The sequence below is a fragment of the Dermacentor andersoni genome, chromosome 2, assembly GCF_023375885.2.
Source record: "Dermacentor andersoni chromosome 2, qqDerAnde1_hic_scaffold, whole genome shotgun sequence".
Classification (NCBI taxonomy): domain Eukaryota; kingdom Metazoa; phylum Arthropoda; class Arachnida; order Ixodida; family Ixodidae; genus Dermacentor; species Dermacentor andersoni.
Window position 1 is genome coordinate 236,865,494 of NC_092815.1, and position 144,179 is coordinate 237,009,672.

At 47.7% G+C, this 144,179-nt stretch overlaps 1 protein-coding gene across 3 annotated transcripts; it reads left to right on the forward strand.

The window, feature by feature from the left end:
* Window positions 1–53,138: 53,138 nt before the first annotated feature.
* On the forward strand, window positions 53,139–116,348 carry LOC126539909 (uncharacterized). 3 transcript variants are annotated; one of them, XM_055075711.2, is made up of 6 exons: window positions 53,143–53,337; window positions 53,877–54,011; window positions 72,358–72,610; window positions 90,806–91,024; window positions 107,906–108,115; window positions 115,803–116,348. In XM_055075711.2, exons 2-6 carry the CDS (start codon window positions 54,004–54,006, stop codon window positions 116,196–116,198), a joined length of 1,086 nt encoding a protein of 361 aa, XP_054931686.1. In that variant the 5' UTR covers window positions 53,143–53,337; window positions 53,877–54,003; the 3' UTR covers window positions 116,199–116,348. The 3 variants fall into 3 exon arrangements, with proteins under 3 accessions (XP_054931687.1, XP_054931686.1, XP_050042684.1); XM_055075712.2 differs by lacking the exon at window positions 107,906–108,115 and having other exon boundaries at window positions 53,139–53,337; XM_050186727.3 differs by lacking the exon at window positions 53,877–54,011 and having other exon boundaries at window positions 53,144–53,337.
* Window positions 116,349–144,179: the final 27,831 nt, after the last annotated feature.

The following is a 144,179-nucleotide window of genomic DNA, read 5'->3' on the forward strand; positions in this document are numbered from 1 at the left end:
GCATGAGAGTGCAATTATCGGCGCAGAAACGGGAGCCGTGCTGTATTTCAACTGCCGCCCGAACTCCCTGGCGTTTATCTCGAAAACAAGCACAACGCGAAGCTCTGTCGTGGGCAGCACGAAAGGCGCGAAGCGAGCGGTGTTTGTTACAAAGCACGGTTGAGAGCGCTGTAATCGTAGCGAATTCGTGCGCACAGAGCGGCCTGTCACATGGTAACTCCGCGGGCTTTCGTTTTTCCCGAATAAAAACAGCCACGCTAAGCCTATTCTAAGTCAGCCGAACGAAGGTCTCGGCCGAACGAAGGCTAAGTCTCGTTGTAAGCGCCTGGGTTGGGCAATATTTGTGGAGCTCTACAACTTTCCTATTGACACCTGAACGTTTCAAGGTATATTTAAAAAGTTAATTAATTTATCTTGGCTAATTACTCAAAAAGGACGTGCAAGAAAATTGTGCTGTAAGTTTAGATAAAAGCTAACAACATCCACGCGATTTCTGTTCTGAAGAACGCATAGGTATTTATCAAAATCTTGGTACAAGTTAGCTGTGACACCCTGCATATATATCGTTATATATAGGTTTACATCGGTCAAACCGGACGGTGTTACAATGAAAGGGCGCGTGAGCACAACCGTAAATAACAATACGGGGGGCCATCTGGCTGAACATTGTAAACGTTACAAATGCCGTCCGTATCTTCGTGGCACCAGTTTCTGGCACGTTCTAGAGATAGACTAGAAAGAGAGATATTAGAAGCTTTGTACATTGGAGAGGCTGAAGGCACGTGCATTAGCTGCACGTCAGTGGCACTTACCGAAAAAGAGATTGCTTTTCTCATGCAATAGAGAGGTCATGAAGTCACAGCTGTGCTTTTCTTGTTTCTATCTATATAAATCTTGTTTCTTCAAATAAATGTTTAGTTGGTAGTTAGCGCCTGTCCGTCGTACATGTTCTTTTAATCCGCGTCATTGTAGCGTTCATTTCTTCAAGTTGTCTTCACGCCTTCGATGTCACACCGTCCTCGTGATGCCGCCGCGGTCGATCCATCCTCGTCAATCTAATTTCGACATCCCGCTTTCGTCATGCCGTCCCGCCATCGTTGTCACACATTCATCGTCATCCCATTGTCCTCATCTCGTCGTCGTCAGGTTGGTTACCCATTGTCGTCATTGTCATGTCGTAGTCGTCATACTGCCTCTGTGGTACCATCAACGTCATTGCTTCTTTGCTATTCCATTGTCCTTATTGCGTCGGCGCCATACAGTCGTCGTCATGCCACCACGATCATGGGTGACACTGACGAGCAAGTGTCATGGTGAAATGAGGCGAGACAGAGGTATGTGGCATATAACCGAAGCAACGGAAGTCTAAGAATGACCATGCAAATGTTAAATAAGCATCACTTCAGTAACACACTGTGTCGCTATACATTGCTCGAATGCTAAACGCATTACTATCGGCAGTCATTGCGAGATGAGTTGTGCCGCAATTTCAAAGTGTCTGCAACGTTCTTGCTACAGAGAAGTTATCGAAACTTGCTAGGATTAGTCCTTGGTACCTTAGGATGCGATGTATAGTCCTTTACCAAAAAAGAATTAGGGTCATATAGGATTAGTCTTTGGTACCTTAGGATGCGATGTATAGTTCTTTACCAAAAAGAATTAGGGTCATATAGACGCAGTGCAAATCCATCAAGACCCGATGAGCCAGTGCGCAGATTTCAATGCGGCATCGCTATTCGTCTTTTGTTTTAATGTTTGAGTGCTAGAACACTCATACGAAGGAAAAACTATGCGTGAATTCGTATCCGTGAATTCGTCTACGGCAGAAGATCGGAGAGGAATGACGAGGCGACGCAGGTGGAAAGAGGGACGGCACCTGACGCCGCAAGAGAGGAAGCGCGCGTCGTTCGCAACCCACTATGCAGTTTCGGGGCGCTTAACTCCTCAAATGTTAATCTCGAAAAAGCTGTCTCTTGTACTTTTCTTTTTCTAATGTGGTAATCATACAGGCTATGCTTCTTTCGTCATCTTAGCGCTTCACTTATATTCATTCGCAAAATTCTTCTTACGTGTTATTGCATACGCGTTCGTCCTATATCAAAGTTCAATAGCAACTCTTTAGTGCCCTTTAAATCGGGCTAGATTTTGCCTTCAATTTTCTTTAGTGATCATGGGCGCTATAACGTAAAACTATTCCAAACTTTTCTATTCCAATTCTGCTATCAGCCCTCCACGATTGGTCAAAAGCTTTTTTTAACCACCCCCACTTCACGTGTATGTCACGCTACGTCACGAAAACTCGATACCTCCCCATCTGATATGATGTGTACACATTGATTTTGCATGATTTGACAGAAAAAAGAAAAACAGTTATTTCTGATTCGACCCCTTTTCGCCGTTAGCCCTCGGCTATTGGTAAAAAGTTTTCCGGCTGTACCCACTTCACCTGCCTGTCACGCGACGTCACAAAACCGCAAGAACTCACCGCGTCAAAATGACGTGTACGCGATAAAGATGCATTAATATGCCGAACAAAACTGAATTTTCTTCGGGATAGCCGCAGGCTGCCCCGTTCCGAAAGGAATAAAAGATGGCTGCCGCCGATCGCTCAGACGCTGGCTACTCGCACCTGCCGGAGAGCATCGGTATATTTGCGTATAATAAAACTTCTTGCGTGGCCGTGTAACGTTTTCGAGCACTTTCGGCACGTTTACCCCTCATTCTGCCAACTCTTCTTTGCTGAGGGTCCGTTTAAGCGTCATTCTTGAGCTTCCGTTGCATGCCGCCGCGATTTTCGACGAGCCACCGCATACTAAGTGAGGGAAAGCCGACCAATCGTAGACGCCGGCACCACCCTCTTCATCCGGTTATCAACTTTCAGTGCAGTGGCTTGGCCCATCGAATCTCTCTCCACTCGAGCGTTCTCCTCGCCTCTTGTCAGCCAATTAGATACGACAAGCCGCTCAGTGTAGGCAATGTTATTCGTTTTTCAAGCAAACAAAAGTGACATCCTATGAACGAGGAGAGCGTTCGATTGGTCTGTTCAGACAACCCTGCGGGTGACCGCCCGGTGCTTGCGTTGGTAGTTACGCAAATTTGACGTCAGGAAATTGGAATAGAAACATATTGGAATAGTTTTACGTTATAGGGCCCCAAGTCTTGGTAAAGGAGCCCGCACCATGCAAATCCCATCGAACCCTGTGGGCACCACAAACCTTATATAATTTCCCACGTTGCATCAACGCAGCAACAAAGTGGCGGCGCCTTCGGGTTAAGGAGAAACACGACTTGCCAAGCGCTGATGTACCGTAATGACCGAGTACTAGGCCGGGAGTGCGCCTACACCTAGTTTAATGGTAGGCCCACAGTGTTGGCGGGATTTGCATAGCGTTGGCTCCTTCCCAAAGACTGTTCATCCTTCCAGAAAGCCAAGTGTCGGGCTGTGAATTCTTTCGAATGGGCTAGAAATCGAGGCAACTTGCCCAAGAAAGAATTCTTGTGAGCTGTACACAATCTTTCGGACTGACGTTTTCCCGTGTACCAGTACTATTGCCGTTATGATGCAGAGGGCAACACAAAATGTATGCTCAGGCACTGAGGGGTACAAACGTACAAATGAACATTTAATTGAGACATCTGCACATTGGATTCGCTGACAGCGGTGATAGCATGACTGCATTGTGGACTGGCCTCAATGCAGGCCCTATGACGCCAGCAAAATTTTAAAACAATATATTTGCGCTTGAAAGACGGAAGGCCGTGGCTACAGTACTTACCCTGAATTCGCGAGCTTCTTTTCTTCTTCCTCAATATTCTAGAGTGATGTGAAAAAAACAAAAACAAACTAAACTGAGATCATTTGATTGAGAACGGCAATAAAAGAGTAGGCAACGCACAGGCAGTATTGACTTCTGGATATCGAGGTCTTCCACATATGCCGTCTCGCCCCTCGCGTACTGTTGTTTGCTTCCATAAAAAAGGCGAGTCGTTGTAATATTCTGTGCGGTATCCAGTTTCGGTTTCGAATGGTTATGACCGCTGGCTCCACTCCGCGTCTAATGCTGTAAGTGTTTCCTGAGGTATTTCCTTTCTCCTCACCGGAATAAACGCATTCTTTGGTCCCCGAAGAGTTTTGTCTGAGCCGCCGTTGGACGCGGTCACGCCGTATGGTCACGCCGGAACGCGCTCTGCTGTTTCACGTCCCTCTCCGCGACGCCAGTCGCGTCCACGCTCTCTCTGTGCGCGGTGTTTCCACAGCACCCTCCGAACTGCCAGCTGGTGGAACACAGTGGACCACACGTGGACTGTTGTTTTTGACCGACGTCAGCGCATAGCGCCACCCCTTCGGTAACAGCGATGGAGCCGGACACGTTTGCCCCCACGGTATCAAATGCGGAAGGAACACGGCGGTCAGGTACGCGTTCATCGCAGCACAAGCGCTCGGAGAGCGTTCCGTGCCTGCGATCTCTTCGGCACATGATTGCCCAGTGCGAGGAGACCCTTCTACGCCAGGAGCAGGCACGGCGGCTTTGCGCGGCCGCCAACTGGCCCAAACGTTTGTGCGGATCACCCGCTGCCGACGCGATTACCAGGGCGATGCCGCAGTCTGCTCCGAGAGCGTCGGCGGCTCATGACACCGGGGCACGAGGGACGCCAGCCGCGACCGAGTGTCTAGCTTCACCACTGGATGCCAACTCTCACAATGCGGCCGCGGACGCCGGTGCAGACGCTGCCTTGCTGATCCTGCCTGCTGCTGCGTCGGTTCTCGCACCACGTGAGACGCCGAACACTCCAGTTCTTCTGCCGAACTCTGTGACTTCCACCGCCATCGTGAGTGCTACCGTTAGCGATTACCCAGCTGCGGAAGCCAGCGAGCTATCAACCGCTCCACTCCCCGATTCGGGTGACAATAATGACGCAATGAACACATTGTCCTCGCGGTCGTCCAGTGTACGAACCGTTTTTGAATGGAAATGTTTCCGCGGTCCATTTCGACCGCCCCAATTTCCGTCCTCGTCGTTCAGCTTTCTACGGGTTGCGTGCTCTTCGGCTAATTCAGCCGCCCTTTCAAGAGTGTTAACGTTTCCTCCGTCTTGCACCCACATTCACAGATGGTGGGATGCTTCTGTAAAACTGCCCTATACACATGCATTAAATAATCATGTCTCTGCTCTCGTACGCATCCGCGCTTTTCAACCACTCGAATAGGTTGGCATTTAGGCCATATGCAAACTCCGGATATCCCTTGCTATCCTTCTTGCCTGTGCTTCTAAACCTTTGCCGAAAAGCTTCGGCTCAAAGGCAGTACTTCTTCAAAAGACTAGCCTTAACCTTCGCATAATCATATGCATCTTGCGCACTGAGTCTGGCGATTACTTCCGCAGCCTCACACGGCAACATAGGCAGCAACCGCTGTGGCCATGCACTCGGACCGAAGTTCATCTTCTCGCAAGTCCTTTCGAAATTTCCTAGGAACAAGCCTATGTCGTTCCCGACCTCAAATGATTTTAACAGCCTGTCCATGCGGTATGATTCTGCCGCACTTGATCGTCCCTTCGTCCCACTTGATCGTCCTGAGCCCCTTCACTTCCTTGAGACAATTCTGAACGTTTGCTTTCCAGTTCAAGCTGCATTTTTTTTTAACTCGCGATCTTTCTCACGTTCCTCTCTCTCTCTCTGTCCTGTTTCTCTCTTTCCCTAATAAGTTTCAACCCAATTTCAATGTCCTCCTCACTGGCATGTTCGGAAATCAGCTGCAATACCGATCTTAGCCTTTCCTTGTGTACCTCTAGGCCCATTTCCTCACCAACAATCAACAATTCGTCTCTCAGCAGTGTCCTTACCTTCATGATTGCTGCTTTACTGCCTTGGTCCTGCTCGCTAAACATAGCTGGGTAAGCACAACCTTGCTAACAATCAACAATCCTGCTTCCCTACTGTTCTAAACAGAACAACCACAAAATGAAGCCTAGATAGCCAAAGCAAGAACCAAGCACTCACCGCAGACACAGCACCACGTCGCAAAGTACGTCTCACCGCTGTGAGCCAGTTGTAATGGTTGGGGTCGGGCATGAAATACATGATAGCTGGCCTATTCCGTCGTCCAACTCATCCAGCCTGAGGACGTTGTTGAATGGAGAGACTTGTTCTCATCGAGAACGAGGAATATGTGATTTATTTACAGTAACTACAGTGCAGCGGTGGCGTAGAGGTAGAGTATCCGCCTCGCGTGCAAGAAGACCGCGGTTTGAATCCCGGTGCCGTGCAATTTTCCACCGGATTAAAAAAAAAAGAAAAAATCCGCGTGTTTATAAAATTTCATAAACAGGCCTTGAGTGCGGCCTGATCCCGGTGATCAGAACCTGTAACGCACTCCCTCACCAGAGCAAGATTAGCCACCCTAGTGCACTACTTGCCCACAACCTCCTGTATGAATACAATACAATATACTACAATCAAACCCCGGCCTTAAGTCCCCAGCAGCTACAAAGCAACTGGGGACAACTGGGGCGGTCAGAACTGTGACGCAGCAGAATGTGCTAAGAATACCTGGGTCCGTAAAGGCCGCCATTGGAATCTGATCCTGGCAACGTTTAACGCTAGAACCTTATCTAGTGAGGCGAGTCTAGCAATGCTAATAGAGGAATTAGAGGGCAATAAATGGGATATAATAGGGCTCATTGAAGCTAGGAGGACAAAAGAAGCATGTACAGTGCTGACAAGCGGTCACGTCCTGTGCTACCGGGGCTTAGCGGAGAGACGAGAACTAGGAGTCGGATTCCTGATTAATAAGAATATAGCTGGTAACATACAGGAACTCTATAGCATTAACGACAGGGTGGCAGGCCTTGTGAAACTTAATAAGAGGTACAAATTGAAGGTCGTACAGGTCTACGCCCCTACATCCAGTCATGATGACCAGGAAGTCGAAAGCTTGTATGAAGACGAGGAATCGACGATGAGTGAAGTCAAAACAAACTACAGTATACTGATGGGCGACTTCAATACCAGGGTAGGCAAGAAGCAAGGGGGAGAGTTATTAGTAGAGTTTGCAGAACAGAATAATATGCGGATAATGAATACCTTCCGCAAGCGGGACAGCCGGAAGTGGACGTGGAGGAGCCCGAATGGCGAGACTAGAAATTAAATAGACCTTATACTCAGCGGTAACCATGGCACCATACAAGATGTGGACGTGCTTGGCAAGATGCGCTGCAGTGACCATAGGATGGTAAGAACTCGAATTAGCCTAGACTTGAGGGAACGGAAGAAACTGGTACATAAGAAGCCGATCAATGAGTTGGCGGCAAGAGGGAAAATAGAGGAATTCCGGATCAAGCTACAGAACAGGCATTCGGCCTTAACTCAGGAAGGGAACCTTAGTGTTGGATCAATGAACGACAATCTTATGGGCATGGGCATCATTAAGGAGTGTGCAATAGAAGTCGGTGGTAACTCCGTTAGGCAGGATACCAGTAAGCTATCGCAGGAGACGAAAGATCTGATCAAGAAACGCCAATGTATGAAAGCCTCTAACCCTACAGCTAGAATAGAACTGGCAGAACTTTCGAAGTTAATCAACAAGCGTAAGACAGCTGACATCAGGAAGAATAATACGGAAAGAATTGAACGTGCTCTCAGGAATGGAGGAAGCCTAAAAGCAGTGAAGAAGGAACTAGGAATAGGCAAGAATCGGGTGTATGCGTTAAGAGACAGAGCCGGCAATATCATTACTGATATGGATGAGATAGTTCAAGTGGCTGAGGAGTTCTATAGAGATTTATACAGTACCAGTGGCACCCAGGACGACAATGGAAGAGAGAATAATCTAGAGTAATTTGAAATCCCACAAGTAATGCCGGAAGAAGTAAAGAAAGCCTCGGGAGCTATACAAAGGGGGAAGGCAGCTGGGGAAGATCAGGTAACAGCAGATTTGTTGAAAGATGGTGGGCAGATTGTTTTGGAAAAACTGGCCACCCTGTATACGCAATGCCTCATGTCCTCGAGCGTGCCAGAATCTTGGAAGAATGCTAACATAATCCTAATCCATAAGAAAGGGGACGCTAAAGGCTTGAAAAATTATAGAATCATCAGCTTACTGTCCGTTGCCTACAAAGTATTTACTAAGGTAATCGCAAATAGAATCAGGAACACCTTAGACTTCTGTAAACCAAAGGACCAGGCAGGATTCCGAGCACCGAATCTGATACTGAACGGCAAGCTGCGATAAGGCTCAGCAGATTAAGGGACGTTCCCATATCTGTCGCCACTGAAGAAAATGAGTCGTTGAAATAATTAGCCACCGTTTGCGACGGGGCACCGAAACCTTTCAGTATCGGATCTAGTTAGGAGCTCGACATGGTTACCCTAAGATCATTCACTAGAGAGCACATCTTTGCTGGTCTATCGCGTGAAAAAGAAAATTGACCATTAAAGTACCTTCTCTTGGAACAGCGCATCATTGCTGTAACTGTTTCGTGCGCTTTGGTAAAGACTCTCCAAAGCTTCATCTTCTGAGTGCTTTTGACAACGTTTCCAAAGTTCGTCTTTCTCTTGAATAGCTTTAAATATTCGATTATTTACGTACTGTAGATGTGCTTTTCGCTTACGTACCAAAACAGATTTTTTACACCCTTGCTTCAGTTCGGCGAAAGCATTTACAAACTTATTGTACGCACTGGTCGAACAACTATGTGCTAAGAATGTATCCCAGTCATGTTGGGAGACAAGTCTGTCAAATCTAACGTAATCAAATATTTCTGAATATTGGGCCTCCTTGCTTTCGACTGCATAACTTCCAGGAGAAGAGATCTGGCAGCCGATATAGTAATGATCAGCCAGCTTCTTTGTTATTCGAATTAATTTAATGGTGGAAAAATCTCTTGGATGAACTAAGACGTGACGGAGCAGACACGTCTCTCACATCGGCTCCGTATTTTTTGATGTTCCGCTGGCCAATTTTTCGAGGTACGACAATTTCAAGCACATCATCAGATTCGTGAAGTTGCCCAGACTCGACTGATACCAAGTTTCGAGCTTGGAACCAATTTTTGACAATATTATTGGACTTTCTCTTTTCATCCCACTACGTTCGGAGCTAACCCTTTCGAGGAGCAGGGCCCATTAGGCCTTGTCAGCCTACGTGCCAGGCGGACATGGCGGACTCCCGTATGGAAGAGGACAACAACGAGGAAGATTTCGTTTGGCAATTGGCAACCGGACGACGATCCCCTGCTGGAAAAAAGAGCAACAACGCGGCCAACGCGACGCCAAGTACCTCGCAAGCATCCGGTGGAGATGCCGCTACCGGCGGCAGCAAGGGACCCGCCACCAACACCGGCTCGATCAAGAATCGTATAGTCAAGGCTTCAAGGATGCCCCAACTGCCCGAGGAGCATCGGAAAATTATAATGAGGCCACGAGGAGGACTAAATTTGAGCAAAGTAAGTACCATCGCTATTGGAACTGCAGTGAACGAGGCTTCAGGCCTAACGGCAAAGCAAGCAAGTGAAGACATGGAGTGCCCCAACTTCACACAAAATATCGTGGTAGTCAGCACGCCTGAACCAGACCATGCGGCAAGGTACGTGAGAATCAAGTCCTTCAATATCGTGGAAACGGAGTACGAAGTCAATGCGTACGAGATGGCCCCGTACGCCGCCTGCAAAGGGGTGATTAGACGAGTCGACATCAGGGACTCCGAGTCCACTATCACAAGGAATATCGTGCATGAGTGCAATCCACTCGCTTTGGCCGCCAAGCGCATCAAGACGTCGGGCTCAGTCATTGTCATCTTCGATGGACTGAGAGTGCCAAACTTTGTGTGCTACGGGCCGACCTTGTTGAGATATCTCTACAGGAAACAATTTGATGTGTGCTTCACTTGTGGTAGGGTAGGACACCGCGCGGACGTGGGCCCCACACCGGACTCTGTTCAGTGTAGAAGGTGTGGGGTCCTCAACCCACGAGCGGACCACGTTTGCACGCCCAAATGCAAGTTCTGTGGAGGAGACCATCCCACCGGAGACAAGGCGTGCAAGCAGAGATTTCAAACGCCCTATGTCGTACGGGCTCGCCGAAGGGAACGCGCCCGGTCGCGATATGCCACGAGGGAGAGAAGCCGCTCCAAGTCGGGAAGAACGCAGGTGCGCTTAGAAGACAGAACACCTGGTGCCAAGCCGACAGTTGCGACCGCCTGGGCGGATAAAGTCAAAAGTACGGTGAGAATCGTCCGTGGCGCCACCACGCCGGCGGTGACTGAAAGCAATGATGCCAGAACAGAACAGTTGATTAGGGAGGTAAACTCTTTGCGTAAAGCTAACGAAGAGCTGACAAAACAGGCACAGTCTAGCCCGGTTATAACGAAGCCACTTATAGCGAAATAGCGGTTATAACGAAGGGATTTCAATTTCCCATTCCCATTTTTGCATTTTCAATACATTTGGGTCCGGTTTTAACGAAGTAAATAAGAGCGCGTCAGCGGATATAACGAAGAGATTTAATACCAACCAAAAACAATCTGTCAATCGACACATTTTTGCGTCCTTGAGGCGATTTTTTCCGCGAAGGTAAGAGCAAAATTCGGCTGACGGCGTCCTTTCGTGGTGTCGTCTGCTCTCCCGCAAAGCGAAAGGTTGCTTCACTGCACCGCATGGCACGCCGGTCTCGTGTTGCGCCGTCCTTGAACGGCGTCACGGCGTAGAGCGGTAGAGCACGGCGCGCAGGGGAAAAATGTACAAAAGAAAAGAGACGACTTTTTTTTTTGATGACGTCGCGGAAAGCGGCCGTCTTGGCCAATCGCGGCCAAGACGGCCGCGGCCAATAAATCTTTCATTTATAGCGATTCCAAAGCAGCAATTAAGAGCTTTGACAAAGGCTGTGCTGCTGGGACTGCGGCTAAAATTATCGACAAGGTCTAAACTATCAAAACTGAAATCCGATGGTTTCCTGAACATATGGCACAAGTGGACGAGACTCGGCTCAACCTCAACGAGGTGACGAACGACCTGACACGAAAACTTGCTTGCCGTGCCGGTCAGAACCGAACCGACGCCCACTACCATTTCGGGGAGCATAACGGTACTTTACTAACTAACAACGACATCACTAAATATTACTACTTGGGGCGTAGGCAATTCCCACTGCCACACATAAAGTTGAACAGGGCTCAGGCAGTTACGCTACGTTTACTGCAAACCGGGACGTACCCCACTCCGTATTTTATAAATAAAATTCACCCCGAAAGAGAAATTAGGAAAGAATGCAGCGTGTGCGATGGCATCATTGACATCAGACACATGCAGGCGGGCTGTCCCGCGACTCTCGCCGACCCCGAAGAAAAATGGCTGTGCTGGCACAAGGTGATATCAAGCTCTTCATATCAAGAAGAACTACGGGCTGTCCAGAGGGTCCACTATGGCGCCATAAGGCTCGGCCTGACGGTGCCAACGTGGACGCGGCCCGCCTCGGTCTGAAAAGACCGGGCTTCAGGACTCTAATAAAGTTTTGTGAATGAATGAATGAATGAATGAATGAATGAATGAATGAATGAATGAACTAAGATGTGGTTGAGGCACGAGGATACCAGGCGTCCTGAGAGCACTTCTTGTCTAGTGGCTTCGTTAATGGCAGATTTGATGCCATAGTCTGCTAGTATGTTTAAGTAATTTAACACGAATGTTTTCTCCGAGCTTCGGATATCCATATTAATATTCCCGATAATGCACATGTTATTATGAGAAGGTAAAACAGCTAAATTTTGTTTCAGTTCATTGAGAAATGTCTGCACGTGTTCTGGCGTTGGACGATACGTAGCGATTGAAGAGAAAGCAGTGCTAGAATTTTCCAGGCGGAATGGAAGGCTTTCAGCAACCGCAATTGAAAACGCCATTGGTGTAAATAACCATTTACTCTTAATGAAGACCGCTATTCTTCCGCCTCGTTTACCTGTTGTGGTTATAAAACACTCTTGAAAGTTGGGTAGGCAGGATTGCAACAGCATATCATCCTGAATGTCAATTTCTGCAGGTACGAAAGCATCTACTAAGCCCAAACTGTTAGTGGCATCCACAAGAAACTGATTCCAATGTTTCCTTTTACTTCTCACGTTAAGATGAACAACTGCGAAGGGCAGGTGACCAGTGACGTCAAAGACTGTTCGAAGAGGAAAAAAGAAATCTGGGAGGCTGTGAAAGTCTACTGTCATTGTCTAAGCCCTTTCATCAATGTCCACGACCGCATCGATTCGAAGCGCGCCGACTCCGTCCTCTTTTTGAGCAAGAACCTTGCCATTGTTAGCCCACATATATTTATAGAGGCTTTCCTTGCCTTTGGAATCGAGCTTTCCGGAATAATTCTTTGTTAGTCGGAGTAAAATTTCCGTTTCGGTACATCAAGGGGTTCAGTTTTCTTTCTGTGCCCAGTCAACGCAGTTTGCGACGTGCTGCCAGCCAAGTGTCCCGTACCAACGGGTCAGAGAAGCCAATTAATACAATCGGTACTTTATCCTTTCTGGCTGGCAGTCGGTGAACCGCAACAACATCCCGAGGGTTGAATTCAGTCAAGGCTAGCTTCTGTGCAAGTTCTACCATGACAGCACGCAGGTTTTCCCCTGAATAAAATAGAATTCCGTGGAGTTCCAAATTCGAAAGCCTGCTGTACTGCTCGCCCTTGCTGCGCTCTGCAATAAATTGAGCTATTTCGTGACTGTATTCTTAACCTTTCTGTTAGAGAGCCTACTTGAATTTCAAGACCTTTTATGTCTGAATACAATTACTTAGTCTGAGTCAGGACAGTGTCGCGCCCTTTTGCCAGACACTGCACAGAGATTTGCAACTCCAGTACTGTTTCTTTCAACGCTAACGCCTCAACAATTCTTAGCTTTAGTGGAAGTAACTGATCCATCTTTTCTTTAAGGGGCAGAAGAGTAGTAACCATGTCATTGATTCCCTGTAATTGTTCCCGAAAAGGACCTAATTGAGAACCAGGGTCATCGGCTTCTGCAGATGCAGCCAAGTTGCAAAGTTGCCTAGAACTGGAGTCACCGGTAGATACTCTACAGTGCCTGCATTTCCAAGCGTTCCTTTTTGAGGATCTGTAGCCAAAAACGTACTTTCAACAACACCCGAGCATGCTTTTCCCAAGTGAAGGCTATTCCGGCATTCCACACAAGACAAGAATCCCCCATCGCTTGGAAGCAGATTTCAACGCACTGGACCGATCAATGTCATGGCGAGGCACAAAACAAGTATCAATGATTAGCATCAATCATGACAGCAGTCGGCGGCAACGGCGAACAAAAGAGCTTTACGGAAGCAAAGCTCAACATTTAAAAAGAAAGTAGTTTTGATAAGTGTCCAGCAAGTGTTTGCCGCTGACTGCGAAGCGCTTATGCTAAGCGGGCATCTTTTATCCTTGGACGGATGATCCCAGGCGCCGCGCTTCGGTAGATTCCAGATACAGCAGCTACTTCAACGAGGAGGAAGAAAACTAAAGGAAGGAAGGAAAGGTACTTCAATGAATGACGCATCCTGCTAACAGGGGCCACTTTCGCTCTTCGCCGGTTGGTCCTGGGGCCGTAATTCGATGCAGTAGTTGCAGATTCCTCTTGTTAGCTGATCTGTAGCGATACAATCTAAATGAAAGCAGTTCTGGTAAGTGTCCAGCAAGAGTTTGCGGCTGACTGCGAAGCGCTTATGCTAAGGGGGCATCTTTTTTCCTTGGACGGACGATCCCAGGCGCCGCGCATCGGTAGAATCCAGAGACAGCAGCTACTTCAATGAGGAGGAAGAGGACCAAAAGGAAAGAAGGAAAGATACTTCAATGAATGACGCATCCTGCTAACAGGGGCCACTTTCGTTCATTGCCGGTTGGTCCTGGGGCCGTAATTCGATGCAGTAGTCCAGATTCCTCTTGTTAGCTGATCGGTAGCGATGCAATCTAAAGGAAAGCAGTTCTGATAGGTGTTCAGCAAGTTTGCCGCTGACTGCAATCATTCAAGGTTGTTTGAAGTCTCTCGTAACCCGTCATACTGTGCCGAGCGTTCGAAGTGCACGCTGCCTCGTCCGTTGAGCTTGGGGCGAGACACTCGGAGAACTATAGAAGTACTGTCCAAGGTCCTTCGTTCCCTGCGCTCTTGGCAGGAGAACATCTTTGACGTTATAGGGAAATAAAGTCATGTTATTATTCCGCGTGACGCTTACAACTTTCGTTTTTGATGCATTTATGACCAGGTTGTTTTCCGCGTACCATGACGCAAAATTCGCACTGTCCTTCTGAAGAGCTGCGCAATCATTAACATTATTTGCCGCTTTGAAATGTTTTGCCTCATCAGCATGTAACATAATTGAAGAGCTTTGAATGATTGTCGAAACCTCGGTAATAAACAGAGCAAAAGGAAGAGGGCCCGGGAGGGACCCTTGAGGAACTCCTTTATAAGCCGCATAAAGTTCTGATGACTGACCATTTACGGTAACGTAGCAGTAGGGTCGCGTAGGTCGCTTCTCATCAGCGCTGTGACAGAGTTTTGCAGATCAAGTTGTGACAACTTTTAAAAGAGTATTTTGTGGCATACGACATCAAACGACTTACTGAGGTGAAAATAAATGACATCCAGCTGTCCTTTCTTATACACTGCTTGAGAGGCATGCATCATGAAGCTAACGAGGTTGGTAGTTGTGGAGCGTCCCGATATGAATCCATGCTGCTGAGGAATAATAGCATTTTTAACATAGGATGATGTTATTGAGCGCAGAGTTGACTCGAATAATTTAGATGATGCGCATAGGAGAGAAATAGGCCTGTAGTTACTTGCAGCAGTTTTTACCCCTGACCTAAATAGGAAAATGACCCGCGCTGTTTTCTGAGCCTTTGGGAATGTGTTCGTCTTTAAATCAGAATTAAAAATACAAGTAAGCACTGGAACAAGCAAGGACCAGTACGTCTTAATCAAAGCAGCTGGAATGTCATCAGGACCACACACAAAAAAAAATGGTTTTAAGTGTTTGATGCCCTGAAAGACAAGTTCCTTTGAGATAGACTTGAATCCAGGGAAGAGTGATTGGAAAGCTCACTAGCACCATTACTGCTCCCTTCAACGTGCACAGACCCGAAGTGTAGGGCGAAGGCGCCTACGACATCTGGGACGGGTTGGCCGTGAGCGTTCGTAACGCTGGAACTTTCGACGTTTCCGAGATAAGGTCGAACAGAGATGCAGTCCAGGGATCATTACGCTTTGCAGCAGCGATAGTGTCAAAGTCCACAGAGGACAATGTGCACTCGCAGGAGGAGTCGTAACTGGCCTTCAGGGGAAGTGGTGATCGGGGTAGCGCGTTAGCGTCGGAGTTCTTTCGCCACGCGGTTGTCATACTCTTGAATTCGAATTGCCCAGTGGGCAAGGCGGACGAAGGGTCTTTTAGCATCGACAGCCAACATAGTGCGTGGTGGTCGGTCACCACGGCGAAAGATCAGCCGTATCATCATCATCATCATCATCATCATCATCATCATCATCAACCTGGTTACGCCCACTGCAGGGCAAAGGCCTCTCCCATACTTCTCCAACTACCCCAGTATTGTACTAATTGTGGCCATGTTGTCCCTGCAACCTTCTTAATCTCATCCGCCCACCTAACTTACTGCCGCCCTCTGCTACGCTTCCCTTCCCTTAGAATCCAGTCCGTAACCCTTAATGACCATCGGTTATCTTCCCTCCTCATTTCATGTCCTGCGCATGCCCATTTCTTTTTCTTGATTTCAACTAAGATATCGTTAACTGGAGTTTCCTTACCCAATCTGCTCTTATCCCTTAACGTTACCCCATCATTCTTCTTTCCATAGCTCGTTGCGTCGTCCTCAATTTAAGTAGAACCTTTTTCGTAAGCCTCCAGGTTTCTGCCCCGTACGTGAGCACTAGTAAGACACAGCTGTTATATACTTTTCTCTTGAGGGATAATGGCAACCTTCTGTTCATGATCTGAGAATTCCTGCCAAACGCACCCCAGCCCATTCTTATTCTTCTGATTATTTCAGTCTCATGATCCGGATCCGCAGTCACTACCTGTCCTAAGTAGATGTATTCCCTTAACACATCCAGTGCCACAGCTATTCGGTGGTCAACATTTCGCTGCCTTTTCCACTCCTTTTGCATGGCGGTAGTTATCGGCCTCTCCTGGGATGTGAAGGCCAGTTTCCCCATCAATGAGGTGACCGCGCGATTAACTCAAGATGCATTCAGTTGTCACCGTCTATTCAATGGTCACACGCATCGTTGTTGCTTCAACCTTCTTCATTTAGACTGATCCAGAGCCCAGGAAAGGGATTCAATTCGTGGTCAGCTAGTCTATATGCATGTGGAACGAGTTTCGGCCAGAGAAAGTGCTAATTGGGTTTAAGTTTTCTTTTTGTCTCATTATTTCCTCGAGTGACGGTTCGCCGCGACGCTGACAGATCCTCGGAACCATATACCCGCGATACGGTTTAGATAAGGTGGAAAATAAAATAATGCGAGACAGCGTCCATCATCAAACCCTGCAATAACCCTTAAACTCATAGGCAATATGACTCACCCGTTAACTCGTCTGGTTTGTCCTTAATTGTACAGCTCTTTTCGTGCAAAATTGCCAACTGGAAACAAGAGTCGCAAGGATTTGAGAAATTAAGCGATCTACTAAGGGAGAGTGCCAAGGCAGCAGCCAAACAGGAAGGAAAAGCGAAAATTAACAATTTTAACCGTTGTTTATGAAAATATTTATGGATCAACATCTTTTTATTTAAAAAGGAAGTAGAGAAAACGTTGCCGGAAGTGGAGGACAATTCCGTGTGTTCTGAATGACGCTTCTACAGTTCTAATTCAAGCCGCCTAACATAGCCACGTCTCTGCTGTGCTTATGTAGGTGTTTTTCTAACCTTTCGCGGTGGGCGCAATACGCGACTGACGGCCACGCATCGTTACGTAAATTTCCAAATAACAATACGAGTCGGTTGTGCCACTTAACTGGTTAGAGCATTCGGCGTTCGTGTTGTCCACTTCTCTACTCTGGGCCCTGTCAGCACGCCTCCCCTCTTTTTTGCATAATGGTCAGAGCAGTAAACGAGGGAACCAAAAGAACTGTGATTGTTCCGCAAATATATATTTCTGTATAATTCTTCCGGAGCTAATTCAAAGAACGCTACTGTAGTTGGATACAACTTAACTGTGCAATGAAGCCCCGCCCACGCCCTCATAACAGCCAGCCACTGTTGCTCAGCAAGGCAGCAAATATTTCGTACTTTAAATTTTCCTGCTACCCAAATAAGGCAGTAACGACAAAAACAAAGTTATTAGTGCGTAATTTTATACCTTTTCCCTCGCCTATTATAGTGGAATGGCGAAAGCCTAATTCTTTATTGAATTGAAATAACATGCTTGCTTCGCTACAACTCTTTGTTGCGAAGTTTCACTTCAGTTGGCAGTGAAGTTTCATGAGCGAAACGGTTTCAGCAGTGAAATGAACTGCACCGCAGACTTTTGAAGAGTGAAATGCTCAGACTCCATATATTTTGTCCATGTCTGTTGCACACCTCATTGCTGCCGCCGATGAAAAGTCTCTTCAAGAAAAGCAGACGCTCCGGAGGTATCAAGTTCGACGCCATATTGAATAGGCTGCATGACGACGGTTTTGTTTGCTTCTGTGATTGGCGGGCGGAGTAACACAACTCCGCGCGGTCCGTGTGCCTTTGCTGCCAACTGCTGTTTCTTTTAAGTTCTATTCTACTAAAGTAATCTTTATTTTACACTTTCGCTTCTTTACTTGTTCTTGTCAGTGTTCTTCCTGCGCGAGTCCATTAGACATGGTTCTTTGTTTGCCAAGTAAAGGAGAGGTGCATCGCACAGGCATACCTCTAAAATACACTTTATTTCATTTCTCTTTTGTGGGTTTGCGCGTTTTTATGGCGAAGGGTGGGCGTTATGCACATTTGTGCTAGTAAAGGTACCCCCCCGCATTTGCATACAATAGTTACCTGTGACCTCGTGGTAGGTCGCGAGCGTCTCGACCTTAAAGTTAGGTTGAGGCTGCCGTCCCCCCCGGATAATGAGCGCTCGGGCGAGGGCGTTGGCGGCTTCCTTTCCTGGTATGTTGGAGTGAGCGGGGGCCCAGGTTATGGTGATCCCTCTGTCTATGTTACCTTTCGATATTATGCTGTACGCGTAGTCTGATATTTTGCCTTTGCAGAAATTCCTTACTGCCGATTTGCTGTCGCTAACGATCACCCTCGCGTCCGTACTAACGCACGCTAGGGCGATGGCTGCTTCCTCCGCTGCCGTGGCGTCTACTCCGCTCGTATATATCGCGCCCTGTTCTGCGCCGGACCCGTCGACTACCACTGAGACGGAGCTTCCATCTCCGCCAAAGGCGGCGTCTGTGAAGGCAACCGTCTCGGGTGGCATTCTGCTTAGCTTTGTTGCCAAGTGTTTGGCTCTGTGCTGGCGTCTTTCCTGATCGTGTTGTGGGTGCATGTTCTTAGGCATCGGTGCGACCGTGAGGGCTTTCCTAATTTTCGACTCAATGTGGAACGTCTGGTATTTCGTTCCTCTGTTTGCTTGTAGCCCTACCCAGTTTAGAATCTGCTGTCCTGTCTCGGTTAGACTCAGGCGTTCGAGTTGTGCCGTTCTCGTCGCTTCCGCTAACTCCTGCCATGTGTTATGCACTCCCATTCCCTCTAGTGCTTCAGTTGAGGTCGAGATTGGTAGTCCCAGTGCCCGTTTTGTGCATTTCCTTATTATGACGTCTAACTTGTTTCTTTCTACTTTTTTGATGTTAAGGAATGGGGTTGAGTAACAGATCCGACTGAAGATGAAGGCCTGGACTAGCCTTAACTTGTTCTTCTCCTTTAGCCCTCTGCCTCTGGCCGAGATTCTTCTAATGATGCTTACCACTTGGTTCGCGTGCGTGTCTAGCTTAGCTATAGTCGTGTGATTGTTTCCTGTTTTGCTTATGAGCATGCCCAGAATTCGGATCTCATCTACTTGTGGAATTTCTTTCCCGTCTAAGTCTATCGAGATTTTGGGAGGAGATACGTTGTTTGTCCTCGTCCTGGGCCTGATGATTAGTAGTTCCGACTTCGTCGGGGAGCAGCTCAGCCCTTTACTTTTGGCATGTGAGTCTATGATGTCGGCTGCCCGCTGGAGCCTTTCTTCGATAGACGCATCGCTGCCCTCATCGCGCCCTTGAAATGGGGCAACGCATGTTCTCAATCGTGCTCAGCACTAGCACGCTATCCGTGACTGCATGTACTTTTATTGTGGACTTTACGGCAATTATCGCGTAGTTCTGTGAACCTAACGGACCTTTAGTGACATCACATGGTCTGCCCGAATCCCACGAACTAATATGCAGAGTAGATGTTTAAGATTATTGGTACTAAGGGCGCGATAAACAGTGATACTGAGCTTGATACCGTGCCCTGTGATGTTCAGCTGCATCTCTGCCCGTTTTTCACGCTCTTAGTTTTAGCAGTGGGACGCAGTTCAGTGTTCTGTGCAGTGTTCGGACGAATGAATATATATATATATATATATATATATATATATATATATATATATATATATATATATATATATATATATATTTTACAATACTGCCGCTCTCAGCCGAGAGCCTAGCAGACGGGCATGAACACTTTCTTTTCTGTACACAAACACACGTGCGAGCTACACAAAGATTGAAAAAGCAACGATATTCAACAAAATACAAAAGATAAGGTAGGTAAGGTATACAAAAAGAACACTAAACAACGCAGAATAAAATGAACGACAACTGGGGCACATCATAGGCAAAGCAAAATCGTGAAATATTTGGTAACAAACAAGTGTATACAATTTTTCTCTAAGTACTGTCAGTTTAACATAAAGAGAATAGGGAACAAACATTAGAAGTCGTTAATAATCTCTTGTGATGAGCTCCAGCTGTGAAACGAACAGGGATAAAGAGTTTGTTGCTATTAATGACGAGTTAAGTTCATTCCATTCTCTGATTACCTGAGGAAATGAATGAGTACCTGAATGCGTCATTAGAAAAGGAATACTCGGTTAGCGTATGCTCGTGTTGATGCCGTGTTATTCTATATTGCGAGTATGAAATGTACTGGGTGATATCAATTTTATACTGACGATGCAGAATTTGAAACAGGAATTGTAGTCGACCTTGTTTTGCTCTCGTCGATAATATGTTGATAAGAGGATAAGAGGCCTGAGGAAGCTAAGATACGTGAAGGTGAGTCAGTAGAACGATATTTGCTAGAACCTTGCGGCTTTTCTTTGTACGGCTTCAAGCAAGTCTAGCTTTGTTAGTTGCTTATATATATATATATACATATATATATATATATATATATATATATATATATATATATATATATATATATATATATATATATATATCCACAATAACTTCACCGCGACACATTTGTGTAATGTGATGAAGCAAACAGTGTATTGCGAAGACGGGTAGTGTGGCAGCCCTCGTTCCAGCTTTGATGTCCCCGTTACCCTGAAGATACTGCCCTGCCCGCTTTTTATAATCTCAGGTGCTCTCGAACTCTCTATTTGCCGGTATTTTTATTTTCACATGCTGAATGGTCCCACCGCAATACATATATGTAATGAGGTGAAGCTTATTAAAGATGTCAAATGCTTTGACAGTGTCAGACCTAACAGATTTAGAATGACATGGCCAATACAACAGCCCAGACGTTCACTTTAACAATTTTGTTAGGACTGTCAAACTAATCTTGCAGCACAAAAAAAGAATGTAAACACTTCAAGAGTTGATTAGCAAGCAATACTGGAAAGCACAAGTCTAGCGGCCAAGGGTGTGGTGAACGCCCAACCGACACACCTTAAGTGCTTAAAAATTTCTAGCATATTGATGCAGGTTGATCAGACTTACTGCGATATTGGTTGCTTTACAATGAAAATAATAGTATTGGATAAGAGGATGCAAGCGACTCGTGTGCTGCTTGGTCGTGCAAACTAGAGCTGTGCACGGGCTCGGGCCGGCCCGAAAGCCCGGACCCGGCCCGTCCCGCGGGCCGGGCTCGGGCCATTTGGAGATTCTCTTACTCGGGCTTGGGCCGGGCCCGGGCCAGGCTTTCTATGTCTCGGACGGACCGGTCGGGCTTCCCGATCTCGACTACGTGCCTTATGCGAAAGTATGCTTGTCGTCTTGTAGCCCGACCTGCCTTGTTGCAGGTCGGCCGGGCCTTTACCCGGCCTAAGGCCGAGCCGGGCTGGGCGAACTCGGGCTTCTTTAGCGTCGGGCCGGACAGGGCCGCCTGTGGTAGTGTAGGGCCCGGGCCGGGCGTGAGTTCAGAATTGCGGCCCGTGCACAGCTCTAATGCAAACCACATGGGTCTGAGAAATACACAAACAGTGTTCTTGTTTACACATGCTGCTTGCGTCCACTAATCTAAAGCTCTTTAATGTCAGCAGTATAAAGAGAGGCTATAAAAATAGGGCTTTGAACTTCACAGCTCCAATTTTGTTTCTTCTATACTCATACAACCTAAACACTACGCTGCCGTGACCGCATCTGCCTAGCTCTATGCCACATTTTGCGACAAAAGCAGTGAGCACTCAGTAAGACTTGCCTGCCCTAATATTACTCCAAGAATTCCTTAAACAGTTAATTTTTTAAGCACGAAGCGTGTCATTCCCAACTAAAAAATTAACCAAACAATAAGCTACTAGAAGTAGCTAAACATCGCCAGTCTTCCGAAGTCAGCTTAATTTGCAGCTCCTAAAATTGGCTGTTATTGAATTAGGGCAAGGAAAGAACAAGTTGAAGAAACATATATTTCATCAGAAAGTTGGGGTGGTGTGCGGCAGGCTAAGGCAGTCAAAGGAACCCGTTTTGGCATTGGTCTACCTGTGTCCCGAAACCAGGCACCGCAGCCGAGGCAACTTGACTTGGCTTTGACATCTTCAAGTTTGCTTTCCCGAGCACAGAATACTCAGTCGAGTTGAGCTCAATGCACATCACCCACATTGGGGATGCATTGGGGATGCAAGCCAAGAGGGTGCCACCTTGACGAAGCAGACACCACAGACCTCAAATTAACGAATGACACCAACTATCCCAACTGCCACACCCTCTATTAAAGCCAGAAGGGCAGTACTCTTACCTAGCATGGACAACTGGGGCCTTCATCCAAAGTGTCAATGCGACTCTGCCCCAAGAGGCAGCAACCATTATCCGATATAACACTTGATGTAGGGGTGAAAATGTGCCACATTCACAAAATCAGGGTTTCAGGCATTTCGCTGATGCACTTGAGTCTGCAGAATGTGAAGGTGTTGAAGAATCGATAGCAATACGCATCCTTTACAGATTGCAAAGAGCGACATGCGAACTAGAGCTTACTGGGGCAACATCCTGCCCTCACAAGCACCTGCTGTAACTTTGGGGTGAGCAAGCCAAGCTGCATACTGCATACCTAAACTGTGGCTGCACGCAACAAAGCCCAATCAGTGTTCTGCACAAGACTGAGCAGGCAACATATCATGCCAAGAAACTTGCCAGAGACTAGTGGATGGACCACTGCGCGTCATTTGAACATATAGGTCTTGGTAAGCTGTGACACATTCTCGGCTATTACAGGATGAACCAAATGCTGTAATGCTATTGAAAACACGCTGCTCGATCTTCAGTGCACATCTGAGAAATTCGAGGAACAAGCTGCAGATGCTTTCCCTGACCACCTCACAGTGACAGACCGTCACCAGAGTTGTACGCACCTTAATGACCACTTGCCAAAGAAGGAATGGAAAGCCTCTTTACGTTGGCAAAACCTGTTGTTGCTCTCGAGCATGTCAACACTTAAAGCGCACGTGGCAAGGATGGAGTCATCTTGCAGATGTTGAGGAATCTTGCCGAAACGAGGAAGCACTATTGCTTGTAATCAATCAAATCTGGAATATTGGAATTCCCCACAGAGTGGAAACACTGGGTCATGATGCCACTACCGAAACCAGACAAGAAACTTCACACCATAGCCAACCTTTGATAAGACTCACTCACATTGACAGTGTGCAAATTGACTGAAGGAATGTGCCTAGCAAGGCTGAACCATCTGAGAAAGACACTATTTCCACCTGTGCCAGATCGGTTTCTGGCCTAAGGTTGACATGTGCCACAACAGCCTCTTTCTGCATCAAAGCATCACCAACACCAGCCGCTTCGGAAGAAAGATATATGGGTTCTTAGTCACAGTCGAACCAAGAAGGATCTTGAACACAGTCTGCAATGAGGTAGTGGTGGCCTTTCGTGATGCCTGCCCAGGCATTAGGGCTGCCAGTGCTGCCAAAGCCGCTTATGCAACCGAACTTTTGAAATATGAAGTTACAGTAAACAGCCAAAGAACTTCTAACAACTGCACAAGTGGAAATGCAGGTAAAACCCAGACCAGCACGCTTGGTTGCAGGAGTGATTCGCTCATGAGGCAATTAGGTGACTTAACAGTTGGTGATAAGGTATACCGTTACGCAGGTATGTGCAGTGTGTATATATACTGTTAGGCCGAAACAGACGAATTTTCTCCAAAGCAATATCAAAAGCTCATTTTTTTCAGGATGCGACTCATGTACTTTAGGTCAGTGTGGACAGGGTTATATAAAGATGCACAGGCAAAATGGTACAACTAGATACAGCTGTTAAGCGTAATATTTTTTCCGGGCTAAATTCTTGCTCCTTGAACTCATTCGAGATCATTAGCTGTAGCACTAAAGTAGTGGACCACTACCAGAACAAAGGTATGTAGTGTGCCCATGTCAGTTGTTGTGCTTATGCCAGTCTTCTTTTTTAAAGCAATAGCTGCTATGGGCTCACTCCCCTGGTTGTTCTGATGTCTACTGGTGTTGTCAATGGAATTCCCAAATTTCTTGCTAGAATGTTGCAAATAATGTTCTCATAGTGCTGCGAGCATTCAAACATACAATCAAAAGATTGGCAGTCCACAATTCTACATTTCAGCCACTCTTCTGAAGGTACAGTCGTGGTGAATACTGATCCTGGAGAGTGCGATCTAGCCAACAGCTGCCATGATTGGCTAACACCTGCTCAATGTCTGCGTACTGCATATAGAGCTGGCGTCCACGCTTTCAAGTTCTGACACATCACCTTCCCACTTATGAAGGCATTCCTATGTTAAATTTTCTTCTTACATGTAATGAGAGTGATTAGGTGCATCTGCTTCATTAATGTTATTCTACTGCTTGGCTTCTCAGATTACTGGATGGGGCTGTTGGTGTCTTGTTTTCCCCAAGCACAGCTTTAGACCTAGCAATGGTTAGCCCAAATATATGTTTGAGAAAACCAAAACGAAATCAGCAGCAAGAAGCTAAAGGGTTGTTTTGGTAGGCACCAGTGGCTAAGTCCGGATATGAAAGAGGAGGAAGAAAAGCCGAGTCTTTCCACTTCAACAGAGGGAGGCACAACTCCCACGAACAAATAAGACTTGTAATCATTTTACTTGTCTAAAGGAGATTCCTGACTTGCATTGGCAAGTGTTCACTTCAACAAACACCACATAAAGCAAGCTTACTGCACATATTTCACCAGCTATTGCATCATTGTTTCGCATTATTAGTGAAATTGCAATTTTCTTTATGCCACAACTTGCCCAATTTTGTGTTTTGCAGTAGGATGTTCGCAGTGCTACTAAAACACTTAAATACTCATGCATAGTAGTAGAGAAAAAGAACAAAAGTAAGAAAGCAGTGGCTTTTTGTGCATAAACTATGCATACACCTGGTGCTTTTATGGTTATTTTTCCCTATCTACTAAACCATTCTGAACAAGAACAGCTTATACACAATTATTGTGCAAAGTCAGACCACATATAAACCAGAGGTATCCTTGGTAAGCAAAGTATATTTATTTGGTGACGTTTTCTGCAGCCCTGCTATGGGCTTTCTTTTCTTTCTTTTCAGCTGTGCAGGTTCATTAAGAAGCGACAAGACAGTTTGACAATTTTAATCATTGAAAGACTTAAAGAAACTTTTTTGGGTTGTTTTTCCTTAGGTTCAGACTCTGAACATTGTATATTAAGGCGTGTTTTCAGTGTTTTTTGCTTTTCTTAATGCGTAGGGCATGTGAAAATTTTTTACACCATGTCAAGTATGGGGTGCCGTAGTTTTCTTGGGTTGAGTCTTGCCCTTTCATTCTATACAATACGATGCCGGTTTTTTGTGTCCAAGGTCGTTTTAAATTTGAGTGTGATTTTATCATTTTTCTAAGTTTTGCCTCTGTCACCCAAGCTTGAAAGATTGCTTTCCACTGCTGGTGGCATGACAAATGTGACATTTCTTTTTTTCAATAAAAGGAAGTCTGTCACTTATCCTGTGCACTGGTTGTCTTTGTCTTTTTTAATTACAATTTGTTGCCTATATTTGCTCTTTTGTTGCATTTCAGATTAGGAATGGCTATCATAGTTGACATCATTTAGCCATATTGCACACAATGTGGATATGTACTTGCAATATATGGCCGCCATAAATATAATAAATAGAACTTAATAATTCAAGAATTGTGCCTTTGCATGGTGGTGCAGCCATGAATTTTGACTATAAGGTACCAGCGCTGCAGGTAGCGCTGCTTGTGCAGAATATAGTTTCTCTACTACTTTCAAACATTGTTTTTATCTGCATTTGTGCAGCTCCAGTACATGTGAACAACACACATCTGGTGGAAGAGTGGCTTGCACCTACAGTTGGGACCAATGAATAGCCGAATTTCTGCTAGTTTTCATGTTTATAGCATATTAGTAAAGGCAGTAGTTTTTATAGTAGCCCGTTTGCCCTGTGTAGGAGCCGCTGCGGGGTGCCAGGATCTCGTACATATCTTCAGCTTTGCAGGGATCTCAACATCTGGCACATAGTTTGTCACAGGTCATGTCTTCGGGGCAAGTTGAGTTTACTCAGCAATCTTCTACATTTTGTGTGACATGTGGTTATTGCGACCCTTGCTTTATGCACTTCTTGCCCGGCAGCAGTCTTTTGCTTTTGAAATACTCAGGATAGCTTTCGGGAATCTCGACAGGAATAAGACTGAAAAACACTAGATGTAAATTGTCGCACTTTGCGAAGCTTCATATGGCATGATGAGGGCCTAAATAAATGAGAGTGTTCCTAAAGGCCTTGTAGCACATGACATGAGTTGGGAGCAACATGATGTATAGCACTTTTTTGATTGCGTGCTATAGGTTCAGCAGGTGTGGCCATGGTTGAAGTGCAGCGCAACGTCAAGAAAACAGATATCTATGAGCAGCACCCTGGTAAAGGAGACGCTGGGATAACTAGTGGGAAGCTTGTTTACCATCTGGTTGACCCAGTTGCTGGCTTCATCAGGCAAAGTGTGATAAAGAGAAGGAAGTCATCAACACATCAGAAGGTTTTTACATATAGACACTGTGCTAAGGTTCTCAGGCAGGTCTCTGTCCTAACATGCCAACAAATCTTAGTGCGCAGGCTATGCACGACCTTATGCTTTCGGCTCAGACAAAGAACTGGTCATTGTAGCTAACGAGGGTGGAGTGTACAAAAAAAAGGGCAGCTCCATTGATCTGGCTTCATTCGTATTAACAGTGTATTGTAAGTGTGCATCGCCAAGCTCCCCAATGCCTTCTTGGGTGACATCAGCAAGGACCAGCTTGAGGCAAAGGGTAATAGATGTCTTTACATGCATGCACGGAGAGCACATTGCGTCCAAAAAGTAGGCACTTCACAGGGGCACTGGAGAAGGAACAGATTATTGACAGAAGGCAAATACAAGCTTCTCTGCTACTAAACACCCAGCACTGTTGCCATGTAACGACCTCTGAAACAATCCCTCTCAAAGACGAGATCATCTTTGTGTATCCATAAAGAGGGCAGACAGGCAAGGCCCCTTCAGCAATGCTGCCAGCTTCAAAAGCCCCACTTTGCACATCCTGAATGCTTCCTTCTTAAACTTTGCCGGGTGCAAGCATTATACTGTCCAAAATTTGTCATTGAGAGCAATGTTGGTTTGGTGGCAATACAGTTCAGAAGTGATTGCAACAAACCTCCCTTCCTAGTTGGTCTGGAGGCTCATGGTGCTCATGAAGCGACACCATGAGACAAGCAAGGTGACTGGATGCCTCCAAACCCTTGTTCGTTTATTACAGTGTTCTGTTAGTAACAACAATGAGGCCTGAAACCAACAAGCTCAAGCTCGGCACTCGCGTGGTTTCTGTGGAGGATTTATAATAAAAAGCACAAAACCAGAAATCTCAAAGAAAGGGATTTTGGGGCCTATCCTTTTCCTCTTTTATATCAGTGATATAGTACAAATACATAAAACTTGCAAATTTGTTATCTACGCAGATGATTGCCCCGTATTTTTTGCAAGAAAAGATCTAGTGCACGTTACTGTCGAGGCAGATTCGTTTTGTTCTAGAGCGAACGAATGTTGCAAGACAAATTGTTTTACACTGAACGAATCGAAAACAAAGTGTATGTTGTTTCCTGCGTTAGGAACATTGGTTAAGGTACCTGATTCCCTTATGCTTGGCCCGTTCAATGTTTTGATTGAAAAACGTGTAAAAACACTTGGCATTATATTTAATGAACGTATGTCCTGGAATCAGCGCATTCAGTCATTATTGCTTAAATTAAGCAAAACAGTGGGCATAATGAATAGGCGCCGACAAGATCTCCCGGTGGCAATTAGAAGATTGCTTTATGATGCCCTGTTTAGTTCTTATTTGTGTTATTGTGTGCTAATTTGGGGTAACGCTACAGCTGAGAAACTACACAAACTCGTTTTAGTACAAAAAAGGGCAGTTGGCGCGGTATCAAGTGCTTCTTATTTAGAACACACCGCCCCTCTTTTTGAAAAACATAAAAACCTTAAAGTTCCAGATTTGTACACTTACACTCTACTGTGTTCCTATAAGAAAGCAGTTCAGGGCAGATTAGATGCGTTTCTCGATATTGCACAACTTGAGCACACCCCGACAAGATATCCTTTTCGGGATCAACAACCATGGCACGTTCGTCTTTCGCGCACACAGTACGGCCGACAGAGAATTCGGCGTACATTGCCAACGACATTAAATCACTATGACACACGAAATATTGACATCACAACGTTAACGAAGAAAGACATAAGAAGTTTATTCACGCAATAAAATAATATTTTGTTGTGTCTAGCCATTGTATTATGTATGTATATTATGAGTAATCAGCCTTTCTATTTCATTATTACTTCCTACATGTACTTAGAGAGGCGTGTTTGATTGTAATGTAATCTCGGATTCATTGTATGTCGTGTACAGTGCTTTTTATGAAGGTTTAGTAATGCTAAATGTGGTTTGTCTCCATTGCTGATGAGTGGCTGGAGCCTAGTCAAGCTGCAGTGTGGCAGCTTTTTCTTCGTCCACCTTTTCGCCTTGTAAAGTTGCGGGATAAAGTTGCTTTGATAAATAAATTGAATGACAGGTGACAACACGTTTCCTTGGGGAACACCTGCTGTAATATACTTCCTAGTGCTAACAATTTCTTTACTACCCATGACTACCTGTGACCTGCCCTGCAAATAATTAGAGAAGATCAAAAAAGGGTCCCCTGAAACCACAACGAAACTGTTCCAATAAAATGTAATGATTTACAGTTTCAAACGATTTTGCTCAATCCAAAAAACAAAGCACAGCTATAGAGGTTCTTATGTAGAGCAGAACATAATTGATGGGTAAACTCTTCTAAAAATGTTATAGTACTTCGCTCAGCAATAAATCCGAAGTGTCTTCGTGTTAGGACTGAAAATGTTTTGAAGAAGGAAGTCATATACAATCAAACAGAAACTTTTTTCATTATTTGGGAAAGTATAGGCAAAATGGAGATAAGTCTATAATTTTCAACATCATCTTTCTTGCCTGATTTATACAACGGCTTAACAATTGTTGTTTTTTATGTCTCCGGAATTGATCCGGGGCTTATGAAACAATTTATCATAAAAATCAGTGTGTCTGCTAATGTGTCAAAATTTCTTCTTAGTGTGGCAACAGCCAATTTATCAATACTTGGTTCTTTATTAGGTTGAAAACTGAAAATTCTTCTCCCCAGGTCTTCTTTCGACAAAGTTGGCAAAAAGCAGACGCGTAAAAAATAAAATTATGGAATTGTACGTACCAAAACCGCTTTCTGAATATGAGACACGCCGTAGTGAGGGACTCCGAAAATTTGGATCACCTGGGGTTCTTAAACGTGCACCTATATTTAAGTACACGGGTGTTTTAGCCTTTCGCCCCCATCGAAATTCGGGCGCTGTGGCTGGGAAAAGCAGCTGCTTGAACAGTTTCTTTGAGCGAGCAATTAAGTGTGTCGCTGCGACTGTGCTGTATTAGAAAAGCGTGTGAAAAAGTGATTGGACTTATTTACCACAATATCTGGCTTCTCTGAAAAAGGGTCCAAGAAATTCTAGGTGCGACGCTATTGCCTTGGAGGTGCTTTATTAAAGCCCAAGTTTTTGCTGAGTTCTTGTATGCTTGAATAATAGGGAGTACCGTACTCGTCGGGGAAATTTTTCTGAACGGAGAACTCAATGGGTAGGCACCACATCAACCTATGTCATTGCAGCGGCAGCACTTCGCTAAAGGGCACTGGCGTGTAACTAAGGGGTGCTAGAATAGGAAATAATTCTTTATTGACGGGATGAAATTAGCTTCAGTGACATGCCCGAGTGCATAAGTATTCACGACGCTAATTCATGAAGCAGGAAAGCAGCGTACGATATATTGTCACGGCTCACTTGAGACAAGAACGGAGAGCGGTATTTTATCTAGACAATTAGAACAAGCGTTCAGTTTTGGCTTCTTCTTCTCTAGCACCCTCACTTGCACGCACGAGGTTGTCGTCATCGTCGTCAGCGTGGTTGGGCACAGATGGCGTCGCGGCATTTGCCCCCCCCCCCCCCCCCCCTTCAAAGGAGCATCGTCCCGATGCTCGGCGGGTAGCACCCGATGTCCAGCCGACCAGCAAGTGCCCATGTCATTAAGCAAAATAAGGTTTCATGCGCACCACGTGCACAGTCTCAGGCAGGTCCTGACGGCGCCTCGAGCAGGATTGGCTGTCAGGAATGACTTCATAGTTGACGTCGCTAAGGCGTCGTAGAACCTTGTACGGTCCGAAGTATCGGCGCAGAAGTTTCTCCGCGAGGCCTCGGCGGCGTACTGGAGCCCAAACCCAGACTCTTTGGCCGGGCTGGTAGACGACGCATCGATGGCGTTGATTGTAACGTCGCGCATCACGGTCTTGCTGGCTAGTTATGCGAACGCGCGCAAGCTGTCTTGCTTCTTCGGCGCGCTCTGTAAAATCTGCGGCGTCAGTCTCGGAATCGCTGGAATCATGAGGAAGCATAGCATCCAGCATTGTAGTCACTTCTCGACCGTGGAGGAGACGGAATGGCGTCATTCTTGTTGTTTCTTGCCGAGCCGTATTATAAGCAAAGGTTACGTAGGGTAATATTTGGTCCCAGTTCTTGTGTTCCACATTGACATACATGCACAGCATGTCTGCGAGAGTCTTGTTGAGGCGCTCCGTAAGTCCATTGCTTTGCGGGTGATAAGCTGTCGTCCTTCTTTGTGCCGTGCCACTGAGCGTGAGTACAGTTCGCAAAAGTTCAGCCGTGAACGCGGTTCCCCTGTCGGTTACGATGACCGCTGGAGCCCCGTGCCTGAGGACGACCTTTTCGATGAAGAACTGCGCGGCTTCGGCTGCTGTGCTGCTCGGAAGTGCCTTGGTTTCTGCATAACGCGTAAGGTGATCTGTTGCAACTATGATCCACTTATTTCCTGCAGTTGATATTGGGAATGGGCCCAAAAGGTCCATCCCAATTTGTGCAAACGGTGTTTCCGGCACTTGAACGGGATTTAATAGTCCGGCAGGTTTCGTAGGTGGCACTTTTCGTCGCTGACAGTCAAGGCACGTTCGAACGTAGTGCTTCACCTTTGTTGCGAGCCATGGCCAGTAGTATTTCTCTTTGATCCGTGCTAGTTTTCTTGTGTAGCCTAGGTGGCCCGAGGTAGCTTCATCGTGACAGGCCTGCAAGATTTCACTGCGGAGAGTTTGAGGGATGACCAGTAGATATCGCTTCCCTGTTGAATTGAAGTTCCTCTTAAAAAGAACACTGTTGCGTATGCAGAATGATGACAAGTTCCTTGAGAACAATCTGCGCTTGTTTGTGGTGCGACCCTGTAAGAAATCAATTCGTGAAGCGAGCTCCTGGTCCTCTTGCTGTTCTTGAGAGATGGTAGCCGCACCAACAACTCCTAAAAAGCCTGCGGATTCGTCATCATCTCGGCCTGACAACTCGATCGATGATCTGGAGAGGCAGTCAGCGTCTAAGTGCTGCCTTCCCGATTTATAGACCACTGTCATGTCATACTCTTGAAGCCGTAGGCTCCAGCGTGCCAAACGTGCAGATGGATCTTTCATGTTGGTCAACCAACAGAGAGAATGGTGGTCACTTATGACTTGAAATGGGCGGCCATATATGTACGGACGGAACTTGGTAACGGCCCATACTACAGCCAAGCATTCCTTCTCTGTGGTAGAATAGTTCGACTCGGCACGTGACAGTGTTCTACTCGCGTAAGCGATGACTCGCTCAGCGCCGTCTTGCCGCTGAACAAGGACGGCACCTAGACCGATATTGCTGGCGTCGGTGTGGATCATTGTCGGCGCATCCACGTCAAAGTGGGCAAGAACAGGCTGGCTTTGTAGACGGTGCTGCAACTCGTTAAATGCCGCCTCCTGCTCCTCGCCCCACACAACCGTGACATCTTCTCTGGTTAAGCAGGTGAGCGGTGAGGCGATGCGTGCAAAACCCGCAATAAATCGCCGGTAATATGAGCATAGGCTGTAGGGGTTGAGGGACGGACTTCGGGACGAAAACAAAACTTGGGGGATTTATTTTACATTATATACAGAGAGGTGAGAGTCAAGTAACAGTCGTACAGTCATTACGGGCCGGCAGCAACTCGGACGCTGCGGCCCGCGGCAAGAAGTTCGAGAGAGGTGAATCCGGGAATGCTCTCGGATCTCTCTAGAATGCTTCTTTTAAACCCTTCGAGGACTGGAAGTCGCGTCATGTTCGGCCAATGGGAGAGCCCGCTCCGATGACGCCACCTTCGGCCAATTGTAGGCACCCGTGCGGTGATGTCACACCCGGCGGCTCCCCGCGGTCTTGCCTTGCTGTGGTGCAATGCTCTCTTCAAAGGCGGCCGGTGAGGCGCTACCAGGCCTTCCCGGTACATCACAGCCGTCTTGTTGTCACGGTGCATTACAGCCGTCTTGTTGTCACGGCGCATTACCGCCGTCAGGCCGACCCGGTACAATAGCGCCGTCTTGGTCCGGGACCCACTTCCAACAGTGCCGGGCTATCCCCTCGCTTTTCTGGAAGAGTCAAGCAGTGAATAGCGACCGCGGAGCACACAAAGTGGGGGCCGCCAACTTGTTTGCACGTGTCTTGCCTCAGGAATGTGTCATCCGTGTTTCTGCATCCCTTACTTAGAAGTGGCGCGATTCGAAGTGGTCTGGGGAATTTGAAGTAGGCGCAGGAAACAGCTCCATATCTAACAGCTCGTCCTCGCCCCGGTTGTTCTGAATGGCCGGTGAACTCAATTCGCTGGCCATGAGGAACGCTGAAAGAACCTGCAGGGTATTGGTGTCGAGCCTCGTTTGACGAACTTCGGGATCCTGGGCCCTGGAGAACATACGTCAAACAAACAAAACAACACAGCGCTGCACCACGCGTAAGCGCAGGCTCTTCACCCCTGACTCGCCAGGCTATTACTGAGTCAAAATGAACCCTGATCTTTTATTTCCCCAATTTTGACTAAACAGTTCCAACCACCCTTCCAAACCGCTATCCATTTCTCCCCGAATGCCGACAAGACCAGAGTACCATTGCTGTTGCAAAACAAAGGGTCGTTGACGTTGCAAACAACAAATGAAAACAGCCGAACATAACTTAAGTGGCCTAACTACACGAACAGCATGTTTCCAATCTATCGCAGTGGCGTACTTATCGCACGTATTGGTGCCACTGAACAATCTGGTCAACCTCACAAGTACGTAATCACAAGCGCACTAGCCTTGTGGTCACTAAACAGAACGCGTACTGGCGTTGTAGGCAAACTTTTCATTTACGCTTACTCACGTTTCTTCCCTGAAAGTCCTACAGGACACGTGACTTAAACGAACAATTAAACTTGCGGGACTTACACACTCCGCAGAACCCTTAAAATAATGCGTCTTCTATTAACTCGTTCTACACACGCTCACTAAAGAAGTCAGAATACGGCTGCCCTCAACACACACCAGCAACCCAGTCATAAATCTGCTTCCTTCCGTCCACACAGGACACGCGCTAATGGAACTAAGAACGCTTCTCCGTGCAAATCATGCACTCACTGAAAACTACGCGGTTAACCTTAGAAAATAAAAAAACGCTTATAAAAAAAAAGGTTAACTAAAACACACGCGCGTTACGATAGGCCTCTCAACAATAACCTTGACCCTCAGGTTACTCACCCACATAAAAAGAAAGCCTATTTACTCATTAACTAACACTCGCGAGACTACATGTTTACACAAACCTCATCTTTCAAATCTCGGAGCTTCTCAAACGAAAACACAAACAAAGCTCAATCCTTACACATTGAAAGAAATCCTAGTCTCAATTCGCGAAAACTTTCCGATGCTCAAAATAAAAAACAACACACTTCATTTCTACGGAAGGGCTCTCGGCCTCCCTTTCCAAACGCTTACGTCTGACTCATATTTTGAGTCGTACCCGAGGTGGTCGCGGTTTGAAAGCTACTCTGGCTGCCGAGGAACAACAAAAGGGCTGACTCACTATCAGATCCCCCAAGACGTTACGGTCTCCTGCCAATTTGCGTCCTGGCGCCCCGCTTTCCTCACAAACTCGGTTGACCGCGTCGCTACTCCCCACCTGGTCTCGTCTTGCCACCTTGCGCTTCTTCGAACTGCACGCTGAGCTTTGAAAAGAACTACGGAACGACGAGGAGATTAACTGCCCCGTGCCCTTTGTCCGCGTCCGTGCAGAACATGTTTCGCGGTCCCCCTTTGACCGGTGGCTCAAACGTTTTGGATGCGTCAACATCGTCTGTGACGACCGCACCTTTTCCCTCGCGCCCTGCCCATTTGGGTTTCTCGCCATCTTTGGCGGCGCTACATTAGTTACCGACTTTCGGTCTTTACCGCGCTTCTTTTTACGGCGCTTTCTCTTTGCACTCGCTTTCATGTCGCCTTCTCGTGCCTCGTGCTGGCCGGTACACATTTCGTCGGCCCGGATCGGTCTCTTACCCGCACAGTCTGAGTGATTTACATTTAAATCAACACTCTCTCTGCCTCGACTGGCGGACAGCTCAACCGACTCTGGAACAATGCAGCAGGCTTTACTCGAGTTAGACAACTCGCACTCTTGCGAACTGCCCTCTACTACATTGCCCAGCTCACGCTGTGCATCGGCACACAGCCCGTCGGTATCGATCGCTGTCTCACGCGCACAGTCCGAATGATTAACAACTGAATCATCCCTATCTAGGCTATCTAGACTGGCGGAGAGCCGCACCGATCCCTGAACAATGCAGTTGTTCTCTCGTGAACTACGGAGCTCGCCATCCCGAGAACTACTCTCAACTACATCGTCCAGTTCGCACTTCACTTCTGCACGCACATCTGGCTCTACATGGGTGCTCGCGTCTGTCGGCTCAGCAGTACCCTTTTCTTCGCTAGCAACCTCGCTAACATTACCAGCGACGCACACGCGCGGTAACTGTGCCAATTTCTTCGCAGCTGGCCTAGCTGTCTCTACATTCATCTGTTGGCACAGCACCTCGTCGCTCTCCTTGCGGCCTTTAACGGCCTCTGTTGCCACTAAGGCATCGTTAGCGGCTAGCCTTTTCCCTTCACTTATCAATCTGCAGCCAATCTCACAGGCACTACTCTTCTCGTCGGCGTTTGGTGAAAATCCGCTCGATGCTGCCTCATTCTTTCGCTCGGTACTACCTACAGAATTCTCAGACAGCCGTTGTCTCTGTGCCATTAACTGATCACAATACTGTATCTCTTTGATCAGTGCTGCCTTCTCTCTCTCGTACTTTTGCTTACGTTCGTGATACTCGCGTTCGCGTTCATTCTCGCGTTCTTGACGCTCACGCCAAAGAGTAAGTTCTTGAAGCTCACGCTTCTGTTCATTCTCGCGCTCTTCACGCTTACGCTTACTCTTACTTTCACGACGCTCACGCACACGTTCACGACGCTCACGCTCCCGTGGCTCCTGTATCACCTCCCAAGCAAGCTCAATGCTTTTGCCGTCATTGCCACTATCGTTAATCGCCTTTATGATAGCTGGCGTTTTCATCCGTTTGTCCGCCTCAACTCCCAAATCGTCGCACACCAACAACAAGTCTAACCTCGTCAACCTTCTAAGATCCATGGCAGCTGCCCCGACAGGTGGTTAGAACTGTTTTCCTTAATTAATTTGTGCAAATACACAATGCATCAAATTCCCGATTCCCAGAACTATCAAAATGAACACACAACATTTGAGTCTGGCGAATCAAAAGGAAAAAAACCACGCGCTCACTTACGGTTGCAGCACCGTGCCATCCGGTTCATCTGTCCGCTGTTCCCGGTTCCTCCGGACTCCCTGGGTCGAAGGCTCGCTCTTCTTCGGCACTCCCAGTTTCTTCGGACCTCTTTCGACGAAGGCTCTCTCTTCTTCGCTCTTCCCGGTTCCTTAGGATCTCTCCCGACGAAGGTTGATCCGTAGCGCTGCCACCAGCTGTTGCATTCGGAGGCGATCTCACCGCTGCCAACCAGATGTAGGGGTTGAGGGACGGACTTCGGGACGAAAACAAAACTTGGGGGATTTATTTTACATTATATACAGAGAGGTGAGAGTCAAGTAACAGTCGTACAGTCATTACGGGCCGGCAGCAACTCGGACGCTGCGGCCCGCGGCAAGAAGTTCGAGAAAGGTGAATCCGGGAATGCTCTCGGATCTCTCTAGAATGCTTCTTTTAAACCCTTCAAGGACTGGAAGTCGCGTCATGTTCGGCCAATGGGAGAGCCCGCTCCGATGACGCCACCTTCGGCCAATGGTAGGCACCCGTGCGGTGATGTCACACCCGGCGGCTCCCCGCGGTCTTGCCTTGCTGTGGTGCAATGCTCTCTTCAAAGGCTGCCGGTGAGGCGCTGCCAGGCCTTCCCGGTACATCACAGCCGTCTTGTTGTCACGGTGCATTACAGCCGTCTTGTTGTCACGGCGCATTACCGCCGTCAGGCCGACCCGGTACAATAGCGCCGTCTTGGTCCGGGACCCACTTCCAACAGTGCCGGGCTATCCCCTCGCTTTTCTGGAAGAGTCAAGCAGTGAATAGCGACCGCGGAGCACACAAAGTGGGGGCCGCCAACTTGTTTGCACGTGTCTTGCCTCAGGAATGTGTCATCCGTGTTTCTACATCCCTTACTTAGAAGTGGCGCGATTCGAAGTGGTCTGGGGAATTTGAAGTAGGCGCAGGAAACAGCTCCATATCTAACAAGGCCCAGGAAGCGTCTGACTGCCTTCTTGTCCGTAGGCCTTGAAAACTTTGCGACGGCTGCGATTTTCTCAGGATCAGGTCTGACACCTGTGTGACTTACAATGTGGCCCAAAAACTGTAGTTCTTCATAGCCAAAGTGGCACTCTTCAAGTTTTAAGGTAAGCCCAGCGGACCGTATGGCTTGAAGAACTGACCGTAGCCGACTGAGATGTTCATCAAATGTGGCAGAATAAACAATCACACCGTCTAGGTACACTAAGCAAGTCTTCCACTTAAGGTCTGAGAGAACAGTATCCATTAGCCTTTGGAACGTGGCTGGGGCAGAGCACAAACCATAAGGGAGAACTTTGAATTCATTGAGCCCATCAGGCGTCACAAACGCAGTCTTTTCGCGATCCCGTTCATCGACCTCTATTTGCGAGTATCCACTTTTTAAGTCCATCGATGAGAAGTAACGTGCATGCCGTAGCCTGTCGAGGGAATCGTCGAAGCGTGGTAAGGGATACACATCTTTTTTCGTAAGCCGATTGAGCTTGCGATAATCGATAGAAAACCTCAGGCTGCCATCCTTCTTAACGAGTACCACGGGCGATGCCCAAGGACTTTTCGACGGCTGGATGACATCATCTTCTAGCATTTTCTTGACTTGTTGCTGTATTGCTTCACGCTCTTTCTCAGCTACGCGATACGGATGCTGTCGGATGGGTATTGCTGTTTCCTCCGTAATGATGCGGTGTTTCGTCAGTGGTGTTTGACGCACTCGGGACGTTGTGGAGAAGCAGTCCTTAAAATGGTCAATCAGTTCTCTGAGCCTTTGATTCTGCTGCGGCGCTAAACCTGGGTCAACGTCGACGACGGGTGTAGATGGCATCGTATCGGTGGTTGATTCCTCTTTTACAGCAAAGCAGTGTTGGACGTGGTCAATTTCGTCAAAGTGCGCCACAGCGGTGCCTTTACTGATGTGCCGGCGTTCATTGGAAAAATTTGTCAGTAGTACCTCTGTGCGACCGCCGATTAGGCTGACGATGCCCCGAGCGATGGCAATACCTTGATGGAACAGAAGTGCAGTTAGTTCTTCAGCTACACCGTCCTTGTCAAACTGTTCTCCGCAACTTACGGAGACAAGACTGCATGATAGTGGTGGTATGCAGACGTCGTCGTCGGCTACACGTAACGATGTACGTCGGCGCTCTTCGTCTTGGCTCGTGTCTGTACTAGTTGACAAGGTTATCTCGCCGTCCCGTATGTTAACCACGGCGCCGTACTCCCGCAAGAAATCCATTCCAAGGATGAGTGATCTGCAGCACTCCTTTAAAATCATAAATGTGGCGACAAAAGCTGTATTTCCTATCTGGAGCCGGGCAGTACATTTTCCTGTAGCTATCATTATCTGGCCCCCGGCATTTCGAATATAAGGGCCCGTCCATTGCATTTTGACTTTCTTAAGCCGGTCTGCCAATTGCTCACTCATTATCGAAAAGTCTGCGCCAGTATCGACTAAAGCTGTCACGTCGTGCCCATCAATTATTAAGGGTAGGTCGGCACTTACAAATTCGTCGGCGTCCCGTTTCTCCGGGTTGCTCTGCTCGTTTCTCAGTAATAATGGGGGATTTTCGGCGGTTCGACGACTTGCAACCTTCCCCCCGGAGGTCGCTGATTTCAGTTTCCCCGCCGTGGGCTTGGAGAGCGGCCTCGTACCACGTCGGCGAAACTGCGACGGTTCGGCGAAGAATTACGTAATGGAGACGGCGAGCGCGACCGAAGATTAGCTGAGCTGCCTTGTTCCCGAGTGACACTGTCGTCGAAGCGTGGATGTCTCTCTTGAAACTGGCGCGGAGTGGCAGGTGACATTTCCTGGATGCCACCCTGGCGATGAGGGCAAAACGATAAATGTGCCCTGGTTCGCCACAGTGAAAACACAATGGTCGGCGATCAGCAGTGCGCCATACGTCGGTCCTGCAAAGCTGTGGTCTTCTGAAATGCTCCCTCTGTATCCAGGCAGCAACAGGTGGTCGCTGGTGGTACTGCTGTACCGGCATGGTAGAAAGCGGGCGATGGACAGCGTCTGCGTAGCTATATGCGCGTGGCTCGAAGCGCGGCCCGGGACTCGGTTCAGGGAGTGGCTCAGGAGGTGCTAATGCTTGCCGAATTTCTTGGCGAACAACTTCAGCGACCGAAGCAACAGTAAACTCCTTCGGTGTCACATTTTGCTTCGCAATCTCCTCGCGCACAATGTCCCTTATCAGTTGACGCAGCGAGGTCTCGTCTGTCACTGTGAGTACTGCGGCTCCTGCAGGCGCATCGTTAGTCAGGCGTTCGTATTGCCGACAACGCTGCTGGAGCGCCCGCTCGATTGATGTGGCTTCCTTAATGAACTCTTCTACAGTTGTAGGCGGGTTACGCACGAGACCAGCGAATAGCTGTTCTTTGACGCCGCGCATGAGATGGCTCAGCTTCTTCGAATCCGGCATGTTGGGATCCGCGCGGCGAAACAAACGAGACATGTCCTCGGCAAACATGGAGACACTTTCATTGGGCTTCTGAATGCGCAACTCGAGAAGGCGTTGTGCTTTATCTCGGCGATCAGTGCTTCCGAAGGTGTCAAGTAGCCGACGGCAAATTCGTCCCACGTTGTCAAATGTGCCTCGCGGTTTTGGAACCACGTCCTTGCGCTACCTTCAAGAGCGAAGTACATATTGGAAAGCTTCTGGTCCGGACGCCACTGATTGACCTTAGCTACGCGTTCGTACTGGTCCAGCTAGTCTTCGGCGTCTTCGTACGTGTCACCGTGGAAGCTTGTGGGGACTAGATTGTTTTGGATAGTCACCTGTGTTGGACTCGCAATCGCCATTTCCTGAGTCGGTGAGGTCGCAGACGAAGTTCGTTGCAAGAGACCGAATTCCGGGCACAGACCTTGTAGGCGGCGGCTTGCGCGGTGCACAGGTGTCTCGACGCGTGGATGATGTCTTGAAGGGCTGGACGGAGGGCCACTCGCAGGAGTTGTCCCTATCATTAGGCGATGATGCGGTACCCAGCACCTCCACCAGTGTCACGGCTCACTTGAGACAAGAGCGGAGAGCGGTATTTTATCTAGACAATTAGAACAAGCGTTCAGTTTTGGCTTCTTCTTCTCTAGCACCCTCACTTGCACGCACGAGGTCGTCGTTCTCGTCGTCAGCGTGGTTGGGCACAGATGGCGTCGCGGCAATATTTATGATAAATATTTTCCTTCACATTAACGCAGTATTTCATGTGCTTGTCCTCGTCCATATAAAACGAACGTTCGTTTTGAAAGGAGTAGTAGGTGCAGTCGGCTCCACCATGGAATTCACGCAAGCAAAGCTTCACTCTAAATGTTATGCAGACCTAGCGCACATGTTGGAATCTATGGGAAGCGAAGCTTTAGTAAAGCAATTATTGAAATGTCTTGCAACTAACGTTGGTGCGTACAATTTTGTTTACTTTAACCCTATGCAACGAGTAATTGCATTGAATGTTTTCGTTTATCCACCCCCACCGCCATAAGCTTAGCGCGATGCAATTTTTATGTTTATGCGGCGCATTGCTCACAAGCTATGCCGAAGCACCAAACTACAACCTAGGCTGAAGCGCAGTGTGAGACGCAGCGATGTCACGGAGGCGACGCATGTGCCGCTTGTTGAGGGAAGAATCGGGATGCGCAGAAATGTGCGAATAATTAGGTGAGACTTCTGCAGAACGGGCACATTGCCAGTGGCCAAGTATATACTTTGGGGCTAACTGAAAGAGAAAAAAAAAAGTAAATCCAAGGATCCGGTAAATATAATTCACCATTCCACTAACAGATCGGTGTCCTTTAGAGATTGTCTGTAAGCCGATATTATAAATGTGCAGGTTTGATGTATTTAGTTAATATAGTAATTATCATAATTATTCTCTACATCCTTGATCAGCCTAAAAAGATTGTTTAAGTCACTTCGCCTGGTAGTTTCATAAAACCTTCACCTATAGCAGGTGTTTTCTTTAGCTGCACGAAATTTTTAAAAATCGCCTATGGCAGATAACATAATTTTACCCGTTGAACTAAATTACTCCATGAGGCGGTCATTACTTCTACAAGAAATCTGAATTTCTAAAATATATTATTGCTATTATAATAATTACCTTTTTAATAATTTATATTACGGCACATATTGTAATTTACGAATTGTAGCCGATGAGTTCGCAAGGCGTATGCACTTCGACAAATTCCGAGGATGATACCAGTTTAGAGAGAATGATTTACAACGTGTACGATGAAATACATTGGCGTCGAAGTTATTTTTCTGCTTCAATGCAGAACACAGCCTTTTCTTATAACAGTAAGTGGAACAGCGCATTTTTACCGCAAGTTTCACGGCGCATAGCCCGAAAGTCGTGCCGTCCTCAGAATTCCTTTTAAGTCGATATGCTTTTCAAGTTCACTAGCTAGAGTTCGTGAATTGCAATATATGCTGAGCAATAATTAGTAAAATATTAACCGTAAGATATTGTTAATTAGTCAATTAAGCGTTTGACTGCTCCAGGATCTAACGTCCGCCTCATCGAGTAATTCAGTTTGAGGGTTATAGGTGCCATCCGCCAAAGTTGATATTCAAAAATTTGGTGCAGCTAAAAAACAATAACAGAAATACGCTCTTTGTCCCAAAATATATCCACCGAGATAGCAACCGACCCATCAACAGCCTGGCAACCACGCGAAACAGGGGAAAGTAGGCGAAAAGATTCGCTTTAAATGATATAGTTGTTAACGTAACACATGATTTGCGTCATGAGCAATACAAAGGGGAATGGCAAAAAAGCGTTGAAAAGCAACATGCAGGATCACAGTAGGTAAATTTATCCGTAGTTGGGCTTGTATTCTTTTTGTAATTTAGCTACATCAGCAGCTGCTGGTACTTGTCTGTCTATTGTAATATACTCTTAACGACACGCATAAACCACTATGATATAATCACTCAAGTCTTACTCATATAGGAATCTAGCTGTTTGATGTTGTTTGACCATCTAGCGATGGTCAAACAACATCGTTTCGCGGTCGGGAGGGCCTTCACGATTTTCCTGCATGCATTGCCTATGCGCTGGCCAACGCATTGCTGGATACCTCTTGCGCTGGGTCTCGCGTTTCTGTGCTAGGATGCGCTTTCGCTCCGAACCTTGCTTCGTGACACACGTGCATATTGAGTCGTTTCCCCTGCGTCTCTTTCTCAGGTGCCTCGTCTCGGAGCCACGAGGCAGACTGGTGCGCAAGCAGCTGCTTTCGCTTCAAAGAGAGAATCGTTGCGCGACATAAAGCGCTGGCTGCCGCAGCGAAGGAGATTTCATATTCACTCGTTCTACGCCCGCGTCTACGACCTGGTAGGAAGATTGTCCGAATGTTGCGCTAGTGGACCTCGGTGAGGGACTGTAGTTGCAATCCCCCACCATAGCGTGCACTTTCCTTTGATCGACGACCGCGCGGAGGTACAGCAGCCTGCCGACCGCAAAATGTCTCGAAAGATGTAAAGAATTGTTTATTTAAAGAAAATTGCAGTGTTGCGAGGGTGAAACATTGGTAGCGATAGCAAGTTGTACCATTCGGGCTCAACTCCTTGGACGGTGTTGTATGCGCGGGTGCCACACGATGGCGCGACGCCGCACGCAAGAAAACTGCTGCTGGGCGGAATGAAGGAAGATCCTCTCGGCAGCCTGACAACCCCGGCGCGATGTTGTCAGGTGGCGTTGCAGGCGTCGCACCTCAATGGTGCACGCGATGAGAACGACGGGAAACGGTCGGAGTCCGCGTCCAGTGAAATACCAGGTCGCGTTTGCCTGGCGCGTACTACCCGTTCCACCGAGACCAGTGCACAACGCCCGTGCCAGCAGCTGCTGGCAGAACGCTGTCCTGACTGCACCGCTGAGCCGATAGAGCGGAGCCTTCACGGTGCGCCCATTTCACCGTGTCGGTTTTTGCAGCCAAACGCACTTTCAAAAGGCAAATGTTCTTTCGGGAAAATTAAGCAAACAACTTGTGTTAAGCTGCATCGTGTTTAGATGAATCGTGCTTTCTTGCGGGTGCATCAGGCCAAGAAGTCCGCACCGGAGAGAGAATTGCTATGCTGTACCGAGCTCGCGACAATAATTTGTGGAGCCGAATCCTTTGTTCGTTGCCAACTGTCGTAGTAGTTTTCCAACGTAGCTCCGAGTAAGCCCGTGCTATGATCAGCGACCTGGCATTAGCTAAGCTTTCGATAAACCAGTTTCCTTATCTGACGCCATTCATAAGCAGGAAATGATTTTGCGGCACGGTGGAAGCTGTACGCCCACCATGCGGTTTATTTTCCTTGGAAGCTGTGTTCCAGTGGCTGCGGATTGCGATTATAGACAGTGTGTGCTGAGATTTCGGCGCACGTTCAAACCTCAGCTGGTCAACCTAATATAGAGGTATTGCACTCTGCCTCACTCCTTGGGCGTCACATATAGCTTTGCAACGTGAACTGGCATCAGTCAATCAATAAACAATAAAGTGCATTCCACACGTTCCTTTCCTCAGAGTCATCTACTCAGCAATTGTGTCTCGCGTTTTCCCCCGAATGGATTTCAGCCGACTGTCTGCACCAGGGCGTTTTCTTTTTTCTTTTTCGTGGAAGCAGAAGTTCTGAGATTCCAATAGAAGTAATTTCAATAGAATTATTCGAGCTGATGGACGCGTTCTGTACAAACAAGATAAAAAAAAAAGCAGGCAGACTGAACTCTAGTTGACGCCAACGTAAAGCGAAGTATTCTTTGTGTGATTGGCTGATGAAACATGTCTTAATAAAGTGTGGTTTTCGGGGCATATATATTGGTAGTAAAGAGCAGCATGTCACAGACAAAAGCATTTTATTTGCAGTGAACTATAGAGGTTGGATATTATATAGACACATTTGCATGTAGTGCATACCATATACATATATTATTTGAAAGCACTGGTTTAACCCACGAGGATAACCACGATTCGAGGCTGAAGAACACGTGGAATGGTCAGGATAGGATAGGATAGCATAGTTTATTTAGCAGCGACTGCTATCTAGATTGCATAGCACAAAACCTGCACTTGCCATAGCTGGACGACCTCATTCCACCCTGGGGATGAAATAAGGTTTACGGAACCCGACTTATGCTCACGAACACCAATGACGAAGGCAGGGCACACCGATAATAAAGAGTAATAGACGCGCAACAAATGCACCAAGGAACAAAAAGATACACTTACGCTGCCTTACCACACGATGGAGACTCAGGCAAAATGCATGCCGCTGCCGCTTATTACACAGAAAACGGGCAAGCACACGCGTGAGCCTCAGCGGCTCTGCTCACTGCATGGACCACGACAGAGTCATCGAAGTCACAAAGCCATTAAAGAAGCCATTCAACTATTCAATTGATTCCTGTTGTTTTACGTGCCAAAACCACGATTTGATTATGAGGCACACTGCAGTAGAGATTTCGTATTGATTCTGACCACCAGGGAACCTTTAACGTGCCCCCAATGCACGGGACACGGGCGGTTTTCCATTTCGTCCCCATCGCAATGCGGCCGCCGCGGCCGAGATTCGATCCCGCGACCTCGTGCTTAGCAGCGCAGCACCACCACACCCGCCAAGCCACCCTGGCGCCTAAGCCATTAAACTATGTATGTGGACACAGAAGCCACGGTTCACATCTGCACTGACAGTCAAGTAGTCCTCAAGCAATTGAACTCCCGATCCTACACCACGGATCATAGCGCTCCGCGTAATACTAGGCTGCCGCCACCTGCGGAATAATAGACGGGCGTGCATTCTCGTACAGTGTAGCACCACGTCACAACTCTATGCACGTAACGGTAAACTACGTCTTCGCTGTACCGGTCCTAGACGCCGCCATCCCATTAAACGCGTTCGGCCTTAGAGGCCATATACGCATGAAAAAGTGCCTGGAGCTGGGCAAAAAAGCTTCGCTTTAAAAGGAAATTGGCAGTTTCATCGGAAGGGCAACGCATTAACATCGATAGCAAGGTTTAGCGCTGCGATTGAACTCGTCGGATGGATGCGGACGCGACATGCACGGCGTGACAGAATTTCCGGCACCCTTAAGAGCTTGAACAAGTCGTGTATGACTTGTAATGCCACTGCTGTGCGGTTTCCCACTGACTGTGTGCACCCATATTTTTTTCAGTTGTTGAACAGTCTGAAAGTAGTTCTAATAAAAATTACCGCTGAACTCATGTCACGATGACTGCTAATACCAATAGGGCAATGTAGCGACAGACCATGTCCCCGAAATCCCGTTTATTTAACTCGTGTAGCGGTAATTCTGAGATTTTCGTTGCTTCGGCTATATTCGCATACTCCGATATCGTCCAACTTTGCTAGGGTGCTCGCTTGCCAAGCTAGTCCCTGAGCATGGAGGCATGACGGCGATTGTAGGATGCGGATGCAGTGACGATGGAATTTAAGGAGGAATCATATCGATGATACGACAGTCGGGTATACCAACTGAAGTTTTTGCATTTTGCCCTCACCAGAACGCGGCCGCCGCGGCTGGGATTCGATCCCGCGACCTCCTGCTTAGCAGCGCAGCGCCATAACCGCTAAGTCTGAGTGGCGGGTTGTGTTGTGAGGCGTTGATGAAAATGAAATTAACCCTATTTACAGAGATAGAATCAAAAACACTGTTCGCGATTTAGGTAAGAATTATAATTTTAAATCAGCAAGGAGAGAGAGAGAGAGAAACTTTATTGCAATGGAAAAGATTTGAAGGAGGGGTGGTCGGAGCCTCTCAGTCCAGGGCCCCATTGGCCTCTGCCGCCTGCCCTACCTGGCTAATTAAGGACTTTTGTCCTGCCAGGTCGGAGCGGGCGAGCTGTGCCTCCCACTGCTCCATTGTCCTACTGGTATTTGGCCTATGAGGGTGCTTAGTGCACTCCCAGGTTATGTGTATTAGGGTAGGTATGCCACCGCACCAAGGACAGTTGGCCCTATAACGAGTGGGATACATGGCGTTTAGCAATTTTAAATGGGGGAATACCCCGGTCTGTATTTTACGCCAATCGGCGGCCTCTTCCCCGTTAAGTTGTGGGTGAGGCGGCGGGTATATTCTGCGGACTCCACGCTGATGAGCAAGGATGTCTTTGGCAATGAAATTGGTGGAATTTTGTGAGGGATAGTGCGGGTGGTTGGGGTTGGAAGAGGACGCCGTCGCTCGGTTAGTGAACCCTCGAGCTAACGCGTTAGCCTTTTCGTTCCCCTGTACCCCCGCGTGTCCCGGGCACCAGAGTAGGCGATGATGGTGGTTGAAGGATTTGGGGATTATCGTGAGGCTAGCCGCAGTCACGTGCCCCTTGAGAAAGATGCGACATGTCTCCTGGGAGTCCGTGACCACGACCGAGTCCCTTTGCGAACGCTCCGCGTGAGTGAGTGCGATCGCCACTGCTAATATTTCAGCCGAGGTGGGGGATCCCACCGTGGCCGACGCGGTAATTTGCTGTTGGCTGATCGCGTTCATGACCGCCAGGGCGTACCTCCTTTGGTAGCGCTGCCCGGTAACCTCTGCTTACACAGCTGCGTCCGTGTAGTACGTGTTGTACCTATGGTTATTAGAGCACGCTGATTGAATGTGTTGTGCGCGTGCTTTGCGCCTTCCTTTGTTGTACTCGGGATACATATTCTTTGGAATTGGAGCTACTGTAATTTTGGATCTCATCGAAGGAGGGAGAGGTACGGCCTGCTCTGTGAGATAAATGGGGTATGCTGGGATATTGAGTCTAGCCAATATTGCCCTACCAGTTTTTGTGAAGCTGAGGCGCTCCCTCGTCGCATCAGTGTGGCTGGCCTCAGTTCGTCGAAAGTATTGTGCACTCGCAAAGCTAACATGCGCTCCGTTGAAGTACACTTAAGCAGGTCCAGAGCAGCTTTGAAAGCGGTTCGGATTATTGTGTTAGCCTGCTTTTCCTCCTTCCTGTTCAGGATTTGGTACGGTAAGCCATACGTGATTCGACTAACCACTAAGGCCTGTACGAGCCTTAGGGTATCGTCTTGTCGCATTCCCACTTTTCGATACGTCACGCGACGTATCATTTGGGCTGTGTTGTGGGCTGTGGTTTTGAGGGTCTTGAGTGTCTGTACTGCTCTCCCGTCGCTCTGAAGCCACAAACCCAGGACTCGCATCGTGGGTACCTCTCGGATTGATTGGCCCTCAACCACGCTGTTAATCGATCCTCTGGATTTGTAGCCTTTCGCGTGTATCCGGATGACCTCAGATTTTTCGGGGGCGCACTTCAGGCCACTCCATGTAGAAAATTTCTCCACCGCTAATACTGCGCTTTGGAGCGTATATTCCTTATCCCCTAGTGAACCTCTGCTCGTCCACAGCGTGATGTCGTCCGCGTACAGCGTGTAACCTAGGTCGGGTATCCGATCCAGATCGCGCGCGAGGCGACACATCGCCATGTTGAACAGAAGAGGAAATTATATAGCTCCTTGAGGTGTTCCTTTGTCAGGCATTTTAATAAATCCGAAGTGATTTGGCCAATACTGATGCTCGCCTCGCGGTTGGAAAGAAACGCTCTTAAGTAATTGTATGTGCGCTCACCACAACCCGCGAGTTCGAGTTCCTCCAATATAGCGGCGTGAGAGACGTTGTCGAAGGCTCCTTTGAGGTCTAGTGCTAGGACTAGTCTCTCGTCCCCGTACGGTATATTAGTTACAATTTCGTTTCTAAATAGGAGGGACGCGTCCTGGCAAGATAAACCCGTGCGATATCCTATCATGGAGTCCGGGAACCAGCTCCGCTCTTCCAGGTATCGCTGCAATCTGCTATGGATAACCCTTTCATAGAGCTTACCTAGGCAGGACGTGAGCGACACCGGTCGTAGTGTGTCAGTCGAGGGATTCTTTTTTGGCCTGGGGATCATGATTATTTTAGCCAATTTACACTCTTGTGGCAAGTCTCCCTTGGCCCAGCACTCGCTATTGAAAATATTTGTTATTTTCGCAATGGCTGCCGAATCCATGTTTCTAATTATTGCATTTGTGATCGAGTCTGTGCCCGGTGCCGAGTTTTTAGCTGCGGATTGTGCCGCCTCATACACTTCCGCGTGCGTTATTTCTTCGTCTAATTTAGGGTTCGCCTCCCCCTCGTATTGTCTCCTCGCGTACGACGATACCGTGGCAGGTGAGGGTCCTATGTACTTTTTCTGAAGAGCATGGACTAGATCTTGGTGTGTACCCTCTTAGTTGTCTGCTATAATTTGGAGCTTCTTGTTATTCTCAGTACGCGTGTTCATCGGGTCTAGCATGCTTCGTAGTATTCGCCACGTACTGTTTGTTCACAGAGTTCCTGATAGGGTTCCACAGAACGTCACCCACTCGTTTTTAGCGAACTCGTTGGCGTGGCCTTGGGCTTGCTCTGCCAAGAGAGCCATGCGTTGTCTCAGATGTTTGTTTAGACGTTGTCTTTTCCACCTCTTGGCCAGTTTCCGCCTCTCTTCCCATAGGCTGACCAGGTGAGAGTCTATCACCGGCACCTCCGCTGTACGCTCAATGACTTTAGTGGTGTCCCTGTGTGCTCATCGAAGGAATTCAGTCCATTCTCGCATGTTGGTCGGGGCTGTATCCGGTCCTCCAGCGCTCTCTGGAGTCCTCTATAACGAGGCCAGCCAGTTAATTTAGTCATTCCTGTTGTTCTCCGTACGTTGGGCGTGGAGAGCGCTACTCAGATTATGTCGTGATCGCTTCCCAGGTTTTCGTCAAAGGAAACCCATTGTGCGTCTCTGATGTTAATTGTAAAGGCACGGTCGGGCGCCGTGTCTCTGCTGACGCTGTTACCCGCGCGCGTCGGTTTGCCGATCTGATTGATTGCCTGTAAGCCCAAGGCCGTTGCGGTGCGCTCGAGTAGGAACCCTATGGGCGACGTTTTCGCGTATCCCCATAGTATGTGGTGGTGATAGTGGGTGACTTTAATGCACCCCACTTCAGCAAGGAGTCTCAAGAACCAGTAACTGGCGCGGCCTGGCGCTGAAATCTTGGTAGTCCGGATCTAGCGTATGAGAGTAAGTCGTGCGGGGGGGGGGGGGGGGGGGCTGTTATTAAGCACACCGTGTTTGTTGCTTAAGTATTGCAGTTCGTATTTTATTACACGCTTATTATATGCGTGTTACTAAGTAGAGGAAGTCCTCGCTAACGAGTGGCACACGCTTCCCACAATGCATGCACATGCTGCTGTACGCGCGCCAGTTGACCAATGACTGTGCAGAGTTGGGCGGTCTCCCTGAGAGATACAGAATGCCATCGACTAGATGTGCCCTAAATGGGTACCAGCACTACTAGCACAATATTAGCCCACGCGTGGCCACTACAACACGCTGAACTGCTTACCACGCGTAAAAGTGTCGTTTCGCGGTTGGCCTAAAAAAAAAAAAAAAACGCTCTTGTCTGGTTAAAGGCTAAACCCCGTGGGCACGATATTGTGCGCGACAGCGACGAGCGACGGCTTCGAGCGACGGATCGGGCCGTCGCTTGAACAGATCGCTCGGTCTTGTCGCGCGATCGCTCGGTTCTGCAAATCTAGAATTCGTCGCTCGTCGCCCGGAAGTGCTATGAGCGACTAGCCATTAGCGCGAAACCGGATGTACATAACTCAAGCACTTCCGACTGTCACACGGAACGAGCAAACGATTGAATTTTTATATGTGCAAGGATGAGAACCTACTGCAAAACCTTCAGAAAGATTTTATGCTGCTTTTTACAGTAAAAGACATCAATTTCATCAACGTTGGTTGACATGTTGTGTTCATAAGTTATGTAACCCACCTCTGCTATGTCTCTAAATGAGACAGCAGTATTTGTAAATAAATAAATAAATAAAATAAAGTTAAGTTAATAAAACATGCGTCACGCTAGTTTCGGCGCCTATATTGCTGCCCTCATACCGGCAACACTGGGGAGACGTCGCTCGAACTCATCGCTCGCATGGGGTACGACTTTTAGGCGGCGAGTGAACGCGACAGCCATCTCCATCGCGTCGCTTGTCGCTGTCGCGCGCAAGATCGCTTGCATGGGGTTTATACTTAATGACTAACGCAGGTGGACAGTGAACCACGAAAATATGTAGCTATTAGTATAGAAATAACTTAACACTTCGGAAACATGAATCGTAGCAACAGCGGTCTGACAAAAAAAAAAAAAAAAAAACGAATACCTCGCTGATCAACTGTTGGCTGTCCGGCATGCCGAGGAAGCTGCCCGTGTCCAAGGACTCGAGGCCGTCACCTAGGCTGGGGTGCTTATGGCCTCACCCCGCCCAAATCGCCGGACATTTAGAATAAAGTTTTCACTCACTTAATACTTTCTCACAGCTACGTACGGCTGCACTTGTCGTCTGCCTCCCACCAATGGCGGCGTATAATCGCTATCGCGCTCACTTATCACTGACTTCAGCGTGCTTCCAGTGAAGGGCTATACGCCGTCATTGCAGATCTAAAAATACAGTTAAAAATGTTCCACGACGTTTTACGCGTTACCTTTTCATGATTGGACACTCTCACCAGTATTCTTTCCATTGGCCTAAAAAATATGGGCACAATGAAAATTGTTTGTCGGTGCGTTTGAGAGACAACGTTAGCAGAACGAAAGTGAGTTCTAGTAATGTTAACAAAGTTGACTCCCATTTACAACCCCTAGACTTCGCTAGACTTGCAGTTGCGAACCGAACTACAATAATACATGCATGTCATATGAAGCCAATAAAGACACCAAGCACAACATAGGCTAAATTCCTTGTACTTACTAATTGAAATAAAGAAACGATAAATATAATGGAAATTAAAGTGAATGAAAAAAAAATCGAAGTTCCGCCCGAAAGGTGAAGCACCGATTGCGATAGCAAATTAATATATAGCTGTACGAAGTAAGGTAGTAGTTTTATCGGCCGTATGAAATTGTAAACATTAGCTTATTAACTAAATTAACTATGATAGAATATGTAAGCGTGACTCCACGAGGACTTAGAAGGAAACAGGAACACAGAGACAGCGCTGTCGTTGCGTGTCTGCTTCTTTCTACGTCTTTGTTCACTCGCGCTTACCCATTCTATCACGAATTCAAACCAGCTAGCCCGTCAACATGTTTTAACTAAATTAACCAGCAAGGTGTCACGCGCGCACAGGTAGACATGAACAGATCTCTCTCGATGACAGCGCAAACTGTCCGTGAAAACGCTGGAGTTAGAAATCGCGGCAGCAGCCGCGAGCCACTTCACGTCCGTGCATCTGTCGCTTCAACGCGAACGAAACGTTGAAAACACAGCGCACACGCAGCTACCGGCACTACGCGCACTATGCAAAAATTGCAGATCGGTTTTAAGACGAGGCGCGCGCGGGCGCGCACTTTAGCCACGCCCGAGACCGCTTCCAAGACACGGGCGCCGGCAACGCGTCCTTGCGGCGTCCGCCAAAGACGTTTACTACGACGCCCGCGATTCGCGTGGCCAACGCCGTAGTGGACGCTGCGGTTCACTCTACTGTGTTCGGAGGGGCGGGTGAGGAGGACGTCGCGGCACCCTGGCAGCCGCCGGAGAAGGACGCTCCTCCTCCATCACTTGACACCCTTGCCTCGCGCGCCACAGGAGGGAGCACGCATACGGGTCGCGTTCCTCTCTCGCGCACGCGAGATTGCCTTGCTCTTGCCCGTCGAAGCCGCCACAGCGCATATCGCGAGAGGGGCACCTCGCGGCTACATTAGCATATCGCCGGCACGGAAGGCGGTGGCGCGGAAACGTGCACGCTTGCAGCGTCGGAGGGACGCGCATGCGTGCAGGCGCCGGTCTCGACACCAGGGGTGCGCCGCTAGAAGGGCAGGAGGGCCGTTTCGCCACGCGCTCGCGCACAATGAAATATTTTGTGGGCGAGTGTACATGCACAGTACGTACCTACATGTATGTCACATGATGTTATAAGCCCCTTTTAATTTGATTACCATTCTTAGAATACTACGTGCCCCTTTTTGGTGTCTGTCTATGTCTCTGTTTTCGCGGCATCTGCAATAGAAAATAAAACGTTTAAAATTTTGTGGGGGAATCGAAATGGCGCCACAAGCATTCCTCGTTACAGCAGCCACACGCATTAGCGTCTCGATCGGTTATCGAATCTCAGAAGCCACGCGCGAATTTCGCGCTGGCACCGCTAGATGACACAGCGTCTCGAGATGGAAAAATTATCCGTAAGCAACGAGGATGTTGATAGGACCGGATCCGTTACATGCACATGCAACTGTACAACCTAGATGTATTTGTTTTAAGGAAGAGAAAAATTATTCAAGGACAGATAGGCAAAATGCTAGACAGCTATGCATATACCCGATGCCCAATTATATCGAACAGGCACTGTTTTCAGCCACCGAGTTTCGAAGAGGATGCCAGCAATTCTTCATCGTCGTCATCGAAACGAGATAGAGGAGCCCGGCGGCACTACGCGCCATATACATTACGCGTGTCTCAGCGTTCGCACGCACCCGCGAACCACGCGACTCGGTGGCCACATGTGGACTTCACGGCGGCGCCGCCCGAGGGCGCAACGTGTGCAAAGTGCGAGAAGTGAGCCCGGCTGTAGTACACGCCAAATACATGGTGCGCTTTGGCTGTGGCACGGTTTATCGTACATTGCTTGCTTGCTAATAGCGTTAACGTCGACTCTTACCGTATGATGGGCTCCGCGGATTTTTTGGCGTCTCACGTATTTCACACCAACGTTATATTTCACTTTAAGAACCAGTAAAGATTCGATGTTCTATTCCACATTTGAATATAACTTTTTTTGATCGCATATGTATTCCGCTTAATTCTAATATTTCACTATTCGAACACGCACAATTCTGGACCATGATTTTTGTAGCAGGTACGCGAACACGATTTTCACGAATGTACAAAGAAGCGTAATCTGAGCATTGAATCTCAGTGAGGACTTGTGTGACACTGTGAATGGCGTTTATGTGGGCACACATAAGGCCCGCAAGAGCTGTTTATCGCCCGCAATTGTGTCGACCTTCTTCAACACTTAAAGATTTCCATGTGTGATAAGGATGTAATGCTGACGCTAGCGCCTCTCTCTTCCCTTATCATCCTGGCGTCGATGTCCAACGTGGTCTTACCGGTGTTCAGACCCAAGTAGGGCGGTAATGCGCCGGCGTACTTTTGTGTTTAAATTTATAACTCTAGAGAGCATTAGCGCGAAATTGATATTTCATATCAATGTTCGTATCTGTCTTCCGGCAGTACGTTTTCCGATGTTGTATGTGTGCAAACATGGCTCCCCTCTCCCTTTACCATTGCCATCGCGAAGTCACTGGAAGTATTTGTGTGATCCTGTCAAAGAGAGAACACTCTGTAATCATAAACGTGTTCTGTCTGCGCAATACATTGATTACGCCAGCTCGTATACTGCTGCCACGGAGAGCTTTAGTTTTTTTTAGCGAGTTCTTCCCTGCGCAGCCGTGCGTGTGCTCGAGGCGTCCCCAGTTGCGCTGTGCGTGGGGCTCAAAGAGGGCTGATAGCGGCGGTGTGCGAGCAGTTGTTATCGTGCCTGTGTGTACGTTATCCTATCGTCGCGGCCGTGGTCTGCGCCGCCGAAGGGCAGCCAACGCTCGCGTGTCGGACCGCCACTGCTGCCAGGAGGAACCGGGTCCCCGAAATCTAAAGGTATCTTCCGTTTACTACGCGACAAGTTCGCATGCCGAGCTTTGCTCAGACGCGAGAATCAGGTGCAGGGTGCTGCGTGGCGAGCTGCTTGCTCTTATGTGGGTTCACGAGCACATATGCAAGAAAGAAAAGCTGCATGCTTGAGCGTTTCAGTTCGAGTCTTTGAGCGACAGAAAGAATCCACGAGTGACACTAAAAGCGTTTGGAGCATATGAAACTAGCGCAAGGACTAATATCTTCGCTTCACAAGTGTCCACTGCGCTTTTCATTGGCTGATATATTGGCAGCAAAGAAATTTAGCTTCTCGAATTCCACATTCTAGAAATTTTTGCGGTTTAAGCATTGCTTTGAGTTAGTGTTAATAATTTAGTTATATACTGGGCATAGTTTCCTGTTTAAATGGTGTAGTTTGCCTGTAGGTTATGTGGGCACAATATACTAACGACGCCACTGTGGTTGCCCAGGTGTAGCTACTAAGGTGTTCTTATCAAGTAATAAATCAATAAATAATATGAAAATGGGGTTTATTCGGGTCATAGAGCAGCAGCGACAAATGCAGCAGCAACCAAGGTACGAGCCACGCGATGACAACGGGGCTTTTCAGCGTGGCGATCTTCACCCCCCCCCCCCTCCCCCCGAATTGAAAAGTAGCCATCCTGGTGACCTATGAACAGGTGAGCGGATACGGCTTGAGCCGGTCAATGTGCACAGTCTCTCGCCCGCGACGACGGAGATTGCAAGATGGTGATATGGGTTCGACCACGTAATTAGCAGGTGACGGTTGCGCAACCATGCTGTAGGGTCTGTGGTACTTTGAAAGGAGAGAGAGAGAGAGAGAGAGAATATATTTGAAAGAAGGCAGTGAGGTCGGCCTGATCTAACGCGCTCTAGCCTGCTACTCTGCACAGGGAGAGGGAGAACGGGGACATAAAGGTGTGATGAGCGATGACGATGACTTAGAAAGAGGGATGCACAACGGTGAAAGTAAATTCAACATTCTGATGATAAACATTCAGAAATATCATCCATGAAGCCATTATCGGGTTCCGTATCTTGTCTGTACTCACTAGTTCAAGTGAACCTTTTTGGAAGGACCTTGGCAGAAAGGCCAGGAGCAACAACAGGGCGGTACCAAAGCCGCTCGAGGGAGTCGATGGGGAAGGGGTGAGGGGGTGGGTTGAGGCCTTGACGCTCTTTTTGACTACACTGTTTAGCAGACGTCAAAGAACGGGCCAGTTGTCGGTATTTCTCGGGTGTGAGCGACCGTCGAAAGAGGTGAGCATCCAGCAGGGTCCGGCCGGTACGGGACAACCGTATCAATGGTGCTGGAGGGATGGCGGCCGTAAAGCAGGAGTAATGTTGATAATTCGCTAGTGGCTTGAGAGGCAGTGTTATATACGTATGTGACGAATGGAAGTACAAGATCCCAATTAGAGTGCCCATGCGAACATACATTGATAACATGTCACCAAGAGTTCTGTTGGATGGTTCTGTTAAGTCATTGGTCTGTGGACGATAAGCAGTAGTGGTGCGGTGAATAATTTGGCATTAAGTTAGGAGTGACTGCAGGACGTCCGAGAGGAATACGCGACCCAGATCTCTCAGCAGTTCACGAGGTGCGCCACGGCGAAGAACAAAGTTGTTTAGAATGAACGAGGGGACGTTATTGCTGATGCGGCAGGCAAGGCGGCAGTTTGAGCATATCGTGTCAAATGATCTACGGCGACAACTATCCATCGGTTGCCAGCGCCAGTGGATGGAAGGGGCCCGTATGAATCAATGCCGACACGGTCAAATGGGTGAGCTGGGCAGCAAAGCGGCTGGAGAGGTGCGGTGAGGAGATGCGGGACACATTTGCGTAGTTGGCAGGCAATCCAGGAGCGTATGTATTTGTGGACGAAGTTTTACATCCCACGCCAATAATATCGTAGGCGAAGCCGTGTGTAGGTCTTTGGCACTCCGCCGTGACCGCACTGCGGGTCAGAGCGAAATGCGGAGCAGAAATCTTTTCGAAGGTGGCGGGGCACTACTGATTGCCATGTGCGGCCATCATTGTGGTAATTGCAGCGGTATAAAAGTCCGTCGCGGATGGTGTAAAGCTGCGCCTGTCGGCGTAACGCTTGAGGTGCCGAAGCTGCCGGAGGATTTATGACGATCCATTTGTCTTTTCGTTGCTCGGAGACCATGTCCAGGATGCCAAGTGGTGAGATATCACGACTGTGTGTACAAGTACTGGCGTCCGAAGTAACCGGGAAGCGCGAGAGGGCATCGGCGTCTAGGGCGATAGACGACACGTCCAGTGTCCAGTGTCTGCGTCCAGGGCGATAGACGACATGGATATCATATTCCTTGATTTGGAGGGCCCACCGAGAGAGGCGGCCTGACGGGTCTTTGAGGTTAGACAACCAGCGAAGAACGTGATGATCGGTCACCACGTCAAAGGGTCGACCGTAGAGATATGGGCGAAATCACTAAAGAGCCCATACGATGGCCAGGCACTCTCTTTTTGCTACTGATCAGTAAGGTCACAGGTTTTGTGAGGGCACGACTGGCATAAGCAACCACGTATTAGGCATTAGTATTGTTACGTTGTGCGAGCACGGCACCCAGGCCGACACCACTGGCGACAGTGTGAAGTTCTGTAGGTGCGCTTGGATCAAAATGGCGCAAAATTGGCGAAGACGTAAGTAGGTGGCGAAGAGTCGTAAAGGCATCATCAGAAGCTTCCGACCACGTAGAAAGTTCATTGTCGCCTTGGAGAAGATCGATAATGCGCCTTTCGGTCGCCGATACTCGGTAGGGACGCTGTCGAATGGAGGCATGGCTCCCAGTCTCGATAATGTGAGAAACAGTCGTAGTGCGGGCGACTGTCGTTACTTGGCAGTCAATAGAAGAGAAGCCTTGGAGCAAGTGAAGAAGTTCGTCGCGCTGCGTCGTGGTTAGGTCACTGGCAATTGGGGTGTAAAAGAAGGTGGCAGTGACTGAGGAAGTGATGCCTCGAGAGTGGCAAGATAAGTGGAGTCGTCCATCGTCTCAAATATTGAAGACGAGGCCAGTGGCTCTGCTCTGCGAAGGCTTCTTTCACGGCGGCGTAAAGTAATTGGTTCTGCCCATGGGTTTGACACGCACATGAGAGAGGCATCAGTTTCGAACTCGAACTAAGAGTTCGGACGGTGCGACGAGTACTGTGCCATCATCTACAGAGTATATACTGACAAGAGCAGAAGAGCAGGTAGGTATAACGGTGTCGTCTGAAACGGCGATCTTGCGACAAGGGTTGCTGTGGTCAGTGATAATATCTGTCGAAAACGAAAACAGCTCGATTTTGGCTCGGGCGCAGTCAATGATCGCATGATGTGTGGAGAGAAAGTCCCAACCTAATATGACGTCATGTGAACAAGATGGCAACACGATGAATTCTATGATATGAAGGACCTCCTGAATGACGACACGAGCGGTGTAGGCGCCGGATGGCTCGACGTGCTGCGCGTTGGCAGTTCGAAGAGACAGTCCAGAAAGCGTCGTCGTCACTTTTCCTATCTTGCGGCAAATACGGGCATCTATCGCTGAAAGTGCAGCGCCGGTGTCGACAAGTGCTAGCCTAAATATTGTTTCTATTGCGACTTTATTAACATTTTACAGGAAATACGAAATGTATTTGAGGCATCATACATTTCGCTACCTAACGCAGTTCTCACCTCCTGAACTGCGATTTTCACTTTTCCTAGCGCGGAGAGCCCCGCCGACGGTGCATGGGAGAAATGGAGCGGCGGCGAGGAGAAGGTCAACGGCGAGCGGAGAATGCGGTCTCGACAGCAGGAGCACATTCAAAGCTGTCCGAATAGTTGCGGCCTTGTTGGAAACGTGGCGCATATGAACACACATTGTCGGATACGCTTGGCGTAAGTCGGCGACAGTGACCTGCCACGTGTCCAGCACGGCCGCAATAAAAACAAATTGGACGGTTGTCTTCCGTGCGCCAATGGCCTTGAGGTCGTGCATACTGCATCACTGGCCGGGCGGGAGGCTATACGGGCGGGCGCAAAGGCGGCGTACGTCAGCGGAGCGGCAGTCGGAACCTACTGGAGAGAAGGCGGAACGTGGTTGGCTACCTGCTGCTTGATGACATATTGAAGAGCGCGCGCCAATGGAGAACTCGACTGGCCGTGTGTAAGCGGTATCAGAGAAAGCTGACGAGCAACCTCTTCACGGACGAACTCCTTGATCTGTAGCAGCAGCGAAGTGTTATCCGGAGCAACAGCCAAGCTCGACATTGAAGTGGCTTGATGAGGAGATTGGCGGGTGGCTACGCGTTGTTTGCGTAGTTCATAGAAGCTTTGAGAGAGACTGACGAGTTCAGACACTGTTGTCGGATTTTTCGCCAACAGCATCTGGAAGGTGCCGTCTTGAATGCCTTTTAAGATATGCCTGATCTTCTCGGCATCAGCCATTGTGACGTCTTCGTGGTTACAGAGGTCGACGACATCTTTTGCATAACTCCCCGCTCTGTTGCGCGCGACTACGCAAATGTGGCGCGGGGCGAAGCTTGCGAACGGCGGGGCGCCCAAATACCTCCGTCCCGTTAGTTTTGAAGACCGCCCACGTCGTGAGATCACGTTCGTGGTTGAGGTGCCGCACGCTGGCGACAGCGCTCAAATAAATCGACATGTAATTACAAGTAATTAAGTATTTTAGTTTCGTCCCAGTGGTTGTGGATGCTTACCCGGTCGTAGTCAGCGAGCCACTCTTCTACAGCATGATCTTCTGTACCTCCGAAGACGCGTTGGTCGCGTTGACACAACGGGCCAGGGCAGAAGGCCACGGTAGTCACCGGAGCAGCGGGTTGGGGTTGTGGTGTTCCTTCCAGCATAATGAAGACGTGCTGCAGTGTCCGATTGCGAAGTTCCAGATTTCATCCTAAAACTGGTACAGCGCAACACATAAAGGAAGAAATAAGCCGATCCGGCCAGATAAAGGAACAGAGCGCTGTGCCCGATGTACAAGAAATGAAGTTCACTAGGGTTGAGGATTGGGCAAGTAGGTACTGCATTCTCAGCGCTCTGTTCCTTTATCTGGCCCGATCGGCTTGTTTCTTCCTTTGTATGTGGTCAGCGCTCTGTTCCTTTATCTGGCCGGATCGGCTTGTTTCTTCCTTTGTATGTTGCGCTGTGCCAGTTCTAGAATGCAATACCAACTTGCCCAATCCTCAACCCCAGATTTCCTGTTCTACCCAGCGTCTCCACCAATTGTAAAGGGGGTTTATTCGGGTCGTAGAGCAGCAGCGACAAATGCAGCACCAGCAGGTAGGGCGCAGCCAGAGAGCGAACTGGGACGAGCCACGCGATGGCAACGGAGCTTTTCAGCGTGCCGATCTTTTTCCTCACAAATAATTGGTATGCAATTCGGTGCATGCAGCCCTTTTGCACTGTTTGTGCAGCATAACGGACTATTATTGCCTGTTATTTCGTGTGCTGACACAACTTGTTCATTTCCAATCTGAATGTTTGCGCAAATAACACCGGCATTCTTTCTCTTAGCTTATGTTGCTGGAAGAGTTGATTCGCCCTACCTAGAGTAAAAAGAATTCGAATGTCTGGCACGCATGTCCTTAAACCAAATAAACCGGTTATACAGAAGTACCATACAAGGCTGCATTGCAAAGGCAAATCAACTTGAATCGGTATATTGATCCGGCTTCAAAAAAATAAAATTCCACAAAGCTGGTGTTGCAGCTAAACTTTTTGAAAACACTGGGATTATGAGAACTGAAATCCTATGGTTTCCTGCGCATATGGGGAAAGTGGACGAGACTCGGATAAACCTCAATGAGGTTGCTCATGACTTGGCATGAGGACTTGCTAACCGTGACAGTCACAACCGAGCCGTTCACCATCAAGCCAGGGAATCTAGAGATCATTTAATAACATACAATGACATGACATTACCAAACACTACTATTTAGGACGCAGGCAATTCCCATTGCCACATTGAAAACTGAAGAGGGCTCAGGCAGTCTCACTGCGCTTATTGCAAACAGGTACATACCCCACACCGTGCACCATTATTAAAATATATCCAGAGATGGAGATTAAGATGGACTGCAACGATTGTAATGGCATCATTGGAATCAGGCATATGCTGGCGGGGTGTCCCGCGACTCTCCCCAACCTCGTTGAAGCATGGACACAGTGGGAGAAAAGGATTCAAAGCCCATTGTTTTAGGACCAACTAAGGGCCGTCCAGAGGGCCCATGATGTCGCTGAAAGGCTTGGCCTGAGAGTGCCAACGTGGGAGTGAAAGTGCCTTGGCTTAAGAAGTCGAGCACACACACACACACACACACACACACACACACACACAAAAAGCTTCACTGCAACTTCTATGCTTCACTTCTACATTCGAAATTTTCGTAGAAACAATGACATACCGCTTTGCTTCTTGGCACAGCGCAATTTTACTTTTCATGTAATTGCATTAACGGAAGCATCGTTTATACAGGGTGAACATATTGTCACGTGGTGGTGACGTTGAAGAACACAGTAGCAACACTGAACGACTAAACTAAATTTTATTGGGCGAACCTGTGCCCACAAAACAGGCTACACTTATAGCACAACGATAGCGGCGAACACAGTCGGCGATCGTCGAAAATCTGATCAGCGGGTCAAGCGTGTCGGCTTTTATACAGCAGTCGTCGAATGTTCCAGACTAATCGTTCGGACCCGCGTGCCTTCCACAGAGTTATACACCATTCGCGTCACGCGATGAAATCAGATAACACAAGGTTCGGCGACAACAGACAGCCGGGTAGAAGCATCGATAACTTTCCAGAAACTTCGGATACATGCAGGCGCGTCCCGCGCTGTGCAATTACATTTGTTAGGCGGCGAAATGTGGTTGCCCGATAAAGATAAGTACACGTGTCAATACCCCCCTCTTAAAAAGCATCGTCCCGATGCTACAAATATAAGAGAGTGAAACACAAAAGGAGACGTATTAAACATAAGTAACAAAACAACGAAAAGAAACAAAGTCCAAAGGTCAGATACGCGAAGCCCCAAAGTTCATTAACGCTGGTAGTACGGCTTGAGTCGCACAACGTGAACTATTTCAGGTCGTGAGCGGCGCCGCTGTGATAGCGAAATACCGTCTGGCACGACCTCATAGTCCAGTGCGCCAATACGTCGGATAATGTTGTACGGTCCGAAATAGCGACGCAAAAGCTTCTCGCTCAGTCCTCGTCGGCGTATAGGGGTCTAAACCCAAACACGGTCACCGGGCTGGTACTGGACGAAGCGTCGTCGGAGGTTGTAGTGTCGGCTGTCGGTCCTCTGCTGGTTCTTGATTCGCAGGCGGGCGAGCTGTCGGGCTTCTTCGGCGCGCTGGAGATAGGTAGCGACGTCAAGATTTTCCTCGTCAGTGACGTGCGGCAGCATGGCGTCGAGCGTCGTCGTTGGGTTCCTGCCGTAAACGAGCTAAAATGGCGTGATCTGTGTTGCTTCTTGCACCGCCGTGTTGTAAGCGAATGTTACGTACGGCAGGACAGCATCCCACGTCTTGTGCTCGACGTCGACGTACATTGCTAGCATGTCGGCGAGGGTCTTGTTCAGGCGTTCCGTGAGACCATTCGTCTGCGGATGGTAGGCAGTTGTCCTCCTGTGGCTTGTCGGGCTGTACTGCAGAATGGCTTGAGCGAGCTCTGCTGTAAAAGCCGTTCCTCTGTCGGTGATGAGGACTTCTGGGGCACCATGTTCTCGACGAAAAATTTCGCCACTTCGGCTGCGCTGCCTTTTGGTAGAGCTTTAGTTTCAGCAAAGCGGGTGAGATAGTCCGTCGCCACGACGATCCACTTATTCCCGGATGTTGACATCGGAAACTGCCCCAACAAATCCATCCCAATCTGCTGGAATGGTCGGCGAGGAGGTTCGATCGGCTGTAGTAATCCTGCTGGCCTTGTCGGTGGTGTCTTGCGTCGCTGACACTCTCGGCATGTCTTGACGTAATGGGCGACGTCGCCGGTCAGACGCGGCCAGTAATACCTTTCCTGTATTCTCGAGAGCGTTCGGCAGAATCCGAGGTGCCCAGCGGTTGGATCGTCGTGTAGGGCGTGCAGTATTTCTGGACGCAGCGCTGACGGTACAACAAGAAGGTAGCTGGCGCGGACTGGTGAGAAGTTCTTCTTCACGAGCAGGTTGTTTTGTATCGTGAACGAAGACAATCCACGCTTAAATGCCCTAGCGACAACGTCGGTGTGCCCTTCCAAATACTCGACGAGGCCTTTTAGCTCCGGGTCCCCTCGTTGCTGTTCGGCGAAGTCTTGCGCGCTTATTATTCCAAGGAAGGCGTCGTCATCCTCGTCATCTTGCGGCGGCGGGTCAATGGGGGCGCGTGATAGGCAATCAGCATCTGAGCGTTTTCGTCCAGACTTGTATGTTACAGTGATGTCGTATTCTTGTAGTCTGAGGCTCCACCGTGTCAGTCGTCCTGAAGGGTCTTTTAAATTAGCTAGCCAACACAACGCGTGATGGTCGCTGACCACTGTGAATGGCCTGCCATATAGGTAAGGGCGAAATTTCGCTGTAGCCCAAACGATGGGGAGGCATTCCTTTTCGGTTCTAGAATAATTGCCTTCCGCTTTTGACAGCGACCGGCTAGCGTAAGCTATCACGTGTTCATGTCCATCTTTTCTCTGGACTAGGACGGCGCCGAGGCCTAGGCTACTGGCGTCAGTGTGGATTTCGGTATCGGCGTGCTCGTCGAAGTGCGCAAGTACGGGCGGCGACTGCATACGTCGTTTTAGTTCTTGAAATGTGTCGGCCTGCGGCGTTTCCAACTTGAACTCGACGTCACATTTAGTTAGCTGTGTCAGCGACTCAGCGATGCGTGAAAAGTCCTTGACAAATCGCCTGTAGTAGGCACACATGCCAAGAAATCTACGCACTCCCTTTTTGTCGATCGGCTGCGGGAACTTTGCGATGGCAGCTGTCTTTTGCGGGTCGGGGCGGACTCCAGACTTGCTGCTGACGTGGCCTATAGGAACAGAGGCTCATCGTAAGCGATGCGGCACTTTTCTGGCTTCAGAGTGAGCCCTGATGACTTGATGGCATCTAGTACTGTGGCAAGCCGCCTAAGGTGATCGTCGAAATTTCCGGCGAATACAACGACGTTATCCAAGTAAACAAGACAGGTCTGCCACTTCAATCCTGCTCAAACCGTGTCCATCACGCGCTGGAACGTTGCAGGCGCCGAGCACAGTCCAAATGGCATAACCTTGGGCTCGTAGAGGCCGTGTGGGGTGATGAAGGCGGGTCTTTTCGCGATCTCTTTCGTCGACTTCTATTTGCCAATAGCCAGACTTGAGGTCCATCGAGGAGAAGTATTTAGCGTTGCAGAGCCGATCCAATGCGTCGTCTATCCGTGGGAGGGGGTATACGTCCTTCTTCGTGATCTTGTTCAGACGACGATAATCGACGCAGAAACGTAGGGTTCCGTCCATTTTCTTCACTAGGACAACAGGGGATGCCCACGGGCTTTTCGACGGCTGGATGATGTCGTCGCGCAGCATTTCGTCGACTTGTTCTCTTATAGCTTCGCCTTCTCGCGGTGAAACTCGGTAAGGGCTCTGGCGGAGTGGTCGAGCGTACTCCTCGGTGATTATGCGATGCTTGGCGACTGGTGTTTGTCGAATCCTCGATGACGTCGAAAAGCAGCCTTTGTATCGGCGGAACAGACTTCTGAGCTGCTGTTACTCAATCACGGGGAGACTTGGATTTATGTCGTAGTCTGGTTCGGGAACCATGGTCGTCGGGGTAGATGCGGCGGAATCCGAAAGGACAAACGCATTACTAGTTTCCAGAATTTCCTCGATGTACGCGATCGTCGTGCCCTTGTTGATGTGCTTGAACTCCTGGCTGAAGTTTGTCAGCAACACTTCAGTTTTCCCTCCATGCAGTCGAGCGATCCCTCTTGCGACGCAAATTTCAAGGTCTAGCAGTAGACGTTGGTCGCCTTCGATGACACCTTCTACGTCAGCGGGTATTTCGGTGCCGACCGAAATAACAATGCTGGAGCGAGGCGGGATGCTTACTTGATCTTCGAGCACACTCAAGGCGTGGTGACTACGAGGGCTCTCCCGCGGTATCGCTTTATCTTTCGACAGCGTTATTGACTTCGACTTCAGGAAGATGATTGCGCCGTGTTGGTTCAAGAAGTCCATACCGAGAATGACGTCTCGTGAACACTGTTGGAGGATAACGAAGGTGGCAGGGTAAGTCCGGTTATGAATGGTTATTCTTGCCGTGCATATTCCAGTCGGCGTGATGAGGTGTCCTCCAGCGGTCCGAATTTGAGGGCCTTCCCATGCGGTCTTAACCTTCTTCAACTGGGCGGCGATGTGTCCACTCATTACGGAGTAATCGGCCCCTGTGTCCTCTAAGGCGGTAACTGCGTGGCCGTCGAGAAGCACGTCGAGGTCGGTGGTTCTTTGTCTGGCGTTGCAGTTAGGTCTTGCCGTCGGATCACGGCTGCGTCGTGTTGAACTGACGCTGGAACGTCGCGTCGTCAAGTCGTCTTTCGTAGGTGTAGTCTTGGCTTCCTGACTTCGTCGGGAAGGCGGCGGGTCGTTATTATGTCGTCTCTTCGTCGTATTCGTCGGCGGCGGAGGATCTTCGTCAGTTCGACGAACAGCAACCGCACCTCCATCGGTTGCTGCTTTTAGTTTTCTGGATATGGGTGCGTAGAGCGGCCCCGGGGTGGGCCGGTGTATGGTCGGCGCTGCGGCGACAGGTAGCGGCCTGGTGACGGCGAACGGGACGGCCGTCGAGGGCTCCACTGAGTAGCGGCGAGGTAATCGGCGATGTCACGTGGGCGCTCGCCAAGCTGTGGACGCGGCGCGTTGACGGCGAACCCTCTCAGTCCCAAGTCGCGGTGTGGGCATCGGCGGTACACATGGCCGGCTTCTCCGCAGTGATAGCACAGCGGGCGGTGGTCGGGGGCTCGCCATATGTCCGTCTTCCTCGCGTAGGTGCGGTGGGCGACGGGTGGGCGTGCTGGCGGCGGCGGCGGCGGACGACGGAATTGCGGCGTTACAGGGCCCTGGCGCGGTCGCGGAGGGGTGCCTTGACGGCGTGCGACGGCGGCATAGGTCATTGTTTCCGGCTGGGGCTGTGGTGATTCTGGTTGCACCTCAGGAACTCCAAGCGATCGGTGCACCTCTTCTTTCACGATGTCGGCGATCGAGGCCACTTGAGGCTGCGACGAAGGCAAGACCTTACGCAGTTCTTCGCGCACAATGGCCCTGATGGTCTCGCGCAGATCATCCGTGGCCAGTGATTGAATTCCTGCGTAGTGGGTAGAGCTTGTACGGCGGTTGAATTGCCGGTTCCGCATTTGGAGTGTCTTCTCCATGCTGGTGGCCTCGCGAAGGAACTCTTCTACGGTCTTCGGTGGGCTTCGTATCATTGCGCCGAAAAGTTCTTCCTTCACACCACGCATGAGAAGGCGGACTTTCTTCTCCTCGGGCATATCCGGGTCGGCGTGGCGGAACAGACGGTTCATTTCTTCCGTGAAGATGGCAACGTTCTCGTTAGGTAGCTGCACTCGGGTGTTCAGCATGGCTTCGGCCATTTCCTTGCGCACGACGCTCGTAAAGGTGCGCAGGAAGCCGCTACGGAAGAGTTCCCATGTCGTCAAGGTCGACTCCCGGTTCTCAAACCACGTTCTGGCGGCACCTTCTAAGGCAAAGTATACATGCCGCAGCTTGTCGTCGGAGTCCCAGTTGTTAAAAGTCGCGATTCGCTCGTAGGTCTCCAGCCAGGATTCTGAGTCTTCAGTCGCTGCTCCATGGAAGGTCGGTGGGTCCCGAGGTTGTTGTAGGATAACGGGGGACGCTGGGGCAGCCATTGGGGTTGTTTTGACCACGATCTTCTTTGTCGACTCAGGTAGAAGTCCGTGCTCTGGGGGCAGTCCTTGCAGTCTGCGGCTAGCACGCTGGTCTTGGGCGATGTTGGTTTTGTCCTCGGGCTTCGGGCTTGGATCGCGGCTTTGCTGGGGCGTTCGGTACATGAACGCACCAGCACCTCCACCAGATGTCACGTGGTGGTGACATTGAAGAACACAGTAGCAACACTGTGAACGACTAAACTAAATTTTATTGGGCGAACCTGTGCCCACAAAACAGGCTACACTTATAGCACAACGATAGCGGCGAACACAGTCGGCGATCGTCGAAAATCTGATCAGTGGGTGAAGCGTGTCGGCTTTTATACAGCAGTCGTCGAATGTTCCAGACTAATCGTTCGGACCCGCGTGCCTTCCACAAAGTTCTACACCATTCGCGTCACGCGATGAAATCAGATAACACAAGGTTCGGCGACAACAGACAGCCGGGTAGAAGCATTGATAACTTTCCAGAAACTTCGGTACATGCAGGCGCGTCCCGCGCTGTGCGATTACATTTGTTAGGCGGCGAAATGTGGTTGCCCGATAAAGATAAGTACACGTGTCAAATTTCCATTCCTGGATATAGTTTTGTAAGCAATCCCAGGGTTTCAGCGTCGCGTGGTGGTGGTGTAGATTTACTTATCAAGCAGACGTTGCCATTTAGATTAATCCCCGATGTAGAAATAAGCAACAGTGCGGTTGAATCTCTCTTTCTTTATTTACATCTACGCACAGTGGTTGGTACAATATATCGGCCACCAAGATCGAGTCTACCCGCCTTTTATGAATCATTGGAATCTATCTTTTCCACTCTAAGTGCTAAAAGGTATGGTACTATCACTCTTGCTGGCGACGTTAACATCAATATTTGCAAAGACACAAAATGTGACTACGCTCTTCTGCTGCAGTGTTACAGCTTTAAGAACGTAATCTATAAACCTACTACAATTTCGTCGAGGGCACCTACGACTATAGACCATGTTCTCTGCAATAGTAAAAATATATTTGCTGACGTATACGACATGAGTCTCATTGACAACTGCCCTATTTTTGCTTTATTGCGCAACACATAATGCCGTTACAAAGAACAAGCTCTCGGAAACTCGCAGGATTTATTATAAGAAATCACTGGACAAAATTAAAAGAAAAGAATTTCAGGAAATATTTAACATTGACACTAGTATCGAATGCGCAAACTTTGCAAATGCATTGGTACACATAAAATCTGAATGTACCACATATAAACACAGCAAATACGAGGAACGTTTATGCCCGTGGATGACTAACACTATACTTACAGCTATAAAGAAAATGAATTGGTGGTACAAAAATGAAAAAAGAACCCAGAAAGATAACCATTACTATCTGCGAAACTTTCGAATATCTCGTAACCATGTTGTGGCTCCAATCCGGAGGCGAAAGGAAGAATACAACACTTTGTTAATACAACAAGCACAATAAAATACCAGAAATGTGGGTGTTGTAAAAAGTGTAATTCCCGCCTCCCTCCCCCCCAAAAAAAGCCGGTTAAAAAACAAATCACCCCTAACAGGTTGATGACAAATGTGCTGAAACGTTTAATGCATACTTTACTAGCATTAATCCAGAGCTAGCAGACCGTATTTCTGCCAGCGCGAACAATTTCAATCGCCCGGTCATCCCTAGTACATTTTGCTTGGAGCAAGTGGGCGAGGAGCATACTGTAACCTCGACTATATCAGGTATGCCTTGCTATGAAGCTACTGGTCACGATGGCATTACCGTAAGAGATTTCAAAGAAAATATTGATGTTCGTGTGCCAGTATTTACAAAAACATTTAATAACTCCGTGAACCGAGGCACATACTCTGACATTTTAAAAATCACAAGTTTCTCCTATATGTAAAAGCGCTGACATCAATGATTCTGGAAACTATAGGCCTATCTCTGTGCTCAGCATTATCAAGACTGTATTTGAGAAGGTCATTGCGGCTCAGATAAAACACTACCTTAACACAAGCAAGCTTCTAACAGATTACCAACACAGATTCCGAGCTAATCGATCAACATCATCGGCACTGCTAGAAGTAACTCACAGCATAAACACATCACTGTATAAAAATGAATTTGCGGTAGGAATATTTTTAGATTTAAAGAAAGCCGTCGACACAGTCATTCACTCCATACTTCTAAAGATATTACAGGTCTATAGCACTAACGAAACTACTATGAAACTCTTTTCTAGATACTTAAGAGGACGTAAGCAATATGTAAGTCTTGGCTCCTTTTCCTCTCAATATAACACTATTGTTACAGGTGTTCCACAATAATCACTCTTGAGGCCCATACTCTTCTCGCTATATATTAATGACTTTCCATCAGTACTAATATCATCAAAAGCTGTTACTTATGCTGATGATGCTGTACTAATATTTTCAGGTAAATCTCTTAAGGAATTACAGAGCAGTATAAATCGCTAATTATCTAATATATCAAGTTGGTTTACGAGGAATAAATTAACAATAATTTGATATAAAATGAAATACGCGGCATTCCACTCCCTATATTCTCAACGTGATAACAACAGGTATGCAAATTTATGTCGAGGGTAGTACTATTAGATACCATGAAATACTTAAGAGTGTTATTAGATTGCAGCCTAAACTGGAGACCACATATATCCAGTACATGCTGGAAATTAGCATCCGCTTGCTATATACTAATTAAATGTAGAGCATACTTTAATCTTAACATACTTAAAGGGACGCTAAAGGTTACCAGAAAGTCAAGTTAAAGTGATAAAGCAATGCTCTAGAACGTCTAAGGCGTCAATATAATCGCAAACAGAGCTTTAGTAACGGAGAAATTGAGGTAAATGCATGACGCGATTTGAGACCCCCCAGCGACATTCCGGTACTAGCCCGATGACGAAAGCACTCCTCATCATAATTTGTCACTAGTACTCAACTACTCGCATTAAAAAATATAATTTCATTAGATTATAAGACGGAATAAAATGCTACTTGTCTACTTCTATTCGATTCTAAGAACAAATAACATTTTGACGTTACACTTGAATAGTATGGGTGATCGAAAGGTTTCGTTTTCGCTCGACTCTGCGAGCTCGACTTTGCGCCGCGAGCGCTTTGGAGTTTCAGTTGTTTCTTTATCGCGTCGTGCTGCGGTGGTCCTGCTGGCTTGCGAAACTTGCATTTGGAACAAGCAGCGAGAATGCCACGTCCATGTGATGTCGTGGGATGCGCGAACGGTCCGCGGAACTTGGCCAAGGGCAGTTGCAGCGGCGAATCCAATGTTACTTATCACTGTGTGCCAACGAGTGAACCTCTCCGTTCGAAGTGGTCAAGTGCCGCACCTCTGCCACAGCGCGCGGGCAAAAAGCCGAAAAATCACGTAGTGTGCTCCCTGCACTTTCCTCCAGAGGATTACGAGTTCAACGCCGACTTACTGAAGTCGCGTGAAGTGCCTTTCAAAGCAGGCCGTCGTCGTAGTAGTATGCAACAACGCCGGCAGCGCGAGCCCTCAACATCAGGTCACGTTCATCAGTGCTTAAATCGCTGAACTCGCGCCCAGCGTCGCGAGCTAATGTGTCGTTGTCAGGGTCATCCATTGCAACGAGCGTCGAAGTTGGCGTCATAAAATAAAGAACCAGCTTATCGTCGTGCGCTTTCCCTTTCGCTAGCCACCATTTTCCGCTTTCGCGCTGCTGTCGGCTCTGTCTTGGCTCTGTTTCTGGCCGCGCGTTTGCGTTTTGTGCAGAAAAGCCGTAGCGCCGTCTGCGGGAGCCGTTTTACTCACCGACGGCGCAACGTCACTATGAGACCATGACGTCAATACTCCTCGATCGGAGGGCGGGTGATTTGAACTGCGCTAGAGGTACGCGGACGCTTCAGAACGCATTTTCTCTTAAAATAAGTCTCTTCTTCGCACGAAACAAGCGTTTCGAGGCTTCTGGGATGGTATTTCAACAGTTCACGTTGACTTAATATTAACCTTTAGTGACCCTTTAAGATTACCTACTTTTCTCTCTTCCATTGCCACATCATATACTGATGTGAATTATGGGCTGGTACATATGAAACCTACATAGATCCGCTTATACGGCTACAAAAAAGGGCCTTGCGTACTATAACACGCACAAGCACACATTATAATAACACCATTCTATTCAGTCGTCTCGGCATACTGCCATTTCCCCTGGCATCCGAAATGAAAGTTGCGATTCTGATAAACAACATTATAGGCGGAAATCACTAATTGCTCCCAAACCTGTTCATTATGCCTAATCGTAATACAAAGAATGCAACAAATACAAATTTTAATTTACCTGTTTCTCGTGATGCGTATGTTCAAGTACTAATGAAGTTTCACGTAGGAAAATTTGGAATTCAATTTCTCATGAGGTAAAAATTCCAAAACATTTTGTAATCAATGTCAAAAAGCAGTACCAGTCTAATATTACTTTATTTATTTTTTGAACAATCTACTTTATTTGTTAGTTGCATGCGTTCTTGCAATCGCTAGAAAAAGCTGTACCAATCTAAAATTACTTGATTCCTTTTTTGTATCATCTACTGTACTTTTGTTTTGTTAGTGGCATGTGTTTGTGATCGCTTAACTGTTTTAAATTTTACTACTAGGAAGTAGACATGTACTACATTTTATAGCTACTGATATATGCATATTGACTATGGGCCCACACTAGCCTTTGGCTACGGGCCCAACCGTGTTTTGTACAATTCATGTAACAATGGGAAATAAATGAAATGAATGAATTAGTGAAATGAGTCCTCAAGTAATCGACCTGACACGCCGGAGCGAGGTATTTCTTTGACTAATAACGAGACGGGTTGTTTATAAGTTCCTATTCGACTCTTCCTTCTAAGCTATTCATTTTTATGTGACACGGCGAAATCATGCACGTATTTTACCGTCTCCACAAAATATTTCACAACATTTTTAATGCTTGCATGACTATCATAAGCGCGATCCACCTATCGAAATGTTGGCCTGTCTGTCTGAAGCACCTTTACCTCTACTTTTACAACATTGTATTGGAAACACACATAGTTATTGGTTCTAGACTTAGGAATGTCTGTGTTTTTCACAACAAAAGTGCCGTAGGAAAGGCGAAAATACGAGCAGAGAATTCAGGACGGCTATGCTTGACCGACATTTTTCTCGCGGCTGCCATTTTTCAGATGAGCTCGAAATGCCGTCGAAACGGTCGAGCAAGACAGTTTGGCCATCATGGCATCTTACTACCGTGCATGAAAGGGTCTTTGAGCTACAGCGACTTTTTGGAGGGCAGCTCTCGCCCGTTCTTGCGTCGGCGTGCCTCGGCTTCGTTCTTCGACGTAAACGAACGAACGAACACAGACGAAAGATGACCGTGAACGCGGAGCGCAGTGGTAGATAAAAGAAAAGGGCGTGAGGAGGAAAGTAGGGGAGGAGGCTACAGGGAAAGCATAGGGCAGAAAATGGAGGAGAACCGGAGGGCACACGGCCTGCGCATGCGCTGAGCTGCCTGCGGCCACGGCATCCACCGCCGCGTGGGCGATCTCATCTGCGTTTCCTACAGGTGGCGAAAGTGACGGGCATGAAGTGGGGAAGGCTACTCTCGTCAGCGGCGTCAGCTGCTGAGGTCAGTGCGCGGTACCCACGTGTGTGACGTGTATCACTGCTCGTCCAAGGGGCGATGGCGAGCGGCTACGAGTAAGGCTCGAAGTGACGCTCCCTTGGGTGTTGTCGCCGCTGACACTGTGGCACCATTTGCCCGCGACGATGGGCGGCTCTCGTCGTTGGTGGAACGAAAGCGTGAGAAGAAAAGCGTAGGGCCGTGCAAGACGGGCTGTGCGTGACGATGGTTGCGATATGGCGCCACAGTAGCGTGCGTAGTCTGTACAGAGACAAAGCGCGCTACTCACAGCATTCTCTTCCTAATATAAACCTATATAATCATAATACAAAATATTGACACGCGAAATGTAAACACGCCTATGGCTGCGCTCAAATTTCGCATTAGGAAGTATCGTATTGGCCGGTGAAATTTTTCGGAATGCAGAGCTCAATTGGAAGGCACCACATCGACATATGTCGTCGCCTCGGCATTACTGCGCTAAAGGGCACTGATGTGTAACTAGAGAGTGCTAGAATATGAACTAATTCTATATTCATGGGCTGAAATTAAATTCAGTGACATGCCCGGGTCCATAAAGATTCACGACGCTAATTCATTAAGCAGGAAAACAGCGTATGATATATTTACGACAAATCTTTTCCTTCACCTTAACGCAGTAATTGGTTTACTCGTCCATATAGAATGAACGTTGGTTTTGAAACGAGTAGGAGGAGCAATCTGCTCCACCGGGCGTCCTGCTGTGGAGTAGAATTGCAGTTGCGGTAGCCTGAGCACTGTTGTCTGCTGGAGGATGAAAATTTATGCTCTCTTCTGTGGTCGGATGCGTTGATGGGGCGGAGCCTTAGAGCCTATTGGCAGCTTTTGGCCGTGCTCGAGCTGTCTTTGCTGCGTTTTCATTCTTCAGTTATACCTCAACCAGCAACACTGCCACAGTACGTGCGACGAGTGCTTCTGTTATGTGCCCGCTCAACTTGAGCTGCTTCAGTGAAACTGTCATGGCCTTGACCCAGAGTACCCCTATTCGTCAGGCATAGATTAATGCACTATTCACCTGCGCACGTACGCACTTCTTTCGTTGCCGTCTCCTAGGACTCGCCACCTTGCCATCACTGTGGCGACTACCACAGAACTCCGCATGTCCCCTGGGGCTGGTATCCTACGCTCCTGCCCTATCCACAGCAAAGCTCTCTCTCAATCCCATTGCCGAGTGACTGACTAAAGAGGCCAGTATGGTAGACCCACAATGCCTTGTGGATTTCGTTGACAGTGTTAACAGAACTTCACCGGAGATACACTCAATCTTGACTGCCATACGACGCACGACTAATAGTAAAGTTCTTTATCTCTGTAACGCCGAATAAATAGCTAGTCGGAATTCACGCACACTAATTTCGTGGTATATATCATGCGTTCACGAGCGACCCTTTGCCTCCCGTGCTCAGAGCCATGGCCGAGTCTCCGTCGTCGCGCATCCCGGTGCTGCAGCGCGCCGATGGTTCGTGGACCACGGTGGAGCACAAGCTGCGCCAGCTCGACGACATGGCCGAGCCGGGCCCCTACGTGCGCCTGCTCGCCGGCTGCTGCCGGGACAGCGTGCAGGCTGCGCGCGCCATGCAGGCGCAGCTCGACGCAGCCAGGGCAGAGGTGAACGCGCTCCGGCTGCAGCTGCGCAAGAGCGTCGACCGGATCGCGCAGGTGAGGCGCCGCGCAGCTCGGGCGCGACTTGGATTTAGCGAGGGGATCAGGTTGCATGCGCGCAATAGCTGTCTTTCCATTTCACTTATGTGGGAGCTAAGGCGCTACAAGGGATAAAACTTAGTGCCACGAAAAAAAAAAGACGCTTAGCATAGAAAGAAAAACAAAAAAGACAGAGAAAAAAGCCGGTGGATGATGTGATATCACACTTAAAGGGGCCATGGCACGGTCTTCCAACTATTCCTAGTTTTTCATTGTAGCTGATAGTAGAAGGCACAACATGGCTGTAAACACAAAAACCGGGCTTTCAGGGCGCATTTTAACTCGAAATTTCAATTTAGAATCCCTCTCACCGGAAGCACCCGCCATATTGAAGTATTTTGGGTCACGTGAGGAAATGTGGGGTCACTGCTGTGTCAACTGCTTCGAAATAACCGGAAACTACACCGGACGTCCTGCTCCTCACGATCTGGTACCGAAGGCCGCATCAGCAGCGTTGAACTGTGCCCTTAATTTTTTTTTTTTCACTCGCGTGATAAAAGCAAGCAGCAACCCCGAGAACTCCCACAGAAATTATCTCGGAGTGCTCGTCGACACCCACATGCGCAAACAAAACAACGCGTAGCCACCGTGACATATTTCCGGTTCCCTCAATCGCTTCCTGTTCTTGCAGGGCACAACAGCATGACCACGAGATGGGCTTTTCTAACTCCGAGGGTGTTGTAGTTGGGACGAGAGCTTCTCTTTCGCGCTGGCCCGACCCAAAAAAAGCCCCCGGAGAGAAATCTGGGGACTTTCTGCTAGGAATCATGCTTCTAGATGTGCCTTTATTTAGTTAATGCAGAGGACGCCGCCACCCCCTTTCCCCCTTCCCCGCCTAAACTAACGTGAAGACTGGATCATAGCAGCTGGTGCGGAGTATGGCAGGGTCAAATAGTACCACCCATTTAACCCGCTTCTTTGGTCGAGGCATGTTCGTACCGCGAGAGCAGGAGCAGCTGTGGAGAATGGCGAGTGGCGCCCGGGCAGATGTAGGCGTCTGCTGCCCTCCTCCTCTCCTCTGGTCCACTCACTGCACCAATGAGTGCGCGCCTCCGCGCCAAGTGCGCATCTACCGCCAGAAGGGGGCGGAGCTTAGGACTGCTGCGGTTGATGTGGCCTTCGCGGCCAGAGGATCCGGGACCCCCAAATTAACTTACGGTCACGTGAGTCACTTGGAATGAACCCTTACTTTATAGATAATGCAGGTTGGCTATTTTCAAACTCCCGAGTTAGGTTATCACCTGACAGTGTTCATAAAACGAAAATTGTGTCTCGTAACTGAGTTTTATTTTTAATTTCATTAATTGCCGATTGCGTGTGTCTTCATTATTTTTGGGTAGCATAGAAAATTAGTGGGTCTAGCTTAAGTTTGAAGCATAATTTTGCCGTATTTCCAAGAGCAAAGTTTATTTTTAACGTGCACCAAGGAATTGAAAATGACTTTGCCGAGATCGTCCTCGCATTAAAATTGACCAAACTCATTATTCGAACGCACAACCTCCCAGTGACGAGCGCAATGCTCTGGCGCGGCGAGAGACGATCGTGTCGAGTGGGCTTTCGGCGTAGTATTCATCGGCTGCCGTGTGGTGCAGCTCGGCTAGGGACAAACGGAGCAAAGCGCCTTCTGCTCCGTAGTACTGAACTTACGCAGACTTAAAGAAGCAGAAGTTCCCCCGACTACCGCGCATTTCATAGCTACGTGCACAATGGTCGGGCAAGCGCAAGAAAGAAGGTCACATGGAAAGGGGTGCAATTCACTGCGTCACCAGTTAGTGATGCCAGGCTTATGTACAGTCCTACTGCCATATAAAAAAAGTCGAACAAATGTTTACTAGAGCACCGCATGCACCCAAATATTGCTAGCTTGCTGTGGGACGCCCACGGTTAAACATGAAATGCGAAATTCAAGCTCCAGAATTTGGTGCGATGGCCCTTTTAAAGGGACTAACAACCAATTTTCATGGTACCTATCCTTTAATGCAATGGAAAGCTTACCGGTCAGAGTGTATAATCATGAAGTGGTTGCGCGGAAAACGGTATGGAACATTTCTTATCGGAATATTTTGCTCTGCCGTGAGAATGTAGTCGTTCAGTGTAAGCATGCAGTAAACAGTGACAGATGAGTGCGATTATAGGCCGGCATTAGTGGGAGGCCGATGACAAGTGCAGCCGTAACTGTGAAAAAGTATTTTTTTTATCAAGTCGATGTTCCTGCGATTCATGTTTTCCAAAGCGTTGAAGTACTTCTGCGATAACGGCTAGGTGTTTTTGTGGTTTCCTGTTCAGCTGCTTTGCTATTTAACCAGTCAGAACAAAACCAATCGGATCGAAAACGAAACGACGCTTTTACACATAATACTCAGTTCAGCGTGTTGCCGTGTCCACGCGTGCACTTTTGATTTCCGAAGCATAGAATAAATCTCCAGTGTCTAATTATATAGCAACGGCTATTTTATGGTATAATTAGGTTGTACAGAATTACGGCCGACTTACGTACACTGATCACATAGACGGCATCCGAAGCACCTAGATTTCACCGCAAGGCCCCGCCACCTACTGGTTTATTGAGAGTTTCTTTGCCCCCCCCCCCCCCCCCCCCCCCAGTTTAAAATAATATTTCCAACTTAAACCGCGAACAGCGTGCCAGATTCTATCACTATAAGTACTGGTCATTTCATTTCCATCAACATCTCACAACAGATTCTGGCCAGTTGTCAGACCCTTTAAGCGCATGCTTAAGAAATAAAATAAATACAGTGACAATGCATGCACGCTCACTACAAAGAAAGAAAAACAATACAAAATAAGTTCCAACGCATGCTCACCCAGAAGCAATCTGCTGCGGACTAGCCGACTTTTCTTCTGGTATTTTGCGCAGTACGTTATTTGTTCAGCACGTACATGGGACGACTTTCTTGGTAAAGTGCTGTGCTTCTATTCAATGAACCCCTACCCAATGCAGTGGTTTAGCGTGTGCCGTGTTGCGCTGCTAAACAGGAGGTCGTGGGTTCAAATCCCGGCCGCATTTCGATGGAGGCGAAATGCAGAAGACGCCCGTGTCCCGTGCATTGGGGACACGTGAAAGATCCCCCTATATAGTGGTCACAATTCATCCGGAGGTCCCCAACTACGGCGCGCGTCATAATGAAATCGTCATTTTAGCACGAGAAATCCCAGCATTCAATTCATTCAGTTGAATGTACCCCGCCGCTGTTTTTTTTTTTTTTTGTGGCTGAATGGTGTACCTGGAATGCGACTATGAATTGTGAAGTTGCCGAGAATTCGGGCCACCGCGTGTTCTTCAGTGTACACTGTGCTCCGCTTCAGCTATCAGGTGCAACGATGTGAAAGCTGCGCGAAGAGCTCGGTCACGCGAACTTATCACTCCGCACGTGCTGTCCACGCTTCGCTGCACGTAGACGGCGTACGCTCGCGCAAGGTTGCACGTGAGGCTCCCCGCGACAGGCTGCAAATAAGAAAGTCGCAGTTTCGCCTGAGAGAGGAAGCATCGACGGCGATAGCAAATTAGTGGACAACTATACTAAATAGGGCCAGTAGTTTTGTCCGCCGTATCAAGTTACAAACGTAGGCATGCTAATTAAATTAACAAGCACGGTGTCACGGGCACACGAGCAAACATGAACGCATCTTATTCGATGACCGCGGAAACCCTGTGTCAAAACGCTGAAGTGAGTAAGCGCGGCAACAGCAGCGAGCAAATTGACTTTCGTGCTGCCGCTCGCATCAACGCGCACTAAGCGAAAGCAGCGCGCCACGGATTCCGCACACCTCGCCTATAGTTGTCAACACAGGGGCTCGGGCGGACGTGCGCGGCCGACCGCGCCGCTCCCAGTGGACCATTGAGTTCGTGTGGGTCCCGGCTCACTCGCAAGTGGAAGGCAACGCACTCGCCGACCACTATGCCCGAGAACTGTCAATCCGGGCCGAGGACGAGCCAGAGCTACCGCACCCCGTGACAAGCTACGAAGAAATCACGCAAATGTACAGAAGCGGCAGATGTAGGCTTCCCCGTCCGCATCCGCAACTCAGCCGACAGCAGCAAACGATCTTGCGACGCACGCAAGCGGAGTCGCGAGCGCATCCCGTGTTCTTGCACAAGATGTTCCCAACAGAGCATGACACTTTATGCCCTTTTTGCAGACGGTCAAAAGGCACTCTAGCACACATCTTTGCAGAGTGCACTAAGCTCAAGAACCCCCCACCATCCCTACCCCCCACCCTCCCCAGCCCCAACCCCCCCGAGCGATGGGAGACCTTGTTGTCCAGCCCCGACCTACCGACCCAGGAGGAGACAAAGGAGAGGAAAGACAGGGAGGTTAGCCAGTGTAGGTACCGGCTGGCTACCCTGTGCTGGGGAAAGGGGTAAAGGGAATAAAAGGAGAAAGAAGAAGAAGAGGAAAAGAAAATAATAAAAAAAAGAAAATTGACACAGTAACGCGAAACTACGCGCTACAACGTTCAGAGGCGGTCGCACAATTCACATGTCCTTAAAAACTTCAACAAAGCCCTTAAGGCCTTGAGTGCCGAAGTCCGTCTGGACCAGTGTCCTAGAGCTTTTTCCTCAGTAAAGGGGCGATTGTCCAGTTTTGCGAGAGCGGTCACGAGCACTTTTCTTCGCACTGCGTAACGGGGACAGTCACAAAGGAGGTGTTCAATCGTCTCCTCACCCCTACCGACCCAGCTCGCGCTGGCGGCTAGGGGCCAGGAACTGCTGGACACATATGGGATCTGAGAAGAAGGTTCCACCCCATCTGGTGCCAGCGCGCACCAACCGTCACTAAGGGCTCAGTTCAAAAGTTGATTCTCTCTCTCTCGTCGCGACGATAGATCTTCTTTTTTTTAAAGTACTGATCCAGCTGTAGGGCACATGTAACCGACAAACGGAAGTCTAGGGAGAGCACCTGAAATTATAATAAAGCAGGCGGCGCAGGAACTCCAGAGCACCCAAGGGACAATGGGGGGATCAAAGCTCGAAGCAGAACGGTATGTAGGTTGGGACCATCGAGGCAGGTGTGTACCAGGAAGCGTTCGCCCGGGCAGCTCCTCTGGCACCCGCAGCGGTGCCTCGCAAGGTCGACTAACCTTTAAGGCATCTGGCCCCATGATCGTTCTTTTGCCTCGGTGCAGTGAGCAAGATTAACCAGAATAATATGGAGGGCATCTGGTGCAGTCGCGAGCGCGACTCATGGCAAATGTAGTTCGAGTCGCCTGGCGTGTGTAGTATTATCAGAGTTGTTGTATGAACTTTATGCATAGTACGCTTTGTTACGGTACCTTAAAGGAATGGGTCTAAAGGACGGTGTAGGTACGTTTTTTTTCGTACCGCCCTAATCCTATACCCCCCTCCCCCTACAAACACACACATACCGCCTTTTTTTTCTTTATGTATACATACAATTCCTTCCCATGACGGATTGACCAGTTCAAGTTGTCAACTTGTCAATAACTGTCATTAGAATTACTGTAATAATTAACAATTCCACGATCAGATCGTTTAGTTTTATTTTATTGTAGCACCGAGAACTACATAGTACCTTATTCTGTATATGTGAGAGAAGTATAGACCTTTTGCACATATGGATATCAAAAGCGTAATCCAATGTGCAGTACACAGACAAAGCAACTGCTACAACATTAACTGCATTGAGGACTACTCAACACATACGTAACTGAAGGTGCAAAACATAGAGGGAAGCTTCAAAATACGCTCTGTAGCACTGCAAAGTATAACATGTATGTGTACACTAAATGTTAAAAAAAGAAATGTATTGATGTCCCATTTGCCTTCAAGTTTACTGAAGTTTATTATGAGCATATGTACAAGAGGAATCTGCTGACACACCCACAGTCAAGCTGGATAATTGAGGTGTGCTGGCTGCCTCAATGTAAGAAAAGAAGTTGGGTGAATGTCGACACCAGTACCACTGCTTCTTGCCTCTGACCTGCACGTGCCTCCGCGGCATCTTTGTTGGTGGAGTCAGCACAGGTGAGCTTTTGTGGCGAGGCGTAGGAGTCATCCGAGAGAAAGAGTATCGTTTACATGGAGAAGTGGCTGTTCACATTGCCTGTCGCTTTCCCTCAAATGCTTCCTTCGCAACTAGCGTGACACACCCGCAGTCAAGGTGGCTGTTCGTGGTGTGCTGGCTGCCTAAACGTAAGGAAAAGAAAGAAATTAGATGAAGATCAATACCGGTGCTATTGCTCCTTGCCTCTTACCCGCATTTGCCTCCACGGCCGCTTGGCTTGCGGAGTCTGCACGAGGGAGCTGCTGTGGCTAGGTGTAGGCATTGTCTAAGCAAAAAGAAAAGGCCATTCAAATGGGGAATTATCGAAATAAATGCAGTTCTTATGTCTGCTTCTTGCACTCTTCTTGCCTAAATGTTTTCGAACATAGTGTCCAGAATACACCAGCACTTTGACTGCTTTTTCTTTTTACCTTCAGGTGTTGCTGTGAGATCCTTGGTATGGCTGCGTGCAGCATTGTACCACTTGGTGGAGGCATTCGAAGTGGTAGCCAAAAATATAAAGAATCATCCTTATCTGCATGAATGCTTTCAATTTCTAAATGCACTGGTAACTATCACTATTGGTGAAAGGCCCCCGACATCTATGAGGCAAGTGCCATAGCTTGAAGCTGAATTTTTTCTTTAGTGTTTCACAAGGCGTCTGATATGTCCACATTAGATGTGATCCTTTTATTTTTATATATCCCAGTGTGGAGAGAGCATCATTAAATTGTTCTTCATTTTTTTGTGTCTTGTTTTTTGGTTTGTTTCTGAATTTATCAAGCAACAGTCTCACGATGCTTAAGTGACTTATGTAATGACAATCATCAGCTTTTTTTTTTGCAGGAAACAACGCATCTCTTGACCCATTATTTGCCATCCCATCACTCGCATAATTTTGCAGTGTATTCTACTTATATTGACTTGCTTGACCTCCACTAAAGAGTCTTGCATTTTCAAATACCATTCTTTCATTAAAATCATTCGACACTTCTCAGAATTTCTGTACCTTGGGCTTCTGATACTATGCATTCGGCATTTTTATTTGTTGTTTCCGACTAGAAATGTCTTCTGTAATTTAGAGCTTAAATTTTACCTTTGGAACACACACAAGGGCTTGTCATTGCATATCTGCATAACAGGGTAACATGTTCCATTAAACATTTGTAAAATCCAATAGAAGATTGATGAATGCAGCTTGCAGTGTGATTTGTGTCAACGAGACATAAAAGTAACTCATCTGACTTGGTAAATTAACGCACATATTAGTTGCGATGTACAACATATGTTACACTAACATGGTGGGTTCTCTTGCTTATACAGCAAAATATTTGGTGCGCGAGAAAAAAGTTATTTTTGCATGCCCCTTGTGCACACTGATTTAAGGAACATGAGCTGGAGCTGTCCACAGGATCTACCTATTTTACCTGCTTGTATACTGAACAAAATTGTGTTCCAGCTGCTTAGTGGTAAATCAGATTGCCAGTATTGCATATATGCCTGGTGTCTAAAATAATTGAATTCTAAAAATGCTCGTAGGGATCTGATATGCATATGCTCAGTTTATGGATACATGTAAAAGACTCAGCATCAAGTGCAAGTGAACGGTCCCACAGGCCCGGAGTCGATCATACAAATAGATTCGCTGCACACATTTGTGACCAGGAAAAATATGCCGCATGAAATGGCATGCAAGGAACGTTTGAAAATATTGCACAGTTAATAAAACGCCTACGCTAATAATATGTGGGTTCAGGCACTCGATTTCGTCCGTATTAGGCACTCGCCTCTTGATTGCTTCATGGCACAGAAATACTCGGCATCAAACTGTTTTTCTGCTGTGGCCTTTGTAGAAGCATGATTGTTCAAAGTGCAACAATTAAACCTATTCTATGACTTGCTTGTGGATTCGCCAGTACAATTCCGGTGCGCTGGTCCGCCTGTCCAGTAATTTCCTACTGAAGGGAAACCTGCAAAGAAAAACACCGCTCCACATGTAAAAAAAAAAATGCTCTATGTGACGCCTCTCAAACGATTGTGATGCATCACAAGAGCTGTCTACTCGCGTGACGTTCTGAACAAAAAGATACATTCGCTTACTTACATGTGAAGGTACTTCGGGGCTTTGGTGGCACAAAAGGCAGGAATGTGTCATAGCGTCCGATGTTGACGCGCGATTGTATGTCACACGTAAACTGTACGAAACTACTACGCATCCAAAAAACAAAGATTCAATACCGAAATTCGTGTCATCCTTTATTGCATGAATGCATACATCGTGGTTTACATAAGTTACGGACTTAGGAAGCGGTTTCCGTAAGCTTAATATTAACCCATCACCTTCATAAAGCCATCAGGTATGCGTTTTTAAATGACCAAGCTTAAGGTGACCTGTACTTGTTTTCAGCTATTTCAATAGTAACTGCGCTGGCCACATTGACCAGTAGCAACAGGGCGACGCCCTAGCCGTTCCCACTTTCTCGGGCCAGCTTTTTCTCTAGAGTTGGTTATGCTAACTCTATGCCCACGGCGGACCTTGTCCCCGTCGCAGATGGCTTTCAATATAGAGCGGCCCGTGGGGGCGCACCAGCCGCGCGGAGGAGAATGCGCGCCCCTCCCTACCCTCCCCCCGGATCTTTGCGCGAGACGGAAGACGGCGCACTTCCTGCTTTCCTTTCGTGAAACCCTCGCAAGCTTTCACTCGCACACACAGCATACGGCGCGCAGCGACGATTTTATCGCCCTATGCAGAACCTCACGGCGACGCCGACGGCAGAATGCGATTGGAGTATCGAGATAATTGCACGAAAAAACCAGTCAAAAACACAAAGGACAAGATGAGACGTTGACACCACAACGACTGGTTGTGGTGTGAACCTCTCTTCTTGTCCTTTGTGTTTTTGACTGGTTTTTTCGTTGAAGCATGTACCATCTGGCCCAGATTTCAACCCTTCTGCAGAGATAATTGCTATCGCTATAAAAACCCGCACAGAACAAGAACAAAAACAAAAATGATCTAAAACAATGCATTAACAGCCGTTTGCGCCAGTGTGTTTCGAAGAATGAAAACTTTTTTTTTTGCTTCAGTACTTAGTCTGTGAAATACAGGTGCACGTAATTGTGGTAAAAAAGAAAGAAAAAATATGCGCAACCCACGCACTGTGGTAGTCGATGTAAGCGCAGCAGTGTATGCTGTTTGGTTTTATTGACGGTGTAGTGGGGACGTTGGCGGCAAATGTGTAATTTTTTAAGCGTTTAGTGCAGTAGGAAAGTGGTGAGTTCATGTTAAAGATCACCTTGCGTGCACCACTGCTGTTTGTCTGCATAGTGCACAGAACAGACATGGAAATGTGCCTGCTTGAGGCGTGGTTGTGCGTCATCGTTCATAATCTCTGAGAGGTTTGCGCATTATCATTGCCTCACATGGCACATCACATCGTGGCAGAAGTGTTAAACTTTAATTGGATAATGGGGCTGTAAGTAATTCGAATAATTATTTTAATTGTATGTATACATTGTATACATACATCTGCCGTCTGCACCACCTTTTGCTGCGTAGCAAAGACGCTTCTGTTCCGTGCGACGTTTCTTTCTGGCCTGGGTGTCCTCGACACTGAGTGCCCGCTTTGGAGTCATTTTGCTGGCGCGTGTTTACGTACTCCTTCTGCATACGTGGCGAGCACGCTCTTGAGACGCCAGCTTTAAGCGCTCTCTTCAGGCTACGGACGATAGTAATGTTTACCGTTCACCGCCCAGCACGCGACCTCCACAGCCCAGCATCTGCATTTTTGTCGCACTGGAAAGCAAGCACATCACTTGCCATACACACAACCTGTACAACGCTGCCGCGGCGCCGCCAGCCGGCTGATGATGATGATGATTTATTGGCATCCCTTTTGAAACAGAGCAGGGACAAATCGCCTCTAGCCTGTTAAGTTACTCAGGTATGCTCTCAATGCTTTCCCCCCTCCTAGTATTCTTTTATACATATTTTTAATCTTCTCTATCTACCTTATCTGCAGAAAACTAATGTAATGTTTAAAGGCCTCGGAAGAGAACAGCAGTTTACGATGGTAGCGAGGCACTGGAAGTGGTAAGGGAATACATCTACTTAGAGCAGGTAGTGACCGCGGATCCGGATCATGAAAGTGAAATAATCGGAAGAATAAGAATGGGCTGGGGTGCATTTGGCAGGCATTCTCAGATATGAACAGCAGGTTGCCATTATCCCTCAAGAGAAAAGTGTATAACAGCTGTGTCTTACCAGTACTCACGTACGGGGCAGAAACATGGAGGCTTACGAAAAGGGTTCTACTTAAGTTGAGGACGACGCAACGAGCTATGGAAAGAAGAATGATAGGCGTGACGTTAAGGGATAAGAAAAGAGCAGATTGGATGAGGGAAGAAACTCGAGTTAATGGCATCTTAGTTGAAATCAAGAAAAAGAAATGGGCATGGGCAGGACATGTAATGGAAGATAACCGATGGTCATTAAGGGTTACGGATTGGATTACAAGGAACGGGAAGCGTAGCAGAGTGCGGCAGAAAGTTAGGTGGGCGGATGAGATTAAGAAGTTTGCAGGGACGACATGGCCACAACTAGTACATGACCGGGGCAGTTGGAGAAGTATGGGAGAGGCCTTTGCCCTGCAGTGGGCGTAACCAGACTGATGATGATGATGATCTACCTTATACCGCTGTTTATGATTAGAGCGGATCCGGTCGTATCAGTCTCTTTCACATCACGTGGGAGCATACAGAACACGGAGAAGAACACGAAAAAAACGGCACATGGAACGCATGGGAGGCGCTGCTGTCGAGCCCGGCCCTGGAAGATCAGCTACGACTGATCCAACGAGCTGAGTGGTTGGCCCGTGCCAGTGGGCCTTGGAATAGGGACACTACCCTGCCGGACAAACTCCGTTTTTCACCCCCGTACTTCCTCTGGGGAACTGGGGTAGGAGCCCGTCTGGTTTCTGTATATAATAACGTTTTTGTACTACTGCTATTACTAGTCTCTTTCCTGCTTTTTTGCACCAATACTCTTAACGTATCTTGCTTATATCTACTGCAGACTGGTTCATACTCCCGTCTACTTTAAATTCAAGCGCTTTTGTAAGTTGTACGTTACGTACTGGTCTCGCTAGGTGAATCCTTTCGCATTCCACTAGGATGTGCTGAGTGGTCTCCGGATTTTTGCTGCAGCGTACACATGTCTCATCTAATAGCGAATATTCCTCCGGTATGTTTTTCTCCTTAGGCAACCAGGTCTAGCCTCAAAATCCAAGGCACTTCCCTTCGTGTTATAGTACAGATTTTCCATTCTAGCTTCTTTTTTCTCATTCTTGTAAATCTCCACGGTCTTTTTCGTTGCCATTCTTGGCATTCAATTAACTGTCTCTGCTTCTGTCACCATCTTTCTGATGACTCCTGGTTATCTATTTACAGTTTCAATCACCCTACACTAGGCTAGCAACTTTCTTGGCCTCTTCCTCCATTCTGTATCCACGATTTTCATATACAAATACTTGTGCACTTTAGCTGCCCATTTATTTTCATCCATGTTCCTGACTCTTTCTTCTAAACAAATCTTGCTCTGTGCTTCTCTAATTACAAACGTGGCCCAACCCGTCTCACCCTGCACCGCTTCGTTGGTGATTTTGCCGTGGGCTCCCAAAGCCGTCCGGCTCACCGATCTTTGGTTAACTTCGAACCCCGACAATACGTCTGATTATAGGCACAGAATGGCATTTGCGAACGTCAGCGCTGGCCCCATGACTCTTTTCCAAATTCCACGCACCAACTTATATGTTTTGCGGCCCCAAAGCGACGCGCGGAGGCGAGCGCCATCTGGTGGTGTTGGAATAAACCCAACGGCGCGCGCAAGCAAGACCACAGCAGCGGCAGCAGCAGCGCCCCGGAAAGTCTGGGCAAGAGGCACAGAAATCCTCGCTTTAAAACACCGAACTATATCCAAATGCGATCGCGGACACTGCGAAACGTCTCTCTAGTCACCACAGCGTTGCGCCTGATGTCTGAAACGGAGTATAGAATCTCGGTACTTGATAGTTATTTTTTTTCTTATCTAATTTAATCTCGCCGTTGCAGCTGGGCTTGCGCCAGCCAGCATATGCAGTGTGGCGAACTGCCACAGCCGTCGCAGGCAGCTAGAGAGAGCAGGTACTTTTTACGAATAAGAAAGGGACTGTGGGCTTAGCTGTAGTCAGGAAATGCCTGAATCGAGGCGATGGCGACGGTGGCGATGAAAATCGATGTTTCGGAAATAAAGTTCGCTAATTAATCGATAATAATAATACCATTCCCAAAATTGCTGAGAAATATGAGGCAGTCATCTCCTTTCTTTTGTTCGTTTCTATCAGTTCGCGTTAATAAAACCATGTTGCAATTTTTAACATGATTTTCGTGAGCTATTTCTCAACGACTTGAAATAAAACAACTAAGTCATAAGAAACACACTTAGTAAATTTTAATCTACGTGAGAAAAAAATCGATCCCTATGTGCCGTTCTAAATCGCACGATTTCACTCTATAGTACGACTTCCAACCTATGGACTGTAAGTAATGCTTAGTTTATGTGACGAAAATAGTTGTGACACATCCTAATGAAAACCACGGTGAAGTGATCTAATCACGCTCACCCTTTCGTGAAACAGTTCCTCTGAAAATCTCCTGCACCTTCAACGCTTCACACGGTGTGCCGATGCTGTGAAGAACAAAAATATTGAGAATTTCCCCGTATGTACGAAATAGTACGAATTTTGCATAATTTGCATAACTTGCAGTCCTATGACCGGTGTTTAGTGAACACACGTATGCGTCAGCTCTGTTCCGTCCGCACCAGCCGCGGTAGTCCACTGGCTATGGCGTTGCGCTGATGAGTTCGAGGTCACAGGTACGAATCCGGCCACGACGGCCGTTTTTGATGGGAGCCGAACGAAAAAAAGCGCTCGTCTACATAGACCTAAGTGTAGGTTAAAGAGCACCAGCAAGTCAAAATAAATCGGGAGTCCTCCACTATGGCATGCCCTATAATTATATCGTGGGTTTGACACATGTAAATATAGTTTTTTTTTGTCAGTGCACGTTCTGTTGAAACTGCCTTGAAAGCACATTTGCCAGTAATATGTCATTGGGCTAATAAAGACAGTTCCTTGCACCTTGTGATTTTTCATTCACTTTGCGCCGGTGTTAATACTAGTATTACAGCGTCTGCTGTCGGGTGAAATATGGTTTTCACATAATGGCCTTATATAATGCCATGTATAAATGTGTCTGCCTGTTCGTAGGCAGTAAATTAAAACTTGCATTGCGGTGTTTTACGTGCCAGAAGCGCGACTTGATTACGAAGTTCATGTCGTAGTGGGAGACTCCAGATTAATTTTGACTACCTGGGGTTCTTTAAGGTGCAGTGAAATATAAGTGCACGAGTGTTTCTGCATTCCGCCCTCGTCAGAATGTGGCCGGCACCGAACCTCGACCGCGTGATGAGCAGCGCAACGTCACAACCACCGAGCTACCATGGCGGGTCAAAGACAGCAAATGTTTCTGGACGGCTTTTGCTTCTAAAATCAAACGATGAACAGACGCAAGGAAAAGAGAAATGGTCTTCAATAATACTGTGTTGATGTCATGTGCACAATTAAGAAACCGCAATAAGTTGCACTGGAGGAACCATTGGAAAAAACGGTCCCCTTTTTGGAAGGTTTTCAGAAACTTGCCACCGAAGAACATCTACAAATTAAATTCAAATATTTTATTGTTTGCTTTAAATGATTGCTTTAGCATAATATAGCGGCAGAAAAGTTAGTTTAGGGTCAGTATGACATGCCAGTGGCTCAAACCATCTGAGTAGCTTGAAAGAAGCGTGCCCAGCAGTAAGAGCTCAGAAGATTGAGCTTTTCGACCAGATAATACTTAACGCTCAAAATCTATTGAAATTGCAGATACTGCATGTAACTTTGCGACCTGCGAAAAAGCTGCGTAAACTGGATTTCCTTTTTTTTTTGGTGGGCGTGAAACGTAAACATGCAATTTTTTTCCGTACAGTGTGCCTTATAATGAGGTTTGAATGGTGTTGTTCGCGCTATCTTGTTAACTTCGCCAGAGGCGCCGGTGAAATGGTTACTGAGCCGCACTCTCTGCCCAGTTTCGCTCAACATTGTTAGTAAGGAACGTGGGCGTCGGCAGCGACAACCGGGCGCACTGAATATGATGAGTCTTTTCAAACATCAGATTATGCCTGAACTTCTGCCAAAGGCAGCCTTGAGGTGCACGTGGCCATTGTCTGTCTTTCTTATGGCAACACACGGGCCCTATAACGTAAAACTATTCGAATATGTTTTTATTCCAATCTCCTGACGTCAAATTCGCGTAACCGCCGACGCAAGCATCGTGCAGTGACCTGCAGGGTTGTCTGAAGAGACCAATCAAACCCTCTCCTCATTTACAGGCGGTCACTTTTGTTTGCTCGAAAAACTAATAACATTGCCTAGACTGAGCGGCTTGTCTTATCTAATTGGCTGGCAAGAGGCGAGCAGCACGCTCAAATGGAGAGGAACTCCATGGGGCCGTGCCACTGCAGTGAAAATCGATAACCGCATGAGGAGGGTGGTGCAGGCGCCTGCGATTGGTCCGCTTTCCCTGACTTAGCTTGCATTGGCTGGTCGAAAATCGCGGCGACATGCAACGGAAGCTTAATAAGTACGCCAAAACGGATCCTCATCAAAGAAGAGTTGGCAGAACGAGGTCGTAAACGTGCCGAAAGTGCTCGAAAACGTTACACGGCCACGCAAAGCGTTTGATTATACGGAAATAAACCCGTGTTCTCCGGCAGCTGCGAGTAGCCAGCGCCTGAGCGATCGGCGGCAGCCATCTTTTATTCCGTTCGGAACAGGGCAGCCTGCGGCTATTCAGAAAAACATTCAGTTTTGTGCGGCATATTAATGCATCTTTAACGCGCACACGTCACTTTGATGCGGTGAGTTCTCGCGGTTTTGTCACGTCGCGTGACAGGCAGGTGATGTGGGTTCAGCCCTAAAGCTTTTGGCCAATAGCCGAGGGCTGATGGCAAAAAAGCGTCGAATCAGAAATAACCATTTTTATTTTGTTCGGTCAAATCATGCATAATCAGTGTGTACGCGTCATATCAAATGGGGAGCTATTACGGTTTTCGAGACGTCGCGTGACAGACAGGTGAAGTAGGGATGGTCCAAAAAGTTTTTGAACAATCGCGGAGGGCTGATTGCAGAACTGGAATAGAAAAGTTTCTAATAGTTTTACGTTATAGCACCTCTAAATAACCTAATGATCTTTTGGTACTATTTAACCAAAGTCTACTCGTAAAACGTTGTCTACTCGTAAAATATTAAACTTCTGGAATATATCACGCGCATGTGCATTGTAAGGAAAGTATGAAATAGCACGTAAGGCATTCTTTTGAAGTGAAACCAGGGCTCTATAACGTAAAACTATTCCAACATGTTCTTATTCCAATCTCCTGACGTCAAATTCGCGTAACCGCCGACGCAAGCATGGTGCAGTGACCTGCAGGGTTGTCTGAAGAGACCAATCAAACCCTCTCCTCATTTACAGGCGGTCACTTTTGTTTGAAAAACGAATAACATTGCCTACACTAAGCGGCTTGTCTTATCTAATTGGCTGACAAGAGGCGAGGAGCACGCCCGAGTGGAGAGGAATTCGATGGGGCCGAGCCAGTGCACTGAATATGGATAGCAGCACGAAGAGGGTGGTGCCGGCGTCTGCGATTGGTCCGCTTTCCTTTACTTAGCTTGAGGTGGGTGGTCTAAAATCGCAGCGGCATGTAACGAAAGGTTAAGAATGCCGCTAAAACGAATCCTCAGCAAGGAAGGGTGCGCGGAGTGAGGTTATAAACGTGGCAAAAGTGCTCGATAACGTTACACGGCCACGCAAAACGTTTGATTATACGGAAATAAACCTATGTTCTCCGGCAGCTGCGAGTAGCCAGCGCCTGAGCGATCGGCGGCAGCCATCTTTTATTCTTTTCGGAACAGGGCAGCCTGCGGCTATTCCGAAAAAGTTCAGTTTTCTTCGGCATATTAATGCATCTTTAACGTGTAGACGTCACTTTGAGGCGGTGAGTTTTCGCGATTTTGTGACGTCGCGTGACAGGCAGGTGAAGTGGGTGCAGCCCAAAAACTTTTGGCCAATGATCGAGGGCTAATGGCGAAAAGGCTTCCAATCAGAAACAACTATTTTTCTTTTCTTCGGTCCAATCATGCATAATCAGCGCCTACGCGTCATATTAGATGGGGGGACCTATCGCGGTTTCCGTGACGTCGCGTGACAGACATGCGAAGTGGGGCTGGTTAAGAAACCTTTTTGACGAATCAAGGAGGGCTGATTGCAGAATTGGAAAAGAAAAGTTTGTAATAGCTTTACGTTATAGTGCCCCAGGATTGCCTTAAGTAACTGCAGAAGCACGACTGGGCTTTCGATTACGAATGGGAGAGGAATGCCTAAGGTAAGTCAGGGCAACGGGTTCTGGCACGCTCCGTACTGGAAGCACGACGAGGACAATGCTCGACTGCTGTAACGATTCGAAGACGGTTACAAGTTTGTTTGTCAACAATGAACCTAGTCTGAGGCGGTCATAACGCATCCACAAGCACATAAAAGATTAATATTTGCCTGCAACATCCCATCCTGCATGTAAATTATCTGCTACATTCGAGTTATTTTCGACATATTTTGGTGTACAGCATGGCCGCGACGGCCGTGTAAAAACGATGCCTGGACAGCGATAGGCACGATGAGCGCGTGACGACGACGGCTGCATGGCCAAGATGCCATGACGACGACAAAATCTCGACAGTGTGGCGACGACAGCGTGAGGGCGGCAGAATGACGAGAGCGTGACGGCGTTGGCATGACAACGGCTGCGCACGTGCGCGTGATTCTCCGCTCGTTTGCTCAACAGAGGCCGGATACTCCTCGGAATGTTCGCTCAGAGCCCTCATTTGTTTTGAAATAATGCTGAGCCGGAGCACTGTGGCAGTTTCTCTAAGCGAAGACGTGGTTAGCCGGCAAGGCGAGATGGCGTGTCTCGGCAAGAGACGTACAGTGGACTACGGCGACGAACGCACTCCGCAGCCGTCAGCCCTCACGGCGCCGCCGCTCTTGCGCGACAGCGCGCGCATCTCAAGGCTGCCATTTGGCGAACAAGTCTCTCGGCTCGATAGCTGACACGCTCGCCTGTTCCCTTTCTCTCGGCGAGATGCGCGGCCAGCGCTCAGCAAAGTATGCTAAGCACTAAATCTTCAACACCGAGACGAACACGGCAAAGCACACCGGCGGCCTTGATTTCGACTCTATACTTCATACGTCACCAGCTCGCTACATATATGTAAATTATTTGCTAAGCTTCTTCGAGTCTTAATTTTTTGCGTAAACCAAATTCTCGGCGCAATACAGTTCTGCCTCAACAATACACGTTTTATCGTGACACCTCTATGGCTTGCTTGTGTCTCTAGCGCTAAAGAAAGGTGGACGGGGAACGATTTTATTGCGTATACAACGTTCTGTTACAGCAGAAGCTATGGCCGCTGAGTGCCAAAGGGCGAGCGAACGTAGTCACAAATGGGCTTCATGTATCTGACATTTTAATGTGTATTAACTATATGAAAAAGGATGCATATCGAGAGGATAAACGAGAAGGCCAGAAAATATATTTATTTAGACCAAGAAATCTATAGTACCGATTTGCCCACTGAACAAGGCTGAATAGTGATATTACACGGTTGACGTGAATGCGAAGTGAAATCTTGGGGGCAGAAGTATGATAGTTCTTTAACATTCCTCATTTAAATGCTTGAAAGCCTTATATGCAAGCAACATTGCAAGCGGGCGAGTCATATGCGAACAATGCTTTAAAGTGCGTGGTTAGATTACAAGAAAGTGATATTATTAAAGCGACTTGAACAAAGAAACAGCGTCGCTGAGAACGGGAGTTATTCAGCAAGGTCGCGCAAATGTGCGGTTTCTTTGTGTTCTTTTTTTATATGGACGCCATCCCCGTAACATCGCCCAGGGTGAGCTAGTCACGCGCCTCTTTTATGTCACCTTACAGATGGAGGAGGATCGGCAGAATCTGTGCAGTGCGGCGCAGCGTGCCGAAGCCGAGGCAGGCAAGGTGGCTGATGCAGTACGTTATGTGACAGAGGAACAATCGCGGCTGCGCGCTCAGTTGGAGCGGCTGTCGGTCGAGCTGGTGGAATCTCTTCGTCAGAGGCACGAGCAACTCGAAAGCCGTGTGCGTGAATCGCTCGATTCACTCGCCGAAAAGCAGGTGAGGTAAAAAATATAGAGAACTGCCATGTTCTTGCGGCCACAATTACCACCTGTATAGTATGCCCGCGGTTCGCTTTCGCAGTGAGTCGTTTTTATGCCTCGTAGCTGCGGCTTTTTCACTAGGGTTGCACTGTGGTATGTGCTGAGATCTTAGCCAGACGGAGACAGCTGGAGAAACCAGCTGTCTAAAGAAGCTAGCTGAGAAACCACCAAACACACACACACACACGTACCCAGGCACACACGTACCCACGCACACACGTACCCACGCACACACGTACCCACGCACACACGTACCCACGCACACACGTACCCACGCACACACACACACACGCACAAGCACACACACGCACACACACACACACACACACACACGCACAAGCACGCACACACACACGCACAAGCACGCAGACACACACGCACACAGGCACACACACGCACAAGCACACACACGCGCGCACACACACGTACACCCACACACGTACACCCACACACGTACACCCACACACGTACACCCACACACGTACACCCACACACGTACACCCACACACGTACACCCACACACGTACACCCACACACGCACACCCACACACGCACCCACACACGCACAAGCACACACACGCACACGCAGACGCGCACACACACGCACAAGCACACACGCACACGCAGACGCGCACACACACACATGCACGCACATGCACACACGCACAAGCACACACGCACAAGCACACACGCACACACACACACACACACGCACACACACACACACGCACACACACACACGCACGCACAAGTACAGACGCACATGCACAAGCACACACGCACACGCGCGCACACACGTACACGCACACACGCACAAGCACGCACGCACAAGCACACGCGCGCACACACGTACACGCACACACGCACAAGCACGCACGCACAAGCACACGCGCACACACACAAGCACACACACAAGCACGCACGCACAAGCACGCACGCACAAGCGCGCACGCACAAGCACGCACGCACAAGCACACGCACAAGCACGCACGCACAAGCACACGCACACACGCACAAGTACACGCACAAGCACACGCACACACGCACAAGTACACACACACGCACAAGTACACACACACACACACACGCAGAAGCACACACGCACACACACATACACACGCACGCACACGCACGCACGCACACGCACACACACACATGCACGCACACACACACAAGCACACGCACACAAGCACACGCACACACACGCACGCGCACACACACAAGCACACACGCACACACACACAGGCACAAGCACACGCGCACACACACGCACACACACACAGGCACAAGCACACATGCACACACACACACACAGAGAGAGAGAGGTACTGGATAATCCGATGCACTGTTGCGCTAAAGAGAGATAGAGATAAACAACTTCATTTAGTCGCCTGCAGAACGACACCATGACTAAATGGGGCCGTGACGCGGGCCCTGACGTCTTTTCAGCGGGTGGTCTCTACTCAACTCCAGCGCGTGTTACTCCCGCGGTCGGTCGTCCTGAGGGGCAAGGTTCCGTCGGTGTCGCTCGGCCTTTGTCTTTCAAGGGCCTGCGAGACCTGCTGGACGGCCCAGGTTTGGCTTTCGTGGTCGTAGCATGGCGCCGCAGCCGCGAGTCGCTGCGGAATCGTTGTACTTGTCGAAGCTTCGTCGGGGAATTTGGTGCAATCCCTAGGATGTGCGTCAGGGTGCCGCTCTCCCGCTGGCACACGCGGCACACATCACTCACATAATTTCGGGTACAGATGATTCATTAACACTGGTGCGGGTAAGGAACCAGTTTTCAATTGTCTGAACAGCTCCGCCTCCGCTCGGCACAGCCCCGGTTGCGGGGGTGGCAAAGTCTTTCGAGCCAGGCGGTGGAACTGTGTAAGTTCGTTGAACGTCGTCAGGCGGTCCTTGGCAATACACCACGTTGGACGGTCGGTTGCAGCGGCGCGGTTGGTTAGCGCTCGCGCCACTGCGTGTGCCGTCTCGTTGTGGTTAACGTGCTTCTCCGACGCATAAAAAAAAAGATTCAGATAACATGAATGCGACGGATTAGCTGTGCACCAACATAGTATTTTACTACACCAGCAAACCATAAGTGTGCTGAGATTTTACTCGTGGCATTTAGCTCGGTGCTGCAGTTATGGAAGGGGTTTGCGAAAGACTTAGTATTGGTGCAACACGAGATACAACATAACGGATATTCAAAATTATAAGCGCCAGCTATGGACCTAAAGCAAATTGTCATCCGTTCTGTTGACTAAGGTACAGCAAAATGAAACTGCTAGCTCGACAGCAAAGCTGCACGCATAAGTGCTGCTTTCACACTTGTTCTGCCTTCACACACGTCCGCTATCCAGCACCTTCAGAATCAAGTGACAAAAATAGTAACCGTCAGCAGCTTCATATCCAATACATCGTCTGTGCTCTTCAAGCTGGGTACTCTATTTGAAAAAAGCTCTAGATAACTTCTCGGCATTCGCATATACAAATTTGTAAATGGAAAGCTTCCATTTCGTCTACGATACTCAAATCAGTTTCTTCATGCAACATTGCCCCGCCTTACAGCATGAAATAACGTCCTCTTACCTAAGCCAGGGCCAATTACGCCAAGTCCACTACAAAAAATTTTGTAACTATCATTTTGGAATTCTTTGCCTTCAGGAATAGAGGAGGGATCCATCGTAGCATTTAAAGAGAACTTGTGCTAGTATTTGTTAAACTTATCACTATTTCATACTACTCATACTAACTGCTTTTGTAAGTACGTTTATTTCGAGCTTACATCATCATTTTATACATTTTATTTTAATATTCTTGCCACTGTTCACCACGATGCATGGTCTACCAGTACGTCTGGCTCTCAGACTGGCGACTTATCTGCGTTTATGTAATTTTATGCAGTATCATACTCTTACGATCAGCTTGGGCACAGCTATATTAATGCGGAAGCATTATATGTCCCACGAGACAGAAAAGCCACCGTTGTTGTCTGCAACGAGTGCTAACAAGATCAATGTGACGTCATCAGCGTCTTGTACGACGAGAGTAGTAATAGAGAAGATAGTAAATGATATACCAACCCTAATTAGTTGTAAATATGAGTAATCAATGTGACTTAGACTGAATTAAGGCCAATTAGAATGAAATAAAGTTAGAAAAAAGTTAGAGTAAGGGTACTTAAGGTGGAGTAAAGTGAATTAGAGTGAAGTAAAGTGAATAAAACTGCATTAAGGTGGATTAAAGTGGATTGTGGCTGGTACAAATTAGAACAAGGTGCATTAAGGAAGATTAAGGTGGATTAAACCTAATGAAGGTGGATTAAGGATGGTACAAATTATAGCAAGGTGTATTAAGTTTGTTACAAATTAGAGCAAAGTGGCATAACGTGCATTAAGGCAGAGTTGCGAAGGGCACGTGGCAATGTATGACGTCACGTATCATGGACGTAACCAATTAATTAAAGAAGTCACAATGATTTCGCATTGAAATCACGTAATCATACTTAGGCGACTGTCTATTTGTTGTTTTATTTTTATGTGACGGCACTGCTGTTTTATATACAACGCACTTGTATTCTTAGAACCTAAACATTCTTGCTTCGGTAGGGGCGAAATGCAAGAACTCCCGTGCAGGTTGAAGATGCGTGCCTCGTAATGATATCGTGGTTTTGGCACGTAACACCCCAGGATTTGATTTCAGTATTTCAGCGGCCAAGAAATGATTTCGCTAATGAAATTAAAGACACCACACGGGTTGTGGCGGCATCTATATTGCTGTAAATATTTTCCAGACGAAGTAAAAAATAGGGAGAGCTTCTGAGAAGATAGCGCAATGCTCACTATACGCATAAACAGAACTGAAAAGCGTCAACTGAACTAAGAAGATCCCAGGACACCTAAGTATTTATGAGTTCTGAATCCGAAAGAATTAAGATCCAATTGAGAGCCGCTCCGAGTTGGAATCTTTCGCGGGCAAGCGAGCACGTTGAGGCGCTTGGCGCATCTTTATTTGCGTTTGCCGCGGCGCAGTTAGAACCACCGTGGTTAGAACGCGGGCGAGACCCTGCGCGGACAAGGAACGCGCGGATAACACCGGCTTGCGAGAGCGAGGGTGACGTGGTGTGTCGGCGATGGCTTCTCCCGCCACAGCTTGCGGGTCCAGCAGATGCTCCCGTTCAGCTCCGCCGCTGTCGTGGAGGCCTTACCGGATACTGGTGCGGCTGAAATACCACGAAAGCGCGAAGGCCATCTTCATCCCCGGTGCAGCGATTGAAAAAGCTGCAGCGCGGTAGCAATTAGCCAGCAGATGACAGGTACGACAAAATTGGTCAATGGCCTGCTGTATAAGAAGAGCAGCAGTGCTGCATACTTGAACGCTGCGATGGGAAAACCGTTAATGAAATGCGAGAAGTGCAATGTTGATCTTTGTCTGACAAACCCAAGAAATTGCTTCGAGGAACTTCACGCGCGCAACTGGTAAGGTTAGGCTAACTTTAGCCACACGAATAACATTTTCTGCAGCAGACAATGTGAATAATTAAAAAAAATAAACTGCCATGCATAGCTTCGCTTTGACCTCTACTAAAACAACAAGGCCTTGATGTCCTGTTTTGAAAACATATTTCCAGATATTGCATGAGATGAAGCACAAATAATTTTTTTATATATTTGGGGTTTTATGTGGTAAGTAAGCCAAGAAACACGAATAAAATATAAGTGCGAATAAAATATGTCAAGGCCGATCATGGCATGACGACAATGTCATGAAGACCACGATATGGCGACGATGGCGTCGCGACAACGGGACAACATTGCTGGAATTTTCGCCTATAGCATGACGGAGATGGTGTTGCAAAGACAGTCACGTTGCTGGGATGACGACGACGCATGACCACAGTGTGATGGTGATGCAATGATTACAATGATATGACCACGACGAGATGGCCACGCTTGTATGGCGATGCTGGAATGACGATGGCGTGTCGATGACGACATGACAAAAATGGGATGATGAAGACGGATAGGCGACGACGCAGTCACAATGATGGCACGACAACGGGATGACGACGGTGGCATTACGACGGCCAAATGACGACAAAGGCATGACGACGGTTTAACGACGAGGACGGAATCACGACGGCGGCATGAGAACGACGGTGTGGCGTGTTGCGGTTGCAGCTCTCGTTCACAGTGGCCGCGGCTGCGCCAGCAGCGAGAAAGTCGGAGAAAGAGAGAAAAAGACGCTTTCCTTTCAAAAGCGGTTTGAAGCGTTAGCATAGGCATGTAGATAGAGAATCTATTAGTGCCATTTATTCGCTAAATACTCCAGACAGCTCAGCGAAGTTGATCCGAGCAAGTTTACCATACGAGGGAAGAATCTGCGGACTCCACGCGCTGTGGGAATTAGTTTAAGCAAATATTTCATCGGTACTTGGAAAAACGCTGCGGCTGCTTAGCGGCCATTTGCAAGTAGAAACCGCCGGATCCAGATGGACAGTTCCACTAGAGAGCACCTGACTCAACTCGATGCGCTCGATCGTGCACATGACACACATGACGACGAAACAATGATGATGACAGAACGAGTGCAACGACATGAAGATGACAGTACGATGATGACGAAATGACGACGATGGAATGCGGACGGAGGCATGCCGACACTGGAACCACTACGACAAAATGACCACAACGACATGATGGCGACTGCACGACGACCATGGGATGACAACGGTGGAGGGAGGGCGTTGGTGTGACGGCGGCACGACTATCAGATGATGACGCAGGAGGGGCGGCGGTGGTACGACGCCGACCATGCGACGACCACGATGGCGTGAGGGCAGCGGTAAGATTTTGACGGTGTGACCACCACTGCACGATGATCGCGGGAGGACCACGCTGCAGTTCGAGCACTGCGCGGGCCCTGGCCGGGCCGGACTCATTAAAAGGCCTAAGTTGGGCCTTAGAGCCCACATGAACGCTATGCATGGCGTAGTCCAAGGCATTCTGTGGGAAGCTGAAGTGACACGTGCAAAGAGCTGGCTCTTATACTTAGCAAAAAACAGAAAAAAAAAAACAGATGAAGTTCTCATATTGAACTTTTCTACAAAAATAAACATTGTGTCTGCGTGTGGAACAATAAGTTATACAAAAACCCGCTCTTTACACGATTTTCCTGTTGCCCCTTCTGCGATTGCACTGTTACCGCTCTCAATAATATTATAATTTTTGCGCTAACGGAACGGTTGTCTCTTTCCAATTGTGCGTTCGTTTTATGCTGTATGCTCGTGAATTCATCTGTTTGTGCATATATGTATATATATTCGCATGTTAAATGACCTCATAGGACCAAATCGTACGATTAAGGTAAAAAATGCATTCGACTAACGGAAAAAACGACAGCACAGGCAGTGCGCCACATAACTGCTGTTTGCGTGTGAGAAACAAAGATTTCGGTCTTTTATTGCTTATACGCTGCAGCGGATTAGGCCCCGAGAAGGTGAGGCTGACCCACACGGTAGAATCTGTAAGTAGCCAACAGAGCTTTAGTGCAGCTGGGTACACACCCCAAGAGAGGAGGACCTGCCTGAAGCTTAAGAGCCTGGAGAATCTGCTGTTTTTGCATAAGAACATGTAGATTATTACTTTTTGCTGGCCTTCACAAAGTCCTGTTTTTGAGGCATCGTTTTCGGGTGATATCTTGTTGTGTCGCTGCGTGTTATTTGAAGCGAATTTCCTATTTTTAATTCATAAAAAGGGAAGAACCTTTTAAATGGAATAGCCTGAAGCATGGTGTGTGACAGCTTGTTGATATACTTTATATTCTACGTCGTCATTACGTTTTTGTGTCGAAGTTAGAATAAGAACGATTTGCATTTCATGTGCTTTTGCTTCCTGTGCACCTTCAACTTTTTTATCTTGCTGCAAGAAATTATTAATCACGAGCCTCTCCTAAAAAATTGTGTAATCATTATTGTTTGCAACATGACGTGCACTGAAGAGGATTAGAGAGAATGACTTGGGTCTGCTCCTATCTGCTTTTTCATTTTAGTTTTGCTTTCACGCTTTTTTCATGATGTTTAATTGTCGCTATACCTTTATTGTAATGACTTTTCATGTACCAGATAAGCATATACTTCATTTATATTCTGGCGTATTACGTGCGAAAAGCATGACATGATTACGAGGCACGCCGTAGCGGGGACCGGATTATTTTGGACCACCTGAATTTCTTTCACCTGCACCCAAATTTATGCACACGGGCATTATTGCATTTAGCCCCCTTCAAAACGCTGCCACCACGACCAGGAATCGAACCCGCGCCCTTGAGCTTAGCAACGCAACAGCTTGACCGCTAGTCTACCACCCTGATTAAAGCGAAATTTTAATGCATGTACATACCGAATTTTCCATATGATAGCCAGCTACAAAGCACAAGCCACCAATAACAATGATTATCATCAACAAATTTTCTGCAGCGTGCCCGGGCCAGGCCTGGTCATGCATACGCAGGCCCTGGGTAAGCTTAGTAATGAACACCCGGGCCTAGAGTGGGCCCGGGCAGGGCCCGGGTTTCATAAAACGGGCTCGAGTCATGCCCGGGCCAAACATTAGGCCCGTGCAGTGATCTAGCTCGAGTGACGATGATGGTACGACGGCGATGACATGACGACGACTATGTGAGGACGACTGGATGATCACAATGGGATGATCATGCTATAGTGACGTTGGTGTGACGACGTAATGCCGATGCTAGAATGATGCTGATGGTATGACAATGACGTCATGGCGACGATAGTTGGAAGAATAGAATAACGGACCTGGAATGACGACAGTGGCGCAACGACAAAGGCATGACGGAAATGGAATGCGAACAGTGGAATCACTGCGACGAAATAACGAAGATGGAACGATCACGACGGCATAATGGTTACCCTGTTACGACGACGCAATGACGACTGTGGCATGACTACAATGGAATGATGACGGACTGATTACGACGACTCGAAGATGGCTGCGTGATGTAGACGATATGACAGCAGCGTGACAGCGGCAGAAGAAAAACGACGGAAATGTGACGTTGGCACAACAAAGAAATTACCACAATGGCATGTAGGCGAACAAGTGACGATGCCGGAATGATAACTGCGGCTTTTGGTGTTGGAGCTCACGTGCACGCTCCCGTGCGTCACTTGCCACCACGGGTCGCCTTAATTCACACTATGCACACGACGTCTACTGTTTGCTTGCGCTATGCCAACAATTCGGACCGCCTAAATACGTGCTACAACTCGATGTCTATTGCTTCACGTCCGCTACAGTAGACCTTCTTAGTTTGCATTATATGTGTTGTTTGTTTGCACTATGTCCAGAACCGGCCAATCAAGGTGCCTTAATTCACACTATTATAACTGGTATTTGTTTACAATGGCGTAGCCAGAAATTTTGTTCGGGGGGGGGGCTCACGTTGCAACTTGGCCTCCTCCTTAAGAGGAAGGTTTAACTCGGGTGCTCCAACATGTAGAAGGTGAATTCGTTTTTCTCTGCAACCACTGCACCAAATCAGATGAGATTTGTTGCATTTAAAGGAACAACGTAAATTCTACTGACTTCTGGTTTCGAATTATTCATTTAGGTTGTCAATTCTTTATTAAAGATTGGCAAAAATCGCAAATTTTCATAAAACGAAACTATCACTTTTAAACTCTGTAACTCAACAATGAAAAATAATGTCACAATTCTGTGAATCCCATCTAGTAGTACATTTACCGCGGACAAAATTGATGTATTACAAATGAATTTCAAACAATTTAGTATTATCGATATATGGCTTTTGCAGAACTCTTGTACACCACGTAACCAATTGACGTAAGATACAAATTGACATATCAAGTTGGTCCTCTTTGACTGTTATAATAGATGCCGTTTGAAGAACCGCGATATCTGTTCTTGATGCACAGCTATTAGTTTTGTAAACGTCGTGCTTCTATTTTTTTCGCACTTTCACATTTTTCAAAATATAATAAACAAAATTCAGGGCCTAAATGGAAATTCCGCCTCCAACAGATACTAGAATTTAACTTTCTCTCTCAAATCCAACAAATTTCATTAAAAGCGATCCAGGGGCTATCTCAGAAAAGCGTTTCTGCGTTTTACGTGTATTTGAATAGGCCGCGTCGGAGTTGGGCCCGAGCTAAAGCTTCCTCTTAAAGAATTTGTCGAGGGATCAAATACATGAATAATAACTGCATTCCCATTGCCAAAGATGCTGCAAACGAATTCTTGAACGCTACGCACTGTCAAAACAAGTAATATACGTATTCTTTCATAAAGAGATATACTCGAATGTGCCAGAAGTTGTGCCCATAATAACTGATATCAATGCTTCCATGTTTTTGTCTATTTAATAACTACAGAAAATATCACACGGTCTTTAGAACTATATCACTTCGAAGCCAGCAAAGCAGTGAATGCCACTGATATGAAAAATGTGAAGGCCATGAAATGAAAAAGGTGAGGACAAATATGTAAATGAAACTTTGTCATTCAAGAACCTTGTTTACATTTTTGTAGATATGAAACGGCCTGTGAAAAATTTCAATGACGCTGCCATTTATTCCAATGTATTACGCAGGAGCAGCTGCCACCGGTCGTGTATAGTGAATAATTGCACCGAAATTACTGTCCCAACAGAGAGCACCTATATAAAGCCGTTCTGCAAAATATACGAGAGCGAGTCAAACGAAAGTGAGCCAATGTGAATATATGACAAACGGGGTACTTTATTTAAAGGTAGTCTCCGTGAGTATTTAGACATTTGTCCCATTGGCTAACGAGTCGGGTGATTGCCGTCTCATAAAACTCCTTGGGTTGCTGCTTCAAAAAATCTGCAACTGACTCTTTCACGTCATCGTCCGACACGAATCTGTTTCCCTTGAGCTGTTTTTTTTTTCATTTGTTTCAAAATGTGGAAGTCGCAAGGCGACAGGTCTCAGCGACAGGCGGATGTCGCAGCGTTTCCCACTTGAACTTTGCCAGTTTTGTATTAACCACATCAGCGACGTGGGGATGGGCATTGTCCTGGAACAATTAAAAATTAAATTATGGGGTTTTACGTGCCAAAACCACTTTCTGATTATGAGGCACGCAATAGTGGAGTACACCGGAAATTTCGGCCACCTGGGGTTCTTTAACGTTCACCTAAATGTAAATACAGGGTGTTTTCGCATTTCGTCCCCATCAAAATGCGGCCGCCGTGGCCGGGATTCGTTTCCGCGACCTCGTGCTCAGCAGCCCAACACCACAGCCCAGGTCGTGGAATATGATGACCCCATTCGGCAATTTTCCACGTCGTTCGTTCTTGATTGCGACACGCAGCCGATCAAGCGTTTCACAATATCGGAAACGATTGATAGTCTCTCCGGCTTTGGCGAATTCTATGAGCAATGACCCCTGACGATCGAGAAAAGAAAGTCAACAACACCTTTCCAGCTGAAATGACGGCCTTTGCTTCCTTTGGGGGTTGTGAATTCGAATGTTTCCACTGTAAGATTTGCCGTCGTGTTTCAGGCTCGTAGTAGTGGCACCATGGTTCGTCCCCGATCACAACTGCAGACAAGTCGTCACCCTCATTGTGATACCGGATCAGATGAGTCAAGCCAGCGCAGAACCTTCTTCTGGCGATGGTTCAGAATCTTGGGCATCCATTGCACACACAAGAGCCGATAACCGAGATGTTCATGAAATATGGTGTGAACCGAACCGCGACTGATGTTCACACGCTCTGCCAGTTCATCGATGCTTATCCTCCGTTCTTGTCTCATCAGCTCATCAACCTTTGCAATTTTGTTGGGGGAGATTGCACGATGGCTTTGGCCCGGTCTTGAGTCGTCTTTGGAACTTTCACGTCCTTTTTTAACCGTTTGCTCCAACGCTTCACAGTGGCCAATGAAATGCAATGTTCAACGTACACGGCAGCCATACGGCGACTAATTTCTTTTTGTGAAACATCTTCAGCTGTCAAAACCCTCACGGTACCCCACTGCTCAACTACTGAAGTGTCCGTTACGTCACGCAACCATGTTCAATCCAGTGTATGAGAGCTTTAAAAAACATTTACACTCACACCTGCGTGTCACTTTTGTAAATGAGAGATGCCTGTGTGCTACGCGCATGCCTTGCAGATAATGAACCGAAGCATTATTGCTCGGTGTGGGTAGGCTCACTTTCATTTAACTCGCCCTCGTTCATTAGAAATGCGAAGATACAATGGAATATACAAATGCTTGATAAAGGGCAAAAAAGTGTCACTGAAAAGAAAGTTCACTGCACGTATACACAAAACTTCACAACAAGATATTTAAATATACGTATAAGTCTCCAATAAATCTACGTATCTAAGAAAAAGTCACTGTATATAATGCGTCAAACAAGGCAAATAAACATGTTGCCCAATCACAGATTCACAGAATCCTAGATCCCGCCCCCATTCCATCCACTCCCCCCGATGTATCGCGCACGACGGAAGGCGGCGCGCTTGCTCCCCGCTTTTCTCCTTTGCGCACACATGACTGAGCCACCATCGTTGACTCACCCATTCCAGCCCCCCCTCCCCTTACGCTTTCAATCGCGCATACAGCAGCAGGTGGCGCGCGGTCACGACGTTATCGCCCTTAGACTTCATAAGAAACATGAGGGCGACGGCGACAGCAGGAATGCGCCTGGAGTGTTCATATAATTGCTATCACCATAATATAATAATAGTATCCGGCAATTGAAGCTTGCCGTGGCCGATTACTTTCCGCAAAAGTAACAAACTGTCACCATGGGACAATTCGCTGCGCCGCAACAATGTATCTTTTTTTTTACATTTCTGGGGCGGGGGCACCGAAATGAAAAAAAAAAGACAAAGGAGAGTATGTTGGCCACAATCCAATGCCTAATTTGGGCACCTAATGTGGCTACCGAATGAATATCGAAGAAAACGTGAGATGCTTGGTCCACCGAGAACCATACGCATAGTGCTCGGTATCCTACACCGGCGAGACAAGACTTTCTGGAGAGGTAACGCTCAAGCGAACGCGCTGCAATCCGTCTAATCTTCACAGTGATGGCGGTGAGCGACCATTGTTTCTCTTTCTCGCCATTCTCGCCAGAAATTTTGGACGCCAGACGGCGTCCAAAACTCTTTCAGGTGAAAATCCATTCGGCCAAAGAAAACCAAATGCGCACCGAAGTGCGCCGCGTGGTGGTCGGAGCAACACGAGAAAAACGCATGCGCTCTGGCTGGCTCTGGCAGCACGCGGGTAGGGTAGCGAGAATAAAAAAAATAAGAGGCTCAATGTGTCCTCACGATTAAAAGTCAAAGTAGAAGAAATAAGTAAGAACGTACTTACCCTGGCTGGCGTTAGTGTTTTGACGTGGATGCTTGGCGTAGGTAAAAAAAAATGTTGATATTTTTTATGCGACATGATGGCACAAATGAAACACCACAACGCCTCATCTCATCGGACCTCGCTGCGTGTTTTGTCAACTTGTCTGATAATGTGTCGATTTGGCTTGTCTCGTTGTATGTTCCAATCTAAGACTTTAGAAAAGTCAATGCACCTTTGGCGTGAAATGTTTAGAACAACATTAAACCCACGAACTTCCGCAATTGAATATCTGAAGCACAACTTTGGAAATGTCAATGCACGTTTGGCATGAAAAGTTTCTGAGAACTTTATGCCCATAAAGTTTCGGAATTGAAATCCATGCGCTCCGTAAATTCCGCGGCCTCCGCGCGATTCCGCGACAAGCCCGCTCGCCGTCAAAACGCCCTTGAAACTTTGTGCTCGGATGGGGCAGCTTGGCGTAATGTGACTCCCGTGCATGGGCGTTGCCGCGAAATCCAGCCCGAGTTCGCAATGTTCGCAGTGAAATGTCTTTTCAAGCGTGAAAAAGACATTCTAGACAAAATCCAGAATGATTTCCGGCGCCGGGGGTTGCTTTGGTTGACGGTGCATGGACAGCGCGAAAAAACTTCGGGAGGGGGGGGGGCTGAATCCCCATAAGACTCCCCCCCCCTGGCTACGCCCCTGTTTGCTTACACTACGTCCGGTAACGTGGGCTACCTTAATTTGCACTGTATCCGATGTGTGTTTCGCACTACGTCCGGCCCCGTGGAACGTCTTTTTTTGCACTATATAAGATATTTCTTTGTACTATCTTCCACCGGCCAATCGATTGCCTTAATTCGCACTATATGTGGTGTTTACTAGCCTGGACGCCCGTCCGGTTAACCTCCCCGCCTGTCCTTGTTTTATTGCGTTAGGCTTAGAAATGTCAAAGTGAGCTACAAAAAATGTATGTTTGTGAAGTGTGGGAGGCTGGCCACGTGGTAACTATATATAAAGTGAAACTGGCGGTGGTCTGCTAGGGACCACCGTCAGTTGCACTTCGTTCCTGGTAGAGGGAGGACGTGTGTAGAGTGCGCGACTGAACAACATTTTTCAGTGTCGTTAACGCGGATTAAATCACGGATTCAGGACCTCAAAGAGGCGCGACCTAATGCTTGCACATTTCTCTCGCATTTATCCCAAATGGTTATTGATCTTTTTTCTTTCTGTCTTTGTGTTTACTTGCACTATGTCCGGCGCCGGTCAATTGCACAAGACTGTATCGAGCAGGAATCACGATGAATTCGGTAGTAGCTTCGGCAAGAGCTACAGCACAAGACAGCAACCAGCAGCAGGAATGTCGATGGAAGAGACAAAAACGGCTTCGCTTTAAAAAAAAAAGCAAAAGGGACAGCGGGCACCACGTCGGTGCACATCGCTCAAGGCGTCTTTACGGCAGCTCACCAACGGTACAATGAAGTTCCTTACTCGATGGACGATGAAGGTGACCGTTACATATAGAGCCTTGAACATCACAACGGTGACGATCGCCGAGCTGCGCAACATACAGACAATTTGCAACTAAGCTTCAGAGACGACGGCGAATGGGACGAGTCTTAGCAGATCACTATGTATTTAGAATATCTCTTATTGAATTGAAGAGACAAAAATGAGTGCAAGGGAACTGCACGCAGGTTAACCAGACCAAGCCCGATTGGCTTCCCTGCACTGGGGAAAGGGGAAAGGGCTCTCAACGATAAGAGAAAAAAAAAAACACATGTTCACCGGACACTTGAAATGAAAATCTCAGTGCACGCTTCTGTTTTGCTTGTGCAATTCTGGAAATGTTTGAAGTTTTTGCCTTTTATTATATATTCATCATCATCAGCCTGGTTACGCCCACTGCAGGGCAAAGGCCTCTCCCATACTTCTCCAACAACCCCGGTCATGTACTAATTGTGGCCATGTCATCCCTGCAAACTTCTTAATCTCATCCGCCCACCTAACTTTCTGCCACCCCTGCTACGCTTCCCCTCCCTTGGAATCCAGTCCGTAACCCTTAATGACCATCGGCTATTTTCCCTCCTCATTACATGTCCTGCCCATGCCCATTTCTTTTTCTTGATTTCAACTAAGATGTCATTGACTCGCGTTTCTTCCCTCACCCAATATGCTCTTGTCTTATCCCTTAACGTTACCGCCATCGTTCTTCTTTCCATAGCTCGTTGCATCGTCCTCAATTTAAGTAGAACCCTTTTCGTAAGCCTCCAGGTTTCTGCCCCGTAGGTGAGTACTGGTAAGACACAGCTATTATACACTTTTCTCTTGAGGGATAATGGCAACCTGCTGTTCATGATCTCAGAATGCCTGCCAAACGCACCCCAGCCCATTCTTATTCTTCTGATTATTTCCGTCTCAAGATCCGGATCCGCCGTCGCTACCTGCCCTAAGTAGATGTATTCCCTTACCACTTCCAGTGCCTCGCAACCTATTGTAAATTGCTGTTCTCATCCGAGACTGTTAAACATTACTTTAGTTTTCTGCAGATTAATTTTTAGACCCACTCTTCTGCTTCGGCTCTCCAGGTCAGTGAGCATGCATTGCAATTGGTCCCCTGAGTTACTAAGCAAGGCAATATGATCAGCGAATCGCAAGTTACTAAGGTATTCTCCATTGACTTTTATCCGCAATTCTTCCCAATACAGGTCTCTGAATACCTCCTGTAAAGACACTGTGAATAGCATTGGAGAGATGGCGTCTGCCTGCCTGACGCCTTTCTTTATTGGGATTTTGTTGCTTTCTTTATGGAGGACTACGGTGGCTGTGGAGCCGCTATAGATATATTTCAGTATTTTTACATACGGCTCGTCTACACCCTGATTCCGTAATGCCTCCATGACCGCTGAGGTTTCGACAGAATAAAACGCTTTCTCGTAATCAATGAAAGCTATATATAAGAGTTGATTATAGTCCACACATTTCTCTATCACCTGATTGATAGTGTGAATATGGTCTATTGTTGAGTAGCCTTTACGGAATCCGGCCGGGTCCTCTGCTTGACAGAAGTCTAAGGTGTTCCGGATTCTAATTGCGATCACCTTAGTAAATAGTTTGTAGGCAACTGACAGTAAGCTGATCGGTTTATAATTTTTCAAGTCTCTGGCGTCCCCTTTCTTATGGATTCGAATTATGTTAGCGTTCTTCCAAGATTCCGGTACGCTCGAAGTCATGAGGCATTGCGTATACAGGGTTATTATATATTAGGCTGTACATAATTTCATTTCTGTGTTTAAGTAGCTGTAAAAATAAATGTTTCAATAGGTTTCTGCTTTATTTCAACCTTAATCGGCTTTTGTATGATATTTTGAAGAATGACATTAAAAATGACGTTTTTTGTGTCATTCAAGACATTTTTAAAGCGAAGCGTTCTGTGCCACCTTTCACCCCCAACCCCATGGCTTTTTTTTTTTTTTTTTGCCGTAGGTGCTGCTGCTCTCTTGCGGAATCGCTCAAACGCAGGACATCTTTAGTCTTTACTATATACTGTTCCTGCTATCCTGGCTGCTATCCTTGTTTTCTATGGAATTATGCAGTGATGAAACAAATGATACCTTAATATCCTCGTTTCAACAACTGTACTTCATCAACAGCGCAATTGAACTTTGCTATTGCACTAGTATCTCCAGGATCGGCCCACTATACTCGGCGCACCAACCATGGATACAGTGTCATAGCAAAGGAGACCGATCCCGGACACAGTATATAATTGCGTGGTCACGAGGGTCAGATGGTGGTGCTCCTGGGTGTTGTCAGCTTCACTGGTAGGCAGCTAATCACTATGGTGCAAAATGCTGTGCAGAATTTAATCAGATGCACAGCATTTGTTTAACCGCTTCATGAAAGCTTCGGTTCTCAGATTATAACAAGTGGCTTAAGTCTGCATGATCTTTTTTTGTTGAACATTGTCCCCAATAAGGAACAACGACAACAAAAAAGCTCTCTTCAGCCTGTTTATTTCTGAGCTTCTCGCTTTTAGGTGTAGGTAGACGTGTGGAATAAGAAGTGCACGATAGAAATTCGCACTTCCACTTAAGAACTCATATGCCGTCACGCCTAAGCCTAACCCCCGTATCCAGAAATGCATCGTAACTTGAAGCCCCTGCTTGACTTTATCTAAATGACGCCTGACGTGAACGTGCGCAGGACGCTCATTGCGTATCCTTCGGTGCGTTCACGACTGTTGTCGAAGATGGAACCTCTGCCTCGTTCAGTAAACGCAATAATGACGTACGTATGTTTCTGTCACGATTATCCCTTTGCTACATACTGGTTGCCATCGGCACGTCTTAGAACAACCCGTGTTATTCGGGCACGGACAGACGACGCTGAGCATCCGTAACGATGGGTGCCATGCTCGCGAAGATGGGCGAAAGGTATCAAGACGCTCTCTGTAGCTAGGTGGCGAACTCACAGGAGGCCATGTTGGAGGCTCGTCTGGAGGCGGCGCTAGGTGACCGTCTGGCAGACCTACAGAATGCGCACGAGGCTGCAGATGGCCGCCAGAGGCTCCTGGACGAGGCCGAGCCGTGGTCGCCGATGCAGCACTTCCAGGAGCTGCCCCTGCTGAGGAGCTCCAGGGACGCCCCCTTCCGCTGGGTGCTGTCAGGGTACCAAAGGCTGAAGGTGAAATGTGCTTCACAGAAAGGGATGACCGTGTTTTCATCAACCTTTTTTTACTTTTCAAGAACTTTGACAAATTAGGCATTTCAAACTTAACGTTTGCATGTATACAACACTTTTATGCTTGTAAGGGTTGATTAAAATATGAATTGATATTTCAGTTAGCGAAAAGCAGATTCTGTTCTCACCTTCTTCAATAAGGTTTTCTTTACGTCGCGCGGGTCACTTAGAAAGACAACCTATCTGTAGGACCCACAAAAGAATTACCCACTTCGCACGATATTTTAGCATTTTAGTGATATAGTAGTCTTGGCCTTGCCTTGCTCTTGGAAGCGAATGTGCAGCTTTTCGGTGGGCGAAAGTCGAGATATCGAATAAAGTCGATGCGAAGCTGCAGTGAACGGCCTTCCTCGCCATTTATGCTGCTAGCATATAGAGCGAATGTTTGTACTTTTTTTAAAACAGTGCCGTTGAGCGCTGGAAGGTTCATTTCACTCCGCATGATTATTTTGTCGTATCACCCAAATACACACCTCTGTTTCAGCAAGCACATTTCGGCCGGCGTTGCAGCGCAGTCATTGCGCAGGGCCGCGTGAACGCCATGCGCAGTGTACCGGACAACGCTACGCAAAAATAAGTGCCGAAAGCGCGTTACAGTTTTGCTGTTCACCCCTTTGTTATCAGGCTGAAAAATAGCAATAGGTGTGGTAGATACATAAATGCCATGGGTATGCCTAAACGCGGACGGCATTTACGTAAGGAAATTATTGTGACTATAGATATGGAATATCGGTACGCGGGTCCTTTCTTATTTCTTAGTGATCTAAATAAGGCCACAATGACCGGGAACGAAACCTATGATGCCTTACTAGGCCGCGTAAAACGATTTTGTTTTATGCGCGTCACCATCTTGAGCTGTTACGCGAGGAATTTCTTAGTTTCGTGCGCAGCGACGCCAAATTAACAGGGTCATGGAACTACGAACGCGTCCGTACAATCATTTTCATGCATGTAAATCTACTGTCGTACCATGCATTTGGTTGTTACCGATAGAAGACGGCAGGGTTAACAGTTCAAGACGGCAGCAGGCAAACGCCCCTGTAAAATAAGAGAACATCAAAATTAGATTTACCCGCTCTTTGTGCGCATGCGTGAGGAGCAGTCGTTTCTAGAGAAAAATGTGGGGACTTTTGGTCCAGGAGGGATGCTGTAGACTACGTACTACGAAGGAGAATGTTGTTTGCTTCGTTCGTCCCTAGCCGTGGCGGGAGCAATGAATGCGCGACTGGCGCGGCGAAGAAGTCACGCCCGAGAGGAGTTTGTTGCATTTGATTGCGACTTTAGCATATGAAAATCTGATAATCTCAAGGGCTACGATAGGAACTAAGGTGCTTCTTGGGCGACAGTAATGGCAAAGCATTAAGTCATGCCGATGCATTTTTAGTGGAGTTGAGCATATGGCACCCTTGAGGAAATTCGTGGGAACGTGAGCAGTTTATGAATTGAACTGTTTATATTTTACAACGAATCTGTGTATAGCGAGGATTCCGTGCATTGTTGTTCTCCGTGAACAAAAACTATCACCAATGGCTCATACCCCCGTAAGCATTCATGCTCCAGTAAGCAAGCAAAAATGAAATATCTCATAGCCCCGTAAGGCAGAGGCTACAAGCACTAAGCAAAGGGAAGCGAACAGTGCCTAAATGCTTTCTAATCACGCATACAACACACAGAACACCATGTCGAAAACTTTCATCATCAATGGCTCATACCCCCGTGAGCAATAACTCACACTCCCGTAAGCAAGCAAAAATTAAGTGACTCATAGTCCCGTAACGTTCACGGCTCTGCGTGAATTAGCTGCGATGACACTATTCCTGTTGTCGTTGTAGGTGATTTCAATGTGGATGTGTCGGTACCGAAAACGGAGTGGTTTACGCGTTCCGTGTTGCACACATATCCCTTGCGATGCCACGCCGATCCCGCCCAACCGACTACCCCGTGGCGTACGTGCATCGATTTGACATTTACCAAAGAATGCGATTGCGGTTGCGAGCGAAATAGTGATCACTATCAAGACAATAAATGAGTTCGTACCTGAGTTCAAAACTATGTGTCACCTCCCTGTCGTGTGCTAAACAGCTTCGCTGGTCAACCACCTTCACAGAGGGGGATGGCTCGTGATTTTCAATGTGAAAGTAAGAAACGTGAACGTCGTCATACAATTTCCTAGCTGTAGACCCTTGTGAAAGCTGTACAGCAACACTGATCGACTTCGTCGTACGATTCATAGTGATAAAGAAACGCGTACTTAATCCCCGTAACAATTTTGTATAGGGGCCGCGTTGGGTTGAAGTTGAAGTTTATTTACCACATAAGCACTGATGCATACAAGCGGTGGGGATGGCAGGATAAAAACTGCATAACGGCAGCTTGATTGGTCCCACCTCCCCGTGAACAACAGACAGCAACATGGCGACATATTCGTTGTACATACTTGTGGCAAGGTTAATATGTACACACACACACACACATATATATATATATATATATATACACACACCCACACATGTATATACACATACATATATACAACAAAAGGAGAAATGACAAGTTGGAACGGCAAAGAAGTACTTTTCAAGTGACAATAAAAAAGTTAACATTGACAGAAATTTTTAAAGTAATGGTGTTCTGGGATATATGACGCATGTTTCCATCACTTAGATTGTATTTGTTAGGTGTTGAGGGACGACAGTAGGAGAGTGCCTGAAGGCCAAAATTAGTCCGTGGGCGTGGAACTGAGGACTGTTCAGTGTATCGATTTAGGCGAAAAGCAGGATTCTGCTACAAGTTCGCGATGTTTATGATATGATTAGTATCATTAATCATGTCACATTTAAAAGAACAAATAAATTGTTACTTGTAAAGGTCGTCAACTCGTAAAATTTTAAACTTCCGGAATATATCACGCGTATGTGCATTGTAAGGCAAGTATGAAATAGCACGTAACGCATTGTTTTGAAGTGAAACTAGGGCCCTATAAAGTAGAACTATTCCAACATGTTTGTATTCCAATCTCCTGACGTCAAATTTGCGTAACCGCCGACGCAAGCAGCGGGCGGTCACCCGCAGGGTTGTCTGAACAGACCAATCAAACGCTCTCCTCGTTCATAGGAGGTCATTTTTGTTTATTTTGAAAAACGAATAACATTGCCTACACTGATCGACTTCTCTTATCTAATTGGATCCCAAGAGGCGAGGAGCACGCTCAAGTGGAGAGGCATTCGATGGGGCCGAGCCACTGCAGTGAATATCGATAACCGCGTGAGGAGGGTGGTGCCGGTGCCTACGGTTGGTCCACTTTCCCTTACTTAGCTTGCAGCGGCTGGTTGAAAATCGCGGTGACATGCAACGGAATCTTAATAATAACGCCAAAACGGATCCTCGTCAAAGAAGAGTTGGCAGAACGAGGTCGTAAACGTGCCGAAAGTGCTCGAAAACGTTACACGGCCACGCAGAAAGCTTTATTATAACGGAAATAAACCCACGCTCTTCGGCAGCTGCGAGAAGCCAGTGCCTGAGCGATCGACGGCAGCCATCTTTTATTCCTTTTGGAACGGGGCAGCCTGCGGCTATTCAGCAAAAAATCAGTTTTGTGCGGCATATTAATGCATCTTTAATGCGCACACGTCACTTTGATGCGGTGAGTTTTCGCGGTTTTGTTACGTCGCGTGACAGGCAGGTGATGTGGGTGCCGCCCGAAAACTTTTGGCCAATAGCCGAGGGCTAATGGCAAAAAGGCGTCGAATCAGAAATAACCATTTTTATTTTGTTCGGTCAAATCGTGCATAATCAGTGTGTACACGCCATATCAAATGGGGAGCTATCGCGGTTTTCGTGACGTCGCGTGACAGACAGGTGAAGTCGGGGTGGTCGAAAAAGTTTTTGAGGAATCGCGGAGGGCTGATTGCAGAATTGTAATAGAAAAGTTCGTAATAGTTTTACGTTATAGCGCCCCTAAATTACCTAACTATCTCTTGGTACTAATTCACCAAAGGAGGTTACAATAGCGCATGTGAAAAGCACATAGTGCGTTATAAACCATAAGTTTTCTATGATATTGGTAGTGTAAGGACGAAGGTCGCCCAAGGAGGGCCGCATGGTTCCCGAAGTGAGAAAGACAAAGACCAAAGGGTCAGTGTCGCTGTTCTTGCTTGCGCTGGCGCTTGGTTAGAATTGTGCGGCTGCTCTCTGCAGCGGACACGACGTGACTGCGATTCCCGCTAATAGTCAATAAACCTCGTAGCAGTACTAACCTATGACATCTTTGCAGCATACCTTATGCTTTACTAAGTTTATTTCATAAGTAATCTGTATGGTGGTCCCATAGCATCACTCCTTGAAAGATAACACGCAATGTTTTTGCGGTAGCGGAAGGTTATATTTTCGTATAATTCAGTGAGCCACTCAGTGAGACCACAAGGCGTGGACTTCGCTTTAGAGAGGACCGCTTTTGTCTTGGAGGAATTTAAATGGAGAGAGTTTTTTTACCGAACAGTCATATATATTGCCCAGTATTTCATTTGCCAAATTCATGAGTTCATCCTCCTTAGTTCCTGAGAAGAATAAACTAGTATCATCTGCGTAAATAATATAGTTAATCGAATCATCAATATTCACAATGTCATTTATACAAATGATAAATAGCATGCAGTGGTCCCAATATGCTACCTTGAGGCACACCCTGATTAGTAGGTTAAAATGAAGAGAATTTTCAATTTATTGATACGCATTGCTTTCTATTGGTTATGTAACTTCTTATTAAATTTAAAACTATTCGGCGTGTACCATAACAGTGTAATTTTTCTAATTGTGTTCCATGGTTCATTCTGTCGAAAGCTTTTGCGAAATCAAGGAATACTCCCAATGTTAGTATACCTGCCTCTATGTTTTTCAAAATTAGTTGTTTTCGTTTTAGAAGAACAGTTTATGTCGAACAGCCTGACCTGAAACCATAGTGGCATTGTGTTAAAACAGAATACTTATTAAAGAAAGCAATCATCCTTAGGAGAATAACTTTTTCTAAACCTTTTAAGAACAGTGGAAGAATTGAGATTCGTCTATACTTACTTAAATTACCTATTCCTCCGCCTTTGTGCACCGCAGTGACCCTTGCAATTTTCATGTGGTGACGAACAATGCCCGAGGTTAAGGAGATGTTGTAAATGTGAGTGAGGCAGGGGATGAGCAGGTCAATAACGAGAAGAATTGGTTGTGTTTTTAATCTGTGCACATCCTAACTTTTGTTTCGCCTAAAGCTTTTGAACACATTAAAAACATCAATGTCTTCAGTCTCACCAAAATACAAAGAATGTGTAAGGAGACTGAATACATCAAAGCATCTCAATCATAAGTGCGTACAACTCACGATACAAAGTAATAATTAAATTTGTTGGCTAGGCGAAACAAGGACAGCAATCGCCACAGCCACGTCCGAGAAAGCTCTGAAGGCCTGCGAGCACATTCATTAGGCGTCTCTGTGCTCTTACTGCGGCATGAGACGTGACGGCAATGTGCGCGCGTGTGTCACACTACACGCCGTGACAGAGGCGGCTTGCAGACTTTTTATGTCTTGCGGCCAAGCAGACTGTAGAAAGCCGGCATGATGCAACGCGATTGAAAACACGTACACGTTCTAGAGGCCTTCCTCGGTCTTTTTTGAATGACAACGCAACGGACGTCTGTGCCCGTTATTTAGAACATTGATAAAAAGTCTGGGAACCTGCGTTCAGTGCGTAAAAAATAGAAAACTTTATTGGTGCAGCTGTACCAGGATCCCTAAAAAAACTGCAATTCAGTGGTGGCTCTGTGGAGCTGGATCTGCCCCTATGGAAACACAGCTGGCTCATCAGTAAGGCTGAATATAACTTTTTAATGGAAATATTACACCCCTGTGTTTGTGCATAAATTGTGACCAGCCAGCGACAAACGTATTGCAGTATACAGTGAGGCTCTGTCTTATTCCTTAACGCTTATGTGGCGAACAGGAGGGCAAAAGGTGAGAACAATGCTTTGGGACGATGCAGGTCTTCTTTCATCCGTATAGTGAAATCGGCTTTATTATTGGTGTAACGTCAGTGGCAATCACTTCCTTAGGCATAACATTTACTGCAGCTTACCGCTTCTGTCGGTGCGAGAGCTTCTTTACTGGAAACAACTTTTGATTTATCAAATCAATTTGCCATTTTGTAGTGTCACAAATTTTCCTCTGTTCTTTAGGCTTTTCTGTATATGGAAGAACTGGTTCAATGCATAGTGTGCGAGAGTCTTCCATCAGATTTAACGGCACATTACACCCTCGAGATAGCTCACACGCTTCCAGAACCACAGGAATACACGTGGTTCAGTGCAGGCGAGTACTGTGAATTCAATTATTTTTACGAACTAGCTCTTGCTACTCACAAGGCTAGAATTGCAAAGTGATTGAGCTGTCCGCTTGTGACGCATTTTTTGGCATAAACAGTGTCAAGATCTGCGCGTACACTTGCAGAAACCAGTTAGAGCATGGACACCTGCATAAAATGTTTTATATATTTTACGTACGGCTCATGGGTGCACAGACTTTTTATCATTGTTTTACAACATGGACACATGCGTACGTTCTTTTTCATTCAAGAAAGAGGGGTGAAGACCGACGTAAAGCTCTTGAACGTGTATATATTTTCTATCGCGTCAAATATGCCGGTTTCCTACAATCAGCTTTGCCGCAATGCACTGGTGCGCAATGCATTTGTGTTACGGGGTCAAGCATATGAATTGTATTGCATTGAAACATACGAAGGGTGGAAAGGAGTTACTGTCACGAAATATCGTGTGATACTTGCGCGCACCCGTCGTCACATCTCCTGTCACAGTAGAAGCACGGAGACGCCTAATGAATGTGGTGGCAGGCCTTGCGAGATATTTCGGATGTGTCTGTGGCGGCTTGAGCCCTTGACACCTCTACCAGCGCGCCTAGTGTACAAGATCGTAACGAGGATCAAGTACGCTGTTTAAATTATACTTGCGCGCACGTGCCTCAGAATCACTAGGACCTGTACCACGTAGTCGATCAGTGTTACTGTACAGGGTTCACAGGAGTCTACGGCTAAGGAATTACATGACGACGTTCACTATTCTTTACTTTAACATACGGGTAAACTAAGTGGTGTTTAATTGAACGAAGCGTTCTTATAAATCGGTACGGCGTAACGGTTTGCCGGCGTTGCTGTACAACTTTCCCACCAGCTACGGCTATTAACTTGCATAACGACGTTCAGTTTTCTTACTTTCACATGGGAAGTATAAACAGTTGAATTAACTGTTTTCGTTCCCGCGAATCTCCTGGAGGGTGCGGAATTCTCAACTGCCCTAGTAAACGATACATCAGAACGACGTAATCCATTGCTGTTAATGTCGTCAAATAAGACATCTGAATCTCGGGCGTGCCTTCTTTCCTTTCTGCGCTAGCCACGCATTCTGCGCTGCCATCTCCGCTTGCGACGAATGGAGCAAACAACGTCCTCCCCCGTAGTATCTTGTCGAAGACGCATCTCAATAAATCCAGTTTTGACGCTCTCGTCCGTAAAACGGGCGTCTCTGAATCAGCAAGTGTGTGCGCGAATGCGTGAGCGACTGCCGACCTCTGCAGGGCGAGAGCCAGCGCCACGGCCAGCCGCGGCTGTACAGTCGGCCGTTCGGCATCGAGCGCGAGGGCAGCGTGCGCTGCGTGCTGCGGCTCGTCGCGTGCCTGGGCGTGCCTGCGGGCCAGGAGCCCGGCGACGCGGTGCAGCTGGGTCTCGAGCTCCTCCACTCGGCCAAGTGCAACAAGAAGTTCGACTTCTGCCTGCGCCTGCTCGACCGGTCGGGCAGCGACCGCCACCTCGTGAAGACCTTCTCCTCTTCGGAGCTGGCCGTGCCGCGCTACTGGTTCTCGCGGCCGGCCCTGGGCGTGGTCAGCTTCGCCGTGCTCATCTCTGAGCAGCGCATGCTTCGCGAGGGACTCCTCTCCAGGGACGCGCTCGCCATCGAAGTCGGCCTGCAGTGACGGTGCCACGGTGCCTCGTGCACTCTGCAGAGGCAAATCGGCGCCCGCTGTGCCGTCAAATACCGAACGAGAAAACGTTGATTGGTGGACAAGATGTGTGGTGTTCAGTTGTAGGCGCAGTAAATACGGTGCCGGTTTTTTTGTGCCAAACACTAGTTTGCTCATCACGTTTTCAGCAACCCCATTATGGTGCCAGAAAAATGCATCCATTTTCTCTAGGATGCCGATTGGAGCACACTATAATGTACTTACTCCTTCCCAGACTAAAAAAAAAAGCACATTTCCCTTATATTCGGCTGAAAACCGAAAATTACTTGAAACACTTAAATAAGTATCCGTTTTCTAATGCTTGTTGTCCTGTTCAAGCAACCTGGTAGCGAAATCTAAAATACGGCATGTTAGAAAATTGGCACAATCAATAAAGAGGGCAGCTTGCTGCCCCGTGTCGACGACAGCAGGTGCAAAATTGGCAGAATGATGGGCTTGTGTGTCTCATTACAGCGTGAGTAAGTAGCTACAAGTGAGAGGGTGATGGTGAGCTATAATTTTTATATGCCATAACAGCAGCTGTCTAGGCTTCGGTTCTCAGTATTTAGGAAATGTTGAGACTAAGGGAAATTCCGCAGTGGGCTACTTGGTACGACATACCTAATACTATTGCGCGGAGCGACGAAAGGACTGGACTTGAGCGTGAAAACAACAGGTATCGCTCAGGTGTCGTGTGTTGTTTCCTCGCTTAATTGAGACTAGGGTTTGGACCTCTCTAGGCTGCCTCGACGTCTGTGTTAAGCCGATCTCCGGAGTTCTTCCGCTGTCCCAGGGGCGAAATAACGCAAGCATCTCGCCTTCTGAACATTTGCCTGCGCTCTCGTGATTCGCCGATACGCCGGCGCTGCGCTTTCATCAGTGGTTGTCTGCTCGGCGAGGCGGGAGCGACAATTCAACACTGCCTACTCGGTCACACAGGAGGCGAAGCGAACGTTCGGAAAGCGATGCGCTTGCGCGATCTCACCTTTGGTTAATGTCGAGCAAGAAGTTTGTAAGAAGAGGCAGCCATGACGGTGCTCGAATGTATGCGTTAGAGCCATGCCGTGAGTCAGCAACCAGACCGATATAGCCATGCAGGTACAATACTGACTCTACATACAGTGAACTAGAAGGCTTCTTAGTGGCGCGACCGAAGCGCGCTCTCCTTGCTTGCCCACTGTCCCCACGTGTGGCGAAAGTAGCGTTGGCTCTGTCATCACCCATTCCTCCCGTTTAGTTTACTTTGCGGCATGACCGATATGTTCTTTTCGGTGTTGTGTGCTTGTTCATCCTAGTGAAATGGCTCAAAAGCAGCGTCTAAACCATTATTTGGCACCAGTTGGCACAACTGGATACGCGCGTGTGGAACAAAGTTGTAAGTTATCTCTTTGTAAAGCCCCGAAAGACGAAGAGCGACGACTTCCTTGGGAGCGACACCTCCATCGGCTTGACAAGCCGCTTGACGCCGTTTGCGCTGTGTGCAAGTTACACTTTGAACCGCATCTTATGGAGAGAGACTATGTGCATACCATCGATAGTATTGAAGTCCGAATGAATAGGGGAACGCCAACGCTGGCCCCTATAATGTAGTTCGGACGATTTTGCCCAACCTGCCTGAATATATGAAGTGAAGGAATGGGGCTCCGCGGCCTCAAACAGAGCGACGTCAGAGCAGGCCACCTGAGAGTGACAAGAGGAAACGACGTCGGGAGGCACTGTTTCTTCGCAACTTCTTGTCGATAGAAGCGCTACAACAGCTGCAGGTGGTGATGAAGCTGGCTAGGCAAGCTCAAGTTTCTCCTTTGATGCAGTCGCCACTTGCTGAATTTCGTAGGCTTCTCTTAAAATCAAAATCTTGGGCCCCGCATGAGTTTCTCGGGTTTAAGAGCGTCTCATACTTAGCACGCACACTGAATTCTAGCACTCATGAACTTTCTATTGAATGACCTGTATTCTTCAGCTGTGCAAGCAACGGAAGTGTGGAGTGTGAAGCATTTGCGGAGAACAAACTAATTGACAGGTCTAGTTTGGTAACGGTGCGAGAACCTCAGATGCTCTACCAGTTACAAAAATGATTCCACTCTCGTGGAGCAGTATAAGCTTCGTTTGTGCTGCCGTCGGGCCTAACAAGTGCAGATGAAGTCGAGGGGAGGAGTTTTGTTCAATGTCAAACGCACGGACGCATGTCATCAAAAGATGGTCAGAGCTTGAGATGAAATGTGACAAGTATGTAACCCTAGCGCCAGGTACGTACTACACAGTCTTAATTGGACAGGTTCTCGTGATTTTCTCTTATCAGGACATGTTCTGAGTGCTTAAATGACCAAGTTTAGCCATATTTCCTAAGCAAACTCAAGCCGCGCATTCAAGTTAGGATGCATTTTGTGTGCACCTGTTTAAGTTTACCTGGTTGGCATTTTTTTCTGACAACTTCAGCTTTGTTAACATTGCAGTTTAACTTATGATTGTGAATACAGTCTTCTTTAAATATTTCTTTTAGAAGCTCGGTTTAGTGGAGGAAAGAAGTTTTGAGAGGTTGAGAACCCAGAGTCGACTGGCTTTATTCAAAAGTAAAAGCAGGTTTGCCGAGTAGCAATGGTGGCGCCCCAGTCGGACAGCCAACTCTGTTCCAAGAAAGAGCAGGGGGCAATGACCCCACGGCGAGGCAAGGCGAAGTGACAGACGGTCGCTACATTTCTTTCAGGATTCCTGTGCGTGTGACGCAAATACCTGCGTAAAGCTCGCCAGACTAGGAAGTCAAGCTCGAAGAGAAAAGCAGCTAAGAGAACCTGCAAACACTGTCAAGGGGCTCGGAACTGTTACTAAGAGGGTGAAGAAACTGCTGTCAAAGGTACAAGGCTTGAGCGACAGCATTTCTATAATAAAGGACGCTACAGCAGCAACAGCAAAGGACATTTTACAGCCGAAGCTGCAAAGTCTCTCCCAGAAACAACTAACGAATGAACTGCGCTTTAAAGCTGCTAAAGAAAAAGCACACAAGGCAAGACGTAGAACAAAAGAAATCGCAGTTGCGGCAGAAATGGGAACTACCGATTGCAATAGCAAATTAGTAGATAGCTGTACGAAGTAAATATGGTAATTGTATCGGCCATTTAAATCGTAAACATTCGCTTACTAACTAAATTAACAATAATACAATGTGCAAGCATCTGTCGCTTCAACTCGTACGAAACGCGGAAAGCAGATCGCCTACGACGCTACCGGAACTACGCACACTCTGCAAACATCGCAGATCGCTTTGAAGATCAGGACTGCGCGGGCGCGCACTTTAGCCACGTCGCAGACCGCTTTCAAGACGGACGAGCGCCGGCAACGCGTCCCTACGGGGTCCGCCAAAGGCGTTTACTACGGCGTCCGCGACTCGCGTGGCCAACGCCGTAGAAGACGTCGCGGTTGTCGCCACTCTGTACTGAGTGGCGGGCGAGGAGGACGTCGAGGACCCGTAGCAGCCGCCGGAGAAGAACGCCCCTCCTCCCTCGCCTCACCCCCCTGTCTCGCGCGCCGCAGGAAAGGGCACGCATCCGTGCCGCTTTCCCCGCTCGCACACGAGATCGAACCGCGTTCGTCGGTTCACCCTCACAAGCTTTCACTCATACGGAACCTCACGGTGACGGCGATGGCAGAAATGTCAAACTACTAGACAATCTTGGTGTTAATGAAAAAAAAAAATGCTTCAAACGCTGAAGAAGAAAGCCTCCACAATGGACCCATTCAAATGCCAAAGAGGACTCGTGTCGATCAAATGAAACTTTCTGAGCACCTGTCTGTCAACACAGCTGGCAAGGTCGAGGGTTTCGTTGACTTTGGTGCCTACTCAGCTGATTAAGAAAAGCAGCTACTTCGTGACCATGACGTGTCGGCAATTTTTGTGCCCTTGGTTAGTAGCTCGAGCCAAGTACTAGGCACGTTTTCCACGCGCACAAACATCAAGGGGTAGCTGCTTGCATAGATAGTGCTGGGGGTCACAATTCTGGCAGGGAAAGCGGGGCTTCTTGTTAATTATGTCACGTCTGATGCGGCAACGTGGAACATGAAAACGCGCCGGGTGACGGGTGGGAAGGCAAACTGGAAAGAAGTTATTGGTAAAAGGCGGGGGGCACCCTTCAGATGACAAGAGGTTCCTGCACTTTTTGTCAGATTTCCCTCATCCTTGAAGAACACTCTGCACCAGACTCCTTCAAACAAGCGTCCACACGCCAGATGGACTGTTATTCTTTTATAATATATCCATGATGTTTGAGATTTCACTGCACCTATACACTTAACGAAGACTGCCAAACAAGCAATATAAAAAGATATAAAAGGCAAGATATATAAAGATATGTATATAAAAAGATAGATAAAGGCAAGAGCTATATAAAAAGCTCTTGCCTAAAATTTGGCAAGGAAGGTATAAATGTATTAAGCTAATGGCTCTTAGTGTCGCGAACGGTGTGTTCTCCGCGCAGACCAAAAGCCAGATACTTTGTTTGCAAGTTACGACAGTGTTTAGGTATAGTATTTGGGAAACCCTTAGTTTCGAAAAAGGAAAGCATTTTCAGCGTGAAGTTGGCAGGTACGTCCCTGTAATGTATGTTATGCCATTTTGGCTGGTTCATTCCACGCCAACTGTCCCAACCGTGGCGCTCGAAAAAAATAATTTCTCTCAAAGAATTGCGAAAAAATTACACGTATATAAGCATTACGTGAGCAGTATTCCCCAAAATATTTTGAACGGAAAAAAGTTTTGCCCACGTGAGCGCCACATGAATTTGAGCACTAGAACTTGACAGACTGCCAGCCTTTATAACAAAATATTCTAATGCACTATCAAACGTAAACATTATCCTACGAAAATACCACCCAATATTATCAAGTAACGAGCGTCTGAGAAAAACGTTCCCGGGTGTTCCAAGAGTTACCTATCGCCGCAACAGGAACCTTAAAGACAAGTTAGTGCACGCAAAAGTCAGCCAACATCATTCCCCCGTAATAAAAGGATGTTGTCGCCCCAGATGCAATACCTCCAGGCACCTTAAATGTGACATTAAAATTAAAAGCACCGCAAATAGTTGTACTCACGAAGTCAAGGGCCGTATAACGTAAAACTATTCCAATATGTTTTTATTCCAATCTCCTGATGTCAAATTTGCGTAACCGCCGACGCAAGCATCGGGCGGTCACCCTAGACCAATCCAATCAACCAATCAAATGTTCCCCTCTTTATAGGAGGCCAGTTTTGTTCGCTTGAAAAACGAATAACATTGCCTGCGCTGAGCAGCTTGTCTTATCTAACTAGTTCACAAGAGGCGAGGGCCATGCTCAAGTGGAGAGGGATTCGATGGGGCCGAGCCACTGCACTGAATAGCGATAACCGGATGAAGATGGTGGTGCCGGCGTCTGCGATTGGTCCGCTTTCTCTTACTTAGCTTGCGGTGGCTCGTTGACAATCGCGGCGGCATGCAACGGAAGCTTAAGAATGACGCTAAAACGGATCCTCAGCAAAGAAGAGTTGGCAGAACGAGGTCGCAAAGGTGCCTAAAATTCTCCAAAACGTTACACGGCCACGTAAAAAGCTTTATTACACGCAAATAAACCCATGCTCTCCGGCAGGGGCGAGTAGCCAGTGCCGAAGCGATCGGCGGCAGCCATTTTTTATTCCTTTCGGAATGGGGCAGCCTGCGGCTATTCAGACGAAAATTCAGTTTTGTTCGGCATATTAATGCATCTTTAACGCGTTCACGTCACTTTGACGCGGTGAGTTTTCGCGGTATTGTGACGTCGAGTGAGAGGCAGGTGAAGTGTGTGCAGCCCAGAAACGTTTGACCGATAGCCGAGGCCTAATGGCAAAACGGCGTCGAATAAGAAATAACTATTTTTCTTTTGTTCGGTCCAATCATGAATAATCAGTGTGTAACATCATATCAGATGGGGAGCTATCGCGGTTTTCGTGACGTGGCGTGACAGACAGGCGAAGTGGCGTGGTCCAAAAAAGTTTCTGACCAATCGTAGTGGGCTGATAGCAGAATTGGAATAGAAAAGTTTGGAGTAGTTTTACGTTATAGCGCCCCAAATCTAGCTTTACTTGTGCAAGTTCAGATGTGATTTAAATGCTTGAATGTTCTTTCTGTAAGAAACAATATATAAACAATAAACGGACATTGCGCGGACACAGCTAAAAAGCTTCCCAAAGCCGTCGCCAAGCATTTCAACCAACCAGGTCATAACTTTGATGACCTTAAACTCTACATCTTACTGTCATATTTCCGTTATGAACGAGAAAGAAAATAAAGAGAATCATCCCTTATTCACAAGTTAAAGACATTGCAGCCAATAAGCATAAAGCTTCAAAGGGAGCTTTAGAATCTATTCGCTATTCTAAATTTCAAGCTATATGCAACAACACATAGTTTTTTTTGCTTAGTGTTCTTTTCTTTCCGTTTGTTTATTTATTATATTGCTGTATTTTCTTTCAATTCTTTTTTTCGCGAGCACCGGTCTCTGCCGCTCGTTCTATTATCTCTGTCAGAGACACGGTAGTCCACGACTACCAGCGGAACAGATAGTAGAGGGCTGCTGTGCACGCCGTTGACACGCCGGCTGACACACCGCCGTTGACCCATGATTGACAGAATTCCGTGTCACTGGCCTTGTGCACAGCACTCCTTTATTCTCATTTCTACACCCTCGCCGCTAGCACACCTTCTCTCGTTGCCGTACCCAACCGCGTTACGCCCTTTCCCCCTTGGAAGAATCCCACATATATATACTGTCTCTAGGATAGCATATGTCGCCTTGAGGAAGACAAGTCCTCTTGTCGAAACTTTAGCTCCAGCTTTCACCTTGATCTCGTTTTGCTCATCGTCTTGAATTTCCATCTGCCGCCTTCCCCCTGCTTTCCCTGGATACCTAATGGCGTCAGCTTAAGCTAAGACAAAACTGAGAATATTTTTGGCATCGTGAGACTGTCGTCTGGTTTCACTGCTCATGTTACTCCACAGCAGTTTCTCAGTACAATTCATTGCCTTAGCTATTGCAACCTGGCCAAGAGCGTTATTGGATCACGTGTCCACGACGAAGTTGTAAGCTCGTTTTTCACCGTTGGAGACCAGACTCGTGCAATCAAGATTCGTGCAAGCAGCAGCAGCTGATTGCCTTGTTGCATGATGAGGCAGATATTGAAGGCGCTGAAGGTGCGCTTGATAGCAACTCTCTGACTGTACCAGACCGCCCATACACTATTTAGCGCAGCGACTGGAAGATATCTTGCTATGTGGCGCGCTATGTTGCAAGGAAGGTTGTGCTCAAAACAAAGCCTAGTGCGTGCATGAACCTGCTTCTGCTGCCTGCTTCAGATGGATAGTGCCTAAATGCGGCCGGTTTCACGAAATTTTTCCACTTTGATGGTCTTCTGTAACATTCTCTGAAGGTTTTCGTGTTTATCAGTAAACTTGAAGACATGCTCACTGGATACTTTAGCAAGACTGAGCTACATCGAGACCGCATTATGGGCGTGTTGCCAGTCATCAGCAGGTGCAGCATTGATGGTGTTGGTTGTGGTGAACATTGCAAGATATTAACCGCGAAGTTGATCGGTTCTTGCGTCGTCACACGAACGCATTTCAACATCAAGTGTGTGATCTAGTTTCCTGATAAGAAACGAAGTACAAGCAACAGCTGAAATTGAGTCAACTATAAATTGGTGCAGCATCATAAATGAATGCTGGCTGTCTTGTGCATATTCTAGCGCACCCTACTAATTTTGGATTATTGTGCAATTAAAAAAAATGTTTTTGAAGAATCTGAATAAATAAAGTGCGCGTTGGATCCCATCTTTCATAACCGCGAGCTGAGGGAAATAGGAAACTAGTGTTCTATTCCATCAATGCCACCCTTAAACTCAAGGTAGAGTGAGCTCCCAAAGCATTAAATTATGGGGTTTAACGTGCCAAAACCACTTTCTGATTATGAGGCACGCCGTAGTGGAGGACTCCGGAAATTTCGATCACCTGGGGATCTTTAACGTGCACCTAAATCTAAGTACACGGGTGTTTTCGCATTTCGCCTCCATCGAAATGCGGCCGCCATGGCCGGGATTCGATCCCGCGACCTCGTGCTCAACAGCCTAACACCATAGCCACTGAGCAACCACGACGGGTGGCCCCAAAGCATTACAGTAGAGTAGTGGTAAAAGTAATTATGTATTAAAAACTAGTCCATCATAAATTGTCGCATCGTTGACAAGTTTTCATGACTGGGCAGCGGCTACGGGAAAGTAGCAGCGGGTAAATACTGGCAGAGAAAGAGTGATCATGCAATCCCTGCCTAGACGGTATACGTGCAATTGAGCTGTAGATGTTTATATGCGGAAATGTAAAGTTATAGCGATGCTGAGATGATTTAGTTGAAATAGTGTTTTACACGGCAACCAGGCTAGATGCGTGCACGGAACTGCTGAAATAAAGGGATGCTACAATGTGCACGTATGCAGTAATGTTGCACAGAGAATAGAAAATGTGGGAAAACAAATGGATCTAAGGCAATATGATAGAATGTCTGATGGCTGCACGGTAATGAAAACCCATTCGCACATGACGCGCCTCCAAACGTGCTCTCAAGCTGGAAGCGGTGCCGGTTCTATAACAGCTCCATGAGCGTATAGCGCTGAAGTAACCAGCCAAGATATTTTAGATGCACTTCAGGCACATCTCCTTAACGAGTGCATCGGTGCGGCGGCGCTTTCCTTGCGAACAGCAACTAAAGCAATGCGCCCCGTATTTGTCCCTAGCTTCGTAGTTATATACGGGACGGGCCAAGATTTATTCGTTCTGTATGCGTATATGGACGTCATTTGTTTCCTTCGTAAGAACTGGCTAGCGCGTTTAAAATGATTGAAACTCCATTGTGTATAATGCTGTGCCGCTGCAGGCTGCGGTGCGGGCGGCTCCAACCGCTTGAGAGCGATTTTGGGCACGACGGCGACTAGCGACGTCTTCGAGTGATGAAACCGGCCATCGTGCGAACAGATCACTCGTTCTTGTCGCTCATGGCCCGGAAGTACTTTGAGCGACTAGCCAATAGTGCGAAGCCCGAACAGGATGCACATCAGTGACGTACTAGTTTGCGCACGTGCACGCTTGTCACTAAACAAAACCATGCGTTGAGGTGCCCCTGAGACCGCAACAAACGTCAGCATGCTGGGCTTAGGCGACAGACACGGGCTCATCCAGAATTCCCGGGTTGAGCGTGCGCGTCCCAGTTGTCCACAGCAAACTGCGACTAGAAAAACGAGATCAATGAGCATTTATTTGACGAAATTGAAAAATAGCGTGCCCTGTGAGACCTGGGGCGCGATCGGAGATCTTTGTTCGATAAGCGTTCTGATCGGAGACCTTTGTTCGATAAGCGGTTGCTGAAACGTCACAAAGTTGCAGTATGCAAAATATGTGAGAACGCGGCGGAGAGAGCATCCAATCGGCAAGCGGTGAACTCCCCGGAAGTTTACTTCCCTCGTTTGTCGTCTGCTTGCAGACAGTACAATACAAAACGAAATGTTTCTCGTCTTCCAATGAATGAAATCTTTATCTAAAAGTGAATCTTTTTCTTCTCAAGATTAAACACGTTTTCAAATAGTAGTAGGTGTGACTACTACAATTTATAAATATTGGTTTCTCTGCATCGTCCCTGGGTGGTGTCGCGCAGAGCGAGAAAAAAAAAAGGAAGAGTAAACGACGGGAAAAATGGCGCACTTTGCAAGAGGCAGCAACAACATTCCTGTGGCTCGCTGGCACTCGATGATGGGGTCGATTTCACTGCGCAACCAACGCACTATTTGCTTCGAGAAACGAAAATCACGCCGGAATTTTCTTTCTATCATTTCTTCAAACGCGCTTCGCAGCTCCATTCGCTGTTCTTCCTTGTCGAGCAACGCCAGAGCAACAACCGAAATTCCCAACGCAAGCACCATTTTCTCGAATTAAAGAATGGATTGGTCCAAACGTGCCAGTCCACAGCCGCAGCCGCGGGTTCGATCCAATCCAATCCACCAGACGCGCCATGCGAAGCCGGTCTTGTAACAAGTGTATGATCGCTCTAAACTCCCGTCGGGTTCGGCGCCTAGCAGACGACGTGGTCGGTTGCAAGATGATTGGCAGGAGCGTGTCGTCATTTTAACGTCACCAAAACGTGGCCGCACCCCGCGGCTGGCGACGTCGGCGCGGAGTAGGCCAATCGCGCGCGCCGGTAACCGAACAAACGCGCCCAACAACCATCTCCGATCGCACCCCTGGTTGCTGTATACTGATCAATGTTCTTATACGCAGTTTTCGACGAGAAAGCCCGCTGGAAAAATTTGTGAGACATTTTCCGCCTTGTTCTCAAAGCCCGCTACCAGACATCAAAGAGTGGTGCGCCCGTTGACGACAGCCGCGACGAGGACAGGCAATGGATTTTTTTCGTGCGGTTTCAGTTTCTTAAAGGACACCATCACAGAAAAGCCGTAAGTTTGTAATCAAAATTTGTTCATCGAACAAAGTGATATATATCCGGGACATTAGGCCAGCATTGAAATTTTGTGCCTAATAGCACATATATGTTCATGTATAAATAATCGAAGTATGAAAGAGGAAATTCATAGAAATAAAAATATACGGACAAGCACTTTTGCAGTGAGCTTGTATTTAGAGTTTAACAAATTGCAAATGACGACCTAAGTTTTTAAGGTTAAAGCAGTGCGTAGCAGTCCTAAGTTAAAACATAAAATGTTATATTCTGCAGGACATCAGGAAATACGAAGCATTTGCCTGCGGATTATTCGCGCAGTGCGTGCACAAATGGCTACAACGCCACAGCGCAACAGATTTCCGAAGAAATATAACACGAGCAAGATTTCTTGGCTGATAATGAGGTCGGTACGTGTGACCAAAGACAGGCACCACATTGTGTTGAGGTGTGTGTTGAAGCACCAGAGCTGCAGCCGCAAAAATAAACAGCACTGGAAAGATAAGTATGACGATGAAATGCACCGCCTCAGCCACATTCTTGCGAAACAGCTTGACGAGCACGACTACTTTGCCTCGTTCCTGGGAGCGAAAATGAGGCGCGTGCCTTAGATGTGGCATGACGATATGCTGATGGAGTTGCTGCAAACGGTTACAAAGTAGAATAATAGCGATTGAAATTTAATGTTTACGCATTTTTTCATTTACTCATTTCATGGTTTGCCCCCTGCAAACCAGACAGCAGCACCGGCCAGCCCTTATCACCAAGTGCCGTTGCGCACAGATCCGAACATGTCCGGGCAGTGTGCATATCCGGGTGGGTAATAGCTGGCCGCAGGGTTGGTCGTCATGGACAAAACTGTAATAAGCTACGTGGACGCAGCAGCACCTCTTGCAAGATAGCTTTATTTCACGAAAAACACGAGTTTATGTAGGCAGGATGCATTGCTTATCGGCGCACTTGTGATTGGTTCGAAAAAAAAAGAACTATGCGCAATGGGTACACTGTTCAATCAATTCAAGCTGTTATCACATTCCTTTCCCCCTCGTAGTCAATGCCCTAACGGAGCGCAGGTCGACGTGCACGGCTAGACCAGCGGAACACTTGCGAAGCACAGGTGATCAGGCACTAGTTTGTGTTAGTGGAAGATTGGAGTAGGGGTTAGAGTGATTGGCTCGTGGTAAAGCATCCCATGCTCCCATGCACGTGGTTGCGATGACGTCGGTGCACAGAACTGTCTGAAGTCTGTGCTTCGTACATGACGTGGCCTAAGCGACTTCGAACCCGTGCAGCTAGCTACCCTGGACTATGAGAGAAGTTCCGTACGTACACGGGATCACCACGTTGGAATTTCTTCGAGAGTGGCTGGTTAGTGCACTTCGGGTCGTTAACTTCAGGCTGCAGTCTTAATAAGGCGGAACGGAGACTCCTGCCCAGCATGAGTTCTGCTGGCATTCTCCCGGTCTCCAAGTGTGGCATGGAGTGCTGCTTGAATAAAAAACGAAATACTTTTCACGCCACTGTGCCCTGGCTCTGATTTCGGAGCGCGCACATGAGATTGCGAGCCACGCGCTCGGCACTACCGTTGTTTGCGGGATGCTATGGGGCTGTATACATCCGGGTTTTAACAGCGCAAAACGTAGATGAGACACGAGAAGAGAAGACGACAACACAAGCGCCAACAGTGCAGACGACAACAGCGCTTGTGGTGTCGTCTTCTCCTCTCGTGTCTCGTCTACGTTTGCGCTGTTAACACCAGGCTGGAAAACCAACAAACCCAAGCTATTCTAGCTGTATACATGTACGGAACGCCATTTTCTTTCAAGAAAGATTGCGTCTCATTGCTTGAAAACGCTGTGCCATTAGGATGCCAATTATGACAATCCGTACGAAGCAAACATGTTTCGTAGTTTTTGGATCACTGCTGAGGAGTGAAGCGATGGCATGATTTCAATCTCGGCCCACTTTGATAGCGCGACCCGCCGTGGTTGCTCAGTGGCTATGGTGTTGGGCTGCCGAGCACGAGGTCGAGGGATCGAATCCTGGCCACGGCAGCCGCATTCGATGGAGGAGAATTGCGAAAACACCCATGTACTTGCATTACTTACTTACAGTACTTACGTTAGAGAACCCCAGGTGGTCAAACTTTCTGGAGTCCTCCACTACGGCGGGCCTCATAAACGGAAAGTGGTTTTGGCACGTAAAACCCCATATATTTTTTGATAGCGCGTCCACGACAACAAAAAAGAAAACGCCCTTAAGAGGCCTTGCAGAATTTATATCAATTCTGCTCCACGGGATTTGAGGCTTCATCTAGAAATGTACAGGCGTATTGGGTTCGATTTCTCTGTTCTCTCGGCATGCTTTGCCGTGACGCACGAACTCTTCGATCTGGGCTGCAATCTTCGGCCCCCACACATATGACCTTGCTAGAGCTTTCATTGCTCTTATGCCATGGTGATTTGCATGCAGAATGACGAGTATCTTTGAGTACCGGTAGCCTGCCCAGACAGTCAGCATTACCGTGATCTTGCATCTTTCTATACTCCAGCTTGTAGTCACAAGCAGATAACATGAAACACCAGCGCAATACGCGCTGTGACGGCACGACCGGGGCCTGTTTCTCTCGTTGAAATATGCATAAAGTTGCTTATCATCGGTAAAGATGCAGAATTTTCGCCCACAGAGGTACTGGTGAAATTGACGAACGCCATAGACAACTGCCAGAGCCTCGCGGTCAATCTGGGCATAGTTACGTTCCGTCTTAGTGAGCAATATTGACGATTAAGCAACAGGTTACTCGCGTCCTTCAGCATCCTTGTGAACTAATACAACTTTCACTCCTACGGGTGATGCGTCGCATGACAAAATTAATGGTGAATCAGGATTTAAGGGCGCTAAATGTGACTCAGACATGATCAGCATCTTTAGGCCTTCGAAGTTTCGCTGCTGTTCTTCGCCCCACTTCCACATACTGTCGCAGTCCAGTAGGCGGTACACTTCGGCAACTTCAGAGCAACTCCTTAGGAAGCGGCAGTAAAAATTTATCATACCTAAATATGCTTGTAGTTCCGTCTTGTTCTTTGGTGCAGATGCTTGGTGAATAGCATCGACCATCGCATATGACGGGTAGCTGACCCTTGTATCTATCCTGTGGCCCAAATATTCTAGGCTCTCTTTGAAGAACTGGAACTTGGCGCCTTGAACATGGAGTCCTGCTTTCGACAGTCGGTTGAGAATCTCAGTCAGGACTTTGTGACGGTAACCTGCCGTTTCGCTGGCAACAATGATGTCGAGATATGCAGCTAACTGGGATAACGCTGCAAGTACTGTATTCACCGCTCTTTGAAATAGCCCGGGTGCCACCGACACACCAAACGGCAAAAGTCACGCTTTGGTCTGGCCCTTTAGTGTATTTATTGTTAGCAATGCTGCTAAAGCAACATCCACCCCAAGTTACTTGTACGCTTGCGTCAGGAAAATTTGTTTAAAAATACGGCCTTTCCCGAACTTTGCGAATAGTTCCTTAGAAGTAAATAAGGGGTAAACGTTGTTCCTTCCCGGCGGGTTCACTGTAATGCGATAGTTCCCCCATATCCTAAGCGAACGATTCTTTCCTTTGCACAATGACCGCAGGGGTTGCCCAGTCAGAGTACTGCGTCTGTTGCAGAATATCATGACGTTCTAGTTTTTCCAGCTCAGTGATGACATCATCCTTGAGAGGTAAAGAAATGGTGGAACGTTTCAGAACCTTTGACTGGGCGTCCTGCTGCTGCTCGATCTGCACTAGCGGTAGGGTGGCGCCTCGAAATGTGTCATCGAAGACTCCCAGAAAGTTTTTGATAATGGCTTCTGCCCTTTGGCTAATGCTGTTAAGCACAGCTACATTGATGTTCAAAACCTATAGCGAATCATGGACCAAAAGATTGCTCCCGTCGCTCCTTACAACGACTAGCGGCAGCAGGAAGTCTTGCTCTCGGAACATGACTGGAACTGTGGCTTTCCCGACGACGTCCAGTGCTTACTTGGTCCACGTTACGAGCAGAGCGTCACTTCTTAGAGCTTAATGGTCGTTGCCACCTTCAGTTTCATGAACGCATTTAAGCTGATAATTGATCTACGGCTCCTGAATCCACTTACATGGGCACTCTCTCCGCCAATGCTTGCGGTGACCATAAACTTGAGGCCACCGCTGGTCCCTTGGCTAATACTTAGCAAGTCATGATGCCCGATTTGCATTGACTTCAGATATTTCCCAACTGATGGTTGACTTGCCCACTTTATTTCTTCCGACATGTTTTGGCTAGGTGTCCTTTCCCGCAACAGTTGAAGCATACTGCGCTTTTGAACTTACAATGGTTCGCAGCATGTTTGCCTAAGCACAAAAAACAGTGTCGTTCCAACTGCTCGCCCGAAGCCTTTTCATCCTACCCTTTGTTATGCTGCTCCATACGTTGTATGGCCACTTTGGTTGTTAAGTCTGGGCCTTCCTGACGCTGACTGCCCATAATTATTTGGTGTTTTGCAGCAGACTCAGCTTTTACTGCTAGGTCGTAGGCAGTCTCAAAAGTCAGGTTTTCTCAGCCAACAGCATTGTTGCCCTATGCTGTGGGAGATTCCAAAAACCAACTGGTCTCTCAGCATTATGTCAAGAGGCAGCTGCTTGTCGCTAAATCCGCGGTTCTCAACTACTTTACGTAAGACTGTAACGTAGTCTGCGACAGGTTCGCCGCCGTGCTGATTCCTTTTCGAGAACACTTACCTCGAATACAACTCGGATGACTTTGGGTTGACGTGGTTCCTCACGTCTTCGATGATGTACTGGTAGTCAGCGTTCAGCGGTCGAAGAGGCTTGAGGAGAGCAGCTATCAGGTAGTAGGTGTCCTCCTGAAAGCAGCTCAGCTACGCTGCCCTCTTGTCGGAGTCTTCCTTGAGCTTGTCAGCTGCCCAGCATAATTCTACACGCTCGACATAATTTTCCCATGAAGAGTTGCCCTTTACGCAAAACTCCAAATGTCCCTTTACGCAAATGTCCGCGCCGCAGGAGGCTCAACCTTGACTCGTCGCCACTGTAATAACTTATGTGAACGCAGCAGCAGCTCCTGAAAGATAACTTTATTGCTTGAAAAACACGAGTTTACGTAGGCACCATGCGTTGCTTGTTGGCACACTTGCGATGGGTGCAATAAAAAGGATGAACATGCGAAATGAATGCGCTATTGAGTCAATTCATGCTTTTTTCACAAAAACGTTGTTAAGTGTGCATGTTACCTTCACAATACTGTGCACTTTTAAGGCTGCAGGTTTATTTGCCTTTGGTGGATCCGCCAACGAGAAACGAGAATTACAAAGTCATTCTCTACATAGCCTCTAAAAAATAGAAAAGCGAATTCTTCCTTTAAAATGCACAATATGCGTAACAATAAATATGTGCTCGTTAAAAAATTACTACAGTAAAAGTGCAGCAGAAGTCTGTACCAAAGTGAAAGAAATGTAGCACTAAATGAAGATTACATGTTGGGCATTCTGGTCCTAAAGAGGCCAATTTCCAACATTTTACAGGTTTATAAACATGTTAAAATATTTATTTAGTTTAACGAACACATAATCAGAAATATTATGGCAGGATACATCATTGCTGTCACAGATAACACAGCAGAACGCAGTTTAAGATAAAGCTAATCAAGAAAATGCCCTAATACCAATAAAAGAAATATTTATTGGTTAACGAATGATGCGCAATGACAACAGTGAGAATTATATACATGCAGGAGTAAGATTGGCAGTAGCAGAAGAAATGCGCAACTAATAATGTAATTATCACACAGGGTGAATAAACGATTACGGTTTTAGCCTGATGTGGTACATATTGCAGTAGCAGAAGGAATGCGGGACTAATAATGATATTATCACACTGGGTGGATAAACAATTACGGTTTTAACCTGATGTGGTACAGACCTTGAACGACTGGTGCGGTAAATGACGATCACCTTCTCAGTTTCAGTCCGGATGCAGTGGCTGCATGAATTCTGGACGCAGCTAGAAGGCCTCATCGCCAACAAACAGATGAGGGCAAACTCTTTTTGATCCGGGTAGCATACCTGCCAGAGGTAGATTGAGCTTGCCCGCATGCAGTTTGCCAATAGGGAAATCTAGAATTCCCCTGTGAGCCTCTCAGGTGCGTCAGTATCAATGAGGCAGAACAGGTATTGGCTGTCGGCCGCAGCCATGAGGACGATGGAGTGGGTGGCCTGGTAGCATTGGAAACAAGAATAAATTTCAAGAATTCTTGTAACTGCAGCCACCTCATTGTTAGCATCCATTGCACTTCGCTTCATTTTCATGGGCATGAGAAAAGAATAACATCTTACTGTACCACAAGCTTTGCCTAGAGTATCTGCATAATTTTTCCGCCTTCTATACTTTGTCTGTTATTCACGCACTCTATTACTTCTACGTTTGTTTCTGTTCAAGTGTAAACATGTAAAACATGCTTCGACTAGGCGCCCAGCGCCCAGGAAACATTCTCCTTTGTCATTCTCACGTTCCTGCGAAAAAAGTAACATTTACCTCGCTACCCCCACTCTCTAATAAGGCTGTAAATGTTACATTCTCATATCACATAAATAATTTCCCCCTGCAGACCTCTGCTTGCAGGTCGCAAAACCAGGATGACGGAAATCTACTTGCCCTTTGAACAAAGCATGCGAACAGGCTTTCCTCAAAATGAATTAACATGAACTGTAGGCTGTGCATTATGCACAAGGTTATTCCTGTACAATGCTCCAGCCAAATTTTAAGCAGTGCGTGCGTTTACGAAGCTGAAATTTTATCAGCAAATATGCTGTATGCAATACTGGAATCTTCTGTTTCATACCTTATAGTTGAAGTACAGGATCGTCTTGTACATCTGATCTGCACGTCCTTGACATGCACACCACCTAGGCAATTCAGTAACCGCCAAAGGCTGCGAAATCCCTACGCGATGTCTCTCCATTCTTCCTCTGTTGGAGGCCGCATAATACAGATTTGAATTGTAATGAATACTAATCACCGGTGGACTTTACTACTGCGTTATTTACCTTAGGTACCCGTATGCCAGGTGGAAAGTGGAGGAAGAGGATGCAGCAGAACCACGAGGCGCAAATCGGAGGAGGAGGATATGGTGAAAGGGTGATAAGAAAATCGTAGTGCGGCGACGATGGCTACGAGATGGCGCAAGAGTACCACGCGTCATCTTGGAGGTCTGTCTGCGGCGGCTGCTGTGGATCGCGCCCACGCGTCACCCACGCTCTGACTCTCGCGATCTACAGATAAACGAGGCAGACTCTCCGCGCCGACCAGTATACCGCGAAAATGAAAACCCGAACAGAGGTGAGCTCCAATTTCGCAATAGAAAGTGTCGTAATCTTTGGTGAATTTTCTTTTCCTTTTTCGCTCAGTTCGTGCGATAACTTTGTAGTGATAACACACCTCCTCCCCAAAAATACTATTAAACATTGGTCAATGTTCTAACAGCTGTCTTAATATTCATCCACTGGACATACATGCCAAGACGGCGTTGTTGTTTAAAAAAAAATCATCTTCCTAAGTCTATATACATACGAGCCTGCTTATACCTATCTCGCAAACGTATTCGGGGAACCTAATGCATAAATAGATGTTAGCACTGTTAATTTTATAACATAATAAAAATACAAGCATTTATCCGCAGCAAGTTCCGAAGCCTGCCGAGAAAAGTGCCAAGAGCCAGTAGGGCTATACTAATCGAGGCGGAACCAAATTAGGAAGACCCACTAAGCTTCAACAAAAGGCGCTTCCTCACCAGAATAGGAATTGGCCTCCCTGGTGCAGCATTCGGTCACAAGCTCTCAAATGACTCATTCGATTAACCAATGACTCTCAGCACCCACCAACTGCAGAGCACCTGGCTAAGGGGGTGGTAAGACCTGTAACGGAGCAGAGGGTGCTAAGAATATCTGAACTCGGACGGGCAGCAATTGGAAACTTACTCTGGCAACGTTTAACACCCGATCTCTCTCGAGTGAAGCTAGCTTAGGCGGACTCTTTGAGGAAATATCAGACATATTTTGGGATATCCTTGGCCTTAGTGAGGTTAGAAGAACTGGTGAGGCTTATACAGTGCTGACAAATGACCACGTCCTCTGCTCTGAATGACTTCTAAATAAGAAGCAGTACGGAGTAGGACTGCAAATTCATAAGGACGTAGCGGACAACATTGACAAATTTTACAGCATTAAGGAGAGGGTAGCAGTAATTGCAATAAAACTTAATAAGAGTTATATATTGTTACGTGTAGAAAGACACAGACGAAAGAGGCTATTTACAGACTATTTACACTAGACTGGAGCCAGAGCACCCGGCCGGCGTTCACTCGCGCCAAGGGCACAGACCCACTTCGTCGTCGTTCTCACGGCGGCTCGTCTCTCGGGTATCTACCGATCATATCGTAATACTACCCCCCGGCGGCAAAAGCGCCGTCACGGTGCTTTTAAATATCCAAGGCGCGTGGAGAGTTGTAGGGCTTGAGTCGGGCGACGTGGACAATGTCACTTGTTGTCACAGCAGAGGATGTAGTGGGCGTGGCTAGAACGATTTCGTAGGTGACATCTGTCACTTGGCGAAGCACGCGATATGGGCCCGTGTAGCAGGAAAGCAGTTTTTCACAAAGGCCAGCTTTACGCGATGGTGACGAAAGCAACACGAGGGTGCCGGGCACAAAATTGACATAACGGTGACGGAGGTTGTAGCGCTGCTTTTGTTTGTCTTGAGAGACTTGCAGACGAGCGCGCGCAAGTTGGCGAGCATGGTCAGCATGGGCGATAGCATCACGGGCATAAGCGCTAGTTGATGCTGTGGTGGACGGAAGCACAGTGTCCAGTGGCAGCGTCGGTTCACGGCCATACAAGAGGTAAAAAGGAGAAAAGCCAGCAGTGTCGAGACGGGAAGAGTTATACGCAAAGGTGATGTAAGGTAGAGCCTGGTCCCAGTTACGGTGGTCGTCTGAAACGTATTTGGACAGCATGTCTGTAAGGGTGCGGTTCAAATGCTCAGTGAGGCCGTTCGTTTGAGGGTGGTAGGAGGTGGTAAATTTATGCTGTATTAAGCAGGCACGCATGATGTCGTCAATGACTTTGGCTAAGAACGTACGGCCACGGTCTGTCAGCAGTTGACGCGGAGCACCATGAATCAAAATGATATCATGCAGGAGGAAGTCCGCAACATCAGTTGCGCAACTGGTCGGAAGAGCGCGGGTTACGGCATAGCGGGTCGCGTAGTCCGCCGCGACTGTAACCCACTTGTTTCCTGATGTAGATTCCGGAAATGGGCCGAGAAGGTCAAAGCCGACACGATGGAAGGGCTCGGCAGGGATGTCGAGCGGCTGCAGGTAACCAGCGGGGAGCTGGGAAGGCTTCTTGCATCGTTGACAAAGTTCACAAGCGGCGACGTAACGTCGTACGGAACGGGCAAGGCCCGGCCAGAAAAAACGGCGACGTACACGGTCATAGGTTCGAGATACGCCGATGTGTCCTGCCGTTGGTGCGTCGTGAAGCTCTTCTAAAACGGTTGAGCGGAGGTGTTTAGGTATGACAAGTAGGAACTCAGAGCCGTCCGGATGAAGGTTACAACGGTACAGAGTACCGTCGCGGAGGACGAAGAGCCGTAGTGCCCAGAACAGTAATTTGGCGGCGGCCGAAATGACATTTCGACGAGTTAAGTTGCAGCTTCGCCTTTCGAAATACATCAAGTATAGCTGTTAGACGCTCAAGGTGAGTGGCGAACGTGGGTGAGAAGACGATGACGTCGTCGAGGTAGCAGAGACATGTGGACCACTTGAAACCTCGGAGCAAGGAGTCCATCATACGCTCAAAGGTGGCAGGGGCGTTGCATAGTCCAAACGGCATTACTTTAAATTGGTATAGGCCATCAGGTGTGATGAACGCGTTTTTTTCTTTGTCCATATCGTCAACAGCATTCTGCCAGTATCCAGAACGAAGATCAATAGAAGAGAAATAGCTGGAACCGTGAAGGCAGTCAAGGGCGTCGTCTATACGTGGGAGCGGGTAGACGTCCTTCTTATTATTGTTGTTCAGATGACGGTAGTCTACACAGAAGCGCCACGTGCCATCCTTCTTCTTAACCAACACTACCGGTGACGCCCAGAGACTCGAAGAAGGCTCAATGATGTTTTTGTCTAGCATTTTGTTCACTTCGCTTTGAATTACTTGGCGTTCCGACGCAGAAACTCGGTATGGTCGTCGGTGAATAGGAGTAGCATCGCCAGTAAGAATCCGATGCTTGACCGCGAGCGTCTGGCCTAAAGGGCGATCGTCGAAGTCGAAAATATCTCTGTAGGACGATAATACTTGATAAAGGTCTTCAGCCTGCGCAGAAGACAGGTCCGTCGCAACCATTTTCTGTATCTTGGGATCGGCGGCCGAGGCTGGCACGAGGGGCCTGCTAAGCTCGCAAGAAGGATCGGTCGATAACGCTGCCACGTATTGGTCGCCGAGACAATAAACGTTGGCAAGGCAAATACCTTGCGGTAGAATTTGCTTTGCCAGTCCAAAGTTAAAGATAGGCATGAAAGTGCGCTTCGCAGTAATAGTAAGTATACTGTGAGGCACGGTAACGTCATACTGTAGTGGAATGTCGGGCAGAGGAGTGACGAGGTACTCGCCATCAGGGACTGGTGGGGAAGACAAGAGTTCAATATAGGCTATTAATTTTGGCGGCAGGCGAATAAAGCCGGTGGGGCGTAGGCGGCACTGGGGTGCATCAGAAGGTTCTGCGAGAATCGGCAACTCAAGGCGAAGAGTACTGGCAGAGCAGCCAATAAGAGCAGAATGCGCGGAGTGCAAATCGAGGCCGAGAATCAGGACGTGGGGGCAATGAGCAATCACGGTGAAGAGGACAGGAGTGTGGCGGCCGGGGATGCTAACACGTGCCGTACACATGCCGATGATAGGCACAGTACCACCATCCGCAACGCGGACGACGCGTGCCGACGCTGGGGTGAGGAGCTTGTTCAGTCGTCGTCGGAAGGCAGCACTCATAATAGAAAGATGGGCCCCTGTATCGATGAGCGCCGTGACAGGATATCAATCAACGTCAACGTCAAGAAGGTTTTGGTTCGTGTTTAACGTGAGCAGAGGATTTGAGGGCAGTGTCGACAACGCAGCTTCACCTCCAGAAGCTGCAGTGGCTAGTTTTCCGGCTGGGCCCGGGAGGTGATAGGCGGCGAAGAGAAGCGGCGGGGTTGGGGCGAACGAGACTGACGGCGTCGAGGTGAGGGCGAGCGGCTGTAGCGAAGGTTCGGAGCAGGAGCATCAGCGGCAGTGGGTTCACGGCGGGTGGCATATGGAACAGAAGGTCCAAAGGTGCGGGAATAAGTGGCGGCGTATGTCCGAGGAGGCGGAGGCCATCGAATGCGGCAGTGACGAGCAACGTGGCCGATGCGACAGCAGTGAAAGCAGATTGGTCTGTCATCAGGGGTACGCCAATCGGACGGGTTGCGGCGAGATGTGGCTGAAAAGGACTGTCGGGGACGAGGATAGCCGGTAGAGAACTGGGGAACGCTGGGTTGAGATGTTGAACACACGGAGTTCAGACCAATGTTCTCAAATTCCTGTCGGACTACGGCCTGAATCATGGCAATCATGGTTGCTGGCGGATCGGGAGGCATCGCGGAGAAAGCTGGCGAACAGGCGGCCTCGAGCTCGCGGCGAACAATACGGGTGACGTCGCCACAGGTGGTGGCCTGACGCGATCGACCCTCACATGTCGACGTGGCAGCGGTGTTGGGTAGCCACGTGATGTGGTGTGTGATACGGCGGCTCTTGGCGTGTTCAAGGCGACGGCATTCTTTAATGATGGCGTCGATGGTCGAGACATTGCCGAAAACAAGCAAATTTAAAGCATCGTCGGCGATGCCTTTTAGGACGTGTGAAACTTTATCTGATTCAGACATAGCATCGTCAGCTTTGCGGCATAGAGCCAAGACGTCGAAGACGTAGGAAACGTACGGCTCTGTAGATGTCTGAACACAAGACGCAAGAGCCTTTCTCGCGCTAACCTTGCGGCCAATGGGGTCGCCGAACAGTTCCCGCAGTTTTTCTTTGAAAGAGTCCCAACTGCTTATCTCGTCGTCATGCGTCTGGTACCACACGCGTGGGGTGCCGCCAAGATAAAAGATGACATTGGCGAACATAATGGTTGGGTCCCACCTGTTATTAGCGCTGGCATGTTCATATAGCTTGAGCCATTCGTCAACGTCGTGTCCCTCCAGGCCCGAGAATACACCAGGGTCGCGATGTTGGGCAACCATGACGATTGGAGCAGTCGGACTAGCCGAAGCCGTTGCAGAAGCGGGCTCTTCACCGGGAGGCATGGTGACAAGCTCGATGTGCCGACCACTCCGGAGTTCCGTGGCGAGGACCGGGATCACTGACCTCCACCAGAATGTTACTTGTAGAAAGACACAGAAGAAAGAGGCTATTTACAGACTATTTACACTAGACTGGAGCCAGAGCACCCGGCCGGCGTTCACTTGCGCCAAGGGCACAGACCCACCTCGTCGTCGTTCTCACGGCGGCTCGTCTCTCGGGTATCTACCGATCATATCGTAATATTAAAGGTAATAGAGGTATTAAAGGTCCTACCTCCAGTCATGATGCTGATGAAATAGATAAATTTTATGAAGATGTTGAATTACCGATGAGAAATGTAGAAATTCAGCATCCTGTAGTAATGGGCAACTTCAATGCAATAGGAGGGGAAAGCGGGCTGGTGAACAAGCAATTCCCAACTCCGGCTTTGATTCTAGGAATACTCGAGGAGAGTTGTTGGTAGAATTCGCGGAAAGGAATAAGCTGCGAAAAATGAACACCTTCTTCAGGAAGCGTAAGAACAAAAAGAGGATTTGGAAAAGCCCTAATGGTGAAACAACAAATGAAATAGATTTCATACTTTCTCTGGATGCCGGGATAGTACAGGATGTAGAAGTGTTGGGTAAGGTAAAGTGCAGTGGACATAAGTAAGTGAGGTGTAGGATTTACTTCAATTTTAAGATAGAAAGAGTAAAATTGGTCAACAAGAAACAAGCCAACCTAGACGCCGTAAGGGTAAAAGCAGACCAATTCAGGCTGTTACTTGCAAACAATTATGCTGCCTTTGGACAAAGTGATGAAGATGGCATAAAGGAAATGAATGAAACCGTAACTAGGCTGGCTTCAGAAGCAGCAGTGGAAGTGGGAGGTAAGGCACCAAGGCAACAAGTAGGTAAGCTCTCCCAAGTAACAAAGGGCCTAATAAAGAAACGACAAAGAATGAAAGTGTCCAACTCAAGAGATCACATAGAATTTGTGGAACTGTCAAAACTGATAAAGAAGGAGAAAATAAGGGATATCCGAAATTATAACGTAAGGGAGACTGAGAAAGCAACAAAAATGGGCGCAGCATGAAATCAATGAGGAGGAAAATTGTGGCCATGGGATAAACCAAGATGTATGCGCTGAAAGATAAGCAGGGTAATATCATCGGAAATGTCGAAGATTTGGTAAAAGTAGCGGAAGCATTCTATAATTACCTGTATAGCACACAGAGCAGCTACGATACCTCTATTAGAAGTAGTAATGAACAGGTTAGAGACGCTGCTTCTATAACTTGCGATGAATTTAGAGGGCCTTACAGGACCTGAAAGGGGTAAAAATGGACGGAGAAGATGGAATAACAGTCGATTTAATCAAAGGTGGAGGTAACCGATTACTTGAAGAATTGGCGGCCTTTTATACAAACTGTCTATCAACTTCGGGGGACCCAGTGAGCTGGACGAATGCCAACAATATACTAAATCAAAAAGGGAGACGTTAAAGAATTGAAATATACAGGCCCATTAGCTTACTTCCATTATTACACAAAATATTCACCAAGATTACCTCCAACAAAATAAGCGCTACACTTGGCTTCAGTCAACCAGGGCAACAGATTGGTTTGAGGAAGGGATAGAGTAAAGTTTCGTCCGTCTTTTGTTCTTCTTGCTTCCCCTTTGGACGTTTCTCGGACCATGATCGGTAGTTGTTGATCGAATGCGGGAGGAAGCGATGGAGATCAGACGGACAAGAAAATATTTATTGGTCAGTTCATCCTGTTCTGCTGCACCATTCAATAAGCATTCACTGAAAGTGACATTAGCGAACGCGATTACGTGCCCTGTTTGGTGAATATTCCAACACATTTTCATTTCGAATGAATGCACTTTTCTATATACATGGCAGATAAAACAAATCAATTACAACTTGAACAATCGAGGAACAAAATCCAGCTCTTCGACAGTCTAAATGACTGGTCGAGGCCAGGGTCGTTTTAACGTATATGGTACGGAGCCTCACTGATCTGTCAACAGTCCTCATCTCAGCCCAGTGTGAGGGACAGCATATTGAGACGAGGACTTGTTTACCTTTTTAGGATGAGCATTTTCTCTGCCTAACAAATGTCATCACTCAGTGCGGGACGTGCCCACATATATCGGAAGTTTATCGAACATTATCAATGGTTATGTTGTCACTGGAGCTTGTGTAATCTGATTGCATGTGTGACAAGAATTCCGTAGAACTTTCTAGAAGACATGCGGGCAAGACCGATTACTCTGGAACCTTCGATGACTCGTGTCTAAAAACCGACGCGCTTGCCCGGCAGACGAGAGTTTCGACGATCACCGACTCTATTCGCCGCTATCGTTGTTCTTTGAGTGTAGCCTGCTCTTGAGGGCACAGGTTCGCCCAATAATATGCTTGTTTCGTCAATCACAGTTTTGCAACCTTCTTCACTTTCACTAGCACGTGACATCTGGTGCAGGTGCTTTTCGTTCATGTACCGGACGCCCCCGACAAGCCGTGATCCAAGCGTGGACCGCAAGAACAACGTCGTACCGCATCATCAAGCAAGACGTCGGCTACAACAACTGCCCCCGGAGAACGACCAAGAAGATCGTGGGTAAGACAGCCTCAATGGCAGCCTGAACGTCCCCCATTATTTTGCAACAGCCCAGGCATCCACCGATCTTCCGCGGATCATCGTTTGAGGACCCGAAAAACTGTCCGGAAGTATAGGGAAGGGTCGCTTCTTTCAACAGCTGGAACTCCGACGATAAGCGACGCTATGTGTATTTTGCCTTAGAAGACGCCTTCAGGACGTGGTTTAAAAAACCGGGAATCGACGCTGACTACATCGCACCTGTACCGCAACGGCTTCCTGCAGACCTTCACGGGCGTCCTGCGCAAAGAACGAGCCCAAGCTCGACTGGAAAGCTGCACGCAGCTGCCGAACGAGAAGATCGCAATCTTTGCGGAGGAAATGACTCGCCTCTTCCACCCCGCCGACCCCGACATGTCTGAAAAAAAAATGAAAGTTTGGCTGTTGATGCAGGGCGTCATAGAACAACTATTGGCCGGATTGATACGCAACCCGCGCAAGACTGTCGCTCAATTCGCTTCTCAAGCCACAACTATCAAGAAGACGCTTGAGATGCACATCAGGCAATACAACTGCCGTGCGCTGACAAGAACGGAGCCGAAGCTCAAGCACTAGGGGCCGATGACCTGCGCGAGACGATAAGAGCGCTCGTACGGGAAGTGCTGCAGAAGTTGTGCCCCGGTCGCAGCCCCAGGTAGCCTCAATCGCGGACATAGTCAAAGATCGGGAAGTAGAAGTGCCGGCATCAGCGCAACCCCAGCCGGGAGCGATGACCTACGTCCCGTCACCCGCCCTCAAGGTCCCCTTCCTCAACAGCGCCAGGGCCCCGTAACGCCGCAATTCCGTCGTCCACCGCCGCCGCCCCCAGCACGCCCACCCATAGCCCAGTGCAGCTACCCGAGGTAAATGGACATTTGGCGCCCCCCTGACCACTTCGCACTCTGCTATCACTGCAGGGAAGCCGGACATGCCCACCGCCGATGCCCATACCGCGAAATGGGACTATGAGGGTTCGCTGTCAACTCACCGAGCCCGCAGCAAGGTAAACGCCCTCGCGATCTCACCTACTGTTTCGCCGCCACTCAATGGAGCTCTCCTCGCCACCAGGCCGCTACCTGTCACCGTAGCGCCGACCATACACTGGCCCAGCCCGGGGCTGGTTCGTTACCCCATATCCTAAAAAGTAAAAGCAGCAACCGATGGAGGTGCGGTTGCTGTTCGTCGAAATGACGAAGAGTCTCCGCCGCCGACGAAGACGCCGAAGACACCATCTACACGAGGGAACAATGACACGCCGCCATCCCGATGAAGCCTGGAAGCAAGGAATGCACCGACTAACGACCTGACGACGCGAACGTACCAGCCACACGTCAACGCAACGCAGCCGTGATCTGAAGCCAAGACCTAACTGCAACGCAAAACCAAGGGCCAGTGACCTTGATGTTTTGCTCGATGGCCCCGCAGTCACCGCATTAGTTGACACAGGAGCCGTTTACTCCGTCGTGAATGAACCCTTCGCCGCCAAAGTGACCCTACGCGGTCTAATAACGCCGACTGGAATCTGCACCGCAAGAATTACAGTTCATGACCGGGCCTACCCTGCCACCTTTGTTATCCTCCAACAGTGTTCACGAGACGTCATTCTTGGCATGGACTTCCTGAACCAACACGGCGCAGTCATCGACCTGCAGTGTCAAAGGCAATAACGCTATCTGAAGATCAAGCGATACCGCTGGAGAGCGCTCGTAGCCATCAGGCTTTGAGTGTACTTGGGAACCAAGTGAACATCCCTCTTCGCTTCAGCATTGTCATTTCCGTCGGCAGCGAAACACCCGTAGGCAAAGAAGGCCTCATCGAGGGCGACCAACGTCTACTGCTAGACCGTTAAGTCCACGTCACAAGAGGGATCGCTCGACTTCACGGAGTGAAAGCCATAATGATACTGACAAACTTCAACCAGGAGTTCAATCAAGATATGAACAAGGGCACGACGACCGCAAACATCGAGGAAATTGTGGAAGCCAGCAAGAGGTTTGTCCTCTCGGATCCTGCTGCATCTATGACCATAGTTTCTAATCCAGACTTCGACAGAAATCCAAGTCTGCCCATGACTAAGCAGCAACAGCTCAGAAGCCTTCTTCGACGATACAAAGACTGCTTTCCGACGTCGTCGAAGATTCAAGAAACACCAATCCCAAAGCATCCCATAATAACTGAAGAGTGTGCTCGATCAATCCGCCAGAGCCCTTACCGAGTTTCGACGCGAGAACGTGAAGCTATAAGGCTAAATGCTGCGCGACGACATCATCCAGCTGTTGAAAAGCCCGTGGCGATCTCCTGCAGTCTCGGCGACGAAAAAGGACGGAACCCTAAGTTTCTGCGTCGATTATCACCGACTGAACACGATTACGAAGAAGTGCGTATAGCCCCTCCCACGCATAGACGACGCATTTGATCGG

Coding starts and splice junctions, on each gene's coding strand:
- LOC126539909 (XM_055075711.2), top strand. Junction 72,611..90,805: donor GCGTCGACCGGATCGCGCAG/GTGAGGCGCCGC, acceptor GTCACCTTACAG/ATGGAGGAGGATCGGCAGAA. Junction 108,116..115,802: donor CAGGGTACCAAAGGCTGAAG/GTGAAATGTGCT, acceptor CGACCTCTGCAG/GGCGAGAGCCAGCGCCACGG.